Source organism: Amborella trichopoda, chromosome 5 (genome assembly GCF_054954075.1).
Source record: "Amborella trichopoda isolate Santa Cruz 75 chromosome 5, AtrichopodaSantaCruz75HAP2 v2.0, whole genome shotgun sequence".
In the NCBI taxonomy this organism is placed as follows: domain Eukaryota; kingdom Viridiplantae; phylum Streptophyta; class Magnoliopsida; order Amborellales; family Amborellaceae; genus Amborella; species Amborella trichopoda.
In genome coordinates, this window is record NC_142340.1 from 2,450,240 (window position 1) to 2,594,418 (window position 144,179).

The window sequence follows — 144,179 nt, forward strand, 5'->3', positions numbered from 1 at the left end:
CGATATCATAGAGCATAGGCCTTACATAGAATTTTTCCGTACTTCAAGGATCTGGTTAGCACAAAGCCTAGACTTTACATTCACCTTAAAACCCTGCCAAAATCTGTAGTTTTGGCCCTAGCTTATGATGGCTTCTATTCCACCTTTAACTATAAAATTTGGAGCTCACAAAATGGTGCAAAACTAGCTCACGATGCCTAAGCCACACAACTAAGAAACTCAAATCAGAAATTCAGAATTAACTAAAAAGATTAAAGTACTACAAAATGTGTCGCCATAGCTTTATTAAGCCAGCTAAAAATATGTACATATAGCCTTATTAAGAAGCCAACATAAGAGGGGCACAAAGTGCCTTTCTCCCTGACATGTCTGCTCAACACTAAGCAGACTTATGAAGCACAGTAAACAGTCAGAGACATTGATTTCCATAGATTAAATTTATTGTGCCTATAACCTTAAAATCTGTTCGATTTCATCTGCACGTGAACTTTTTGACTAGTTGATCCTCCAATTGCATCCTCTTCTTCATCATAAAGGTGTACTTAGAAACAATGTCTTTATCACCAGCGCCAGTCAAGAGCCTGAGGTTTAGAGAAGATTTCTCTAACTTATTTTCATAAAGGCATGAGAATGGCACGAAGGAGCCCTGCTTCTTGCACAGCCAACCATGAGCAGCCCTCAAGGCAGCACCAAGCGAGGCTGAGTCTGTAAACGTGCAAAGTGATAAATGGTTGATGTTAGTGAAAATGGAAGGTGGTGTGCTATTACATAGATAAAGATGCCATCCAACAGAAAACATGGAAGAGAACATAGACAAAGATGCCATCGAACAGACTTGCAGCTTCATATCTCAATCTCGCACAAATTACAGTTAGACTAAAATCAGGGATCGAAAACTTGTCATCTGAAATGGAAATGGCTTGCCCGAATCATTCTGGACTTTGATGAGAGTAGTAAGAGTTGGTTACCTAACTCTTCCTGTTATGTAAGTCAAAGCTCATTGGTTTTTTGAGTTCAATGATTCTAATCAAACAGGTGGTAAACAAAGTCGACCCTTGATTTTACCAGATAACAATACTTCAGAAATTGTGTGACTGAATAGAATTAAGCAGCCAGACTGTTATAACATGCTCCACAAGAGATTCAGGAAACAGTTTAGAAAGTGGATTCATACAAAGTTTGGAGTAAGATTTTGATGGCGGTTCAAGAAATTATTCAAAACAGGCATGACCCACAGTCAATGCTAACTTTAAAATCCTAAAATTCATTAACCCTAACTTTAAAATCCTAAATTTTAAAACAAGGGAAAGTAGAGTATGATCCATACAATCATGGTGGGTTATCATTGTCCACTAGGATCATACAGAGAGAGGGAGAGCAAGATGTGCAGCAGACTTAATTCCATGCTTCGTGGAACACATCAACCTTTCATAACAGTCTGACTATAACGGACGGTCATGACCCTTATGACCATACTGTTACCATAATCACATACGTCATGCTAATAACAAAACAGATTTGCAAGCAAAAATCTAGGTTCAAAAACAAATGGGCAAAACATACAGAAAAGGGCAAAACATAGACCCCTTAACTTTAGTAATGCATGCATGTTAACATGCAAAACCAAAACAACAGTGAAATCACTGTAAAGCACCGTGACAAAAAATTCACAGTAAGAGCATTCAACCCCATGTAGTATCGAACTCCAGAATTACGGAGTAAACATGACAAACATGCAGAAATATATTCAACAGTTTCTCTTTTAATAAATAATAGATATACATAGAATTTACGCACCAGGTCTTTCGACTGTATAAATAGCACATCCAAAAATGGAAGCTATTGAGTTGAGAATGCATTTATTTGCGGATGCTCCACCAGTTGCAATTATCCGATTTGGAGGTGTTGGCATTCCAAACCTCTCTGTGTGAGCTCGCATTGACAGAAATTGGCCTTCAATTATTGCCCGTACCTTCAGCCCAAGTATGAAATATACCTCATTAAACATTATGGTCAGAATGAACTAAATAATGCTACCCTTATGGTAAAAATAAATTTAAAACATGTTATTGGCAAAAACCGATTAACCTCTGAAGGAGCATCGAATTCCTCTACTTCACGCTCCTTGGACTCATCCGCAGATCCGGCCTCAATATTTTCAATAACATAGCGATGGATTCCAACTTCACATAATCAATAAACAAAAATTACAAAATGCAATTCTTTCAAGCTTCATGTTTCAACTAAATCTGTCGCAAATATGATTTGTCAAAGCCCCTAAAAGAGTCACAAAACCAGGCTATGAATTCAAATCTATTCACCTGGGAGTGGAGGCAGAATTTCATGCTCCTTGAAGAAGAACCCTAACTTTCCACCTGTTCATGTAACAGGAAAAATTAATCCCTGTAAACATCATACACCCAAGAAAGCAAACAAATAAATACAGTAAACAAGAGAAATAGAGGCATCATTGTATCAATCAAAATGGAGGCATCATTGTATCAATCCACACAAATATTGATGATGTGAAAATTCAGGAAAAAAAGAAAAGAAAAAAAAAGCTACTGGTGAATATATTAGGCCATAAAATATATGCTGAAACTCAGTCGACATAAGGAAACGCATACCATTTAGTGGAGCAGTCTGCTCCAAGTACTTGTTGAAAGTATCCCATGAGCTATTAGCACAACGATTGCGTACATCTGCAATTCACTAACTACTGTCTCACTAAAAATTCATTAAAAAAATGAAAAATAACATACTTTCAGAAATTAGTTGCCACACATCCCATTAAATCCTTACCTTCCCTTGTTAGAGAACCATTCTTGTAGACGAGCATCACCATGTAGCACCCTGGATCAACAGGGTTAGGTAAAACATGCCCTTCTAGGCCGGGTCGTAGCTCCTTGGTAATTCCAAAAGCCTGACAAAAGAGTTTCAGTTTTATTTAATGAAATGCCAATAAAATACAAAAGCTGATCCCATAATCATAAGAATTTGTCTATGTCAATGGAAGTCCTCGAACACGCAAATAAAATGCATTTTCCACATACAGTATCGCTGGTGCCTAAACTGATTGCAAGATCTCCAGGACTATTCAAGGTCAAACCTGTAAATGTTCCACAAAATCTTAAATCATGATCATTGAACTGTGTACATGGGTGTTTTGGAGTGGCAATAATTATATAATCATTTCGATTTTCTTTCTTTGACAAAAAGTTATCCGCTTTAACATCTAAACAAATCTCCAGGTTGCTGAAAACAACAATCGTTGATAAAAGAAACATCAGAGACAAGATTAATTTACCGATTATTCTTCCACCAACATTATCCAGGTTCAAAGTGAATCCAATCCATAAAAGAAATAATGTAAGAACAACAAGCTATTAATGGTGGAAACCTGCCCCAGGTGATATTTTATGACAAGAATGGAAAATATTTGTCGATTCACAACAGTCCTCTCTCTCTCTCTCTCTCTCTCTCTCTCTCTCACACACACACACACACACACATGAATCTATATATTCATGATGGAATATATAGATAACAAGGTAAAAGGTTTCATTAAGTGGGATTTGAGTCTAAATGTAAGTAACAAACATCAAAATACTGCAAAAGGCCTTGCAGATTTTGATGAAGGTAGCTGAGACTTATTAACTAAGTCTAAGCGGCCCATTCACCAGAGTTGCAAAGTCGTTAATGAATTACAAACAATCACGATCAATTACAGGCATGCGGTCTACATGTCATGCTCAAGACATAAAACAAGTTTAGATCTTCAAAAACTAAGAGGATAATTTTTACTTAAGGGCTTTACGGTCATTTCCATGAAAGAGAAATTTCATTAACTTCCAAAATCCATACATGCCAATATGGGTGTGTTGGACAATTTAAAGGAAACATGGAACTCAAACATGAGCTTTATTGTATAGAACAGTATTCCTACACTAAAAACCTCATACAGAAAAGTATAGAATAATGGTGTATCATTCATGAACAAAAAATGCCTTTTAAAGTAGAAGACCGATACTCTAAATGATGGCCAAGACAGGAACTTGTAAGTGTTCAAAATAATATTTCCAATTTGCCATGTAACATCACTAGCCAAATGGGGACAGCAAGGTTCCAAAAATTGCTATTTGGGACACAAATGCGAGTGTCAGAAACGTGAACCCCAAAAATGTCATCTAGAAATGAGACCTCCATAAAATACACAGGTGTATATGTACATGTGTATGTGTATGTGTATGTGTATGTGTATGTGTATGTGTATGCATATGTATGTATATGCACACATATATTGAGAATTATGTGTAGTTCACATCTGCATTTAAATACACTACAATTCATATGCCATAACAATAGGAAAGAATCTCAAAAATTAAATAAAAAAATTAAATTAATAAATATTTTTATGAATCTGAATTGTAATTTTATAAATCTGAATGTTATTCATAAAAAAATTGTATAGTTCAATCCAAGGTTGCATTAGAACAACATGGAGAAAAGCTAAAAACTGTTAGGCTTTAATTCAAAATAAAAAAAAATTTATTTCTTTTTTAAAATCATTTTTCATTTCAAACAAATATGATGGAAATTTTCAAATTTTTAATTATGTAAACATAAACAATTTTCGTATATAAAACACAATTTTTTCAAATTGATTTATGTAAATTAGGCATTTCTAAATTGCTGATGAAGCATTTCTAAATTGACTTATGTAAACATGGACAATTGTCCATATCCAAAAGAAATGAAAATGGGCTCCAATTGTATTATGTAAAAAAATAATAATACTAATAATTTATGAAGAATGGGCATTTCAAAATTGACATATGTAGCCACAGATCATCATCACCATCATCCGAGCCTTATCCCAATATATGTACACATAGATACTTTTTTAATTATTTTATTCAAAAACACTTTTTTTATTTCAAAAATAAAACATTCTTCATTTCAAATTTGTGTTCCTAAACAAAGAAACACAACATTCTGAAAATAAGATACCTCCAGAAAACAAACACATTATTGGACACTCAATAGAGCTGTGTCTTATCCTTTACTAGAAGAATCGCCCGTGTGTCAGTGTCATCCAAGTATTGACACATGGTCGGACCCTCAAACACACGTATCCATGTTGCATAGATCATGAGAACCTCAAATGCAGAAATTTTTCCCAGAAGCTACATGAGGCTCTCTCCATTGATAAAGAACCTTTCAATCGAAAATGAAGAAAAGCACCTAGTGAATGTACCACAAAGTTTGTGGTGGCATAGCACCGAACGATATAGAAACTTGATTTCCAGATACCAGATCTAAGATCATCTCTAGAATGCATGCGAAGAGACAAACATCACCACAAATTTTAGCTCAACCCATAGTATTCATTGCTTTAATCATATGACAAACAAATGTTTCATTTGAAAACAACTGCATTTGCTGTAGCCTTTGGAAGCCTATATCTTGGGCATCCACAAAACTCCGCTACTCAAAAGGTAATTACAAACCAAATAACAAGAAAACTATGCAAAAGTGCGCATAAATTGGCTTTGCCAAATTGGATCTCACCACTGGACTTCTCCCAAAAAAATATCCATGGAATTCTCCTAGCCACAAGGACACTGACACAAAGGCATCAACATATCTCCAATAGGCATTGAAATTAAAGTCATGACAGTAATGGAGATTTCTAGCACATCCCCCATTGTTTCTAATGGCACCTCCTATATGTCACATGCCTGCCTCATTTTCATCAATAACTTGGACATTTTACCATAACCATAATTTTTTTATTTTTTTTTTCGTTCTTTTAAAGAAGCCCTAAGATTTGTGGTATCAGTGTTCTTTTGATTATTTCAAACTTATCTACTCAATTGAAAGATATTATCTCTTTTTCATATTTAATATAAACTCTAATCAAATATTTTTTTTCATGTCCACTTATTCACTATCTAGAAAACTTTGAAATGATTAAAAAAGCCCCAAATATGCAAAGAACTTTAGGAAACAATGAAAAGGAGGGACAATCCATTTTCCATTTCCATTGAGGTAATCTTGGAATAAGGTTAAAAAAACAAAACAAAACAAAACTTTGCAATTTTAATAAATAACTTCAAAATGAAACAATGGAGTTAAAGACTGCTTTTTAATAAATATTGAAATAGTGACAGTGAAATTTTACACTTCATTTGTAAAAAATCATCATCATAGTCTTTTCCCACTTAATTGGGGTCGGCTACACGAATCCTAGTCTGTCATTCTACTATCTATTAAAGACCATACCCTCAGTGAGGCCATAAGTCCCTATATGTTTTCGGACTATTTCCAACCATGTCCTTTTGGGCCTACCGTTGCTCTTTTCAGTCTTTCTACTTGAACTAACTCGCACCTCCTAACAGGTGCTGTACTTGGTCAGCACCACACATGGCCAGCCCACCTAAGTCTAGTCTGTCTCATCATAAAAAGTATAAAATAAAAAAAAGACATAAGCATTTTAAAAGTAAATAGAAAAGCTTGAAATAATTAAAAAGGACAGTAGAACCTCAATCGCTAGGGTCAATGACCAAATGTCTCAGTGGCTGTCTTGCTAATGATAAAAGTGACACAAGGATGTGCAATGGGGTACACCCAGACAATACTTGGGGGAAGCACATAGAAATCCCCAAAAAAAAGCATTTGAAAATCTTTTTGCAACCCAATCCCCATACACAGATCCATGATTTTATTTCATTCTTAAAGCTAGCGTATCAGAACCACAACAACGCTAGGAGCATGTTGGCCAAGTTGGTAGCCTCTTCACAAATCTAGAAACCTCCACAATACAAATCATAGGAACTCGTACTTTCAAACTCATCACCCTTCCAGGAAATTCTTCAGAAAGGTTAAGCAGAATTTCTCTAGCAAGTCCTTTTGAGTTAAAAGAATCAAATACTAGATAATGTGATAATTGCTTCTCCAATATTTTTGCTAGATAAAAACCATTTCTTCAGAACATCACAAATAAGGATATATTTAACCCATTTGGAAAGTAGAAAGAGAAGCAAATGGTAAGCCTAGTTACCAGTGGAAGGTTCTAACCAAGGAAATCAATGTTTTGATATGTTACTTACTAACCCAATATTGGTAATGATAGTGATTGTTTGTTAAAAACAGTCATAAGCATCATGTATCCATGAATGGTACCTAACTAGTTAAGAATGAAGTCCACTTGCATTTATCCTATCAAAGTCCAGCCCTAAGAAGCTGAGACCATATCTTCACATACAAGGTAAATTCTAAGTGTAAGTTTGAGGGTTAATTTGAAATTTACAATGTTCATGCTACAATTGAAAAAAAATGTGTCCAAAAAGAAAATCTTGGTACGAGAGGCTCTGGAAGGATTAGAAATGTACCTGCTAAGCTGTTTGGATTGTCCCCAGACCATTGAATAACTAGGCAATCCTTATTGAAAGAGTACCTGAAATCATTTGATTCCAATCACAAATCATCTTCAGCATTAGAACAAAAGGGTAATCCACCAGTAAGGAGGACACAAATAAGAACCTAAATAATTTAAATCTGCAATATTTCAAAAACATGGATAAATGTAAACAATAAAACAAAAACTGATTGTCTACCATAGGCCATGGAAAGTATATAAAATGGTCGTACTTCATTTGCTTTCAACAAACGCAAATGAAGTGATTACCTTTCTATCAAATTTATATGGCCCTATTCCTCCCACCTCATACAGGGGGCACCAAATATTGCCAAAAAGGACATTTACTTCATCTATGGTAAATGATTTCTACATCATGTTATAAACTACAGATAAAACCAATTAAAAATCAATCTATACAATATCAAAATAAAGGCCCTAAGATATAAGCATTGAGCTCCAAATGAGCACCCCAATGAAATAAAAAATTGGCAAAACAAACCTGGTTGCATGATGAAATACATATCTATTAGATCGGTGACTTTATTAACTAATTTGCAACCTCATCTATTATTTTTGCTTCACTACATTCCAATTAGAAACATGGGTAGAATGTAGTATGAATGTTAATGTAGTCAAATCTTCTGATTTGTAATTTCAAAGTACGCAAAATTTGTATTCAATACGTTCTCGTGAGAATAATAGAATGCATAAAACACCAAGTAGTCAAAACCCTAACTGTGCTACCTGTTGGACAGTGTCTGAATTTGAAATCAAGGATCTAAGCAAAGAAATTAGATTCAACTCAAACTAACGGGCCATCAATTTGACTTTCAACACACACATATCTGGGAAATACTATAGATTTTATGATTTGAAAGTTGTATTATGTGATAATCATACACAGAGTTATATGATTAGCTAATATTTATAAAAATATAATTACGACAAAAAAGATAGATACATGGACAAAGCAAGAGAAGCAAAACATGCTCGTGCTTCTTATCACACCTCCCAACAAAATAAGAGCCTATAGAACCAGCCACAGCATGGGCAGGAGCCAGTGCTCCAAGCTTCTCCTCCAGTCCAGGGGCTGTGGCCTACAGAAAATAAAACAACCAACACAAAAGGTATTCTCATCATTCCACAAACCATACAATATAGAAGTAGTCCACAGATCACAAATTATATTCTGCCATATTCCCACAAAATATGAACAACTGAGCAAAAACACAACCAGACATGTAAATTATCAAAACAAAAATATGGAAATGCACATAAGTTATCGACCCAAAAAAAAAAAAACAACTATGAAACAAAAAAGTTATAGAAATGAGCATAAACTATCAACAATTGCACATAGAAAAGGACATTGTTTTTTTATTCACTCAGTAGGTTCAAAACCAATGAAGAAACAGACCTCCAAGGCAGCCTTAGCCCAAACCCTATGCTCAATATCCATCAAATTCATCCCTGACCCATCAGTTTCATCAATACTTGCATAACCACCAATGAGCAGTGAAGCCATGAATGAGCTAACAAGAGAGATTCTCTCTGTTTTCTCATACACTTCAGGTTGTGTTTGATATAACCTTCGAATCTGAGGGCCAGTAAACCTCTCATAAGCCCTTGACCCAGTGAGCTTAGACAGCTCCATTGCACCCCCAACTGCCTCCTCTATCTCTCTACACTGGACGGTGGTGGTACTATCCATCCAAATTGGTGATTCGTTTGTGGAAAAAGCATCCTTCAGTTGAGATGAGAGAGCGTCCTTTGGGTTCAAAGACTGAAGCAATTGCAGCGAATTTTTTTTCCAATAAACACTCCCATGTTGTTGCCCACTGCCCGAAATTGCAACCACTTTTCCAAAGTCTAATTTTGATGAAGAAAGCTTACTGAGAAGAAGGTCGAGAGCTTCGACCCACATTATAGTGGGAGAAACAATTCTTCCATTAATGGAAGGATCACGGTAAACACCATCTCTGGTCTTGTAATGGGCCAATTCAGAGTCAAAATGGACAGTCTCTGATGAAACTATGTGGAGGTCGGCATCTAGAACAGTTGCCTTGAGTGACCTGAGAGAGAGGGAGAGAGATAAGTAGCAAGGAAATGGGGCAAAAAGACTAACACTCACCTTAACACTTATCCTAACCCTACAAAAGCCCTGAGAGAGAACGTGGAAATGAAACTTGTAAGGAAATGAGGAAAAGCCCTAACCTCATATTTCAGAAAAAGAAAAACATAAAAAAGAATACACCGAAATAGAAATGGAATTGAAAACACATAAAAAAGGTCAACACCCTACTCAAATGCAAAGAAAAAAAGAAATAACCCAAGAAAAATCTTAAAGCCAGTAAAGAGGAACAGAGAACGAGTGATTATAAAACAAAAAAAATCATCAACACTACTAAAGCCAGAGAGAGAGATTACTGAGTTGAACTATCGAAGCCGAGAAAAAGAGCATCATGAGGAAGAGGGAACGCCATTGTTAACTGAGACTAAAGCTTTCTCCACGCTCAAATTTGCGCTGATTTCTGCAAATTTAAGGTCAAATGTTTATTAGAGAAAGATATAAATGAGAAGATTTTACAAGACAAACCAGGAAAGCAGGATATGTAGAGATAGATCGTGTTTATCAGATTGGAGAAAGCGGTCCGATAATGGTGGAAAGAGAATCAATTAAGATGATAGACTTCAAATTTGGAAAATCCAACCGTTGAGTTTCCGAAAGCAAGCTGGCTTTTGTTCTTATCCAAAGGTCATCTGTATAACATTATTTTAGGGCCTGTTTGAAAAAACAGAAACATTCCAATTTTTGGAAATTTGAATTAATCCATTTTAGAATTTTCTTAAGGGTGTGGTTCCCATAAGGTTGCCATGAGAGAAAAAAAGGCGGTAGAGAGCAGGGCAGGCGAGAAAATGGAGCGTTGAGCAGCGTTCCCAATATCAAACCGTACTGTTTAATCCGGTCATGAGCCGGAAGCGGTTCAGCGAGCGTAATCGATAAACCGGCTTATTCAACCATTTTAACCAGGTAAGTCCCATGTTGTCAAAAAATTGTTGAAAAAAATAAAAAACATAAAAAAAACCTACAAAAATATGAAAAAGCATGTAAATAATGATTAAAAAAAACCGTATTCAAATGAAGTTGAAAATTAATGAAAACAATAGATTTTAAATAATTGATTTGTGTCTAAGGTATTTAAAAAAAAATTTGAGAAAGATGGAAAAATATAAAAACGGTCATTAATGACCAAAACAATTTCAAATCTTTAGCATAATATAAAAAATATTTAAAAATATATTATAAACCAAATTTCTTATTTTTGAGATATTATATATATATTTTTTCTTTTTTTTTTTTAAATACCAATCGATCACCAAAACCGCCCGAAATCAGACTTTGACCAGTTCCGATCTATTCAGGCGGTTACTTGTTAGATTGCCCGGTTTTTCCAACATGGGTTTTGAGGGAAACGAAAGGAGATGTTGAAGAAATGGGGGACAAAGAGGGGACCTAGAAAAAGGGGTTTAGCTCACAGTTAGCGAGTTGGGAATAACAATATCAAACGGACCTGGTTTCTATGAGACCAAGCCCGTATATGTAGAAATGTGGGCCTCTTAATAAATATTTTTTTGATGGATTTTAAGGCTTAATTTTTAGAGAGATGTAATCTCTAACATGGAGATCATGAATATGAAAAAATAAATAAATTTTTAAAACTAAAAATAATATTTATAGTAAAAAAACATTTGGATCGTAAGTTTCCATTGTTTTTAGACGGAACACCTACTTGCAGCCATCTTTAAGATGGATGCTTTATACTTTCAGGACTGCATATGTAGAAATGCGTTCCAACCCGCATGAAACAATTTTCCATAACAAAATATAAGATTATAAGTTGTAGTTAATTGTATGGATACATTAAGACTAATGAACTATAATTATTGTGTTCTTACTTAATGTCATAAGAATCTGTTGTCACGACACACAACATATAATAGATTTATGAGGAGCATATAATCAACAACAACAAACAATAGTACTAAACACAAAAAATACATTAGGAAGCAAAATGTAATAGATTTATTAGGAGCATATAATCAGCAACAACAAAAACAATATTAAATACAAGAAATACATTAGGAAGCAACAAAAACGAAACCCCTGATATGCGATTGTTGTTGGAAGAACAAAAAACAAAAATAGTCCTTTTGTATAGGACTGCGATTAACTAAAACACAAAAACCCAAAAATGTTAAAGAGTCATCCTTCTAAATTGTTATCTTTGTATACACTAATGAAATTAAAAAAAAAATAAAAAAAAGTGAAAATTATCAAACTTTTATATACATAAAGAAAACAACAAGATGCTTGAGCAAATCCAAGTATTCAAAGCTCACTTTGAATTCCTAACTGCCTAAATTTTTAGTATTTACTTAATATCTCTCTTACTTTTTACATAATGACGCTTTGTGTTTAAAGGATAAAAAGATTTTTCATTGGGCTACTCTTCATCTAACTCTAACTATTATTTTAAGATGGAAAAGTCTTCCCAAAGTCTTTAGACGAAAATAAACCGGGATTTCGCCTATGTTCATCACCGTCTAAAGTTCATCACACGGTCACGATTGTCCAGCAATATTTTATTTTTCTATTTTTTTTATAAATAGAAATGATCTAAAATTTGGAGCATATGTACATCTTAGTGAGGCGCACCTAATAAAAATATGAAAAAAAATATTTCGTAAAATATAAATTGACCAAAATACCCCTATAATTTTTCAGATGTATTTTGGTCATTTATATTTTTTGAATTATTTGTTTTATATTTTTATTAGATTCTAATATTTTTTATAAACACACCTCCAAATTTCAGATCATTCCAATAAGTAGAAAAAAAAATAAAAATTGAAACACTATTAGACAATTGTGATCGTACGATGAACTTTGGACGGTGATGAGCATAGGCGAAATCACTGTTCACACTGTTCATTTTCACTTATAAGCATTGCATAGTATTTTCCTTTTAAGATATATGTTTATTTTAATGGATTATTTTTTAGACAATATATTGTATTTTTATATATATAATATAACATATTGGAGGAAGTCTCTTATGGAAATTTAGTTAAATCAAGATTCTCAACTTAGTTTGACTTTTAATGTGCTTATCTCTAAATCAAAGTTCAAAGATTGTAAATAAATGAAAAGATAAATTTATAGGGAAGAAGTTTTTTTAAAAAATATAAAATATGGATTTTTATGAATTCCGTTAAAAAACACAATTTTTTGAAGATTTTTTGAAAAAGTTAGAGTTTTTAACGAATTTTAAAAAATTAAAGATTTTTTTAAAAAATCGTGTTTGAGATGGAGACTTGCTAACTATGGTTTAGCCACATAGAGAGAAAGAGAGAGTTGCTAGTTCACAAACAAAAAAAAAAATATCTCCAAGTCAAAAAGTTTTTTTTTAGACGAATATAACATTCTTGTACACAAGAAATCATTTTGACCAGATTTGACATGGACTGTCTGACCCGAGTACCAATTGCCGGACCGCACCATCAAATTGTCGGACCCCTGCACTTATGCCGAACGGAACTTTGAATTGCTGGACCCCTTATTCTAGAAAAATAAGTGACCACACTTTTCAACCGTCAAACCCCTTGTTGTAAATGCCGGAGCACCTCTTTGATCGTCAGACCCCTTTTTGTTACATTAACTTGTACTGTCAGACCGCCATTGTTCTTTACTAAACCAACATTACACTGCCGGACCGCTTTTTCATTGGGAAAGAAGAAAGAAAGGCATGGGTAAAAGTAAGGGATGATAGTTTAAACTTCTTTTTATTTCATTTTTTGGGTTTGGAGGGTTATTTGCTAGAAAAATGTCTTTTGGAGAAAAAAATAAGAAAAAAAATTGGTTGGGGTAACTGGCATAGAAAATCTAGCCTTGAGGGTTATTTGTAATTTGTCCAATAAATTTTGATAAAGAAAAGGAAACATATAATAAAAACTTTATTTTTAATATAAGAAGGTCATAATTATTATTGACTATTAGATTTGAAAGTCAGTGATTGAAGATGTTTCATTATTTAGCACAATATTCAAAACAAAAATTCTCAAATGTTGTGACACACTTTTATCTATTTGATTTGGCTAAAAGTGTTGGTGACCTCATCATACCAAAACTAAATGGTCTCATAGTATACCATCCTGGAAAACATGTGAGAAAAAGGAAAAAAAAGACTATTGGAAATCACAAAGAGAATCTTCTCTTTGAATAAACTCAAGGCTATGCATGATACCACACTTTCATGTCTTATATATATATATATATAATTCATAACCCTTGAAATTATAAACGTTAATGTTAGAATGAGTTGTAAATGATGGATTTACTAAAGAAAAAAATTTATATAGAGCATAGGCAGTCAACAATTAAATTAGAGCCTACCTCAAAAATTTCGCTATAAGAGGTTGTTTTGATACCTAAATATCATCAAATTGATCATCTCAACATCAAGGTACATGGACATGAGAAAAAAATAGATTTTAAGCTTTGGAAACTGTACATCTTGTAATGCATTTTTTGACCGTCAATTTTCAAGATTTTCAAGTTCTTGTAGATATGCTCGATTGACACTATTTTTGAAGTTTTAAATTTTATAATTAAATACGAAAATATATTTTAAAGCTATTACAAAAATTTCCATTATTAGAACTATATTTCTCTGCAGTATTTGAAGGTAAGCTCTAATTTGATTGTTTAGATCCTCAACTCTATACAAATCGCACCTTTTACTAAATATGAGTTGTCTTTTTTAGAAAAAGTTACTTGTCTCCCTTGGCCGAAGTGAATTACTCTACTCGGACTGAGTTCTGTACACGAATAAAAGTCACAAAAAATGAAAAAAAAATAAAAAAAATGAAAAATATATTAATGGTAATAAGAGTAAAAAGAACTCAAAAGTAAACTTAAAAAGTTAAAATAAGCACAAAAAAAGTCGATTTAATATAAATTAATTTATATTGTAGAATATTTGAAAAAATCTCGAATTAAGAAAAAAAAACAATCATTGATCTTTGTCAAAACATCAAAATTATATATAAAAAATTAATATCATATTTGTACTTTTTACAAATTTTTTATTACCCCAAATTGTACCCTTAACTACCACCGGATATGAGTGGACTGAGCAAGACCCAAAACAATAATACGTACATATGCACATACATACACTGGGAAAATATTTATATAGGGTGTGAACCTTATATTATTTAAGCAAGGCGCACCATCAAAACTCACTAATAGATGATGTTTTGTTGCCAAAGAAACACTCTAATTGATCATCTCAACCTCGAAATATATGGGTTAAAAAAGAAAGGATTTTAAGTACTAGAACTTATGCATATTTCAATGTAGTATCTGAACCATTAATTTTCAAGTGTTTGTCATTATGCTAAATCTGTACTATTTTTTAAGCTTTAAATTTCATATGAAAATATATTTTCAAACCATCGTAGGGATATTCGATACTTATAGGCAATGATTTCATGCAACGGTTTTATAGTAATATGATACAACCACCTTCAAAAACTATGTTATGGCCATTTGTTTGATCTAAATTTTGAAATATATACTCTTTTCATTCTAATGGACAATCACAAAAAAGAAAAATTTGAAAACACAATATAGAAGGTATGTTTTAGCCCAAATAACATAGGCCGTTCATTTTGTGAGAAGCTTAGATCTAAGCCTTAGAATGATTTTTTCATTTTCAACTTTTTTAGATGACTTTATTATCATTAGATGAACAATATTAAAAAATAAAAAAATGATTTTAAGTTTATAAAGGTTAAGATCTTGAAATTCACCAAATAAATGGTTTAGACTCGTTTTTAGAGGGGACTCATTTTAACCATATCTAGTGTTCAAATTGAACTTTTTTCTTGAGATTGATTATTGAGATGCAGAGAGTGTGTACAAACTTTTGGGACATACAAATACTACAAACATAGTTTTCTAGAAATGTCATTGCATTATATTATGATACAACCGGTACTTAAAGATCTTTTCGCATCATGTTTTAAGTGTGCCTTGCTTTGATTGTTAGGTGTCAACCTTATACAAAACTGACATACGTGTGTGGAGACAGACTTACCGAAATTTATAATCAGTAAAGGGATTAACAAATCCCAAATTTTTGGATCCAAAATTTATCTCAAAGATGAATTTTGAAGCAAGCCCCAAATATATAGGTGAGTCAGCTAACTTACCAAACACTTTTCTAACATACAATTTAATAGAACACATTTTCTTCTGAAAATGTATACACTATAAAGCATGGCCATTTACTTTTTGTTCAAAAAGATCACAATTATTATTGACTATTAGATGTGAAATTGGATAATTAGAGATGTGTCATTGACTAAACACATTATCCAAAATTAAGTTTTTTAAATGGTCTACTACACTTCAATATGTTTAACGATACATCAAATACATAAAAATGTTTGTGACCTTCTTGTACCAAAAATAAATAATTTCATAATATACAACCCTTTTCCAAAATTGTATACCATGAGATCATTTATCTTTTATACAAAGCCACAATTACTCTTACGTATTAGAGGTCAAATTGGATGGTATGAAATGTATCAAAAAAATTTAAAAAATCTGTTTTTGAAACTTTTTAAGTTTAATCAATAACATGCTCACAACCATCCAATTTAAAATTTGAAAGACAGAAGGACAAAAGTGATTGTGTGCTAAAAGTAGACCGTCTCTTTGTATACATTTCCTTTAAATAAAAGAAATTCAAAATTCCTAAATCGCAATGCCCATTCAGCTCTCACCATTATAAGGAGAGTTGAATCAAACTTTCTCCAAGTTTAATGTCCCATGAAAATTCATGATGCACTAATTGAGATGCATAAATTCGACGAATTATTGATTGGGACCATTCCCACCATTGCATCATAGGAGAAAGCAGGATTCGTTATATGGCGCTGGCCTGGGTAGGAACCCGGTTTTTTATTTATAAATTTCAAGGTCAAATTACTGCATATAACGAGAGCATCAAGGAATTGCTTTAAGGCAGTGTTGTGAAGATTCAAAAAGAGCGAATTATACGTAGATTAGAACTATTTCACTAAAACCTACTCATGTATTTCTCTGTCTACCTGGGGTGGCAACAGGTTGGGTCGAGTCCGGCCAACCCGACTGGACCCAAAGTCATCAGACCCAGACACGACAGGACCCAACTGGACCTGGACCCGAAGTCAACTGTTTGGACCCGGACCTAAATAGTGTTCAGGTCTGAGTTTTGGACCCAAACCCAATTTGTTGGATCCATTTTTTGGACCCATACCCGGACCTCGGTCGCGTCCGGTCGTCGGGTCCGGGTCCATTGCCACCCCTACGACATGTGACCAAGTGAAAAGAAAAGGCTCTGTATATTTGTAGCAAGATGATCACTTTTCATGAACAGACTTCATAGAGCCATTCCTGAGGCTTAAACATGTCATAAGATGTTCAAAATAGCTCCTCTTGAACTTAAGAAAGAACTGTTAACTCACCTCCAATTCCACTAAAAGCTTCATTGATTAGTCAATCCTAACCGTACAATCCATACAAACAAACAAACCATGCAATGTACAAGAGTCTCTAAAAATCAGTCACATGGACAGTCCTGCTCATGATAGTCTACAGGTAACAACGATGGTTGGTGCAAGTATATCATACACATGGAGTCTGCTTGCCTTCATTTTTACATATACATTTTGTACACATTTGTACAGAATCACATGTCCATGCCATCAAATATATCCCAATCATCATTCATTTGCATCTCATCAACAAATTGATCATCATCCATCACCAACTTGCTGTATTGCAGGTAATTAAAACCAATCAATACAAAAATATTCAGTCCTCAAGTTAAAAAGCCAAAGGAAAAGGTGGAAGGAGATGAGAAAATAAAGACAGGCTATTAGATTGATAGTTAGGTAAAATGATGACAAACTTTTAGCTGCAGTTCAAACTTCAGGTAAACCACCAGAATCTTGATGGGCAACAAGATGATTACTTTAAATAAAGGCAAAGGACCTCTTTTCCTTGTCACAGATGAACCATATGCATATCTTCACAGGATTTCAGAGTTATGAATTAACCAGATTTGTAGAGGCTACTCCAAATAAGATTTGATTTGGAGCTCCAAATCAATTTCCTTTTAAGGGGAACGTTTTAGGAGTAAAATCATATGGAATCTTTTTGTCTCTGACCTACCTCAAAAATGGCTTTTGAGAAGGTTGAACACCATACTTTATATATATATATATATATATATATATATATATATATATATATATTCATATTTTTCTTTCTTGTGATTGTTCATTAGAATGAAAAGAGTACATATTTTAAAATTTGGATCAAACAAATAGTCATAACACCGTTTTTGAAGGTTGTTGCATTATATTACTATACAACCGTTGCATGAAATCACTACCCTATATATATATATATATATATATATATATATATATATATATATATAAACTTTAAACATGTGATACAAACTCACCTTAAGCAGGCACAGCGGAAGCTTACAACACGTTTTAACTTCTTGTTATAGAAGAAGAAATAGAAGGACCATCTGCAGTATCATAAAATTTCAAGTTAGGAGACCAAAGGAATGCACAAATTATTCACATGAAGGGAGTCTTCAAGAATCTCACATGGCTCCCTTCTCTAAAGAGGGATCTTCTTCAAAATCTGGATAGTAACTATAAACTTCACATTCCTCCAGATTAATTACCTGCTTAAATTCATGAGTTAAAACAGCCATGTTCATGAGTTAAAACACCCATATGATCCCAAGGCGTCAGACCATGCACCAGGTGATAAAAAGTACTGCCTTACCTCATCAATAGCTCTTAGTGTCGACTCCAGAAGAGAACTTTCACCATTAATGCTAGCCCATTCCTGGTAAGGATGGACATTGACAAATGACATACAATAGCAAGGTTAACAGACACATTAAACAACAAAAAATTATATATAGACAATGAAAAATAGGTAATGCTCACAGTACATCTGGTTAAAGTCTACATCACAAACACTGAAATCTTGTATACCATGTATATTCATGTATATTGCTTGTAAGCAGGTAAGTGACAGGTATTGCAAAAGGACTGTGCATAGAGCGAGGACGAAAGCGAGATCTTAGTTAGGTGGGGCGAGATCAGGACGCTGGGAGAGGGGTTGAACATATTGAACAAAAAGAATATAGAGAGGAATAAGTTGCATGCAGGCACAAACTAAGAATACTCCACAATCAAAGCATCATAGCCAGTAGTATGACAATCAATAATAGGGTTTCCAGGTAACTCATACCGTAATACACAAGAAGTTGGTAGTCTTCCACAAAATTTGTTAATGATTATACTGAGTGTGCACGCACAATTGCAACTTTTCCTATTTCTAGGCAATAATCAGCGGTTCAGAATGGTATGGACAATTGAACAGGATTACCTGAGAATTCATTGAGTTCATCAAAGGGCATGCAAAACTACATAAAATAGCATGACTAGGTCCAAGGTCCCACAAACAGTTGGGTGGCATGACTAACATGTGCTCCAAATTTGAATGTAAGGATTCAGTAGCCATACAAAGTACATAAACCAGTATGGTAGGACTCACAAACACTAGGTTGTTAGGTATTCAAGGGAACCTAGTGAGGTACCCTAGATAGTACCAATCGTATAACAGAGATTATATTCTAAAGCGCTGAACATTTATCAAGGACTAGAGTATAACGAATTAAACTGGCCTTGAAGACTTACCTCACTCATAAAGAAGTGACAAATATTTAAGAAACCGATGACAGAAAAGCTCTGCCTCTTGTGAATATATTTAAGAACCTTCAGATTTTGTAAGAGCTTAAAGACAAATTCTTTTTTTTGTTCCCCGAATGTAAGAGCTTGAAGGCAATTATTTGACTAGGACAAATAAGCAAAAAAGATATTCACCTCCATGATAAAGAAGAGTTGAGATAAAAAGTAAGACACATCAGGCTATGATAGATGGCTTACATTGACATAAACACCACGAGGTCTTTTGTGATCATTAAAGAAATGATTGCAATCAAATTTGATGACCACACAGCATGGAGACATAATGGATACAAACGGTTCCAAGAATACAAAGTGAGGAAGAAACGATACCCTTGCTGCCTCTAACATGTAAGAATTAAATTTCAGTTCGAAATTGTCCAATGCATCCTCTCTGACAAAATGATGAGCTTGCACCGCACTGCTTTCGTGAAAAAGGAAGAATTACTACAAAAGGAGACAAACAATCTAACCAAACAAAATTGCCAACACACTCAATGGGAGGGCTTAAGAAAAGATTTCATAGGAAATGGAGAGACTTGAACTCTCAGCTCATGTAAGAGCAACGGTCTTCTAAACCGTCTGTCAAACCTTTGACACCACTTCCACAGTTTCTAATGAGAAAGGATCAAAATGTGGGTTGCCAAGTCGCCCACTAAGCTGACATTGACAGTACCCTTAAATCCTCTCCCTCTACAGACAGTTAAATGTCAATTCTCGGTAATTTCACATGAATTTTTTGTAGTATCTGACAAGAATGCAGCACTCATTTTGTAGTATCCATGCATCATAGCCCTGTTATATAAGTGACAAGGGATGTTATACCTGAAGTCATAATCTGGATACATGTGATTGAGAGTAAGAACCAGGTAAATCAATGTCTTCCGGCTGGCATAAGAAAAGACGGTGATATTTAGATAACTATTGCAAATAGTACAGGATTAATAAACGCATTTGACTATTGTTCACTACCCGTCTTTGCTAGACAAGGAAGGAGAGGATGAGAAACTTCCTGGAGACTCTGCGAGGCAATCCAAGAACTGCAATAATACATGTAAAAGTTCATTATTCTACCTATGGGCTAACGTAGCTGCTTGTACATAAAAAATGATAGTTCGCATTTTCATGATGGCAAAAAGACTACAAAGACAATAAGAGCTTCCACAGACCACTTAGCTCATTTTTGAAGCAAAGGCAAAGCGGCCGTCAGTAAATGACTGACTATATACTATTTGACATATAGAGATCTAAACTCAGAAACTCTTTGATAATATGATATAAGAAATAATACGAAAATTGTTAGGAATTGGATCAAAGAAACAGGCTTAATGCTTCAGAATAAACAAATGGCAGTAACTAATTAGTGATGCAAGTCAATGCACAAGTTCCTATGCACATTCATGACAGCAAAAAGCAGTGTTGCAAAGAAAGAAAGGAAGGTAGGTAAAGACTAGTTCATATATGTGTATGGGCATGTATCTGCATGTGCCTGGCATGTGTGTTCATTATACAGATTTGTGCATGTGTCAAACAGGACTTACGGGTAGGTAACTCTGATTCTTCAAATCTGAGGCAGACCGATTCTGGTATATGTATCCTTGTAACATAGCCGAAGGAATAGTCCAAGCATATTGAACAAATGGTGAAAGGAGTAGCCCAAGAAATGACTGAATGAGTAGTGCAATGGTTCTCCCCACCAGTGCCCAAAGAGGGCCTTGTCTTGTGGACGTTAACTGTGCGGTTCATATAGCTCGATAGAAAAGATAGAAGTCTCAATGAAAAAAGACAAGGAACGGCCAGTTGTGAAGGAGCACATTAAGGCCGCAATCATATCATTGATGAGGCTAAGACAAAAACTTTTGGGTTACACTGTTCCATTTTTTAAATTGGTTTGCTTCCACCTAAGGATTTCTTGAAATTGAACTTAAATGGGAGTTCTAGGGAAAATCCAGGACCTACTAAGGGACCATCAAGGGAAACTCCAGGACCTTCTGAGAGACCATCAAGGGAAAATCCAGGACCTACTGAGGGGCTATCAAGGGAAGATTTTGATCACTTAATCTGTTCCTCTTCACACCTGTGGCTCAAACAAGGCACTAGTCCCTGCTTGTTGGAATAAGGTGCTTAGATATGAGATGGGATGCAGTCATGAAAGAGGGAGACTCTCTTTAATGCCATTGCCTGGGGCAGTGGGAACAACGCCTGTCTTCGGCAATTACACAATGTGTTTGAAGAAAATTGGGACCGCACCAGGAATTTATGAGTGGCATTCACTCACGCATGAAGAGAAGCGAATGAAGAAGATGCACTGGCTAGAGAAGGGATGTCCAAATCAGGCTTAACAAAGACCCTGTTTCATGTTTTTCAAGGTTTCGGAGTACATTTGTAGAGTCTTCTGTGCATAGACTCTACTCTATAAATGGAGGCATGAGTCGTTACACACACTTGTACATCAATTTTTAAAATAAGGAAATCATGATGAAAGCATGTTACCAATGAGGGAGATATAAAAGTAGTCCAACCACATATATTTCTATCCAATAAACTCTTGATCATGAAATATTCATCCAATTCATACTGAAGTGTCATGTATCATAATGACATGCATCTAGTTCTCTTTATGAAGTCATTAGCAGCCAATTTCCATCTGGACTGTACTGTCCAAGACTTCAATAATCAATGACAATTCAGGTAGCTGAGAAAAAAAGGACTTCAAAAATCAATGACAACAGCCTTGCTTGTTCTAGACTAGTGAATGTTCCCATAACCCTATCTACGCCCATTCCTCTTCTGACCAATTGATCTCTCATAATTAGTAGAAGAGATAATGTTCCTAAGCAGCCTGAAGCCCTTACATATGCATTTGTTGATTTTACTTCCTTCCACTGGGACCCATTTTCCAGCTTACAGATCATGCTGACAGTTTTTAAAACTTTAGTATGACCTTCAAAAGACATACTCAATATGTTACCTATTCCCGCGACCTTTCCTTTTACTAGGAAACCGGATATAACTATATAAGCATTTCTGCAGGCAGAATCGACTTCTGCATGAACCCTGAAATTATCTGACCTAGGCATCCCTTTTAAAACATCACAAACTAAGTATATATGAAAAATCACAAACTAATTGCATATAAAATTTCTATATGAATTTCATAATTTTATAACCTTTCTCTTTTATAAAGTCATCACAAAGTTGAAGGCCTAAAGTAGGAAACCAACTGAATGGATGCATAAAATGGCCATGGCATTTCAACTGTGAGTTTTATAATCACTATTATAAAAGATAAAATCGAGATCCGACATCTATTAAAATAAATATACGATTCTATTAAGTATGATTAGATTCCTTTTTACAACTACATTTTGTACGGAAATTATAATCTATGCTTTTCTAGTAAAGCCAGTGTAACATTTAATAATATACTTAATTTTGCCAGGAGTGGAGAGATGAGGATAATGGGGAAACTCATGAGAGGATGTATCTTTCTAACAGTACCAAAATGTTTCAACAATATTTTCAACAATTAATGGACGTATTATCACTGTAACAAGTCAAAACAACATATAATCGTATGAAAAAAAAAGATGGTTTCTAATGCCCAACCATATTATTCAAAAGATTCAAAATTTTTATATGATATGCATGGAGACATATGAAGGAATGTGAAAACACACAGTGCACAGTTAAAGGAAAAGTAAATGAGTAGTCATGTATGAGAAAAATGCAATGGAAACAGCAAGTATCTGGTGTATATGGTCTCTCAAAGTAAACATGCAATAGAGGCTTAAATGCTAGGGAAGGTTTATCAAAAGACACCTAATACACCAATTTTCTAACTCATGATCATGTCTCCTTTATGGGCTTTTCTAAAATAAATCAAAAGAAATCAGTAACGTCACATATCCCTTGGGCGCTTTTTGGTAAATTTCCCTAAAAAGATCCAGGTCCACATCTATACACTAGAAACAAAAATATTTTACCCATAAATATGGTGTGCACTTCAAAAAACCCATTTTTTGCAAACATCCTCATGCATACAACAGAACAGAGTATATTACGGAAACATCAGAAACATATGCCACATAAATAAATAAAAAAAGTTCCGCTCCGTAATACATAACTAATTAAACCATGTGAATGTTTCAATCCAAAATTCCAGTGAAAATGCTGATTCATTATGCTTCAATATGAAAGTATAAATAGATGATTCAACTCATACTGGACAAAAAATCCAATTCCACACATGCTCCTACACTTTTAATAAAATTTGATAAAAATATTGATGACATAATTTTATTGAGAAGCTTTATTTCATTGCTAATTAGTAAAAAGTATTCTAACATTCAAAACCCATGAATTTGGAGAAGAACTAATTTCACGTTTAATTTCAATTTGGAAAACAGATAACAAATGTATCAGACAGATTGATTAGTTTTCAACTGATTTCTTGTAACTTTAAAGGTTAGTTTACATTGATTTGAAACGCTAGTTCTGGGATCAAGTAGAAGATAGCATATTCCAACATGATCGAGTCAATATTTCAAATGGCACAGATAGGAAAAGAGTCACAATGAGAACAACTTCGGGAAAGGTGCCACAACGAGAACAACTGCGGAACTTACAATCTAAGTGAAACCCTGGAGCAAAGGAGAGAGAGAAATTGACAATTCAAACACAATGAATTAAAGTGAGCTCTAAAAGGGAGGGTACCCAGTAATCAATCGACCAACTTTCTATAGAGTGAGTTCTAAAAGGGAGGGTACCCAGTAATCAATCGACCAACTTTCTATTAGGTAACACCCTCATAAAATGGAAAGGTTATCTAAGAAACTGGATAATGCTCCTATAGTAGCTATCATGAGTTCAGGGAACTGCAGTGACAGATGAATCAAATTTTATGTGCAAAAACATCAGTGCAAAAATGAAACAGAACTGGTGATTGGCACATTGCAAGTATCATGTGACCAATGTTGCCTAGTACAATAAATCAATAAAAAATATAGGTGCTTGAAAAATCATAAGAATTGAATAAATCTCCAGTTTTTACTGATCTCCAGCATATCCCAGTATGATCATAAGTTCATAACCGTAAGTACATATTAGATTACAATAATTATGTATAAAATGGTTGTGCACAGAAGGCCATAAACAGCATCAAACATGGAGACATTCAAAGATATACTGAATAATCACATAAAACGAGATTGAATTGAGTATATTAAATTACCTCTTTCTCCAAGCTAAGTGATAGTTTCTTATCCATCCCAGTATGTTTGCCTGGAGAGTCATGATATTTAGAACAATAAACCATGATTTTCAAGTTAGCATTTGGATTTAAAAATATAAAAAACTCACAGTAAAATCTGCCTCTCTCAGAGGTTTGAAACCTTGCACTCACATGAATACGCTTCAAGATTTCCCTTGAGGATGCACTCTCCAAGGTTTACATGACTGAGGAAAGAACTTATACTGGATGGTGTAGAAGAGTTTCAGTATAATTTACAAACTAAAATATAGCAGGAAAGCCAGTCTCAACAAATGAAATACAAATCAAATTTTACCTGTCTAAAGGAGTGTACTCCAAATACTTCATATTGGATAAGCTTTTTGAACCATAAACAGGTTAATCTTGCAACCTACGGTTCTTAAGAACTGTAAGTTTAAGAGACGACAAGAAGCAAATAATTAAAATTGTATTTGCTGAGACATTGAAAAATTCAAGATGGACAGACCACAAGAAAATAAAGCACATGTTTTTTGGGACTATATATCTGATAAAAAGGACAACAAAACCCCATCTTCAGTAGAACCAAAAGATGATGTCCTCCCCCCCCCCAAAGATCAAATAACATGAAATCATAATGATTTGATAAACAAAGTAACACATAGATTTGTTGATTAATTGGAAGTGTTTTAAGGAAGAGAATACATACGGAAAGTATTAGTAGCTCTGGTAAAATTAAATTTCCTGCTCAGTCTCTGATCCAGAAAAGTGGAAGGATTTCTTTAAGAAAACAAAATTGATAAAGAAGAGAATACATACGGAAAGTATTAGTAGCTCTGTGGTAAAATTAAATTTCCTGCTCAGTCTCTGATGCAAAAAAGTGGAAGGATTTCTTTAAGAAAACAAAAATTGATAAAGAAAAACTAGAGAGAAAGAAAAACAGCTTTATTTGCAACAAGAGAGAGTGCCCTCTTTGAACAAATTTTGAAGTACGACCAAACACCACTATTCCTTACAAACCAATAATAATAATAATAATAATAATAGTAATAATAATAATAACGATGATAGTAGTAGTAGTAGCAAGTGTTTTAAGGAAGAGAATACATGCGGAAAGTATTAGTAGCTCTGTGGTAAAATTAAATTTCTTGCTCAGTCTCTGATGCAGAAAAGTGGAAGGATTTCATTTAGAAAACAAAAATTGATAAAGAAGAGAATACATACGGAAAGTATTAGTAGCTCTGTGGTAAAATTAAATTTCCTGCTCAGTCTCTGATGCAGAAAAGTGGAAGGATTTCTTTAAGAAAACAAAAATTGATAAAGAAAAACTAGAGAGATAAAGAAAAACAGCTTTATTTGCAACTATAGAGAGCGCCCTCTTTGAACAAATTTTAAAGTACGACCAAACACCATCTATTCCTTACAAACCAATAATAATAATAATAATAGTAATAATAATAATAACGACGATAGTAGTAGTAGTAGCAAGTGTTTTAAGGAAGAGAATACATACGGAAAGTATTAGTAGCTCTGTGGTAAAATTAAATTTCCTGCTCAGTCTCTGATACAGAAAAGTGGAAGGATTTCATTTAGAAAACAAAAATTGATAAAGAAGAGAATACATACGGAAAGTATTAGTAGCTCTGTGGTAAAATTAAATTTCCTGCTCAGTCTCTGATGCAGAAAAGTGGAAGGATTTCTTTAAGAAAACAAAAATTGATAAAGAAAAACTAGAGAGATAAAGAAAACAGCTTTATTTGCAACTAGAGAGAGCGCCCTCTTTGAACAAATTTTGAAGTACGACCAAACACCATCAATTCCTTACAAACCAATAATAATAATAATAATAATAATAATAGTCATAATAATAATAACGACGATAGTAGTAGTAGTAGCAAGTGTTTTAAGGAAGAGAATACATACGGAAAGTATTAGTAGCTCTGTGGTAAAATTAAACTTCCTGCTCAGTCTCTGATGCAGAAAAGTGGAAGGATTTCATTTAGAAAACAAAAATTGATAAAGAAGAGAATACATACGGAAAGTATTAGTAGCTCTGTGGTAAAATTAAATTTCCTCCTCAGTCTCTGATGCAGAAAAGTGGAAGGATTTCTTTAAGAAAACAAAAATTGATAAAGAAAAACTAGAGAGATAAAGAAAAACAGCTTTATTTGCAACTAGAGAGAGCGCCCCCTTTGAACAAATTTTGAAGTACGACCAAACACCATCTATTCCTTACAAACCAATAATAATAATAATAATAATAACGACGATAGTAGTAGTAGTAGTAGCAAGTGTTTTAAGGAAGAGAATACATATGGAAATAGTAGTAGTAGTAGTAGTAGTATTGCAACCTTAAACAATCAAAGTAAGGTGCACCACCAAAATTTGTCATGGGATGCAATTTTGGTGTCGAAAATTCTTAAGATAGTGCAAGAATCTATTTTTATTTCTAATCATACAATTTTAAACTCAAAAAATGGTTCAAATCAAGCAAATCTATAAATGCATGAAAATCTTGAAAATAGAAGGTTCAAATATTGTGCTGCAAGATGTACTATTTTTAGGACTTGAAATCTATTTTTTTCTCTATTTTCATACATCTTGATGTCGAGATGATCAATTAGATGTTTTTCCAACGTGAAAACAAATTTTTGGATTTTAGAGGTGCACCTTAATTCTACATCTTAAGGTGTCAACCTTATATAAACTATTTCAATGTTTATATATATATATATATATATATATATAAGAAAATAATTGCATAAAACAAAAAAATTGTACAAGACAATAAGAAATATCAGTTACTTGTGTTATTTTATTCTTAAGATTTTCAAAATAATTCTCATTTTAATTAATACATTTTTTGAGAAATAAGTACCCATTAGCTGAGAGCTTTGGCACGCATTTATTGATCCTAGATAGAGAAACAGTTCTTTTTTCACAATCAAAATTTTTGGAACCAGGAAAAAGAAATGCAACTTAAATCAAATTGGAAAACTGAAATTAGCAGACAGAGCAACCAAACCATACAACAAAAGGCCTTATGTATAATGTTGTGCTCAGAAGCTCTAAACCCGAAGGGTTGATTTTTGGCAGCAGAAGCTCTAAACACGACAGGTTGATTTTTGCCAAATAAAGTACGAGGAAAAATAGAATCGACTACAAGCAAGAAAAATAAAGTAAGAAAAAAATAAAAGAAAAAGAACACCAAAATTTACACAGAAGCTTTAAACCCGACAGGTTGATTTTTGGCAAATGAAGGACAAGGAAAAATAGAATCGACGACAAGTAAGAAAGATAAAGTAGGAAAGAAATAAAAGAAAAAGAACACCAGAATTTACGTGGTTCGTCACAGATGTAACTACATCCACAAGCGAACACAATCGATGTTTTTTCACTAAATCAAAGAAAGAAAATTACAAGGCACTTACTTGAGAGAAACCGAGAAAGAACTGTTCCTTGACCAAGGGTTAAAACTTAATAAATGTTAGGAGAGTTTCATTTGAATGTTGAAATTCAATAATAGGTGGGAGTTTTTGAGTTAGTGGTTATTAATTTGAGAGTTTCTTGACTATGGAGGTTTATAAATGTAGGATGACTATGGAGGTTTATATAAGTGAGAGTCATGTAGGGAATGGAACAAGCTTGAGAATTGAGATTGTTATCTAGGAGGATTGCCCCCTCAAAGTGGCCTGTAAGGTTTTTCCTTACTGTTTTTTAATATAATTCTGCACAGTTGTTTTTTGCTCTCTTATTTTTGGGACTTCTTACATTTTCTCTATTTTTCTGGCTCTTTCCCTCTCTACAAAACAACCAATAGATAGAGAAAAGACAACCCCCCATAAAATGGTACGTACTTGCCTCTAACCCTTTATGGACTTCTAACACCCAATATATAGACAAAGGAAACCCCCATAAGGTGGTACGTACTTGCCTCTAACCCTTTCCAACTCTATATGGAGTTCTAACTTCATCTCAAGCCCATCCTAATGTAAATAGGACTCCAAAATAAGCTTAAATACGAGTCCCAAGGAATTATTTAAAAAATAAGAAACCCATATAAGAAACAAACTAATCCCATAAAATACAGATTCAACATATAATAAATATTTACACCATAAACAAGACAATTAACACATTCTGGAACAAAATTTCGTTTTCATCACTATTCTGAACCCTATTTTAGCTATTAAAAATTGAAGTAGGATAAGAATCCGACCACCAAATCCCTTTACCACATTCATTACCAATATCCAGTTATTGCAAAATACAGATTGCAAAGTAATCGATAGTCTCTATTCAAGATTCCTTCTTTAACAAAGATGCATAGACAAATATCGCACCCATCATCAAATATTAAAGAAAAAAATAAATAGCAACAGATTCACATAGTTTCTGAGAGAAATTCAACACCATACAATTAGAAGAATCAAGAAGATAGATTGCACGGTCTCCACAAGAGACAGACAAACAACCAATCAAAGGGTTAGAGAAGAATACCAACCTGCAAACTGAATTGGGAGAAAATCCCTTCCTCTCTCTAGAATGAAAAACCCCTTTGTTTTTGGGAGAAAATCCTTTTTCTCTCTAGAGAAATCTATTCTCCACTGGAATTGAATAGGGAGAAAATCACTCTCTCTCTCTCTAAAAAAGAAAACCCGCTGTTTTCTCTCCTAAATTTAATTGTCTGAAAATCCGTTCCTCACACCTGAATGGAAAACCCCTTTAATATCTCTCCTAAAAATTGGGGATGGAGAAAGCCCCTTCCTCTTTCTCAAATGGAGAAACTTGGATCGGATCTTAAGAGGACCTGCTATCTCTTTCTAAAAACTTGGGATCATTTCTGAGGACCTGTCGGTAGCTAATAAGTCAAATAATAATTAAGAGAACGGATCATATACTCTTGTTGAAGATTCTATTCTATCCATAAAAAAGCACCTCATAATTTCCAACAAAATGCAATAAGATCCAATACGGATTATCACCATTGATTCAGTCGTTGGACGGTGAATAAAAAATTGCACCTGGCTGATGCAATTTTTTGGGGACCCGCTCATTATTGTATCGTTCCACCTACTGATGGACGGTAATAAGACCACGATCGGAAAATAACGTAAGAATATGGATCACATGTACGGTCCCAATAATCTTATTATTATTAGGTAAAATTATATATATATATATATATATATATATATATATATATATATATATATATATATATATATATATATATATATATATATATCCGTTATATTTTCTATTATTACCCTAAATACTATATATCTGTTATATTTTCTGTTATTACCCTAAATACTTAATATTTTTCGTTATTATTGGAATGTCCATTTTTTTCACTTCATAACGAAATTTTATAAAATATATATTTTCACCCTTTTTCAATTGTTCAACAATCGAAATGGCTAGAATTTCGATTATTAAACAACCGAAAATGACTCCAATAGTTTAAACGCTAACATTCTCTTCTCTGTGTCTCATGTTCTATGCTTTATGTAAGTGAATCTCAAAGTTACTCCTCTATGCGTCTCAAAACTCACAGTATCTGACCAAAAACCTAACCCTAACTTTCGATTAGATTAGAAGCTCATGTATCATCACAAGGCTTTGACAGCATTTTTCAAATTTTGAAGGTTACAGATTTCTTATTTATAGTAAAGGTGTATGTATACAATGATTTGTGGGTCGATTTTATGAATTTAATTTGTATAAGATTTTGATTTAAGGTTTATAATCAATCACACTAGTTCTTTCTCGTTAATTTCAGTTAATTTTTGCGTTGATAATGTTTGTATAAAATTTTAGAAATTAGGGGCTTTTTAGAACTAGAAATTTCGGGGGTTTTTAAATCTAAAAATTTATACATGAGGTTGAATTTAGTTATTATTTTTTTTAGTGCCTGTGAGGAAATTTTGTGTATGTGAGAAAATTTTCAGAACTGTGATTGATCATGTCTGAGAGGTAACACATTTGCATATATTGTTGATGTGTTGCTTTATTTCGAATGCTAGGCAAAAATTTCATTATATTGTATTGTGTGTTAACATTAATACCCTTGGGTAGTCTTAAGTACAAATTTGTGATAGATATAGTGATATCTTAGGAAAGGGTTGGTTTTAGGAATACATAGGAAATAAATAACTTTATGCTTTATGCTTCAATATTTTAGATACAATAATTTGTCACTAGATTTGTTTGAGAGCTCATTCAATACATAAATTTGTTATTACCTATTTGGAGGTTTAATCTATGACTGAACATTGTTTCTGATTCTATATGTAAATGCACGATGAGTTATTGGTATCTCGATATTCATTCCTTTGTATTATCATGTTCTTTTCATAAAGTAGTGCTTGTTATTGTAATTGTTAATAGTAAAGAGAGGGAAATGACAATAAGGCAACTATGGGACTTGTATTAGAACTATTAGGTTGAATTGAAGAGCTCCATAACACTAGGTTATGGTCTAAAATTGACCATCTTTTCGGTTGTTTAATAATAGCATGTCATTATTGTTTATGAGTTATTCAGTTAAGTTTTGCACATATAATCTTATGATTAACATGATGTCCATCCAGATGGGGGATACCCAGGAGGTCCTCAGGACCCAAGTTTGTTACAGCTACATTCAGAACATTCATCATATTTCATATGGTATACACATTTGCTCTTTCCATTAGTTTGTTATTTTTCAGTAAATTGTAGTCTGTTTAAATATGATATAGGAAGTAAATGTATATATATTGTGACTCATATGTTGTCTATTTGTTATATATCAGGAAAAACAAAAAATTATAATTGATGAAAGGACTTTCAATTACACGATTGGCATCAAGTTCAATTAGTGAATGCGCCTGAGTTGGGTGCTCTATCTATTATCCGGTCATATCACATTGATCATCCTTTGGTCGCAACCAATGAAAAGAGATGGAATTTTGAGACCAATTTATTTCTTTACAATATTCAAATTGATGAGATGACAACCACATTATTTGATGTTTACGAGTTATTGGGACTGGCTGTGAATGACGCCTCTGTTACATGTTGTCCTATCAGTGACCTAACAAAGTTCATAGAAAACAATTTGGGAATAGTCTCCACTGGAGGCAACTTGACAGTCATCTAGCCAACTTTCACAACTTGATGTTGTTAGAAATACCCGAGCCTACATTCTCTTCCTCGTCAGCATCACCATTTTCACAGATGCATCGATTGCAACAGTGTCAACGACGTACTTACAATTCTTCGAGGATATTGAGGAAGCCGGAAGATATGATTGGGGTGCTGCAGCCCTCGCATATCATTATCGTTCCCTTGGAAAGACTTGTCATTTCAAGTGAAGACATTTTAGTGGTTCAGTCACTCTTATGCATGTAAATTATATTTTTGTATATGACATAAGCATAATAGTTTAGACTACTTTCCAAAAAAAACTTCTCATATCTCGATATAATGCAATGTTGATCTTATGAGCATATTATACGTATGAGGCCCATACCACATAGTATCTCTTCAAATATTCCTAGGGCAAAAAGATGAGAGCCACCAAAGAATTATTATGTTAATCCACATAACCTGATGCCTTCCATTAGATAAGAATTTGATAACCTCCAACCTAATTAGGTTAGTAGATACTTTCATATTACAATATTTATTATTGATTAATTTTAATAGTATTTAAGTATTTGTAGTTGTTTATTGACTGATTGTTGTATGTTTGATTTCATATCATATAACAGGTAATATGGAATTTCTATTTCAAGCATGATGAGGTCATTTCAGATGATAGGCGGCAGACATTCGAAACCGCAATGTGTGCTTAACGACCCTGATATTTGACGATATTGCCGAGTCGTATTTGCCAGATCATGTGTCCCGGCACTTCAAGAAATCCCATATATGTTGGTAAGAGGTCTAGTAGACAAGGTGGGCAACGAGATTGGAAAAATGTAAATTCTGACAAGATCCATCATTGATTGACCCAATATGAGCGAATGATGCCAGACATTGAAATGGATACTGCCAATGGATTGCCCTCAGAGGAGTACAAAGCCTGATACAACCTAGTGTCACATCCTATAATCTATACTAGCGCTAACCCACCAAAAAACATATTGCAACTTGCTAACCAAGAAGAAAAAGAGATGGTTCCTGCATATGGACCACAATATATAATAAGACCTTGAGGTTATAAAAACCAGTTTATATGTTTATATGACCTACAATTTTTTTTTAATTTTGTACTTACTTATTAGTTCAATGATAATTACCTATCTTGTTTTTGCAGGTTAGTGCAGTTCATGCACTTACACTTAGATAGAAGTAGTATCCTGAAGTTTATAATCACGTTAACAACGTGTTTGAAATGTTGTTGAAGTTTGTGCATATGGAAATGGATGATATAGAAGCCCGGATGGAAAATTTACAACGTTAAGTTAATGACGAAGTTGCACATGATGAGCCTAGATAAGATGTAGTCAACGGAAGTAGTCAGGTTGCTGAAGGTCTGGCTTCATCCACACAACTTGTGGTTGAAGAGCCCATAAGGCATAATACGAGAGTGTAATACGGATGAATTTGTTTGCGTTCATGTAAACTTTCACGTGCTACCCATAAAAGAATCCACGGAGCAAACATATAAAAAAGGGTACCAATTGTTAAAAGGCAAACTTTCTATGCTTCCCTTGCAGCATAGAAGTTCTACCCTCCCCTTTATCCAACCGTCCATTCTGAATGAAGGGCTAAGATTGCCCCAATCACAATGTCATGTTTCTACACTATTTTATTTTTAATTTTTTTCTATAGACAATATTGACACCAAATTTTGAACGTCCATTCCTCTATTAAACTTGCACTAAAGAAAAATATAAAAAAAAATATTTTCAATAAAATAAAATGATCAAAATACCCCTGAAAGCTTCAAGGGGTATTTTGGTCATTATATTTTATCGAAAAATTATTTTTAATATTTTTTATAGGTGTGCCCCAATGAGAAGATGGCACACACTAAATTTATATTCATACAATTTTCATAAAAAAAACTAAAAATAAAATACGTTCAAATGTTGGGTCTAAGATCAAATGGTGAGTGGCTTTCTTGATCAAAATTGGACGGATGGATGGTAGGTGGAGGATATAACTTCTATGCTATAAGGGAAGCATAGAAACATTTTCCATTGTTAAATACAAGAAAGGTGTGAGGGATACTTTTTACTTTAATTATCCAAATAATTTATATTCCCTCGGGAGTAAACTGTTCAATTATTTCCTAAGGTAAAACTACACTTAGGATTAATTTAAGTAACCTAAATTTGGAGATTATTACATGTTCAACCCATAGATTAACCTCAATAAAAATACTCCCAATTGCATCCTCTACACATCTAAATCGATAGTGTCTCATAATTGAATAGAGTCTGTCCAATTTTTAGAGGGTATGATCTAAGCATTAGAAAACTCAAATTTCGAAATTTAAGTTTTGAATATAATAGTGTAGTGATAATTAGTTGGTTCCCAAAATTTTAAAGGACAAAATCCTAAAGTAATTTTTTATTGATGCAGTAAACTTGCACTATAGTCCTGTAGGAGTACGAACCCTTTTGTATTTAATCCCAACATCTTTGTTTTTTTATCCACATTTAATCCCAATATCATTAAGGAATTCGGGGAAAAAAACCGTGAGGTACTCCCCATATGATAAAAAAAACATGTATGTACTTAATTTTTTCGGAAAAGAAAAGTTCTATGATTATAACAAGGAAACGGTTTCTATGATTCCACGATGAAATGAGTCACCTCTTAAAATTTATTCTTATGATAAATTTTTTGGACTTAATTTTAAAGGAAATATAATTTCTAACATGCTGGTCATGAATATAAATAAATAAATAAAATTTATAAATTAAAAATAATAATTCTATTAAAAAAACATTTGGACCGGTAGTTTCAATTGTTTTTAAATGGACCACCTATTCGCATCCATTTTTAAAATGGATGCTTTATACCTCGGGGACTACAAATGTAGAAATGCGGTCCCTGCTGCATGAAACAAGTTTCCTTTGTATTAAGCAGGGCACCGGGTTCTTGTTTAAAAAAAAAATGCAGGGCACTTGGTTTTTGAACGTGTTGTGTATCACACACTTGTTAGTACCTAGGGATCACCATTCACATGCCTTGCACATAGAAATGAAATAACTAATTATGTAAATACTCGTGTAAATGTGCAATCGAAGAGTACGTGGATATACAATAAGCGTTCATGTAAGTAATATTGTAAATATACAAAAGAATAGTACATCGATATGTGAAAACCATACAAATAATCACGTGATTTTGCAATGGAAGAGTTCATGGACATAGAATGAGAATCGAAGACTATCAAATTATCTAAAGAGCATATGGAAAGAATGACTATCATTTTTTTTTCCTATTCTAAATTTTTTAGGAAAAATTATGAAAGTTTTTCAAAATCAACTTTCTAGACATCTTAATCCACAAAACTTTTTGTATCTCACCCTAAACCCTAAACTATTTTTCTTTATACTTACCGCTCCAAGTAAAAAAATCAATAGATTTAAGACAAAAATGCCTTACTCTCTCTCTTTTTCTTTATTTTGGAGTCACAAGGCTATCTTTCTCTGCTCACTCTCTCTCCCCCAAAGTAAAAACCCATTTTCTTTCTTATTCTCTCTCTCATCTTTCTCTCTCTAACTAAGATTTTTGCGGTCTGACATCCAATATGCCGGATCGGTTAGAATTTAGATTAAGGTTGGTAATGTGGTCCGACACACATTGTGTTGGATTGCATTGAGTTCCAATAAGCTTTTCTCAGGCATGTAATGTGGTCCAGCACACACGGTGCTGGATCGAAACTTTTTGCGATCCGACACATTTTTATGCCGAACCTAAAATTTTTTCGGCTTGACCGCATTACCAGCCTTAGCGCAAATTCTAACCAGTCTGACATACTGGGTGCTGGACCGCAAAAATCTTGGTCCATAGCTAGAGAGATAAAGAAAGAAGACGGGTAGAGAGGGAGAAAGAGAGACAAAAAATGAGAGAGACAAAGAGAGAGAGAGAGAATGAGAGAGAGAATGAGAGAGAGAATGAGTTTTTACTTTGTGAGAGAGAGAGTGTGTGGGCACCGAGAGATAGAGTCACTTGACCTAAAATAAAGAAGGGAGAGAGTAACGGCATTTTTGTTTTAAATCCATTGACTTTTTTACTTAGGAAGATAAATATAAGAAAAAAAATAATTGGAGTTTAGGATAGGATATAAAAAGTTTTGAGGTAGGATGTCTAAAAAATTGATTTTGAGAGTGTTTATAATTTTCTCAATTTTCTATTTGTTTTTTTTTTAAGGTGTTACTTTGAGTGAGAAATGTTGGGTCAATTTTTAATAAAAAAGTGTGTTTATAAACAGTTATTTTCCTGCTATTTTTCTTCTTTTTTCTATTAATTAAATTTCCATATTTTGTTATGGGTGCAGTTTGCAGACAGACGCATCCGTAGGTGTAGAGGTAAGGTGCACCTTCAAATTTTATCATGGTATATAATTCTGATGCAAAATGTTTTTAGGATTATCTCAAAATCTGTTTTTATATCTAATTATAAAATTATAAATATAAAAAATGGCTAAAATTAAGTAGATCTATAAACATATGAAAATCTTGAAAATGGACGGTGTAGATAGTATGTTGTAAAATGCATTATTTTTGAGACTTAAATTCATTTTATTTTTCATAGTCATACATCTCGATGTCGAGATGATCAATCAAAGGGTTTTTCAACATTAAAACTACCTATTCCGATAGATTTTTTAGGGGCATCCGTAGTTCTACATTATAAGGTAGCATCCTTATATAAGCTTTTTCCTTTTGTTATTTCTAATTATTAGTCGGACGCATTAATGGCAAGTGCATTGGATGGAATTCTAATTTTATATAAAAAAAAAATCCAAATTGCAAGTCTATGCATAGCAATCCAAATTTTCAACATCCAAACAGAAGTAGAATGACAAAAAGAATAATAATAATACTGAAAAGGTCGACTTTAGCATAAAAATGAAAATAGAGCGGATAATTTTATAATTTCGGTAATTAAATGGCATTAGAATGTAAACTCGGCTTTATTACCAAAGATGGACTCTAGAGAGAGAAACAAGAAGGGTCGCCATTAAAGCACGTTGACGAATGCACACATGAACCAACATCCTCCAGCTTAAATAAAAGAGAGAGAGAGAGAGAGTGGCAGCAGCGGCACATATTAGTAACCAGCAGGTTCACCTTCCTTTCTAGGGTCACTTACGCCAGTGAGTTTTGCTTTGACAACGGTCTCTCCCTGTGGCCAACGGGGGAGGTGGTGAACCACAAATTGGCATTTGGCCCCAAATGCTAAGGCTTGTAGGACATGGCCCTTCTTTGCCAGGGCTGCCCTATCCTCTAGGGGTACTTCAATGTGATAGCCGCTCACTGTGTCCCACTTCTCAAATTCCAAAATGTTGGGCACAAGCTGAAAAACAACTTAATTTTATGTTACAATATCTAGGCACTAAGAACACAATAGAGTGTTCGAGGAAGATGTCTACAAATTTAAATTTGGAGGTATCCATAATTTTTTAAAAATATAATATAAAATATACATCTAACAACTAATAATATAGAGTATTAATTTTGGATAGTAAACTCCTTATATGATTATTTTTCATCCATAAAGGCCCTAAAAAATTTAAAACATGGATGAAGATTAGCAGGTGATTAGAAATTTACTGCATGGTAGAGTCGAGGTGCCAGAATCGATTCGAATGGATCCATTCGGTGAATGAAATGGTTCAAGTAGACTTGTATATTTGCAGGAACTATTCTCAATCCTCCACTTGCACCCATCACACCCTTAAGTTGTCCATTCTGTATAACATGGATGGGAAATGTTGTAATAGTAAGAAGGTAATTCTCATATATGACAGAAAGAGAGAGGATTTTGAAAGTAATTCTCATAGAAGATTCCCTTCGGGATTTTTTTTTTTTAGGGGTGGAAAGAGAGGGAGAGAGGGAGAGGATTTTGAAGTATTTCTCATATAATAAAACCAAAATTCAAGAATCCTAGTTTTGAAAAGACAAAAGTAGAAATATTGCTCTTTTGTTTTTTAGAATATTTAACAAGCAAGAAAATGTGTATTGAATGTAACAATAGGAATACCTCATAATGAAAGAGTAATAATCCTATGAGACCCTCCCATACCTATGTGTGTAGGATCCTAAAAGATTATTATTAAATTTGATACAGATATCTAAAAAAGTCAAATCCCGCATGCATGTAATAATTCTAGATATCTGTACTAAATTTATTGGTGATCGTTTGAAGTTCTACACACATGGGTGTGAGAGGGTCTCATAGGATCATTACTCATATTTCTATTGTTACCTTTCCAAAACTATGATTCTAGAGTGATTTACATATGGATTCTAAATTTTTTGCTAAAATAAAAAAATGATCTATTTATAGGTAAAATTACAAAGAATGTCGATCTACATGTCTTTCAAAAATTGCCCATCGATCTTAGGATCACCGAATTGCCCATCGGTCTTAAAAAAATTGAAATTAAAATTCAATCCTCGGATCGAGGGGCAATTTAAAAAAAAAAAAAAAAATGGGTTAGCCGACATTCTTTGTAACTTTTCCATATAAATGGAGCATTTCGTATTTTAATAAAAATTTTAGGGTCCATATTTAGATCACTTTTGGCTTCATTATCATACATGAGAGAGAGGATTTTAAAGTCGTTCTCATATGAGAGAGAGAGAGAGAGGATTTTGAAGGTAATTCTCATATGACAGTGAAAGAGGGGGATAGACCTCGAGGATAATGGTGGGCATGGTGGAGGACATTGGCCTTTTGTTCGGCTCAATGTAGTTTGCAGGAGGGGAAGGCATGGTGCTATCATTTGAAGGGATGGAAAAGTCATGCATCTGATTGTTGAGTACTATGCCTGTTTTTACAGACCGAAACAATGCTCCAAAATTATTGTTAATAGTGGTAGTCAAGGCAACTGCATTTCTCTCCTTATCAACAATGCTTACGTGACTCGTGCCATGGTCATTGGTTTGGTTCCACCTGCATCAAAATTTTTTTGCTTTGAAGATCAAAGTTCAAAAGGAAATTTAACTAGGAACTCACAAAGGGATGGTCTACATTTTGAAATAATTTATGGGGAGTTCTAAAATTATTGAGTTTTTATGTTCCCATTTTACCTTCTGTTCAAAAGTTAGAAATTTTGTAAAGTCCAAATCATAAAAAATCGAAGTTACCCAAATAAATAAATAAATAAATATATATATATATATATATATATATATATATATATATATATATATATATATATGGTGCGGTTTCAATAAGGTTGTATTCAATAAGGTTGCAGCCTTAAACAATCCAATTAGGGTGCACCTCCAAATTTTATTATAACATTTAATTTTGGTGTAAAAAATTCTTAGTTTTATCTAAAAATATATTTTCATATCTAATTATAAAATTTTAAACACCAAAAATGGTTAAAATCATGTAGATATATAAACATGTGAAAATCTTAAAAATGAACGGTCTAGATAATGTGTTGCAAGATATACTATTTTTACGACTCAAATATGTTTTTTTATACATTCATATATCTCAATGTTGAGATGTTGAATCAGAGGGTCTTTGAACATTAAAACATCATTTTCCGATAGAATTTTTAGAGGCATATGTAATTATACATTTTAAGGTTGCAACCTTATATAAACTTTTTCCATATATATATATATATATATATATATAGGAAAAAGCTCTTGACAGCCCATGGGCTCAGGGAACAGTGTAAGCCCAATGGCCCAGATTGAATCTCGACGGATCCAATGATCACAATTGTATTTCGTAATTGAATTTTAACATTTTTTCTACAAATCCAAATGATTTCATGTTAAACACATATCGTTGTTTTATGCAATTAGATTAAAGGTGGCATAGGCAGGGCCAAGCTGAGTTGGGGCATTGGACCCAAAAAAGCCAACCCTAAGAGGCCATGGCCGACTTCGGCCCTTCTTTCGAGGTGCTCAGGCTCGGATCCCTTAATGGGTTCGGACCAGGTTGGGGCATGCCCAGGCCTGTGGACAGCAGACCTAGAATTTGAGATCTAAACATGGATGTTTTGGGCTAGGCTGCCTTGCCCATTACAACCTATGTCTTAACTTACATAAAAAATAAAGTGAAATTTCCCTATCTGAAAATATTTGACAACATGAGTGCTAGTTAAAATTCATGTTAAATAAAATTGAAAAACCCCACTGGTAAGTATCACACTGGGGTGATGCTATCTAGGGGATAAGCGCTTGAATGTAATTCTTTAACTTTTGTGGAATGTAAAAGCTTTAAGAGTTATTTGCACCTATCAAGATAGTAGCTAGGATCAAAAGTTGTGCTATCGTTTATTCTATCCTTTATTTCTCTTGCAAAGCTTTGGGAGAGCATTTTAGAGACAACATCCTCAATTTCCACAAAGTCTGGGTCACCCAGGTTCATTCTTGCTGAAAACATGTGCTTCATTGCTTCAACCATTCGGTGGAGTCCAAGGGGACCGGTAAGGGCTTGAGCACTTCTATATTGAGCAAGTACATTCAAAACCTATAACACAGATTAGACTTTTTAATCACCTTCTCATGCACTTCGCAAAAAGTAAACAGACACAGGAAAATTGAAATATATTTATTTGAAGTGGGAAGATTTGCATATGAGTCTCTCTTGGAAATCACAAGGATGCACTTTTATATGTATCCAAATCTCAGTTGTATGATTTGAATGGACAGCTATGATAATTCGTCATATGCAACACTATTTGTTTTTTTTTGTTTTTAATCTTTATACGTTATCTTAACATGAAATTGGGGCATCCCTATTCTCATAGTGGGATAGGCAAAGAATATAAAAACTGTTTTTTATAGAATAAAAAGACCAAAATCCTTTTAGGTATATTTTGGTAATTTGTATATGTATTTTGGTCATCTTATTTTGTAAAGGGAAAGCATATTATGATATCATTTACCTTTGATACAAGGTGGTCACATTAATCTTGACCATTGGATGGCTACATTTATTCTATTGACCAAACTCAAAATTCGAAAACAAATTTTTCAAACTTTGTGACACATCCAAGCTATCAAATTTCAAATCAAATGATTGTAAGAAATTGTGACCATCTTGTATTAAAGATGGTTTCATTGTGTATAATCCTTTTTGTAATAACCATTTTTTTTTGTATTTTTTAGGTGAGCCCCTCTAATAATAGGCCTAGGCCTGTCAAAATGATGTAGAAAAAATAATTATAGTTAAAATACTCTTAACTGTCCAATCGAGATTAAACAATCAGAGACCAACTAGTTATATTATGGCTGAAGGGTTTGATGGTCCATTTTGATTGGACGAATGTGAGAGGGGGACCCATATAATTCATATGAAGGATATAGTAGGGTTTCCATTTTAATGAAACCCCTAGTTAGAGATGGATAAATTGAACATATGAGTGAGAGTGTGGGTGCGAGAGAGTTTGTCATGGTGAATTGAGAAGAAATACGCACCATTATCATCCCAACACCTCCAGCGGGCACAGGCATGGTAATAATCTCGTGATTCATGACCTTTGCAGAAATTGGTTTCGTGTGTCTAATCTTATAACCTTTTAAGTCTTCCACTGTGATTATCCCTCCTTTCTCTTGGATATCATGAATCAAATCGGCCCCTAGGGGACCGTAATAAAACACTGACGCCCCGAAAAATGCAATCTTCTCCAATGTATTTGCAAGTTTAATATCACGACATATATCTCCAACCTTCAACAGTGTCCCATTCACCATGAACACCTCTCTTAAACCCTCGTCTTTGCGTATTGCCTCCTCTGTATTTTTCATTTGAAAATATAGAAAACGATCTATCTCGTATCCGTATCTTGCTATTGCAATTGCAGGTTTCACAAGTCTATACCATGGGAGCCTGCCATAAGCCTTCCAAGCCTCATATAGACCTAAAATTTCACCTGGAACTCCAACAGAGAGTCCACCCTGTTCTTTTGCAGAGGGATCATGTACAAACATATCCTATAAATGTAATTCATGCCATTAGTATGGGATTTGAGTATTTGTTTTTACAATAATTGCAAGAGAAATAGTTAATCAATACACAAGATTTAGCTTGTGTGGCACTATTTTATTTAGCTCTATGGGTCTTTCTGTCTCCTATTAAGCAGTGATCTCACGCAACGGTTGTATCATAGTACAATACAATCACATTTTTAAAAAACCGCATTTGTGGTATTTGTATGACCCAAAATTTTACGTATACACTCTCTTCATCTCAATGATCAATCCCAAAAAAAAATTTCAATTTGAATCTTACGGTCAAAATGAGCTCCCTCCAACAACGAATCTAAACCATTCATTTGGTGAATTTCAAGATCTTAACCTTTACAAACTCAAAATCACTTTATAATATTTTAACATTATACATCTATGATAATAAATCCATCGAAATAGAAAAAAATCTTTTTAAGGCTTAGATCAAACCATCTTATCAAAATGGACAGTCTATAGTTAATTGGGCTAAAAAAATACTTTCTAGATTCCATTTTCAAATTTTTCTTTTTTGTGATTTTTCATTAGAATGAAAAGAGTGTATATTTTAAATTTTGGATCAAACAAATGGTCCTAACATAGTTTTTGAAGATTGTTGCATTATATTACTATGCAACCGTTGAATGAAATCACTGCATGTCTATATATATATATATATATATATATATATATATATATATTTTTTTTTTTTTTCTATTTTTTTTATCTTTTAGTTTTATCTGTTTTGCTAAGTTTATTCCAAAGTCCATAGAATACAAGAATGGAATGCAAAGTAGAAGAGAAAACAAGTTTTTTTGGTAAATAAAAAATAAGTAAATTCTCTCATTTACTTACCCTTGAAGCCTTAGAGGGAGCGGTTTCTCGCATGTTATAGCCACGCACTTGCCCATTTGCCGATCGAACCAACATGAAAGCTCCCCCACCAATGCCACTCGATGCCGGGCTAACAACACCGAGGCAGAAGGCGGCAGCAACTGCTGCATCAACTGCATGACCTCCCTTTTGAAGGATTCTGTTACCTATTCGCGAACAGCGACCATCATCTGTCGCTACAACGGCGTGTTTTACGGTGATCGCTTCTTTATGAACCGGTCGAATCCTCAGAACCGATTGGCATGAAATGGTTTCAAACAGGAACAACCAGATAATTAAAGTTGGCCACATTGCTGCAAATACCATAAAATAACACATGGTCAGTACCACTCGAATTAAATCGTCATGCTCATGATTTCTCAGCAACTTTTATCATTTCACTCATAGTTTTTATAGAAGCGATGAATTACTGCTTTGTGAATGACAAATTAATTCAAGAACTAAATGAAGCACCCCCTTCCTCGTTAACATTATGATAAATATTTGCTTGAAGGAAGATGTTGTTATTATTATAGTCACTTTGCATTATTCAGCAATAAATAGTCACTAGAATAAGGAAAAAAGGTTTATATAAAACCTTATACTCTACGAGGGGCACCTCAAAACCCACAGGAAAATATAGTTCCGATATTGAAAAACTCTTCAATTGACCATCTTGACCTCGATATTTATGAGCAAGAAGAGAAAAATAATTTAAAGTCGTAAAACTTGTGTCTTGTAACTCTAGGTTGCCCATTTAAAGTAGGGGGGGAGGGGGTCACACAGAAATAAAGCCTTCGTAAGGGTTTTTTTTTTGCATCAAAACCCCATCTTTCAACAATGTTTGGAAGTGCGTTTTAATTTGATTTACGGTTGATGCTTTTTTTAAACTACACCCATAGATAAAGAAATGGCAGAAATTTTTATAAAATTTTCCTTAAAGATATGTATCTTTGCAAATTTACATTTTTTGTAATCTTATAAGATAAACCATTACTCAAAGTTCCGAAACATAAAGAGAAAGACTAGCCATCAAGCTTTCAGAAAGGGAATAAAAAGACGCAATTTCTATGAGGCCTAGGCCACATAAAAATAGAGAGTAAAGAGTCACCTTGATACATCATCTAGAAAATATTTTGGGCATGAAAAATCTTTATGATAGCTCTAAAATCAATTTCCACCATCAATTATGAAATTTATAGCTCGAAAAAAGAAACAGATCTCGCGGATCCTTAAACAATTGAAAATGGTTGGTCTAGATAATATATTGTAATATATACTATTTTAGGGCTTAAAATCGTAATTTTTATTCACAACCATAATGATCAAGTTAGGAGGATTTATTTGAAGTTTTTTTTTTACTCTGGAACTATATTTTTGGTGAGTTTTAAGCTAAGGTTTTATTTTTCTTCCATAAAGACTTAGCCTTATGGACTATTTTCCCAAAAAAAAAAAAAAAAAGGATAAGCATACAATGAGAGGGACGAAGTGCACTTAACGTTTACAGGATTAAGCACAAAAGTAAAACAAAACAAATGGGAACATAGAATCGAAGGTTTTGCATTTGGAATCATCAATACACATAAAATTTCAAGGAGGCAAGGGCCAACAGGAATCACCTTTCCTAGGGCTGTAAACGAGCTGGGTTCCAAACCCCGCCAAAAATCATGCAAGGTAGGCCCGGCATGGCCTGGCCCAAATCATGCCTGAGAGGCCAGCCAAGATGGGCCTTTTATAAATGTAGAAAAAAGTTTATTTTAAGAGCTTATGAAAAAATATATGCCGGACCCCTGCTGGTTCAAGTTAGCCTAGGCCAGGGCTACAATACACCTGGTCTAGCAAAGCCCAGCCCGCACTGGCCATGTCCCAACCAGGCCCGGTCTAGGGCTGGCCCCAAAGCCCACAAGCCAGCTCGGCCCGTTAACACCCCCAACTTTACTAGAGGGTAAGTCTTCCCTCTTGTCATTTTGTTTAGCTCTGTTGATTGTGTTTAGGAGCTCTTGCTCCAAATATCTCTGTTTGAAACTTGATTATTTTGTTAAGGAAAAAGTTTATATATGGATGCAACCTTACAATGAAGAACCATGGATGCACCTAAAAATTCCATTGGAAAAGGTAGTTTTAAGGTTGAAAAACCCTTAGATTGATCATCTCGACATCGAGATGTATAATCATGAAAAATAAAAAGATTTTAAGTCTAAAAAATAGTGCATTTTTCAACGTATTATCTTCACCGTCCATTTTCAAGATATTTATATGTTTATCGATATACTTGATTTTAACTATTTTTTAAATTTAAAATTTTATAATTAGATATAAAAATAGATTTTGAGATAATCCTAAGAACATTTTACATCAAAATTATATACCATGATAAAATTTGAAGGTGCACCTTACCTCTACAGCTACGGATGCATATGTATGCCAACTGCACCCTTTTGGAAATGGATTTTTGAGAAACGAACCGAAGTGTATTGAAGATGAATTATTTAAATTTTATATTAATTTTTACTATTTTTTAAAAAGTCTATGAAAAGACAAGTTGATCATGAGTTGACATATTTGATTAAATGAGAATGTTAAATTACTAAATATTTTGCGTGTATTTTGGGAGTTACAATAATTTGTTAACTGTTAGTATTTGTTAACTGTTAGTAGAAAAACAAAAGGCTTGTGATGAGGTAAGAGCATAGATAATTGAAGCGTCTATAAACCATAGCCACATAACAAAGATAGAAGTGAAACACATATATTCAAGTTCAGATAAAAATCTAAATTACAGTAATTACTTGGTAGGCACTCATGAATCACGCCAATCAAATTATATCAATGCAAAATCCTACCCCAAAAATATACTGAGACACCGAATGTGGAGTCAAATGCTAGATCCCGATGTTTAAAGATCACCCATCCATTAAGAAAATTGGTCCCAATGGATCGAAAGTGATCCAATCGAATTAATCGGCCAATAAAACATAGAATGAAAAGAGAAAGATCAAAATATTAAAAAAATAAAATAAAATAAAAGGTGGGGTCCGATTCTATACCAGAGTTCGGTACGTGGCATTTACTGGGAACCAAAGTTCCACATATAGCGAGAATCCCATTGATTTTCAATCTAAATTGGGCAACTTCAATCCATCTTTTTTTTTAAACCCGCTAAAAATAATGAAGTATAAAAAGGGTTTTGTGCCGCAAAAATTAGACAAGATTTTGACCCGGTTATAATAAAGTAAAAATATAAAGCCTTGTGAGAAAAAGTCAGAAGTCACGAAAACACTCAGGATAAAGAAAAAGGAGTTGTGATAAATGTAGTATACTACTCGGGAGTGAAATATATGAGCAGAACAAAGACCAATATAACCATAGGAAAAAATTATCCCTTGCCTAATTGAAGTGTCGGCAATAAAGCACCTTCACACACAGACAAACACAAACGCACAGAGAGATGAGGAACCAAGAGTAATGGAGCAAATGAGGAACTAAGAGTAATGGAGCAAAAGAAGTGTAACCAAGAGTAATGGAGCAAATGAGGAACTAAGAGTAATGGAGCAAAAGAAGTGTAGTCCAAGCTAAAAACGCTAGACAGATGAATGCGCAACACCGAATCAGTGAGGGAAATAACTCTCGACTAATCTAATTGTCTGCAACAAAAGTGCGCACACACGTAAACACAAACAGAGAGAGAGAGAGGGGGGTCTGTAACAGAAGTGGCACAAGTTCTTTTTGAGAATGGAATTGTGGTCGTTGTGCCACTTATGTTTTAGTTATGTTTCCATTCCCACTAACGTATTAACAAACCGTTAATTATTTTTAAAAACGGGTAGGGCCTCTATTCCCCACTGAACTACCTGAAAAACAAAAAAACAATGGCGCTTAAAGAAGGAGCAGCTACCTAAAAAACAAAAAAACAATGGCGCTTAGAGAAGGAGCAGTAGATTGCTGTTTAGAAGTGGATTGAGCAACTACCTGCAAAAGCAAATGGAAGCCAAAAACAAGAAATGCTCAAGAGGGTAAGCCAAAAAACTTGACTGATTGAATGTACACCGACACAGACTCAGAGAGAGAGAGAGTGTGTTGGTGATGATGCTTAGAACCTTTGGAGGGGTGGGGTATTTAATAGGCGCTCATTGGGTATAATTGTATTATTATGGGCACACAATGGGGCACCATTGCAATATCCGGCTTTTATTTTTCAATGGCGGTACACCATGTTTGGTTTAATGGCTTATCCTGAAAACCATAAAGGTCGCCAAAATAAAGTAATTGCAAACGGATAAAAAATAGATAGGAAAGTACGAATGGGTCAACTTTGGTTGAAAATTTCATACTGCGTCGGTCTACCCATTTTTTTTTTTTTGAAAAATAATCCTTGGTTGAGGATGCCATCCTCGTTGTTTATTTTAAAATTTTTTTTTTATTTTTTGTTAGTCGGGGTTTGGATTCAATTTTAGGACAGTTCGAGGTACCTATCTTCGAACTGCTCTTTGTTCCTTTTTTGTGGAAGAAAAAAGCGGCCTAAGGATGAAGACCTCGGACCAATCTTTGGCCTGAGCCAAGTGTGCCTTATTAATGAAAAAATTAAAAAACGGTACCGTGAGAAATTTTGAAAAAAATAAAAAAACATAGGCTCACCGACTTTCTAGGTAATTTTTGTCCAAAATTGGATCATTTTGTTTTCTTTGGTAACACGTAAATTACTCATGACCTAATAATTTTTTTTTTTTGTGTTTTGGTAGCATGTAAATTATTCATGATCTAATACGTTTGTTTAGCATGTAGTTGGGGGCCATGTGCTTCTTGTGGGGGCCTACTTATGAAAAACATTGGGGGCATGTTCCCGCTCACTCTACCCCACTAACACATTAAAAAAATTAACTCTTGAACTATTTGAGAAAACAGGGGCTTTTCTTCCTTATTGAATTATCTAAAAAAAAAAAGAAAAGAATTGGAGCCTCCATCCCATGTGGTGTGTACGCCCCAAAAGCATTCTCCACAGCCTTTGTCCCCATCCCATTTGCACTGAGGAAACCACACCTAGGAATAATTTAAGGAACTTAAATTTTGGAGATACAACCTCTTCGAACCATAGATTAATCTCAATAAAAATATTCCTAATTGCATCCTCTACATACGTGAAACAATAGTACATCAAGATTGAAAGGAGGCTGTCCACTATTTTAGAGGGTTTAACCTAAGTGTTAGAAAAAGTTAACTGTTGAATATAACAATATAGTGATATTCAGGAGATTCTCAAAATTGTAAATTGAAAAATCCCTCCAAATAGTTTCTTTTATTGAAGTAGTAAACTTACACTATACTCCTGCAGGAGTACTCTTTTGTATTTAATCACACTCTTGTCTTTAAGGAGTGTGAAAAAAAAAAACGTCACGGGTGGGTGGGTGGGTGCGTGGGTGGGTGGGTGGGTGGGGGTGGTCCTGCATAAAGGAACCCATATGATAATAAATGGGCACAGAGGATGCATGTTTTTCGAGAAGAGTTGCAATTTGATGTTAAGATATTTTCAATAAAAGCATTGGTGAACGTAGATTTTAAAGTTGATAGCTATAAATGTTATTTAATTTACATGCTTGGAATGGTACAAGATTAAATAAAGGGTGCAGGTGGCATACGGATGCATCAATGGCCGTAGTGGTAACGTTATTAGGATTATCTCAAAATCTATTTTTATTTTTAATTATAAATTTTAAATTTAAAAAATGATTAAAATCAAGTAGATCTATAAACAAATGAAAATCTTGAAAAACGATGGTATAGATGATATGTTGTAAAATGTATTATTTATTAGATTTAAAAAGTCTTTTCATTTTTCATAGCTATATATGTAAATGTCGAGATGATCAATCAAAAGGCTTTATAACATTAAAACTACCTTTTTTCGATGGATTTTTGAGGTGCATCCGTAATTCTACATTATAAGGTTGCATCCTTATATAAATTTTTTTCTTAAATAAATATGTAAATGTAAGAAGAGATATCCCATATGCTCAAAAGATTCGCTCTTGCTAGGACACTTTTTATGAACAACGGTTATTGATAAGGTTTAAAAAAACATATCATTGACTCGAATCATTCACACTTGTACTCATGTCAGATCGGGGGAATTGGTGGATCGGATTGGAAGAATCAGCGTAATCGATAATTTTTGTTTCAAATTCTTTAAAAAAATAATTCAAGAAAAAATTGTTCATCTTGTTTTTTTTTTCAAATTCTTTTAAAAAATAATTCAAGAAAAATTAAAAAATCAGTGACAAATCGGTCGGACTCAGTGAAGAAATCATTGGTTCCACGAAAAAATTGGTGATTCTACCATTTGGAGCCGCCTGGATCTTGTTTTTTGGCCTAATACGGAGTGTCCTGGGTGATTCCTGATCCAGATCACCTGATTCGGGATCGGGTCATCGATTTTTTAAACCTTGGTTCTTGGTGTCTTTTGTATAATATTGATATTCTTATGGATTAAGTCTTTTTCTTTTAAAAGTTTATATAAGGTTGCATCTTTAAAATGTAAAATTATAGATGCATCTCAAAAATCCATCGAAAAAGGTTGTTTTAATATTGAAAGACCCTGTAATTGATCATCTCGACATCGAGATGTACGAATGTATAAAAAAAGAATTTTGAGTCTAAAAAATAGTGCATCTTGCAACACATTATCTAGACCATCAATTTTCAAGATTTTCACATCTTTATAGATCTACATGATTTTAACTATTTTTGGAGCTTAAAATTTTATAATTAGATATAAAAATACATTTTTAAATAATCATAAGAATATTTTATAATTAGATATAAAAAAACGCAGGTGTACGGGGAGTTATTATTGAATGTCTGGAAAAACAAAAATTTGTTTGTTTTTGATAAAAATGAACGTGTAGATTTTCAAAAGACATACATTTTTTCTCTTTTTATTTTATTTTTATTTTTATTTATTTTTCCGGCCATTCAGATATCAAAAATCCGAACCGGTTCTAACATTTTACACCCGCTCATGGTTTTGAAAATCCTAACTTTTTACAAGAAAAAGATGAAAAGAAAGAAAAAGAATGTAGTTTGAATTTTCGACATCGAGCCAGAGGCTAAAAAGAAGAAAAAAGGAAAAAGTGAAGACTTGTGTAAAATTAAAAATCCGGCCACAACATTTTAATTCTAATAATTAATTAGGAGTAAAATATAAAGGATCCAGTTTCTATGTGGCCAAGCCTGCATATGTAGAAATACGGGCCTCTTAATAAATCTATTTTTGAGATGGATTTTAAAGCTGACTTCTTAAAGACATGTAATCTCTAACTTGGAAATCATGAATATGAAAAATTACATAAATTTTTAAAAATTATAAATAATAACTCTAGTAAAAAAATATTTGGACTATTAGTTTCCATTGCTTTTATATGAAACACCTACTTGCATCCATCTTTAAGATGGATGCTTTATATTTTTTAGACCACATATGTAGAAATGCGATTCAGCCTGCATAAAATTTTTTTTCAAATATAAATTATATTAGATGCCACAATATAAATTCTTAAGTTTCATTCTTACCACGATTAGCATACCCTTTCCCCACGGATAGCCAAAAAAAAAAAAAGGTTAAGGTCAACTCCATGCACTTCCGATAGAGAAACAACATGGGTCATTATTAAACCACGCCCATGCATACACTCATGAAGAAACACCTCGATAACCAGCAGCACACATCAATAACCAGCAGGGGCACCTTCCTTTCTTGGGTCGCTCACACCAGTGACATTTGCTTTGACAATGGTCTCTCCCTGTGCCCTAGTGGGGAGGTGGTGAACCACAAATTGGCATATGGCCCCAGATGCTAGGGGTTCAAGGATATGACCCTTATTTTCCAGAGCTGTCCTATCATTTAGGGGCACTTACAATGTGATACCCACATACCGTGTCCCAGTCCTCGTATTGCAAAATGTTGGGTATGAGCTGAAAAACAAATACATTTTTAGATTTACAATATGTACACAATATTGGAGTATAACAATACTATTTCTCAATAGCCCAGAGAGAAAGGGTTCCAAAAACTTATTGCTCCAAAAAGCCATTACAAGTTACAAACTCATTTACCTCTTGTTGCAAATTATACTTAGAGGAACTAACATTCAAAATGTAAAACCATTTATTAGATGATTTAAAGTTCTGATTTTGTTCCCTCAAAGTTCGTGGCGCACATTTTTGCTGCCAACTTGCGCACTGATGAATTATCAATGGTTTGACAACATCCGTTATAAAGGTTTTTAGGCTTTTTCTACAGCATAAAAGATATATACTTCCCCTTCATTTAGTAGTTCAATTTAAATCAAGTGAGTCACTAACTATTTAATCTAAATGCGAAACTTTAGAGTAGTTTGTTTTTTTAGTTTTTTTACCAATATGTGCCATTTCCTTAATGGGGCGCACTTAAATAAAATATTAAAAAATAATTTTGATTAAACACATGGCCAAAATACCCTTGTAATTTTTAGAGGCATTTTAGTCATTTTATTTTATTGGAAATATTTCTTTATTTTTTTATTTTTTTATTTTTTTATTTTATAGATGCGAGTTCAAGAGAGGATTGGACACAGAAATTTTGGTGTCAAACTATTTTGAATAAAAAATTAAAAATAAAATAGTATAGAGAGTAAATTTGTGATTGAGAAGTATAAAAGCTTTATGCTGTAGGGGAAGCATAGAAAGCTTGCCTCATAAAATTATGTAAAAAAAAATTATAGAGTTGAACTACAAAATATAGAGCTGAGAAAATATGAGATTAACCTACTAGCTCATATGAACATATGAGCCCAACGGCCTAGATTCAATCTGGGCCAATCTGATGATCACGGCTGTCCGGTAGTTTTTGAATTTTATTTATTTTTTACATATCTACACCACTTATAATTTTAGGTGTGCGTTCTTCTCATCAATGTGTACCTAATAAAAATATAAAAAAAATTATTCACTAAAAACAAAATGACTAGAATACCTCCCGAAGCTTTTTGGGGGTATTTAGGTCAATTTATTTCATGCAAAATAGTTTTTTGATATTTTTTGAATATTCACCTATTTTTGATGAGCACATATCTAAAATTTCAAATGATTTAGATAAAAAAAAAAAACACTAAAATTCAAACACTACTGGACACCCATGATCATCAGATCGGCCCATAATCAATCTGGGACGTTGGACTCATATGTTCATATGAGCTAGTGGGCTAATCACATCTTTTCCATATATATATATATATATATATATATATATATATATATATATAATGTTCGGGTATTCACACTATAGAGTAATTTATAATTGTACTCAATGAAGTTTGGCCTTTGTTTTGTATATGGAGCTTCTTTTAGTAAGGGCATTTTTATCATTAAAAAGGATGTAACATCATTTACATGGGATGTGATATCATTCATATAGAGCATTAAATACCACAAATGTGGTCCAAATGCTGACAAAAGAAGGGTATATAAATATCCAAAATTTATTGCGTATAATAAAAAATTCCATTATAGTGTGAGCACCTAACATACCCACGCACGCACGCATGCACGCAAGCACGCACACACGCATGCACGCACACACGCACGCACGCAAGCACGCACGCACGCACCATACACACATAGATATATATATATATATATATATATATATATATATATATATATATATATATATATATATATATATATATATATATATATATATATATATATATATATATATATATATATATATAAAGGATTCTGGTCCGATCTGACGGTTATGACCTCATTTTGTATTTGAATTTTGATATTTTTTATAAATCCAAATTAGTTGAAATTTTAGGCATTAATTCTTCTCATCAAGGCTAATAAAAATGTAAAAATAATAATTCGTAAAATAAAAATTAAACAAAATACTCCTAAAATGTTTCGAGGGTATTTTGATTAACTTATATTTTATGAATTATTTTTTATATGTTTATTCGAGTTTTATATTTTTGAAGAATATATGCTAAAATCAAGTGATTTGGATTTGTAGGAGAGAAATATGTATATATATATTAGAGAATTGACAGCATCACTCTCAGAATATACCATATCCTGATTATGTTCATTTTTTGCTGTCCATTGCCTAGTATTGGTTAATATATTTTGTTTCGTTTGTTCATTTAGATATGAATCCCACCATCCTCTCAGCCATCCAGTGAAGCCTGAGACTATAGCTTTGGCGATTTCTTGGTCATGGCTTCCAGCCATTTTACAAGCAGATGCATACATAGTCATATGTTTCATTGTATCTAGGATCCTGTGATCAGAGATACCGTCTATATTCCAATCTATGATAGTCCTTCCAGAATATGTAGAAGTATGACTTGTTAAGTCTTCTTCTAATTGTATATCAACAGGAGTTGGTCTCTTATAATATGGGCGAGCATTTATTGGTTGCCAATTTTTACTATAATTAATCCGATTGATACTTTCTGGAGTTAGTTGTATTTCTGAAAATGCTTTTTGCATATTTTGTATTGTATTGGTTAGGATGATGGATATGGTCCCCCCTGCAAAAATTCACGGGTTAAGAAGTCAGGAAGGGAATTCGAAGAACCGTGTAGATGTTCAATGGAAAAGTCGAAGGCAGAGAAAATTGCTTGCCATCGAGCAAAAATTTGTTTGGAAACAAGATTTTGGACATCTTTTTGCAGAATATCTTTTGCAGCTTTACTATCAGTGCGTATAAGAAAATGTTGATTGAGAATATCGGTTTGGAATTTGCAAACACAATGGATGATAGCAAGGAGTTCTTTTTTAACAGTGGAATAATTCCTTTGAGTTGGATTCCAGGCTTTTGAAGTGAACCTGATTAATTGTTCTTTAGAATTATTAAGAGATTGTTTTAGAATGCCTCCAAGGCCAAGATCAGAAGCATCACATTCAATGATTTTAAATGCAATAGGATCAATGAGGTTTAAACATGGAAGTTCTTTAGCTTTAAGTTTAAGACGTTGAACAGCTAAAGTATGAATATCAGTCCATGGGGGAGGATTCTTTTTTAAGCGATCATAAAGAGGTTTTGCATCTAAAGCAAGATTTTGGTAAAAATCACTTATGTAATTTAGACATCCTAGAAAGCGTTGTAATTCAGTTTTATCTAAGATTTTATCAGGGAATTTATCAGCAAAAAGTATTGAGCGATCAATTGGGATGATAGTGCCTTGATTTATATTATGGCCTAAGAATCGTATTTTTGTTTGAAATAAATTTAACTTAGTGGAGGAGACCACTAAACCAGATGTCTTTATTAAATGGATAAAAGTATGTAAGTGTTTGAAATGCTGTTCTATAGATTCAGAGAAGACTAAAATATCATCAATGTAAACAATCATAAATTTATAAAAGGGATTGAATATATCATTCATAATTTTCTGAAATTCAGATGGAGCATTTTTCAATCCAAATGGCATGACATTCCATTCGTATTGTCCAAAGGGAACATTAAAGGCTGTTTTATATTTATCTTTTTCGTTTATTTGGATTTGCCAAAAACCGGATTTTAAATCGAATTTGGAGAAGATTACAGCATGTAATAATCTATCTAATAGATCTTTTTTATTTGGAATAGGATATCGTATCCATTTTAAAACTTTATTAAGGGGTTTATAATTGATGACTAGTCGAGGAACACCTCGTTCTTGTTCAGCATTTTTGTTAACATAGAAAGCAGAACAACTCCAAGGAGAAGTACTTGGTCGTATTAATTTCTTATTGAGTAGATTATTTATTTCTTTTTGACATGTTTGTAATAATTCAGTATTCATTTGGATTGGCCTAGCCTTAGTTGGTATTTTTGATTCATCAAAACTGGTTTCATATGGTAATCCTACTATATGTTGTTTTCGATGCCAAAATGCATTGGGTAGTTCATTACATATTTCTTTTTCAATAATATTCTTAAGATGTTGTATTTTTTGTATTATTTCAGCAGATTGGAGGTTTTCGCTTATAATCTTATGTTTGATTTCCAATTGTAATGATCCTAAGAAGCTTTCTTTATTTTTGATATTTTGTTTAACAGTATTTATTTCTTTAATTCTTGGTTTATCAAGAAATTCAAATCTAATGGGTGTACCATGTATATTTGTTTCAAGGCCTGTATGGGAAACCGTAACTGGATATAATAAAGTAAGAAAAGGGACTCCTAAAATTACAGCTTGACTGAGTCCTTTAACCATAATAAATGGAGTAGGGAAGCAATGTCCTTCCGTACATATTTTTGCATTAGAAAGTTTGTATTTGATAAATAGTCTACTACCATCGGCTGTATTAAGGATTTGGGTGGTTTTATCAAAATATTTAGTAGGAACTAATCCTTCATTAAGACAATTTAAATCAGCACCCGAATCTATTAATGCTAAAGATTGAAATTCAAATTCATCATTTATTACAATAGTTATTAATACAAACCATTTTTGTGTGATTACTTTATTTATTATATTAACCGAATGTCTATTGGATGAAGATTCTCCACAATGTATTTGATCTAAATAATCATTAGGATGATTTGAATAGTCATTGGGATGGTATGATTTAAGTAAATGATTGAATTCTACAATGTCTTCCTCAGTCTGTATTCCAGAAGTATTATGAAGTTCAAGAATTTGAATTCTTGTTTTTAGTTGGGATAATTCTATTTTGACAGTATTAACTTCAGCTTTGAGTTCAGCAATAGTAGGTTCCTTTTGGGTAGCTTCATGTTGACTGATTCTTTTCATAATATCAGAAAAATTATAATTATCAGGAGGTTTGACTAATGGTGTATGTTTTGTTTTCGATTTAGTGAGATTTATAAATTGAGTAATTATTTCTCTTTTTTCATTGGGATCGGATATTTTCTCTATTAAATCTAGAATTAGATTATCTTCTTTTGTTAATGTATGAATATCAGATGATATAGGACAGTTGCATATTTCATTATCATCGTCAATATCCGAACTGTTGTTTGACCAATAAAAATCATCATTATGTATTGTACCTATAAAGGAAGTATCACTACTAGAAGAAGTAGTATCCGAACTCGAACTATCTGAATCATATAACTGAATAATATCGTAGATTTTATTTCTAATGGATTCATCTAAAGTAATCGAATCTAATTTTTGTTTAATTTTACATTGGCTTTTGTAATGGCCTACCTTTCCGCATTTATAACAAACAGGTAATTTTTTCTTATTTTGAAATGATTTAGAAGCAAAACGTTTTGTAAATTTCTTATATTTTTTCTGCTTAGTTGGAAAAGATTTATACGTTTTATCGGGTTTATCACGATGTTTTTTCCTTTTATATACTTTATGTATTTTATGCGGTTTGGTTCTATCTATATGTCCTTTATCTATATGTCCTTGGTCCATATGATAGCCAAATTGTTGGCAAAAATCTCCTAATTCTTTCTTACCACTTAGATTCTGTTTATCGAGTTGCCTTTTGAGTTTTAAGTCTGTGCATAGGGCTAAGCCTTCAGCACAAATTTCTGAAGATAACTCGCCTAAAGTATATTGGGAATAATTGATCATTCCGCTATTTTTATTTTTGAGACGTTCTTTTACTTTTTCAGCAAAGAGGTAAGGTAGTCCTGCAACAAATTTTTCTTTCCAGTGATCTAGGTGACTATCTTCTCGTATAAGTAGTCGGGAGAAAAATACGTCTTTATACCATTTATAATGTGACAATGTTGGACATCTTAAATTGGATAGAAGGTCAGCAGTTCTTGCTGCAAGTATTGATGTATTTCCTATGAAATGAAGAGCAATGGTGTATATTAGAGAATTGACAGCATCACTCTCAGAATATACCATATCCTGATTATGTTCATTTTTTGCTGTCCATTGCCTAGTATTGGTTAATATATTTTGTTTCGTTTGTTCATTTAGATATGAATCCCACCATCCTCTCAGCCATCCAGTGAAGCCTGAGACTATAGCTTTGGCGATTTCTTGGTCATGGCTTCCAGCCATTTTACAAGCAGATGCATACATAGTCATATGTTTCATTGTATCTAGGATCCTGTGATCAGAGATACCGTCTATATTCCAATCTATGATAGTCCTTCCAGAATATGTAGAAGTATGACTTGTTAAGTCTTCTTCTAATTGTATATCAACAGGAGTTGGTCTCTTATAATATGGGCGAGCATTTATTGGTTGCCAATTTTTACTATAATTAATCCGATTGATACTTTCTGGAGTTAGTTGTATTTCTGAAAATGCTTTTTGCATATTTTGTATTGTATTGGTAATTGATGGTCCTATAGATGGTTCTATGGTCTCATTTGTTTGGAAAAGTGTTTCTTCTTGTAATGTCATAGTATCATGTTCAGGGATTTTTTCTTTTCCTTTAGTACTATCTGGGAGAATAGGAGCAGATATTACTATTGTTGGTTTTGGTTCTTTTATTTCTAATTTTGATAATTTAGAAATTAATTGTCCCATAAGGGTAGTATTATCTTCGCCTATAAGAAATTTCTCTTTATTCAAATCAGGAGGTGGTTTGAAAAACAATTGTTTTTTCTCTTTGTGACTAGGTGGTTGTAATAAATTTTCTATTCTATTTGATTGTTTTCCTAGGGTATGAAGACAGAGATTTGTATAATTGTTTTGTTCAATTATATGTGGAAGTAACTCTATCCGAGGTATATTAGCATTATTCAATTTGTAAGGTGTGGCTACTGTTTCATAGACAACTATTTGGGTAGATGGCGATCCTTCAGTTTGTTCTGAAGCTTTTGGTACCGTAGTTGCCATTCCTTGTATTTTCAGACTTTGTTCTGGAGGGTGTATGGATTTAATTGATTTTCCTTCTGTTGTATTAAAAGTAGTATATTGAGTTTCTACAGTATTTAATTCAAACTCAGGAATTGGGATATTATGTTGTTTAAGAGTATCTCTTAACCAATCGAAAAAACATTTTCCTTTATTTCCTTTTTGTCTCCAACTATTGAACTGGGAATGGAATAGTTCTACTAATCTAGGTTTGAATTCTTTAACATACCATTTTCTAATATTATCATTCTCTGGAGATAGAAAATCATTTATAATATCTTCCTTTGTGAATGTTTCTTCAATTTGTAGCACTTGGATAAATTCTGATTCAGCCTGTTCATATTGAGGTATAATAATATTATCAGATGTGCGTAAAAACCCTTCTAACTGTGGTTTTGAAATTGGAGTAACTGGTATATGAGAATTCCGATCATAGGTTGTAACGGATTTTCGTGGAGGTTCTAAGTCTCTAAAAGAATGGTTGCTTATGGTTTCTGATGTGGATGTCTTATTTAAAAGATTATTATTAGTAAATTGGATTTCAACATTTCCATCCGTATATTCTGAAATTCTGTCTGGGATGTTCTGGATAGGATTTTGTGATGATGGTTGGTTGTTATTATGAATAGCCCAAGTATGGGGTAGGACTATATCTGACCATGATATTGTTTTTGGTATGATCGTATTTGATCTTTCTATATTGGTTTGAAAAAATATTGTTTGTCCTTTATTGTCTATTTGGAGTATATTAGGGCATAATGTATTCATTACCTTATAATATATCCTATAGATAATGGCTATATTTTGTGAACCCGTCATCATGTCAAATCCTTGTGTTTTAAGATTTAAAGATAAAACATTTAATATGTTTGGGTCTGTTAATGATACAGAATAATTTGGAAAGCAATTGAAATATATCGGTCCACTACATAAACTAGTTTCTACCATTCCTAGTAATGAATCTGAGAATTTGTTATGTCTAGTATCTCGTAAACAAACTAAAATAGAATTATTTAGTCCTAGTCTAGTGAGTGGTTTAACTGCTACTTGTATTAATCCTATATGTAAATATTTATAATTCTTATTTTGATGAACTTGTAATATTTTTTTAGATAGTAATTGGAAATCTTCTTGATTACTAGTAACAGAAAGAGTTTCTTCTACTGTTTTTATGGCATATCCGACTTTAAGGTCGAATGTACCCTTTTTGTAAATATCAGATATGGGAACCTTGGGTATGTTCCAGTTCTGGATTTGATTTTCAATATCATTTATCACAAGTTCTTCCTTGTTTTTAATTCTTAGAGTTCTATTAGTCTTACTAGTTGTGGTATCTGTCAGATTCTTAATAAATTTCTCCATTATTAGGTTGCGGATAATGACAACTCAGGACGACCAAAAGTCCAGCGTTTTCCCTAACGGCTCTTCCTCGGCCTTGGCGGTACTTTGCATAAGACTTTTTCGTCTCGTGTCTTAACACTCGGACCAACTTTCTCTAATGGATAAATTTCTTAAGTTTCTTAAGATAGCAAAACTGGTAATACTATGAGATCTCTAATACAGGGTTGGCTCTGATACCATTTTAGCCCAAGAATCTCCCTAAGTATTAAACTGGTAAGGAAATTATAAAGGATTGCGGAATTTATAATAAGTAAGAAAAGATTGTAGTATTATAGGTTATTAACTGCTGAAGTATAGAAACATAATAAAGAAATGCAAATATTATAACAATAATTGGTAATACTGAAATGTCAAAAACAATCCAAGAAGTATGAGTATACTCAGAGATTTTGAAAGTAAAAACTAACTTGAACTGCATTACTTATTAATTACTTGAAAGTAAAAACTCACTGATTACAAATACACAGGCTTGCGAATTTCCTCCACTCGGAAGGCAAATAGGAAGGTAAAGAGGACTGATTACAATCACACATAATCACACATAAAAGTTATGGAGGTTACCGACTTTATGAAGTACAGTTGTCGATGACCGTTCTTTGATACAGATTGAGAAGAGAAGAAGGTAAGAAAAAGAGAAGAGATCTTATGAGAGAGAAAGTATGAGAAGATCTAGATCTAAATAGACTGTGCTGCTGTGACTGTGCTGCTGTGCTGCTGCTGAGCTCGTCTGCTGGTATGCTGGAAGATATCCTTGATGCTCTGAATTCTTCTTAGCTGAAGAGGTATTTATAGAGGGTTTGGTCTTCAACGAGTGGCTGGTGTTAATTGCTTGCCGACGAAGGAAGGGATATGATTGGCTGAAGGAAGTTGTGGCTCAGGATCGTTTGCTTGCTGGAGAAGGCATCGTAAAGATAAGGAGATGATACGTGGCTATCGCTGGTTTGCTGATGGCTATTGGTTGATGTGACCTGAAAGGACCTGAAAGGGAACAAGGTTGTCTTTTATGTGACGTGGCCTTTGTCGTCTTCTGAAGAGGGAATCTTTCCTGTAGAGGGAGTGCTCTTTCCTGTAGAGGGAGTGCAACGTGGCTTTTGTCGTTTGTGCAGAAGGAATCGTTCCTGTAGAGGGATGCTTTTTCTTTATTGAAAAGAGAATATTATGTGCTGTAGTAGTCTTATCAAGTCTTATCACTGTCGGTGTTACTGTCGGTGTAGTCATATCATTGCTGAAGAAGGAACTGGACCACCGGGTCGGGTCATTCTGTGGGCCTTTGGCTGAAATCATCCAACAGGGGATTTCCTGATTGGACTGTTTCTTCTGATGATGTTGGTACGGCTTTATTGGGGGTGAAAACATGGAGCAATGTTTGCTCTATTTCTTCAAATGTAGCATTGGGATTTGACTGTTTCAACCTTTTGAGATAGGCTGAGAAAGTAGGGAGACTGACTGTATTATATGTAGCAGAGTTGAAGGTTGTGGGTTGTGGAGGTATTCTTTTCAAAGGTAAAGTAGCAGGATTAGTATTGAAGATATCCCACCATTTAACCTTCACGGTTTTGCCAAGTTGGGGAATGTAAGTATAGTCAAGAGTATTATTTTCAGAGATTGAATATTCCCATTTGAGAATCCAGGGAATTTGGTAAATGGCCATGAAATAAAGGTGATAATCATCGGTTTCAGTGCAAGTATTATATTCAACAAATTTAGTCTGTAGGGCTTGAAATGGCTCTGGCAGTATTTGGGTTAAGGATCCCCAGATTAGGAACCAATGTCGGAACCAGCTAGGGAATCTCTCAAGGATAGGGAATTTGAATTGGATATACCAGGAGTGTGTATTATTTTGATTTTGGTAAGCAAAGACTTTGTGCCATGCTTCAATATATTCACTATACTTATATGATTTATATTGGAATATTGGATTGAGAAGCTTTTTCCCTTGATTGGGATTGCAGCCCCAATCTTCATATGAAAGTAACCTTTTGATTTGCAATTTTGAATATGCAAATATTTTGGTATTTTCTTGGTAGAAATGTACTATGGAAACTGAACCAGTCTCCATAAGTATGGCTTCATACCATTCTCGGGTTTTGATTCCATAAGAAGAGTTCATATGGTTGGATAAATATAGGGGAGCTATTTTGCATGGGTCTAAGCCAATATGGTTATCTGAGATGATAGTTTCTGGTAGGAAAGCAATATCAGTATATACTGACTTGGGAGAGTTTGAAGTTTGTTTATTGGGATACGATGCTGGGGTGAATGCTGGACTTGGGGTAACAGATGGACTTTGTGGAGGAGATTGGATTATGTATTCTGGTACATTTGTAGACCTTAAAGGTGACATAGGGGTTAGGTCAAGAGGAGAATGACTGGGCATGAGAGGCCCATATCTATTGCTTTGAATTAGATCCATTGGCTGTTTGCCTTTGGAAGAAGGATTCATTTTTGTATCAGTAATATGTTTAGAGATGTGCAAACCTTTGGAAGGGAAAACTGTGGGGCGAAATGATTTCGTCCTGTTGTCGTCTTTAGGATGATGGATATGTTGATGGTCCTATAGATGGTTCTATGGTCTCATTTGTTTGGAAAAGTGTTTCTTCTTGTAATGTCATAGTATCATGTTCAGGGATTTTTTCTTTTCCTTTAGTACTATCTGGGAGAATAGGAGCAGATATTACTATTGTTGGTTTTGGTTCTTTTATTTCTAATTTTGATAATTTAGAAATTAATTGTCCCATAAGGGTAGTATTATCTTCGCCTATAAGAAATTTCTCTTTATTCAAATCAGGAGGTGGTTTGAAAAACAATTGTTTTTTCTCTTTGTGACTAGGTGGTTGTAATAAATTTTCTATTCTATTTGATTGTTTTCCTAGGGTATGAAGACAGAGATTTGTATAATTGTTTTGTTCAATTATATGTGGAAGTAACTCTATCCGAGGTATATTAGCATTATTCAATTTGTAAGGTGTGGCTACTGTTTCATAGACAACTATTTGGGTAGATGGCGATCCTTCAGTTTGTTCTGAAGCTTTTGGTACCGTAGTTGCCATTCCTGACTAATACTTGCACTGAAACCGATGATTATCACCTTTATTTCATGGCCATTTACCAAATTCCCTGGATTCTCAAATGGGAATATTCAATCTCTGAAAATAATACTCTTGACTATACTTACATTCCCCAACTTGGCAAAACCGTGAAGGTTAAATGGTGGGATATCTTCAATACTAATCCTGCTACTTTACCTTTGAAAAGAATACCTCCACAACCCACAACCTTCAACTCTGCTACATATAATACAGTCAGTCTCCCTACTTTCTCAGCCTATCTCAAAAGGTTGAAACAGTCAAATCCCAATGCTACATTTGAAGAAATAGAGCAAACATTGCTCCATGTTTTCACCCCCAATAAAGCCGTACCAACATCATCAGAAGAAACAGTCCAATCAGGAAATCCCCTGTTGGATGATTTCAGCCAAAGGCCCACAGAATGACCCGACCCGGTGGTCCAGTTCCTTCTTCAGCAATGATATGACTACACCGACAGTGACACCGACAGTGATAAGACTTGATAAGACTACTACAGCACATAATATTCTCTTTTCAATAAAGAAAAAGCATCCCTCTACAGGAACGATTCCTTCTGCACAAACGACAAAAGCCACGTTGCACTCCCTCTACAGGAAAGAGCACTCCCTCTACAGGAAAGATTCCCTCTTCAGAAGACGACAAAGGCCACGTCACATAAAAGACAACCTTGTTCCCTTTCAGGTCCTTTCAGGTCACATCAACCAATAGCCATCAGCAAACCAGCGATAGCCACGTATCATCTCCTTATCTTTACGATGCCTTCTCCAGCAAGCAAACGATCCTGAGCCACAACTTCCTTCAGCCAATCATATCCCTTCCTTCGTCGGCAAGCAATTAACACCAGCCACTCGTTGAAGACCAAACCCTCTATAAATACCTCTTCAGCTAAGAAGAATTCAGAGCATCAAGGATATCTTCCAGCATACCAGCAGACGAGCTCAGCAGCAGCACAGCAGCACAGTCACAGCAGCACAGTCTATTTAGATCTAGATCTTCTCATACTTTCTCTCTCATAAGATCTCTTCTCTTTTTCTTACCTTCTTCTCTTCTCAATCTGTATCAAAGAACGGTCATCGACGACTGTACTTCATAAAGTCGGTAACCTCCATAACTTTTATGTGTGATTATGTGTGATTGTAATCAGTCCTCTTTACCTTCCTATTTGCCTTCCGAGTGGAGGAAATTCGCAAGCCTGTGTATTTGTAATCAGTGAGTTTTTACTTTCAAGTAATCAATAAGTAATGCAGTTCAAGTTAGTTTTTACTTTCAAAATCTCTGAGTATACTCATACTTCTTGGATTGTTTTTGACATTTCAGTATTACCAATTATTGTTATAATATTTGCATTTCTTTATTATGTTTCTATACTTCAGCAGTTAATAACCTATAATACTACAATCTTTTCTTACTTATTATAAATTCCGCAATCCTTTATAATTTCCTTACCAGTTTAATACTTAGGGAGATTCTTGGGCTAAAATGGTATCAGAGCTTCAGATATGATGGATATGGTCCCCCCTGCAAAAATTCACGGGTTAAGAAGTCAGGAAGGGAATTCGAAGAACCGTGTAGATGTTCAATGGAAAAGTCGAAGGCAGATAAAATTGCTTGCCATCGAGCAAAAATTTGTTTGGAAACAAGATTTTGGACATCTTTTTGCAGAATATCTTTTGCAGCTTTACTATCAGTGCGTATAAGAAAATGTTGATTGAGAATATCGGTTTGGAATTTGCAAACACAATGGATGATAGCAAGGAGTTCTTTTTTAACAGTGGAATAATTCCTTTGAGTTGGATTCCAGGCTTTTGAAGTGAACCTGATTAATTGTTCTTTAGAATTATTAAGAGATTGTTTTAAAATGCCTCCAAGGCCAAGATCAGAAGCATCACATTCAATGATTTTAAATGCAATAGGATCAATGAGGTTTAAACATGGAAGTTCTTTAGCTTTAAGTTTAAGACGTTGAACAGCTAAAGTATGAATATCAGTCCATGGGGGAGGATTCTTTTTTAAGCGATCATAAAGAGGTTTTGCATCTAAAGCAAGATTTTGGTAAAAATCACTTATGTAATTTAGACATCCTAGAAAGCGTTGTAATTCAGTTTTATCTAAGATTTTATCAGGGAATTTATCAGCAAAAAGTATTGAGCGATCAATTGGGATGATAGTGCCTTGATTTATATTATGGCCTAAGAATCGTATTTTTGTTTGAAATAAATTTAACTTAGTGGAGGAGACCACTAAACCAGATGTCTTTATTAAATGGATAAAAGTATGTAAGTGTTTGAAATGCTGTTCTATAGATTCAGAGAAGACTAAAATATCATCAATGTAAACAATCATAAATTTATAAAAGGGATTGAATATATCATTCATAATTTTCTGAAATTCAGATGGAGCATTTTTCAATCCAAATGGCATGACATTCCATTCGTATTGTCCAAAGGGAACATTAAAGGCTGTTTTATATTTATCTTTTTCGTTTATTTGGATTTGCCAAAAACCGGATTTTAAATCGAATTTGGAGAAGATTACAGCATGTAATAATCTATCTAATAGATCTTTTTTATTTGGAATAGGATATCGTATCCATTTTAAAACTTTATTAAGGGGTTTATAATTGATGACTAGTCGAGGAACACCTCGTTCTTGTTCAGCATTTTTGTTAACATAGAAAGCAGAACAACTCCAAGGAGAAGTACTTGGTCGTATTAATTTCTTATTGAGTAGATTATTTATTTCTTTTTGACATGTTTGTAATAATTCAGTATTCATTTGGATTGGCCTAGCCTTAGTTGGTATTTTTGATTCATCAAAACTGGTTTCATATGGTAATCCTACTATATGTTGTTTTCGATGCCAAAATGCATTGGGTAGTTCATTACATATTTCTTTTTCAATAATATTCTTAAGATGTTGTATTTTTTGTATTATTTCAGCAGATTGGAGGTTTTCGCTTATAATCTTATGTTTGATTTCCAATTGTAATGATCCTAAGAAGCTTTCTTTATTTTTGATATTTTGTTTAACAGTATTTATTTCTTTAATTCTTGGTTTATCAAGAAATTCAAATCTAATGGGTGTACCATGTATATTTGTTTCAAGGCCTGTATGGGAAACCGTAACTGGATATAATAAAGTAAGAAAAGGGACTCCTAAAATTACAGCTTGACTGAGTCCTTTAACCATAATAAATGGAGTAGGGAAGCAATGTCCTTCCGTACATATTTTTGCATTAGAAAGTTTGTATTTGATAAATAGTCTACTACCATCGGCTGTATTAAGGATTTGGGTGGTTTTATCAAAATATTTAGTAGGAACTAATCCTTCATTAAGACAATTTAAATCAGCACCCGAATCTATTAATGCTAAAGATTGAAATTCAAATTCATCATTTATTACAATAGTTATTAATACAAACCATTTTTGTGTGATTACTTTATTTATTATATTAACCGAATGTCTATTGGATGAAGATTCTCCACAATGTATTTGATCTAAATAATCATTAGGATGATTTGAATAGTCATTGGGATGGTATGATTTAAGTAAATGATTGAATTCTACAATGTCTTCCTCAGTCTGTATTCCAGAAGTATTATGAAGTTCAAGAATTTGAATTCTTGTTTTTAGTTGGGATAATTCTATTTTGACAGTATTAACTTCAGCTTTGAGTTCAGCAATAGTAGGTTCCTTTTGGGTAGCTTCATGTTGACTGATTCTTTTCATAATATCAGAAAAATTATAATTATCAGGAGGTTTGACTAATGGTGTATGTTTTGTTTTCGATTTAGTGAGATTTATAAATTGAGTAATTATTTCTCTTTTTTCATTGGGATCGGATATTTTCTCTATTAAATCTAGAATTAGATTATCTTCTTTTGTTAATGTATGAATATCAGATGATATAGGACAGTTGCATATTTCATTATCATCGTCAATATCCGAACTGTTGTTTGACCAATAAAAATCATCATTATGTATTGTACCTATAAAGGAAGTATCACTACTAGAAGAAGTAGTATCCGAACTCGAACTATCTGAATCATATAACTGAATAATATCGTAGATTTTATTTCTAATGGATTCATCTAAAGTAATCGAATCTAATTTTTGTTTAATTTTACATTGGCTTTTGTAATGGCCTACCTTTCCGCATTTATAACAAACAGGTAATTTTTTCTTATTTTGAAATGATTTAGAAGCAAAACGTTTTGTAAATTTCTTATATTTTTTCTGCTTAGTTGGAAAAGATTTATACGTTTTATCGGGTTTATCACGATGTTTTTTCCTTTTATATACTTTATGTATTTTATGCGGTTTGGTTCTATCTATATGTCCTTTATCTATATGTCCTTGGTCCATATGATAGCCAAATTGTTGGCAAAAATCTCCTAATTCTTTCTTACCACTTAGATTCTGTTTATCGAGTTGCCTTTTGAGTTTTAAGTCTGTGCATAGGGCTAAGCCTTCAGCACAAATTTCTGAAGATAACTCGCCTAAAGTATATTGGGAATAATTGATCATTCCGCTATTTTTATTTTTGAGACGTTCTTTTACTTTTTCAGCAAAGAGGTAAGGTAGTCCTGCAACAAATTTTTCTTTCCAGTGATCTAGGTGACTATCTTCTCGTATAAGTAGTCGGGAGAAAAATACGTCTTTATACCATTTATAATGTGACAATGTTGGACATCTTAAATTGGATAGAAGGTCAGCAGTTCTTGCTGCAAGTATTGATGTATTTCCTATGAAATGAAGAGCAATGGTGTATATTAGAGAATTGACAGCATCACTCTCAGAATATACCATATCCTGATTATGTTCATTTTTTGCTGTCCATTGCCTAGTATTGGTTAATATATTTTGTTTCGTTTGTTCATTTAGATATGAATCCCACCATCCTCTCAGCCATCCAGTGAAGCCTGAGACTATAGCTTTGGCGATTTCTTGGTCATGGCTTCCAGCCATTTTACAAGCAGATGCATACATAGTCATATGTTTCATTGTATCTAGGATCCTGTGATCAGAGATACCGTCTATATTCCAATCTATGATAGTCCTTCCAGAATATGTAGAAGTATGACTTGTTAAGTCTTCTTCTAATTGTATATCAACAGGAGTTGGTCTCTTATAATATGGGCGAGCATTTATTGGTTGCCAATTTTTACTATAATTAATCCGATTGATACTTTCTGGAGTTAGTTGTATTTCTGAAAATGCTTTTTGCATATTTTGTATTGTATTGGTAATTGATGGTCCTATAGATGGTTCTATGGTCTCATTTGTTTGGAAAAGTGTTTCTTCTTGTAATGTCATAGTATCATGTTCAGGGATTTTTTCTTTTCCTTTAGTACTATCTGGGAGAATAGGAGCAGATATTACTATTGTTGGTTTTGGTTCTTTTATTTCTAATTTTGATAATTTAGAAATTAATTGTCCCATAAGGGTAGTATTATCTTCGCCTATAAGAAATTTCTCTTTATTCAAATCAGGAGGTGGTTTGAAAAACAATTGTTTTTTCTCTTTGTGACTAGGTGGTTGTAATAAATTTTCTATTCTATTTGATTGTTTTCCTAGGGTATGAAGACAGAGATTTGTATAATTGTTTTGTTCAATTATATGTGGAAGTAACTCTATCCGAGGTATATTAGCATTATTCAATTTGTAAGGTGTGGCTACTGTTTCATAGACAACTTTTTGGGTAGATGGCGATCCTTCAGTTTGTTCTGAAGTTTTTGGTACCGTAGTTGCCATTCCTTGTATTTTCAGACTTTGTTCTGGAGGGTGTATGGATTTAATTGATTTTCCTTCTGTTGTATTAAAAGTAGTATATTGAGTTTCTACAGTATTTAATTCAAACTCAGGAATTGGGATATTATGTTGTTTAAGAGTATCTCTTAACCAATCGAAAAAACATTTTCCTTTATTTCCTTTTTGTCTCCAACTATTGAACTGGGAATGGAATAGTTCTACTAATCTAGGTTTGAATTCTTTAACATACCATTTTCTAATATTATCATTCTCTGGAGATAGAAAATCATTTATAATATCTTCCTTTGTGAATGTTTCTTCAATTTGTAGCACTTGGATAAATTCTGATTCAGCCTGTTCATATTGAGGTATAATAATATTATCAGATGTGCGTAAAAACCCTTCTAACTGTGGTTTTGAAATTGGAGTAACTGGTATATGAGAATTCCGATCATAGGTTGTAACGGATTTTCGTGGAGGTTCTAAGTCTCTAAAAGAATGGTTGCTTATGGTTTCTGATGTGGATGTCTTATTTAAAAGATTATTATTAGTAAATTGGATTTCAACATTTCCATCCGTATATTCTGAAATTCTGTCTGGGATGTTCTGGATAGGATTTTGTGATGATGGTTGGTTGTTATTATGAATAGCCCAAGTATGGGGTAGGACTATATCTGACCATGATATTGTTTTTGGTATGATCGTATTTGATCTTTCTATATTGGTTTGAAAAAATATTGTTTGTCCTTTATTGTCTATTTGGAGTATATTAGGGCATAATGTATTCATTACCTTATAATATATCCTATAGATAATGGCTATATTTTGTGAACCCGTCATCATGTCAAATCCTTGTGTTTTAAGATTTAAAGATAAAACATTTAATATGTTTGGGTCTGTTAATGATACAGAATAATTTGGAAAGCAATTGAAATATATCGGTCCACTACATAAACTAGTTTCTACCATTCCTAGTAATGAATCTGAGAATTTGTTATGTCTAGTATCTCGTAAACAAACTAAAATAGAATTATTTAGTCCTAGTCTAGTTAGTGGTTTAACTGCTACTTGTATTAATCCTATATGTAAATATTTATAATTCTTATTTTGATGAACTTGTAATATTTTTTTAGATAGTAATTGGAAATCTTCTTGATTACTAGTAACAGAAAGAGTTTCTTCTACTGTTTTTATGGCATATCCGACTTTAAGGTCGAATGTACCCTTTTTGTAAATATCAGATATGGGAACCTTGGGTATGTTCCAGTTCTGGATTTGATTTTCAATATCATTTATCACAAGTTCTTCCTTGTTTTTAATTCTTAGAGTTCTATTAGTCTTGCTAGTTGTGGTATCTGTCAGATTCTTAATAAATTTCTCCATTATTAGGTTGCGGATAATGACAACTCAGGACGACCAAAAGTCCAGCGTTTTCCCTAACGGCTCTTCCTCGGCCTTGGCGGTACTTTGCATAAGACTTTTTCGTCTCGTGTCTTAACACTCGGACCAACTTTCTCTAATGGATAAATTTCTTAAGTTTCTTAAGATAGCAAAACTGGTAATACTATGAGATCTCTAATACAGGGTTGGCTCTGATACCATTTTAGCCCAAGAATCTCCCTAAGTATTAAACTGGTAAGGAAATTATAAAGGATTGCGGAATTTATAATAAGTAAGAAAAGATTGTAGTATTATAGGTTATTAACTGCTGAAGTATAGAAACATAATAAAGAAATGCAAATATTATAACAATAATTGGTAATACTGAAATGTCAAAAACAATCCAAGAAGTATGAGTATACTCAGAGATTTTGAAAGTAAAAACTAACTTGAACTGCATTACTTATTGATTACTTGAAAGTAAAAACTCACTGATTACAAATACACAGGCTTGCGAATTTCCTCCACTCGGAAGGCAAATAGGAAGGTAAAGAGGACTGATTACAATCACACATAATCACACATAAAAGTTATGGAGGTTACCGACTTTATGAAGTACAGTCGTCGATGACCGTTCTTTGATACAGATTGAGAAGAGAAGAAGGTAAGAAAAAGAGAAGAGATCTTATGAGAGAGAAAGTATGAGAAGATCTAGATCTAAATAGACTGTGCTGCTGTGACTGTGCTGCTGTGCTCGTCTGCTGGTATGCTGGAAGATATCCTTGATGCTCTGAATTCTTCTTAGCTGAAGAGGTATTTATAGAGGGTTTGGTCTTCAACGAGTGGCTGGTGTTAATTGCTTGCCGACGAAGGAAGGGATATGATTGGCTGAAGGAAGTTGTGGCTCAGGATCGTTTGCTTGCTGGAGAAGGCATCGTAAAGATAAGGAGATGATACGTGGCTATCGCTGGTTTGCTGATGGCTATTGGTTGATGTGACCTGAAAGGACCTGAAAGGGAACAAGGTTGTCTTTTATGTGACGTGGCCTTTGTCGTCTTCTGAAGAGGGAATCTTTCCTGTAGAGGGAGTGCTCTTTCCTGTAGAGGGAGTGCAACGTGGCTTTTGTCGTTTGTGCAGAAGGAATCGTTCCTGTAGAGGGATGCTTTTTCTTTATTGAAAAGAGAATATTATGTGCTGTAGTAGTCTTATCAAGTCTTATCACTGTCGGTGTCACTGTCGGTGTAGTCATATCATTGCTGAAGAAGGAACTGGACCACCGGGTCGGGTCATTCTGTGGGCCTTTGGCTGAAATCATCCAACAGGGGATTTCCTGATTGGACTGTTTCTTCTGATGATGTTGGTACGGCTTTATTGGGGGTGAAAACATGGAGCAATGTTTGCTCTATTTCTTCAAATGTAGCATTGGGATTTGACTGTTTCAACCTTTTGAGATAGGCTGAGAAAGTAGGGAGACTGACTGTATTATATGTAGCAGAGTTGAAGGTTGTGGGTTGTGGAGGTATTCTTTTCAAAGGTAAAGTAGCAGGATTAGTATTGAAGATATCCCACCATTTAACCTTCACGGTTTTGCCAAGTTGGGGAATGTAAGTATAGTCAAGAGTATTATTTTCAGAGATTGAATATTCCCATTTGAGAATCCAGGGAATTTGGTAAATGGCCATGAAATAAAGGTGATAATCATCGGTTTCAGTGCAAGTATTATATTCAACAAATTTAGTCTGTAGGGCTTGAAATGGCTCTGGCAGTATTTGGGTTAAGGATCCCCAGATTAGGAACCAATGTCGGAACCAGCTAGGGAATCTCTCAAGGATAGGGAATTTGAATTGGATATACCAGGAGTGTGTATTATTTTGATTTTGGTAAGCAAAGACTTTGTGCCATGCTTCAATATATTCACTATACTTATATGATTTATATTGGAATATTGGATTGAGAAGCTTTTTCCCTTGATTGGGATTGCAGCCCCAATCTTCATATGAAAGTAACCTTTTGATTTGCAATTTTGAATATGCAAATATTTTGGTATTTTCTTGGTAGAAATGTACTATGGAAACTGAACCAGTCTCCATAAGTATGGCTTCATACCATTCTCGGGTTTTGATTCCATAAGAAGAGTTCATATGGTTGGATAAATATAGGGGAGCTATTTTGCATGGGTCTAAGCCAATATGGTTATCTGAGATGATAGTTTCTGGTAGGAAAGCAATATCAGTATATACTGACTTGGGAGAGTTTGAAGTTTGTTTATTGGGATACGATGCTGGGGTGAATGCTGGACTTGGGGTGACAGATGGACTTTGTGGAGGAGATTGGATTATGTATTCTGGTACATTTGTAGACCTTAAAGGTGACATAGGGGTTAGGTCAAGAGGAGAATGACTGGGCATGAGAGGCCCATATCTATTGCTTTGAATTAGATCCATTGGCTGTTTGCCTTTGGAAGAAGGATTCATTTTTGTATCAGTAATATGTTTAGAGATGTGCAAACCTTTGGAAGGGAAAACTGTGGGGCGAAATGATTTCGTCCTGTTGTCGTCTTTAGGATGATGGATATGGTCCCCCCTGCAAAAATTCACGGGTTAAGAAGTCAGGAAGGGAATTCGAAGAACCGTGTAGATGTTCAATGGAAAAGTCGAAGGCAGATAAAATTGCTTGCCATCGAGCAAAAATTTGTTTGGAAACAAGATTTTGGACATCTTTTTGCAGAATATCTTTTGCAGCTTTACTATCAGTGCGTATAAGAAAATGTTGATTGAGAATATCGGTTTGGAATTTGCAAACACAATGGATGATAGCAAGGAGTTCTTTTTTAACAGTGGAATAATTCCTTTGAGTTGGATTCCAGGCTTTTGAAGTGAACCTGATTAATTGTTCTTTAGAATTATTAAGAGATTGTTTTAGAATGCCTCCAAGGCCAAGATCAGAAGCATCACATTCAATGATTTTAAATGCAATAGGATCAATGAGGTTTAAACATGGAAGTTCTTTAGCTTTAAGTTTAAGACGTTGAACAGCTAAAGTATGAATATCAGTCCATGGGGGAGGATTCTTTTTTAAGCGATCATAAAGAGGTTTTGCATCTAAAGCAAGATTTTGGTAAAAATCACTTATGTAATTTAGACATCCTAGAAAGCGTTGTAATTCAGTTTTATCTAAAATGGTATCAGAGCCAACCCTGTATTAGAGATCTCATAGTATTACCAGTTTTGCTATCTTAAGAAACTTAAGAAATTTATCCATTAGAGAAAGTTGGTCCGAGTGTTAAGACACGAGACGAAAAAGTCTTATGCAAAGTACCGCCAAGGCCGAGGAAGAGCCGTTAGGGAAAACGCTGGACTTTTGGTCGTCCTGAGTTGTCATTATCCGCAACCTAATAATGGAGAAATTTATTAAGAATCTGACAGATACCACAACTAGCAAGACTAATAGAACTCTAAGAATTAAAAACAAGGAAGAACTTGTGATAAATGATATTGAAAATCAAATCCAGAACTGGAACATACCCAAGGTTCCCATATCTGATATTTACAAAAAGGGTACATTCGACCTTAAAGTCGGATATGCCATAAAAACAGTAGAAGAAACTCTTTCTGTTACTAGTAATCAAGAAGATTTCCAATTACTATCTAAAAAAATATTACAAGTTCATCAAAATAAGAATTATAAATATTTACATATAGGATTAATACAAGTAGCAGTTAAACCACTAACTAGACTAGGACTAAATAATTCTATTTTAGTTTGTTTACGAGATACTAGACATAACAAATTCTCAGATTCATTACTAGGAATGGTAGAAACTAGTTTATGTAGTGGACCGATATATTTCAATTGCTTTCCAAATTATTCTGTATCATTAACAGACCCAAACATATTAAATGTTTTATCTTTAAATCTTAAAACACAAGGATTTGACATGATGACGGGTTCACAAAATATAGCCATTATCTATAGGATATATTATAAGGTAATGAATACATTATGCCCTAATATACTCCAAATAGACAATAAAGGACAAACAATATTTTTTCAAACCAATATAGAAAGATCAAATACGATCATACCAAAAACAATATCATGGTCAGATATAGTCCTACCCCATACTTGGGCTATTCATAATAACAACCAACCATCATCACAAAATCCTATCCAGAACATCCCAGACAGAATTTCAGAATATACGGATGGAAATGTTGAAATCCAATTTACTAATAATAATCTTTTAAATAAGACATCCACATCAGAAACCATAAGCAACCATTCTTTTAGAGACTTAGAACCTCCACGAAAATCCGTTACAACCTATGATCGGAATTCTCATATACCAGTTACTCCAATTTCAAAACCACAGTTAGAAGGGTTTTTACGCACATCTGATAATATTATTATACCTCAATATGAACAGGCTGAATCAGAATTTATCCAAGTGCTACAAATTGAAGAAACATTCACAAAGGAAGATATTATAAATGATTTTCTATCTCCAGAGAATGATAATATTAGAAAATGGTATGTTAAAGAATTCAAACCTAGATTAGTAGAACTATTCCATTCCCAGTTCAATAGTTGGAGACAAAAAGGAAATAAAGGAAAATGTTTTTTCGATTGGTTAAGAGATACTCTTAAACAACATAATATCCCAATTCCTGAGTTTGAATTAAATACTGTAGAAACTCAATATACTACTTTTAATACAACAGAAGGAAAATCAATTAAATCCATACACCCTCCAGAACAAAGTCTGAAAATACAAGGAATGGCAACTACGGTACCAAAAACTTCAGAACAAACTGAAGGATCGCCATCTACCCAAAAAGTTGTCTATGAAACAGTAGCCACACCTTACAAATTGAATAATGCTAATATACCTCGGATAGAGTTACTTCCACATATAATTGAACAAAACAATTATACAAATCTCTGTCTTCATACCCTAGGAAAACAATCAAATAGAATAGAAAATTTATTACAACCACCTAGTCACAAAGAGAAAAAACAATTGTTTTTCAAACCACCTCCTGATTTGAATAAAGAGAAATTTCTTATAGGCGAAGATAATACTACCCTTATGGGACAATTAATTTCTAAATTATCAAAATTAGAAATAAAAGAACCAAAACCAACAATAGTAATATCTGCTCCTATTCTCCCAGATAGTACTAAAGGAAAAGAAAAAATCCCTGAACATGATACTATGACATTACAAGAAGAAACACTTTTCCAAACAAATGAGACCATAGAACCATCTATAGGACCATCAATTACCAATACAATACAAAATATGCAAAAAGCATTTTCAGAAATACAACTAACTCCAGAAAGTATCAATCGGATTAATTATAGTAAAAATTGGCAACCAATAAATGCTCGCCCATATTATAAGAGACCAACTCCTGTTGATATACAATTAGAAGAAGACTTAACAAGTCATACTTCTACATATTCTGGAAGGACTATCATAGATTGGAATATAGACGGTATCTCTGATCACAGGATCCTAGATACAATGAAACATATGACTATGTATGCATCTGCTTGTAAAATGGCTGGAAGCCATGACCAAGAAATCGCCAAAGCTATAGTCTCAGGCTTCACTGGATGGCTGAGAGGATGGTGGGATTCATATCTAAATGAACAAACGAAACAAAATATATTAACCAATACTAGGCAATGGACAGCAAAAAATGAACATAATCAGGATATGGTATATTCTGAGAGTGATGCTGTCAATTCTCTAATATACACCATTGCTCTTCATTTCATAGGAAATACATCAATACTTGCAGCAAGAACTGCTGACCTTCTATCCAATTTAAGATGTCCAACATTGTCACATTATAAATGGTATAAAGACGTATTTTTCTCCCGACTACTTATACGAGAAGATAGTCACCTAGATCACTGGAAAGAAAAATTTGTTGCAGGACTACCTTACCTCTTTGCTGAAAAAGTAAAAGAACGTCTCAAAAATAAAAATAGCGGAATGATCAATTATTCCCAATATACTTTAGGCGAGTTATCTTCAGAAATTTGTGCTGAAGGCTTAGCCCTATGCACAGACTTAAAACTCAAAAGGCAACTCGATAAACAGAATCTAAGTGGTAAGAAAGAATTAGGAGATTTTTGCCAACAATTTGGCTATCATATGGACCAAGGACATATAGATAAAGGACATATAGATAGAACCAAACCGCATAAAATACATAAAGTATATAAAAGGAAAAAACATCGTGATAAACCCGATAAAACGTATAAATCTTTTCCAACTAAGCAGAAAAAATATAAGAAATTTACAAAACGTTTTGCTTCTAAATCATTTCAAAATAAGAAAAAATTACCTGTTTGTTATAAATGCGGAAAGGTAGGCCATTACAAAAGCCAATGTAAAATTAAACAAAAATTAGATTCGATTACTTTAGATGAATCCATTAGAAATAAAATCTACGATATTATTCAGTTATATGATTCAGATAGTTCGAGTTCGGATACTACTTCTTCTAGTAGTGATACTTCCTTTATAGGTACAATACATAATGATGATTTTTATTGGTCAAACAACAGTTCGGATATTGACGATGATAATGAAATATGCAACTGTCCTATATCATCTGATATTCATACATTAACAAAAGAAGATAATCTAATTCTAGATTTAATAGAGAAAATATCCGATCCCAATGAAAAAAGAGAAATAATTACTCAATTTATAAATCTCACTAAATCGAAAACAAAACATACACCATTAGTCAAACCTCCTGATAATTATAATTTTTCTGATATTATGAAAAGAATCAGTCAACATGAAGCTACCCAAAAGGAACCTACTATTGCTGAACTCAAAGCTGAAGTTAATACTGTCAAAATAGAATTATCCCAACTAAAAACAAGAATTCAAATTCTTGAACTTCATAATACTTCTGGAATACAGACTGAGGAAGACATTGTAGAATTCAATCATTTACTTAAATCATACCATCCCAATGACTATTCAAATCATCCTAATGATTATTTAGATCAAATACATTGTGGAGAATCTTCATCCAATAGACATTCGGTTAATATAATAAATAAAGTAATCACACAAAAATGGTTTGTATTAATAACTATTGTAATAAATGATGAATTTGAATTTCAATCTTTAGCATTAATAGATTCGGGTGCTGATTTAAATTGTCTTAATGAAGGATTAGTTCCTACTAAATATTTTGATAAAACCACCCAAATCCTTAATACAGCCGATGGTAGTAGACTATTTATCAAATACAAACTTTCTAATGCAAAAATATGTACGGAAGGACATTGCTTCCCTACTCCATTTATTATGGTTAAAGGACTCAGTCAAGCTGTAATTTTAGGAGTCCCTTTTCTTACTTTATTATATCCAGTTACGGTTTCCCATACAGGCCTTGAAACAAATATACATGGTACACCCATTAGATTTGAATTTCTTGATAAACCAAGAATTAAAGAAATAAATACTGTTAAACAAAATATCAAAAATAAAGAAAGCTTCTTAGGATCATTACAATTGGAAATCAAACATAAGATTATAAGCGAAAACCTCCAATCTGCTGAAATAATACAAAAAATACAACATCTTAAGAATATTATTGAAAAAGAAATATGTAATGAACTACCCAATGCATTTTGGCATCGAAAACAACATATAGTAGGATTACCATATGAAACCAGTTTTGATGAATCAAAAATACCAACTAAGGCTAGGCCAATCCAAATGAATACTGAATTATTACAAACATGTCAAAAAGAAATAAATAATCTACTCAATAAGAAATTAATACGACCAAGTACTTCTCCTTGGAGTTGTTCTGCTTTCTATGTTAACAAAAATGCTGAACAAGAACGAGGTGTTCCTCGACTAGTCATCAATTATAAACCCCTTAATAAAGTTTTAAAATGGATACGATATCCTATTCCAAATAAAAAAGATCTATTAGATAGATTATTACATGCTGTAATCTTCTCCAAATTCGATTTAAAATCCGGTTTTTGGCAAATCCAAATAAACGAAAAAGATAAATATAAAACAGCCTTTAATGTTCCCTTTGGACAATACGAATGGAATGTCATGCCATTTGGATTGAAAAATGCTCCATCTGAATTTCAGAAAATTATGAATGATATATTCAATCCCTTTTATAAATTTATGATTGTTTACATTGATGATATTTTAGTCTTCTCTGAATCTATAGAACAGCATTTCAAACACTTACATACTTTTATCCATTTAATAAAGACATCTGGTTTAGTGGTCTCCTCCACTAAGTTAAATTTATTTCAAACAAAAATACGATTCTTAGGCCATAATATAAATCAAGGCACTATCATCCCAATTGATCGCTCAATACTTTTTGCTGATAAATTCCCTGATAAAATCTTAGATAAAACTGAATTACAACGCTTTCTAGGATGTCTAAATTACATAAGTGATTTTTACCAAAATCTTGCTTTAGATGCAAAACCTCTTTATGATCGCTTAAAAAAGAATCCTCCCCCATGGACTGATATTCATACTTTAGCTGTTCAACGTCTTAAACTTAAAGCTAAAGAACTTCCATGTTTAAACCTCATTGATCCTATTGCATTTAAAATCATTGAATGTGATGCTTCTGATCTTGGCCTTGGAGGCATTCTAAAACAATCTCTTAATAATTCTAAAGAACAATTAATCAGGTTCACTTCAAAAGCCTGGAATCCAACTCAAAGGAATTATTCCACTGTTAAAAAAGAACTCCTTGCTATCATCCATTGTGTTTGCAAATTCCAAACCGATATTCTCAATCAACATTTTCTTATACGCACTGATAGTAAAGCTGCAAAAGATATTCTGCAAAAAGATGTCCAAAATCTTGTTTCCAAACAAATTTTTGCTCGATGGCAAGCAATTTTCTCTGCCTTCGACTTTTCCATTGAACATCTACACGGTTCTTCGAATTCCCTTCCTGACTTCTTAACCCGTGAATTTTTGCAGGGGGGACCATATCCATCATCCTAAAGACGACAACAGGACGAAATCATTTCGCCCCACAGTTTTCCCTTCCAAAGGTTTGCACATCTCTAAACATATTACTGATACAAAAATGAATCCTTCTTCCAAAGGCAAACAGCCAATGGATCTAATTCAAAGCAATAGATATGGGCCTCTCATGCCCAGTCATTCTCCTCTTGACCTAACCCCTATGTCACCTTTAAGGTCTACAAATGTACCAGAATACATAATCCAATCTCCTCCACAAAGTCCATCTGTCACCCCAAGTCCAGCATTCACCCCAGCATCGTATCCCAATAAACAAACTTCAAACTCTCCCAAGTCAGTATATACTGATATTGCTTTCCTACCAGAAACTATCATCTCAGATAACCATATTGGCTTAGACCCATGCAAAATAGCTCCCCTATATTTATCCAACCATATGAACTCTTCTTATGGAATCAAAACCCGAGAATGGTATGAAGCCATACTTATGGAGACTGGTTCAGTTTCCATAGTACATTTCTACCAAGAAAATACCAAAATATTTGCATATTCAAAATTGCAAATCAAAAGGTTACTTTCATATGAAGATTGGGGCTGCAATCCCAATCAAGGGAAAAAGCTTCTCAATCCAATATTCCAATATAAATCATATAAGTATAGTGAATATATTGAAGCATGGCACAAAGTCTTTGCTTACCAAAATCAAAATAATACACACTCCTGGTATATCCAATTCAAATTCCCTATCCTTGAGAGATTCCCTAGCTGGTTCCGACATTGGTTCCTAATCTGGGGATCCTTAACCCAAATACTGCCAGAGCCATTTCAAGCCCTACAGACTAAATTTGTTGAATATAATACTTGCACTGAAACCGATGATTATCACCTTTATTTCATGGCCATTTACCAAATTCCCTGGATTCTCAAATGGGAATATTCAATCTCTGAAAATAATACTCTTGACTATACTTACATTCCCCAACTTGGCAAAACCGTGAAGGTTAAATGGTGGGATATCTTCAATACTAATCCTGCTACTTTACCTTTGAAAAGAATACCTCCACAACCCACAACCTTCAACTCTGCTACATATAATACAGTCAGTCTCCCTACTTTCTCAGCCTATCTCAAAAGGTTGAAACAGTCAAATCCCAATGCTACATTTGAAGAAATAGAGCAAACATTGCTCCATGTTTTCACCCCCAATAAAGCCGTACCAACATCATCAGAAGAAACAGTCCAATCAGGAAATCCCCTGTTGGATGATTTCAGCCAAAGGCCCACAGAATGACCCGACCCGGTGGTCCAGTTCCTTCTTCAGCAATGATATGACTACACCGACAGTGACACCGACAGTGATAAGACTTGATAAGACTACTACAGCACATAATATTCTCTTTTCAATAAAGAAAAAGCATCCCTCTACAGGAACGATTCCTTCTGCACAAACGACAAAAGCCACGTTGCACTCCCTCTACAGGAAAGAGCACTCCCTCTACAGGAAAGATTCCCTCTTCAGAAGACGACAAAGGCCACGTCACATAAAAGACAACCTTGTTCCCTTTCAGGTCCTTTCAGGTCACATCAACCAATAGCCATCAGCAAACCAGCGATAGCCACGTATCATCTCCTTATCTTTACGATGCCTTCTCCAGCAAGCAAACGATCCTGAGCCACAACTTCCTTCAGCCAATCATATCCCTTCCTTCGTCGGCAAGCAATTAACACCAGCCACTCGTTGAAGACCAAACCCTCTATAAATACCTCTTCAGCTAAGAAGAATTCAGAGCATCAAGGATATCTTCCAGCATACCAGCAGACGAGCACAGCAGCACAGTCACAGCAGCACAGTCTATTTAGATCTAGATCTTCTCATACTTTCTCTCTCATAAGATCTCTTCTCTTTTTCTTACCTTCTTCTCTTCTCAATCTGTATCAAAGAACGGTCATCGACGACTGTACTTCATAAAGTCGGTAACCTCCATAACTTTTATGTGTGATTATGTGTGATTGTAATCAGTCCTCTTTACCTTCCTATTTGCCTTCCGAGTGGAGGAAATTCGCAAGCCTGTGTATTTGTAATCAGTGAGTTTTTACTTTCAAGTAATCAATAAGTAATGCAGTTCAAGTTAGTTTTTACTTTCAAAATCTCTGAGTATACTCATACTTCTTGGATTGTTTTTGACATTTCAGTATTACCAATTATTGTTATAATATTTGCATTTCTTTATTATGTTTCTATACTTCAGCAGTTAATAACCTATAATACTACAATCTTTTCTTACTTATTATAAATTCCGCAATCCTTTATAATTTCCTTACCAGTTTAATACTTAGGGAGATTCTTGGGCTAAAATGGATTAGAGACTTAGAACCTCCACGAAAATCCGTTACAACCTATGATCGGAATTCTCATATACCAGTTACTCCAATTTCAAAACCACAGTTAGAAGGGTTTTTACGCACATCTGATAATATTATTATACCTCAATATGAACAGGCTGAATCAGAATTTATCCAAGTGCTACAAATTGAAGAAACATTCACAAAGGAAGATATTATAAATGATTTTCTATCTCCAGAGAATGATAATATTAGAAAATGGTATGTTAAAGAATTCAAACCTAGATTAGTAGAACTATTCCATTCCCAGTTCAATAGTTGGAGACAAAAAGGAAATAAAGGAAAATGTTTTTTCGATTGGTTAAGAGATACTCTTAAACAACATAATATCCCAATTCCTGAGTTTGAATTAAATACTGTAGAAACTCAATATACTACTTTTAATACAACAGAAGGAAAATCAATTAAATCCATACACCCTCCAGAACAAAGTCTGAAAATACAAGGAATGGTATCTGGATAGGATTAAACTGGTAAGGATGATGGATATGGTCCCCCCTGCAAAAATTCACCATTAGTCAAACCTCCTTACCAGTTTAATATTTTGTTTCGTTTGTCCATTTAGATATGAATCCCACCATCCTCTCAGCCATCCAGTGAAGCCTGAGACTATAGCTTTGGCGATTTCTTGGTCATGGCTTCCAGCCATTTTACAAGCAGATGCATACATAGTCATATGTTTCATTGTATCTAGGATCCTGTGATCAGAGATACCGTCTATATTCCAATCTATGATAGTCCTTCCAGAATATGTAGAAGTATGACTTGTTAAGTCTTCTTCTAATTGTATATCAACAGGAGTTGGTCTCTTATAATATGGGCGAGCATTTATTGGTTGCCAATTTTTACTATAATTAATCCGATTGATACTTTCTGGAGTTAGTTGTATTTCTGAAAATGCTTTTTGCATATTTTGTATTGTATTGGTAATTGATGGTCCTATAGATGGTTCTATGGTCTCATTTGTTTGGAAAAGTGTTTCTTCTTGTAATGTCATAGTATCATGTTCAGGGATTTTTTCTTTTCCTTTAGTACTATCTGGGAGAATAGGAGCAGATATTACTATTGTTGGTTTTGGTTCTTTTATTTCTAATTTTGATAATTTAGAAATTAATTGTCCCATAAGGGTAGTATTATCTTCGCCTATAAGAAATTTCTCTTTATTCAAATCAGGAGGTGGTTTGAAAAACAATTGTTTTTTCTCTTTGTGACTAGGTGGTTGTAATAAATTTTCTATTCTATTTGATTGTTTTCCTAGGGTATGAAGACAGAGATTTGTATAATTGTTTTGTTCAATTATATGTGGAAGTAACTCTATCCGAGGTATATTAGCATTATTCAATTTGTAAGGTGTGGCTACTGTTTCATAGACAACTATTTGGGTAGATGGCGATCCTTCAGTTTGTTCTGAAGCTTTTGGTACCGTAGTTGCCATTCCTTGTATTTTCAGACTTTGTTCTGGAGGGTGTATGGATTTAATTGATTTTCCTTCTGTTGTATTAAAAGTAGTATATTGAGTTTCTACAGTATTTAATTCAAACTCAGGAATTGGGATATTATGTTGTTTAAGAGTATCTCTTAACCAATCGAAAAAACATTTTCCTTTATTTCCTTTTTGTCTCCAACTATTGAACTGGGAATGGAATAGTTCTACTAATCTAGGTTTGAATTCTTTAACATACCATTTTCTAATATTATCATTCTCTGGAGATAGAAAATCATTTATAATATCTTCCTTTGTGAATGTTTCTTCAATTTGTAGCACTTGGATAAATTCTGATTCAGCCTGTTCATATTGAGGTATAATAATATTATCAGATGTGCGTAAAAACCCTTCTAACTGTGGTTTTGAAATTGGAGTAACTGGTATATGAGAATTCCGATTATAGGTTGTAACGGATTTTCGTGGAGGTTCTAAGTCTCTAAAAGAATGGTTGCTTATGGTTTCTGATGTGGATGTCTTATTTAAAAGATTATTATTAGTAAATTGGATTTCAACATTTCCATCCGTATATTCTGAAATTCTGTCTAGGATGTTCTGGATAGGATTTTGTGATGATGGTTGGTTGTTATTATGAATAGCCCAAGTATGGGGTAGGACTATATCTGACCATGATATTGTTTTTGGTATGATCGTATTTGATCTTTCTATATTGGTTTGAAAAAATATTGTTTGTCCTTTATTGTCTATTTGGAGTATATTAGGGCATAATGTATTCATTACCTTATAATATATCCTATAGATAATGGCTATATTTTGTGAACCCGTCATCATGTCAAATCCTTGTGTTTTAAGATTTAAAGATAAAACATTTAATATGTTTGGGTCTGTTAATGATACAGAATAATTTGGAAAGCAATTGAAATATATCGGTCCACTACATAAACTAGTTTCTACCATTCCTAGTAATGAATCTGAGAATTTGTTATGTCTAGTATCTCGTAAACAAACTAAAATAGAATTATTTAGTCCTAGTCTAGTGAGTGGTTTAACTGCTACTTGTATTAATCCTATATGTAAATATTTATAATTCTTATTTTGATGAACTTGTAATATTTTTTTAGATAGTAATTGGAAATCTTCTTGATTACTAGTAACAGAAAGAGTTTCTTCTACTGTTTTTATGGCATATCCGACTTTAAGGTCGAATGTACCCTTTTTGTAAATATCAGATATGGGAACCTTGGGTATGTTCCAGTTCTGGATTTGATTTTCAATATCATTTATCACAAGTTCTTCCTTGTTTTTAATTCTTAGAGTTCTATTAGTCTTACTAGTTGTGGTATCTGTCAGATTCTTAATAAATTTCTCCATTATTAGGTTGCGGATAATGACAACTCAGGACGACCAAAAGTCCAGCGTTTTCCCTAACGGCTCTTCCTCGGCCTTGGCGGTACTTTGCATAAGACTTTTTCGTCTCGTGTCTTAACACTCGGACCAACTTTCTCTAATGGATAAATTTCTTAAGTTTCTTAAGATAGCAAAACTGGTAATACTATGAGATCTCTAATACAGGGTTGGCTCTGATACCATTTTAGCCCAAGAATCTCCCTAAGTATTAAACTGGTAAGGAAATTATAAAGGATTGCGGAATTTATAATAAGTAAGAAAAGATTGTAGTATTATAGGTTATTAACTGCTGAAGTATAGAAACATAATAAAGAAATGCAAATATTATAACAATAATTGGTAATACTGAAATGTCAAAAACAATCCAAGAAGTATGAGTATACTCAGAGATTTTGAAAGTAAAAACTAACTTGAACTGCATTACTTATTGATTACTTGAAAGTAAAAACTCACTGATTACAAATACACAGGCTTGCGAATTTCCTCCACTCGGAAGGCAAATAGGAAGGTAAAGAGGACTGATTACAATCACACATAATCACACATAAAAGTTATGGAGGTTACCGACTTTATGAAGTACAGTCGTCGATGACCGTTCTTTGATACAGATTGAGAAGAGAAGAAGGTAAGAAAAAGAGAAGAGATCTTATGAGAGAGAAAGTATGAGAAGATCTAGATCTAAATAGACTGTGCTGCTGTGACTGTGCTGCTGTGCTCGTCTGCTGGTATGCTGGAAGATATCCTTGATGCTCTGAATTCTTCTTAGCTGAAGAGGTATTTATAGAGGGTTTGGTCTTCAACGAGTGGCTGGTGTTAATTGCTTGCCGACGAAGGAAGGGATATGATTGGCTGAAGGAAGTTGTGGCTCAGGATCGTTTGCTTGCTGGAGAAGGCATCGTAAAGATAAGGAGATGATACGTGGCTATCGCTGGTTTGCTGATGGCTATTGGTTGATGTGACCTGAAAGGACCTGAAAGGGAACAAGGTTGTCTTTTATGTGACGTGGCCTTTGTCGTCTTCTGAAGAGGGAATCTTTCCTGTAGAGGGAGTGCTCTTTCCTGTAGAGGGAGTGCAACGTGGCTTTTGTCGTTTGTGCAGAAGGAATCGTTCCTGTAGAGGGATGCTTTTTCTTTATTGAAAAGAGAATATTATGTGCTGTAGTAGTCTTATCAAGTCTTATCACTGTCGGTGTCACTGTCGGTGTAGTCATATCATTGCTGAAGAAGGAACTGGACCACCGGGTCGGGTCATTCTGTGGGCCTTTGGCTGAAATCATCCAACAGGGGATTTCCTGATTGGACTGTTTCTTCTGATGATGTTGGTACGGCTTTATTGGGGGTGAAAACATGGAGCAATGTTTGCTCTATTTCTTCAAATGTAGCATTGGGATTTGACTGTTTCAACCTTTTGAGATAGGCTGAGAAAGTAGGGAGACTGACTGTATTATATGTAGCAGAGTTGAAGGTTGTGGGTTGTGGAGGTATTCTTTTCAAAGGTAAAGTAGCAGGATTAGTATTGAAGATATCCCACCATTTAACCTTCACGGTTTTGCCAAGTTGGGGAATGTAAGTATAGTCAAGAGTATTATTTTCAGAGATTGAATATTCCCATTTGAGAATCCAGGGAATTTGGTAAATGGCCATGAAATAAAGGTGATAATCATCGGTTTCAGTGCAAGTATTATATTCAACAAATTTAGTCTGTAGGGCTTGAAATGGCTCTGGCAGTATTTGGGTTAAGGATCCCCAGATTAGGAACCAATGTCGGAACCAGCTAGGGAATCTCTCAAGGATAGGGAATTTGAATTGGATATACCAGGAGTGTGTATTATTTTGATTTTGGTAAGCAAAGACTTTGTGCCATGCTTCAATATATTCACTATACTTATATGATTTATATTGGAATATTGGATTGAGAAGCTTTTTCCCTTGATTGGGATTGCAGCCCCAATCTTCATATGAAAGTAACCTTTTGATTTGCAATTTTGAATATGCAAATATTTTGGTATTTTCTTGGTAGAAATGTACTATGGAAACTGAACCAGTCTCCATAAGTATGGCTTCATACCATTCTCGGGTTTTGATTCCATAAGAAGAGTTCATATGGTTGGATAAATATAGGGGAGCTATTTTGCATGGGTCTAAGCCAATATGGTTATCTGAGATGATAGTTTCTGGTAGGAAAGCAATATCAGTATATACTGACTTGGGAGAGTTTGAAGTTTGTTTATTGGGATACGATGCTGGGGTGAATGCTGGACTTGGGGTGACAGATGGACTTTGTGGAGGAGATTGGATTATGTATTCTGGTACATTTGTAGACCTTAAAGGTGACATAGGGGTTAGGTCAAGAGGAGAATGACTGGGCATGAGAGGCCCATATCTATTGCTTTGAATTAGATCCATTGGCTGTTTGCCTTTGGAAGAAGGATTCATTTTTGTATCAGTAATATGTTTAGAGATGTGCAAACCTTTGGAAGGGAAAACTGTGGGGCGAAATGATTTCGTCCTGTTGTCGTCTTTAGGATGATGGATATGGTCCCCCCTGCAAAAATTCACGGGTTAAGAAGTCAGGAAGGGAATTCGAAGAACCGTGTAGATGTTCAATGGAAAAGTCGAAGGCAGATAAAATTGCTTGCCATCGAGCAAGAAGATAATCTAATTCTAGATTTAATAGAGAAAATATCCGATCCCAATGAAAAAAGAGAAATAATTACTCAATTTATAAATCTCACTAAATCGAAAACAAAACATACACCATTAGTCAAACCTCCTGATAATTATAATTTTTCTGATATTATGAAAAGAATCAGTCAACATGAAGCTACCCAAAAGGAACCTACTATTGCTGAACTCAAAGCTGAAGTTAATACTGTCAAAATAGAATTATCCCAACTAAAAACAAGAATTCAAATTCTTGAACTTCATAATACTTCTGGAATACAGACTGAGGAAGACATTGTAGAATTCAATCATTTACTTAAATCATACCATCCCAATGACTATTCAAATCATCCTAATGATTATTTAGATCAAATACATTGTGGAGAATCTTCATCCAATAGACATTCGGTTAATATAATAAATAAAGTAATCACACAAAAATGGTTTGTATTAATAACTATTGTAATAAATGATGAATTTGAATTTCAATCTTTAGCATTAATAGATTCGGGTGCTGATTTAAATTGTCTTAATGAAGGATTAGTTCCTACTAAATATTTTGATAAAACCACCCAAATCCTTAATACAGCCGATGGTAGTAGACTATTTATCAAATACAAACTTTCTAATGCAAAAATATGTACGGAAGGACATTGCTTCCCTACTCCATTTATTATGGTTAAAGGACTCAGTCAAGCTGTAATTTTAGGAGTCCCTTTTCTTACTTTATTATATCCAGTTACGGTTTCCCATACAGGCCTTGAAACAAATATACATGGTACACCCATTAGATTTGAATTTCTTGATAAACCAAGAATTAAAGAAATAAATACTGTTAAACAAAATATCAAAAATAAAAAAAGCTTCTTAGAATCATTACAATTGGAAATCAAACATAAGATTATAAGCGAAAACCTCCAATCTGCTGAAATAATACAAAAAATACAACATCTTAAGAATATTATTGAAAAAGAAATATGTAATGAACTACCCAATGCATTTTGGCATCGAAAACAACATATAGTAGGATTACCATATGAAACCAGTTTTGATGAATCAAAAATACCAACTAAGGCTAGGCCAATCCAAATGAATACTGAATTATTACAAACATGTCAAAAAGAAATAAATAATCTACTCAATAAGAAATTAATACGACCAAGTACTTCTCCTTGGAGTTGTTCTGCTTTCTATGTTAACAAAAAATGCTGAACAAGAACGAGGTGTTCCTCGACTAGTCATCAATTATAAACCCCTTAATAAAGTTTTAAAATGGATACGATATCCTATTCCAAATAAAAAAGATCTATTAGATAGATTATTACATGCTGTAATCTTCTCCAAATTCGATTTAAAATCCGGTTTTTGGCAAATCCAAATAAACGAAAAAGATAAATATAAAACAGCCTTTAATGTTCCCTTTGGACAATACGAATGGAATGTCATGCCATTTGGATTGAAAAATGCTCCATCTGAATTTCAGAAAATTATGAATGATATATTCAATCCCTTTTATAAATTTATGATTGTTTACATTGATGATATTTTAGTCTTCTCTGAATCTATAGAACAGCATTTCAAACACTTACATACTTTTATCCATTTAATAAAGACATCTGGTTTAGTGGTCTCCTCCACTAAGTTAAATTTATGTGTACCTATAAAGGAAGTATCACTACTAGAAGAAGTAGTATCCGAACTCGAACTATCTGAATCATATAACTGAATAATATCGTAGATTTTATTTCTAATGGATTCATCTAAAGTAATCGAATCTAATTTTTGTTTAATTTTACATTGGCTTTTGTAATGGCCTACCTTTCCGCATTTATAACAAACAGGTAATTTTTTCTTATTTTGAAATGATTTAGAAGCAAAACGTTTTGTAAATTTCTTATATTTTTTCTGCTTAGTTGGAAAAGATTTATACGTTTTATCGGGTTTATCACGATGTTTTTTCCTTTTATATACTTTATGTATTTTATGCGGTTTGGTTCTATCTATATGTCCTTTATCTATATGTCCTTGGTCCATATGATAGCCAAATTGTTGGCAAAAATCTCCTAATTCTTTCTTACCACTTAGATTCTGTTTATCGAGTTGCCTTTTGAGTTTTAAGTCTGTGCATAGGGCTAAGCCTTCAGCACAAATTTCTGAAGATAACTCGCCTAAAGTATATTGGGAATAATTGATCATTCCGCTATTTTTATTTTTGAGACGTTCTTTTACTTTTTCAGCAAAGAGGTAAGGTAGTCCTGCAACAAATTTTTCTTTCCAGTGATCTAGGTGACTATCTTCTCGTATAAGTAGTCGGGAGAAAAATACGTCTTTATACCATTTATAATGTGACAATGTTGGACATCTTAAATTGGATAGAAGGTCAGCAGTTCTTGCTGCAAGTATTGATGTATTTCCTATGAAATGAAGAGCAATGGTGTATATTAGAGAATTGACAGCATCACTCTCAGAAAATACCATATCCTGATTATGTTCATTTTTTGCTGTCCATTGCCTAGTATTGGTGGAGTCTTAAACTTAAAGCTAAAGAACTTCCATGTTTAAACCTCATTGATCCTATTGCATTTAAAATCATTGAATGTGATGCTTCTGATCTTGGCCTTGGAGGCATTCTAAAACAATCTCTTAATAATTCTAAAGAACAATTAATCAGGTTCACTTCAAAAGCCTGGAATCCAACTCAAAGGAATTATTCCACTGTTAAAAAAGAACTCCTTGCTATCATCCATTGTGTTTGCAAATTCCAAACCGATATTCTCAATCAACATTTTCTTATACGCACTGATAGTAAAGCTGCAAAAGATATTCTGCAAAAAGATGTCCAAAATCTTGTTTTGATGGATATGGTCCCCCCTGCAAAAATTCACGGGTTAAGAAGTCAGGAAGGGAATTCGAAGAACCGTGTAGATGTTCAATGGAAAAGTCGAAGGCAGAGAAAATTGCTTGCCATCGAGCAAAAATTTGTTTGGAAACAAGATTTTGGACATCTTTTTGCAGAATATCTTTTGCAGCTTTACTATCAGTGCGTATAAGAAAATGTTGATTGAGAATATCGGTTTGGAATTTGCAAACACAATGGATGAGATCTCATAGTATTACCAGTTTTGCTATCTTAAGAAACTTAAGAAATTTATCCATTAGAGAAAGTTGGTCCGAGTGTTAAGACACGAGACGAAAAAGTCTTATGCAAAGTACCGCCAAGGCCGAGGAAGAGCCGTTAGGGAAAACGCTGGACTTTTGGTCGTCCTGAGTTGTCATTATCCGCAACCTAATAATGGAGAAATTTATTAAGAATCTGACAGATACCACAACTAGTAAGACTAATAGAACTCTAAGAATTAAAAACAAGGAAGAACTTGTGATAAATGATATTGAAAATCAAATCCAGAACTGGAACATACCCAAGGTTCCCATATCTGATATTTACAAAAAGGGTACATTCGACCTTAAAGTCGGATATGCCATAAAAACAGTAGAAGAAACTCTTTCTGTTACTAGTAATCAAGAAGATTTCCAATTACTATCTAAAAAAATATTACAAGTTCATCAAAATAAGAATTATAAATATTTACATATAGGATTAATACAAGTAGCAGTTAAACCACTCACTAGACTAGGACTAAATAATTCTATTTTAGTTTGTTTACGAGATACTAGACATAACAAATTCTCAGATTCATTACTAGGAATGGTAGAAACTAGTTTATGTAGTGGACCGATATATTTCAATTGCTTTCCAAATTATTCTGTATCATTAACAGACCCAAACATATTAAATGTTTTATCTTTAAATCTTAAAACACAAGGATTTGACATGATGACGGGTTCACAAAATATAGCCATTATCTATAGGATATATTATAAGGTAATGAATACATTATGCCCTAATATACTCCAAATAGACAATAAAGGACAAACAATATTTTTTCAAACCAATATAGAAAGATCAAATACGATCATACCAAAAACAATATCATGGTCAGATATAGTCCTACCCCATACTTGGGCTATTCATAATAACAACCAACCATCATCACAAAATCCTATCCAGAACATCCCAGACAGAATTTCAGAATATACGGATGGAAATGTTGAAATCCAATTTACTAATAATAATCTTTTAAATAAGACATCCACATCAGAAACCATAAGCAACCATTCTTTTAGAGACTTAGAACCTCCACGAAAATCCGTTACAACCTATGATCGGAATTCTCATATACCAGTTACTCCAATTTCAAAACCACAGTTAGAAGGGTTTTTACGCACATCTGATAATATTATTATACCTCAATATGAACAGGCTGAATCAGAATTTATCCAAGTGCTACAAATTGAAGAAACATTCACAAAGGAAGATATTATAAATGATTTTCTATCTCCAGAGAATGATAATATTAGAAAATGGTATGTTAAAGAATTCAAACCTAGATTAGTAGAACTATTCCATTCCCAGTTCAATAGTTGGAGACAAAAAGGAAATAAAGGAAAATGTTTTTTCGATTGGTTAAGAGATACTCTTATACAACATAATATCCCAATTCCTGAGTTTGAATTAAATACTGTAGAAACTCAATATACTACTTTTAATACAACAGAAGGAAAATCAATTAAATCCATACACCCTCCAGAACAAAGTCTGAAAATACAAGGAATGGCAACTACGGTACCAAAAGCTTCAGAACAAACTGAAGGATCGCCATCTACCCAAATAGTTGTCTATGAAACAGTAGCCACACCTTACAAATTGAATAATGCTAATATACCTCGGATAGAGTTACTTCCACATATAATTGAACAAAACAATTATACAAATCTCTGTCTTCATACCCTAGGAAAACAATCAAATAGAATAGAAAATTTATTACAACCACCTAGTCACAAAGAGAAAAAACAATTGTTTTTCAAACCACCTCCTGATTTGAATAAAGAGAAATTTCTTATAGGCGAAGATAATACTACCCTTATGGGACAATTAATTTCTAAATTATCAAAATTAGAAATAAAAGAACCAAAACCAACAATAGTAATATCTGCTCCTATTCTCCCAGATAGTACTAAAGGAAAAGAAAAAATCCCTGAACATGATACTATGACATTACAAGAAGAAACACTTTTCCAAACAAATGAGACCATAGAACCATCTATAGGACCATCAATTACCAATACAATACAAAATATGCAAAAAGCATTTTCAGAAATACAACTAACTCCAGAAAGTATCAATCGGATTAATTATAGTAAAAATTGGCAACCAATAAATGCTCGCCCATATTATAAGAGACCAACTCCTGTTGATATACAATTAGAAGAAGACTTAACAAGTCATACTTCTACATATTCTGGAAGGACTATCATAGATTGGAATATAGACGGTATCTCTGATCACAGGATCCTAGATACAATGAAACATATGACTATGTATGCATCTGCTTGTAAAATGGCTGGAAGCCATGACCAAGAAATCGCCAAAGCTATAGTCTCAGGCTTCACTGGATGGCTGAGAGGATGGTGGGATTCATATCTAAATGAACAAACGAAACAAAATATATTAACCAATACTAGGCAATGGACAACAAAAAATGAACATAATCAGGATATGGTATATTCTGAGAGTGATGCTGTCAATTCTCTAATATACACCATTGCTCTTCATTTCATAGGAAATACATCAATACTTGCAGCAAGAACTGCTGACCTTCTATCCAATTTAAGATGTCCAACATTGTCACATTATAAATGGTATAAAGACGTATTTTTCTCCCGACTACTTATACGAGAAGATAGTCACCTAGATCACTGGAAAGAAAAATTTGTTGCAGGACTACCTTACCTCTTTGCTGAAAAAGTAAAAGAACGTCTCAAAAATAAAAATAGCGGAATGATCAATTATTCCCAATATACTTTAGGCGAGTTATCTTCAGAAATTTGTGCTGAAGGCTTAGCCCTATGCACAGACTTAAAACTCAAAAGGCAACTCGATAAACAGAATCTAAGTGGTAAGAAAGAATTAGGAGATTTTTGCCAACAATTTGGCTATCATATGGACCAAGGACATATAGATAAAGGACATATAGATAGAACCAAACCGCATAAAATACATAAAGTATATAAAAGGAAAAAACATCGTGATAAACCCGATAAAACGTATAAATCTTTTCCAACTAAGCAGAAAAAATATAAGAAATTTACAAAACGTTTTGCTTCTAAATCATTTCAAAATAAGAAAAAATTACCTGTTTGTTATAAATGCGGAAAGGTAGGCCATTACAAAAGCCAATGTAAAATTAAACAAAAATTAGATTCGATTACTTTAGATGAATCCATTAGAAATAAAATCTACGATATTATTCAGTTATATGATTCAGATAGTTCGAGTTCGGATACTACTTCTTCTAGTAGTGATACTTCCTTTATAGGTACAATACATAATGATGATTTTTATTGGTCAAACAACAGTTCGGATATTGACGATGATAATGAAATATGCAACTGTCCTATATCATCTGATATTCATACATTAACAAAAGAAGATAATCTAATTCTAGATTTAATAGAGAAAATATCCGATCCCAATGAAAAAAGAGAAATAATTACTCAATTTATAAATCTCACTAAATCGAAAACAAAACATACACCATTAGTCAAACCTCCTGATAATTATAATTTTTCTGATATTATGAAAAGAATCAGTCAACATGAAGCTACCCAAAAGGAACCTACTATTGCTGAACTCAAAGCTGAAGTTAATACTGTCAAAATAGAATTATCCCAACTAAAAACAAGAATTCAAATTCTTGAACTTCATAATACTTCTGGAATACAGACTGAGGAAGACATTGTAGAATTCAATCATTTACTTAAATCATACCATCCCAATGACTATTCAAATCATCCTAATGATTATTTAGATCAAATACATTGTGGAGAATCTTCATCCAATAGACATTCGGTTAATATAATAAATAAAGTAATCACACAAAAATGGTTTGTATTAATAACTATTGTAATAAATGATGAATTTGAATTTCAATCTTTAGCATTAATAGATTCGGGTGCTGATTTAAATTGTCTTAATGAAGGATTAGTTCCTACTAAATATTTTGATAAAACCACCCAAATCCTTAATACAGCCGATGGTAGTAGACTATTTATCAAATACAAACTTTCTAATGCAAAAATATGTACGGAAGGACATTGCTTCCCTACTCCATTTATTATGGTTAAAGGACTCAGTCAAGCTGTAATTTTAGGAGTCCCTTTTCTTACTTTATTATATCCAGTTACGGTTTCCCATACAGGCCTTGAAACAAATATACATGGTACACCCATTAGATTTGAATTTCTTGATAAACCAAGAATTAAAGAAATAAATACTGTTAAACAAAATATCAAAAATAAAGAAAGCTTCTTAGGATCATTACAATTGGAAATCAAACATAAGATTATAAGCGAAAACCTCCAATCTGCTGAAATAATACAAAAAATACAACATCTTAAGAATATTATTGAAAAAGAAATATGTAATGAACTACCCAATGCATTTTGGCATCGAAAACAACATATAGTAGGATTACCATATGAAACCAGTTTTGATGAATCAAAAATACCAACTAAGGCTAGGCCAATCCAAATGAATACTGAATTATTACAAACATGTCAAAAAGAAATAAATAATCTACTCAATAAGAAATTAATACGACCAAGTACTTCTCCTTGGAGTTGTTCTGCTTTCTATGTTAACAAAAATGCTGAACAAGAACGAGGTGTTCCTCGACTAGTCATCAATTATAAACCCCTTAATAAAGTTTTAAAATGGATACGATATCCTATTCCAAATAAAAAAGATCTATTAGATAGATTATTACATGCTGTAATCTTCTCCAAATTCGATTTAAAATCCGGTTTTTGGCAAATCCAAATAAACGAAAAAGATAAATATAAAACAGCCTTTAATGTTCCCTTTGGACAATACGAATGGAATGTCATGCCATTTGGATTGAAAAATGCTCCATCTGAATTTCAGAAAATTATGAATGATATATTCAATCCCTTTTATAAATTTATGATTGTTTACATTGATGATATTTTAGTCTTCTCTGAATCTATAGAACAGCATTTCAAACACTTACATACTTTTATCCATTTAATAAAGACATCTGGTTTAGTGGTCTCCTCCACTAAGTTAAATTTATTTCAAACAAAAATACGATTCTTAGGCCATAATATAAATCAAGGCACTATCATCCCAATTGATCGCTCAATACTTTTTGCTGATAAATTCCCTGATAAAATCTTAGATAAAACTGAATTACAACGCTTTCTAGGATGTCTAAATTACATAAGTGATTTTTACCAAAATCTTGCTTTAGATGCAAAACCTCTTTATGATCGCTTAAAAAAGAATCCTCCCCCATGGACTGATATTCATACTTTAGCTGTTCAACGTCTTAAACTTAAAGCTAAAGAACTTCCATGTTTAAACCTCATTGATCCTATTGCATTTAAAATCATTGAATGTGATGCTTCTGATCTTGGCCTTGGAGGCATTCTAAAACAATCTCTTAATAATTCTAAAGAACAATTAATCAGGTTCACTTCAAAAGCCTGGAATCCAACTCAAAGGAATTATTCCACTGTTAAAAAAGAACTCCTTGCTATCATCCATTGTGTTTGCAAATTCCAAACCGATATTCTCAATCAACATTTTCTTATACGCACTGATAGTAAAGCTGCAAAAGATATTCTGCAAAAAGATGTCCAAAATCTTGTTTCCAAACAAATTTTTGCTCGATGGCAAGCAATTTTATCTGCCTTCGACTTTTCCATTGAACATCTACACGGTTCTTCGAATTCCCTTCCTGACTTCTTAACCCGTGAATTTTTGCAGGGGGGACCATATCCATCATCCTAAAGACGACAACAGGACGAAATCATTTCGCCCCACAGTTTTCCCTTCCAAAGGTTTGCACATCTCTAAACATATTACTGATACAAAAATGAATCCTTCTTCCAAAGGCAAACAGCCAATGGATCTAATTCAAAGCAATAGATATGGGCCTCTCATGCCCAGTCATTCTCCTCTTGACCTAACCCCTATGTCACCTTTAAGGTCTACAAATGTACCAGAATACATAATCCAATCTCCTCCACAAAGTCCATCTGTCACCCCAAGTCCAGCATTCACCCCAGCATCGTATCCCAATAAACAAACTTCAAACTCTCCCAAGTCAGTATATACTGATATTGCTTTCCTACCAGAAACTATCATCTCAGATAACCATATTGGCTTAGACCCATGCAAAATAGCTCCCCTATATTTATCCAACCATATGAACTCTTCTTATGGAATCAAAACCCGAGAATGGTATGAAGCCATACTTATGGAGACTGGTTCAGTTTCCATAGTACATTTCTACCAAGAAAATACCAAAATATTTGCATATTCAAAATTGCAAATCAAAAGGTTACTTTCATATGAAGATTGGGGCTGCAATCCCAATCAAGGGAAAAAGCTTCTCAATCCAATATTCCAATATAAATCATATAAGTATAGTGAATATATTGAAGCATGGCACAAAGTCTTTGCTTACCAAAATCAAAATAATACACACTCCTGGTATATCCAATTCAAATTCCCTATCCTTGAGAGATTCCCTAGCTGGTTCCGACATTGGTTCCTAATCTGGGGATCCTTAACCCAAATACTGCCAGAGCCATTTCAAGCCCTACAGACTAAATTTGTTGAATATAATACTTGCACTGAAACCGATGATTATCACCTTTATTTCATGGCCATTTACCAAATTCCCTGGATTCTCAAATGGGAATATTCAATCTCTGAAAATAATACTCTTGACTATACTTACATTCCCCAACTTGGCAAAACCGTGAAGGTTAAATGGTGGGATATCTTCAATACTAATCCTGCTACTTTACCTTTGAAAAGAATACCTCCACAACCCACAACCTTCAACTCTGCTACATATAATACAGTCAGTCTCCCTACTTTCTCAGCCTATCTCAAAAGGTTGAAACAGTCAAATCCCAATGCTACATTTGAAGAAATAGAGCAAACATTGCTCCATGTTTTCACCCCCAATAAAGCCGTACCAACATCATCAGAAGAAACAGTCCAATCAGGAAATCCCCTGTTGGATGATTTCAGCCAAAGGCCCACAGAATGACCCGACCCGGTGGTCCAGTTCCTTCTTCAGCAATGATATGACTACACCGACAGTGACACCGACAGTGATAAGACTTGATAAGACTACTACAGCACATAATATTCTCTTTTCAATAAAGAAAAAGCATCCCTCTACAGGAACGATTCCTTCTGCACAAACGACAAAAGCCACGTTGCACTCCCTCTACAGGAAAGAGCACTCCCTCTACAGGAAAGATTCCCTCTTCAGAAGACGACAAAGGCCACGTCACATAAAAGACAACCTTGTTCCCTTTCAGGTCCTTTCAGGTCACATCAACCAATAGCCATCAGCAAACCAGCGATAGCCACGTATCATCTCCTTATCTTTACGATGCCTTCTCCAGCAAGCAAACGATCCTGAGCCACAACTTCCTTCAGCCAATCATATCCCTTCCTTCGTCGGCAAGCAATTAACACCAGCCACTCGTTGAAGACCAAACCCTCTATAAATACCTCTTCAGCTAAGAAGAATTCAGAGCATCAAGGATATCTTCCAGCATACCAGCAGACGAGCTCAGCAGCAGCACAGCAGCACAGTCACAGCAGCACAGTCTATTTAGATCTAGATCTTCTCATACTTTCTCTCTCATAAGATCTCTTCTCTTTTTCTTACCTTCTTCTCTTCTCAATCTGTATCAAAGAACGGTCATCGACGACTGTACTTCATAAAGTCGGTAACCTCCATAACTTTTATGTGTGATTATGTGTGATTGTAATCAGTCCTCTTTACCTTCCTATTTGCCTTCCGAGTGGAGGAAATTCGCAAGCCTGTGTATTTGTAATCAGTGAGTTTTTACTTTCAAGTAATCAATAAGTAATGCAGTTCAAGTTAGTTTTTACTTTCAAAATCTCTGAGTATACTCATACTTCTTGGATTGTTTTTGACATTTCAGTATTACCAATTATTGTTATAATATTTGCATTTCTTTATTATGTTTCTATACTTCAGCAGTTAATAACCTATAAACTACAAAATTAATAAATCCACCGTCACAACTCTCTCTATCTTGAACCATTGTAACTTAGAGCCTTTGTAATTTGAAGAGTGTTGAAGTATAGATTATATATATATATATATATATATATATATATATATATATATATATATATATATATATATGGGGGATTAACCCACTAGCTCATATGAACATATGAGCCCAACGGTTCAGATTGAATCTGGGCCGATCTGATGATCAAAGATGTTTGGTAATGTTTGAATTTTGTTTTTTTTCTACAAATCTAAGTTACTTGAAATTTTAGGTGTGTGTTCTTCTCATCAAGGCTCACCTAATAAAAATATAAAAAAAAGTATTTGAAAAAATAAAATGATAAAAATACCCCCCAATATTTTTGGGGGTATTTTTGTCATTTTATTTCATGTAAAGTAAATTTTTGATATTTTTCGAATATTCACCTATTTTTGATAAACACAAGCCTAAAATTTCAAGTGATTTGGATTTGTAGAAAAAAAAAAATTCAAACACTACCGGACATCCTTGATCGTCAGATCAGCCCAGATTCAATTTGGGCCTTTGGACTCATATGTTCATATGAGCTAATGGGCTAATCCCAGATTTATAAGAATTGTATACAATGAGACCATTTATAAGGAATGTATAGTGGACTCATATTTATAAGGATTGTATACAATGAGACCATTTACCATTGGTAAAGAGATGTCACAATTACTTACAACCATCAGATGGGATCGGATAGCATGGGTGTGTCATAAAGTTCCAAAAAATTTCTTTTGAACTTTGAAGTTGGTCAATGAAATAAATGCAACTACCCAATTTCACATGCAATGGTCAAAATTAATTTTGACCACCTTCTACCAAAAGTAAATGGTCTCATTATATACTTTCCAGTGTATACAATGAGACCATTTACCTTTGGTTGAAGGTGGTCAAAATTAATTTTGACCATTGCATGTGAAATTGGGTAGTTGCATTTATTTCATTGACCAACTTCAAAGTTCAAAATTTTTTTTTTTGAACTTTGTGACACACCCATGCTATCAGATCCCATCTGATGGTTGTAAGTAATTGTGACATCTCTTTACCAATGGTAAATGGTCTCATTGTATACAATCCTTATAAATATGAGTCCACTATACAATCCTTATAAATGGCCTCATTGTATACAATCCTTATAAATATGGGATTAGCCCATTAGCTCATATGAACATATGAGTCCAAAGGCCCAAATTGAATCTGGGTTGATCTGACGATCAAGGATGTCCGGTAGTGTTTGAATTTTTTTTTTTCTACAAATCCAAATCACTTGAAATTTTAGGCGTGTGTTTATAAAAAATAGGTGAATCTTCGAAAAATATCAAAATTTACTTTATTTTTTAGTTATTTGATATATTCATTTGATATATATTTGATATATACATTAATTCTACATTTTAAGGTTGCAACCTTATATAAACTTTTCCATATATATATATATATATGGAAAAGTTTATATAAGGTTGCAACCTTAAAATGTAGAATTAATGTATATATCAAATATATATCAAATGAATATATCAATAACTAAAAAAATAATGTTACGTATAATATTAATGTCAACTAAGATAGTATAATGTTTATAGCATTAATTGCCATCCAAATAGACCCCAAAAAATAAAGTAAAACATGGATGAAGAACCAGAAGGGGATTAGAAATTTACTGAATGGTAGAGTCGAGGTGCCAACACTGAATCAAATGGGTCCATTTGGTGAATGAAATGGTTCAATAAGACTTGTATTGAAGGAATTATTCTCCATCCTCCACTTGCACCAATAACACGCTTAAGTTGTCCATTCTATTTAATATAATGAAAAATGTAGTAAAAAGTTAATTCATATACGAGAGAGAGAGAGTGTGTTAAATAAAAAATGTAGTAAAAAGTTAATTCATATACGAGAGAGAGTGTGTTAAATAAAAAAGGTAGTAAAAAGTTAATTCATATACGAGAGAGAGAGGATTATGAAGGTAATACTCATCTGTGTGTGTGAGAGAGAGAATTATGAAGCTAATTCTCATATAAGAAAGGGAGAGGATTATGAAGGTAATTCTCATGAGACAGAGAGAAGAGAGAGTTATGAAGATAATTCTCATATGAGAGAGAGAGGATTATGAAGGTAATTCTCATATATCTGTGAGAGAGAGGATTATGAAGGTAATTCTCAAATATGAGAGAGAGAGAGACCTTGAGGATTACAGTGGGCGTGGTGGAGAATAAGGGCCTTTTGTGTGGCTCGATAAAGTTTGCAAGAGCGGGAGGCATGGTGTTCTGTGAAGAAACATCCGAAGGGATAGAAAAGTCATTCATCTGATTTTACCGTGAAACCCTCGTGCCACAATTGGGGCTTATCTTGAGCCATTTTGTCGACATTTCTTCGCTGCTGCAGTGAATCGAAGAAAGGGATCGACTGTAGGTGGTTTTATGGTAGGAAGTTCTTAGTTTGAGTATTCCTTGAGATTGTATGAGGTAACTCTGTATAAACCCAATGCTGTAATTTTTATTTTCTTGATAGTGAATACACCATTGTTGTCTTGCCCGTGGACGTAGCCCATCTTGGGTGACCACGTATATGTACGTGTCTCTCTCTATTTTCATTTGTGTTGTGTTTGGATGATTTCCCATATTGCTTGATTTATTGTTCTTATATTTTTTTCAATTATATTGCATTTGTTATTGCATCTTGGGTATTTTATTTGAGTGGTTAAAGTGAGATTTGAGATACCCTAATTTTCTCAAAGTAGAGATTGAGTTATCTCGATTTTTCAACAATAAGAACTCATTTACAGTCTCTCTAATATTACCACTTTTTGCATATTATATTTGGAGGAAGTTACATTAAAAACTAAATATATTTAGAGGACTTGAAGTTCTGATATCGTTCCCTCAAAGCCTGTGGCGCACATTTTACTGCCGCCTTATTCACCAATGAATTATCACATGTTTGATCGTTTCCCTCATAAAATTATCTAAGATAAAGTTATCGGCAGGACTAGAATTACATAAAAAGTTAAATAATTGGATAGAGAGAGAAAGATAACGGGTAGAGAGAAAGAGAGAGGGTGGGTAGAGAGCGTGAGTGGGGAGGAGAGCATTTTAGTTTCAATTTATTTAACGTTTTGAATGGGGTAAATAAAAGAAAAAATAGTGTCTGAATATAGGGTGTGATACTAAAAATATTGAGGGGACGATGTCAACAAAATTCAATTTGAAAATATCTATAATTTTTTCTAAAATATAATATAAAATATACATCAAACAACTAATAAGCTTAATTATCATCTAAAAAAGCCCTAAAAAATTTAAAAGATGGATAAAGATACGCAGGTGATAAGAAATTGACTGCATGGTAGAATCGAGGTGCCAGAATCGATTCGAATGGGTCCATTTGGTGAACGAAATGGTTCAAGAAGACTTGTATATTTGCTGGAACTATTATCAATCCTCCACTTGCACCCATCACACCCTTAAGTTGTCCATCCTGTATAACATGAATGGGAAATGTAATAATAGTAAGAAGGTAATTTTCATGTATATAAGAGAGCGAGAAAGAGAGAGCTTGAGGATTATACGTGATTCTCTTATATGACATAATTAATTCTCATATACGACATAATTATGAAGGTAATTCTCTCGTTTTGGGGTGTGAAGAGAGAGACACGATTTTCAGAGTAATTCTCATATATGGGAGAAAGAGAGGATTTTGAGTGTAGTTCTCATATGAGAGAGGATTTTAAACGTAATTTCCATATGAGAGAGAGAGACCTTGAGGATTATGGTGGGCATGGTGGAGGATAAGGGCCTTTTGTGTAGTTCAATGTAGTTTGCAGGAGGAGCAGGCATGGTGCTTTCATTTGAAGGGATGGAAAAGTCATGCATCTGATTGTTGAGTACTATGCCTGTTTTTACAGACCGAAACAATGCTCCAAAATTATTGTTAATGGTGGTAGTCAAGGCAACTGCATTTCTCTCCTTATCAACAATGCTTACATGACTCGTGCCATGGTCCTCGGTTTGGTTCCACCTGCATCAAAAACTTTTTGCTTTCAAGATCAAAGTTCAAAAATGAAATTTAGCTAGGGACTCACATAGGACGGATACTCTATATTTTGGAGTAATATATGTTAACCCACTAGGGCTCGGGCCAGGCTCGTGCCTGCCCTGTCCCAATCTGTTGTCACCCACCATAGTTCTAAAACTCGGCCGAGTAACTCTGCCTCAGCCTATAGGCGAGGCGAGTTTTGGGCAATTTGGTGTACACTATGTTTTTAAAGTTTAACTATAATATTACAGTAAAATTATATCAAATATGTTATGTTGGCTTACTGGTTAGCTCCAAAATTTATATCAATCATAGGTTTGAATCCCTCTTACTTTGTTGATAAAAGAGGTACTTATCATTCATATATATATATATATATATAATCATTATTTTTTTTCATTTTCTTAAAAAAAAGAAGAGCCCCACTCTTACTTTGCTGGTAAAAGAGGTACTCATAATACATATAACCATTATATTTCTTCATTTTTATTTTTATTTTTTAAAAAGCTGGACTCGGGTGAGACTTGCTCAAATAAATCACCTCGGCCGGGTCCTGAATACCTTTGTCGAGTTGATTTTTTTGACACTGGCACCAACAATCGGGTTAAATCAAAGAGTAATTGGATAATAAATTATTACCTATGGACTCACATAGGGATAATCTATATTTTGGAGTAATATATGTTAGCCCACTAGGGTCTCGAGCCTTGCTCGTGTCGCCTAGTATGTACCAATGTTGTTTTTTTTTTAGGGTGTACCAATGTTGTTTTTTTTTTAGGGTGTACCATAGTGTGTATATGGTGAACTACATATATCCTAGTAAGTACCAACATTGGAGTAGCTCCCTTTTTAAGAAGAGCAAATTTAATAAAAACAACGGTACGAGGATAGGGACTTCGGACCGCTCATGTGTTCGCAGGGCGGTCGAAGGATTCTAACCTCGGACCTCATAGGCACCACCCCTAAAGCTTGGGACATTACCCAACTAACAAAAAAACTCAAAAAAAAAAAAAAAGTTTCAAAATGTGGTCCAAGAATGGAATCCTCAGATTAAATGGAAATTTTGAAAAAAAAAAAAAAATTGTGGGTTGATTGACCTTCCTTGTAATTTCTTTCTATTATAATCGTATCATTTCGTATTTTAGGTAATTATTTCGAGTTATATATATATATATTTAAAGCTTTGTACCACATTTTAAAGATCGACAATCCACATTTGTTTGTTTGTTTTTTTTTTTTTTTTTGGTCATTTTGCTACTCATGGAAGACCAAAGTCCACATTCTCATTTTTGAGAAATGTCATCTTTTATTCGTTGTAGCGTTTCCAGTTGCTAAACTTGGTATTGCTACAATGAAAATTGACTTCTGGTCCCAAAATATTTGGTTGCCAAACACCTGCTTTAAGTATTTTCTAAAATTCAACTACAACAAAATCTTCAAGATTTCAAATTATGAACTTTTTTTAAAAAAAGTTAAACATGGTTTCTTTAAACTTGAAATAAGAAATTTAAAATTTCAACTTTCATGAACATATAGATAGAGTGGGATTAGTGAATATGCTTGAAATTCACTCAGGACCATATTAGAGGTTTAATAAAAGGTTGAAAACTGAAGGAAAAAATAGTCATATGGAAACTCAAAATTCATACTTGTGTATGTTCTTCCTCAAACATAGATATAACTTTTCTTTAATAGAAGGACATGATGGAGTAAATCAATAAATTATAATAGAGAAACTCGGAAAATGAAAGACGAGTTGGGGTGTAAGACCAAATCGCTAGGTACACAACCTTTAAATTTTTTCCATTGTATTAAAACTCAAGGGGTTTAATATCTCATTACAAAATCATAATACATAAAATCATAATACATAAAATCTCATTACAAAATCATAATACATAAATATCTCATTACAAAAATCATAATACATAAATCATAATACACATTTGAATAATAAACATTCATTACAAAAATAAATCTCATTACAAAATCATAATACATAAAATCTCATTACAAAATCATAATACATAAAATCTAGCCTACATGCTTGGTTTATACACATTTGAAAAATAAAAATTCAATCTTAATAACTCCCTTACAAATCCCTTACTCAAAAATACAATTAAACTCAATATAATGTCCAAATACTCACAATATACATCTAGACAACATATTACATAACTTGCATTTAAAATTCCTCATTATATCAAAATTACATAATAACTTCATCTTCATTATTTATCCTCATCATAACTCACAATGTCTTATACACATCATACACTTGATCGAAATAATCCAATGAGATTTCCATTTGCATAAACAATGAAGCATAGAATTCAAGCTCATACCACAAGATTAAAAACACAATTTTATTTTTCATTTAATACACACAATGTCTTTAACCATGAATCACTTAATAACTATAAATACAACAAATGAATATGCATACAAACATGTGAGAAGTAAAGTTTGGACCCCTTATGTGAGGCTTACAAATTCGAGATTTTTAGGGATTTAATTTTGTCCCAATGAATAGTGCAATAGTGGTTTATAATATCAAGGGTGTCTAATCCAATTAGGAAGCTCCTACGCTTTTAAAACCACTTCTTAGAGTCCACAAAATCGATTTAAAATAGTTTACAAAAAAAATGGAGCAAATCAGATCAATATGGGGCAAGATAGAATAAAACTACTTGTGGTGGTCTATCTGTCCATCACAACAACTTTTGATGCAAACGTTCCAACTCTAAACGAGCAAATACCCAAAATTTCCTCCACTTCAATGACCACTAGAACTTGAGAATAGGGCAAATCTTTCAGTTTCAGCTATAGACTTGCCATTATCTTGCAGCGAGTTTCTTCATGGTGAAGAAGCGAGAAAACAATATCAAGTAATAGAAAAGTCTCACCACCAAGAACATTTCCCCTAATTGATTCATATTCCACATTAGCTAGTCTCTCTCGTTGTACCTTTGCACAAGATGAACACCCTATGGGCTGATTGTGGTTTATTTCATCTAAAAACCACAGGGATGAACATAATAGTCTCCCACTGACAAGTCACCTTAGAGGCATTACAGCTCATAAAGGTTCGAGTCTAATTGGGCTGCATAGAAGAAAGTATCCAATTCATAAATCCCATATCACCAGGCTCCGAATTTGCATATTTACCATCTGTGAGCTCTGGTTTTCCTACATGGCCGTCAATATATCTCAATTTTTTCTTTCCACCAAGAAATAGTCTAACTATTTGGCCCATTCTAAATAGTTTGTGCCATCAAATTTAACTGTGGTAATTTGGAGTCTACAAGGCTCCATATTTGATGCTTGTAAAGACATTCTCTATCTTAGTTAAGATCTGGTTACACCTTCGGATTTTAATTAACTAGGATCATATTACACCCTCTAATCTCTTTAAAACAAAAATTATACAGATCTGGTTACACTTCCAAATCTGATCACACTCCCCATTTTTTGAAAAAACATAAAAAAATCAGAAGAAAACAGCATTACCAATATTTCCTTGATTTGGGGTAAACAAACCCTGATCCATCCAAAAACTAGGTTTTCTATAAACACATGATCTACATCCAGAAATCATAAAAATAACTCACCTTGATAGACTCAATCACTGCTGGAACAAACAAAAAATCTAGGAGTTTAGGGCTTGATGATGTCATCTAACCCTAGGGATGATGTCAGCCCTAAACACTATTTCCACACACCTTTTTTAAGATCAACCTTTTTTCTACTCTGATGATAAGGTCAAAGTAATCTGGAGTAACCAAAAAAGCCTGAAGAAGAGAATGGAACAATTACATAGGACCTAGAGAGAAAGAGAAGAAAGAAGATAAAGAAGAAGAAGAGAGTGAGAGAGAGAGATGTATGGGAGATATAGAGAGAAGAGGAGAAGAGAAGAGTGGCGTGATGGTTCAATGTGACCTCCGCGGCTCTTATTTAAAGAAATAGGATAAAGAAGTCATAAACAAAGATAAAATAAAGTTCTGCCCATCAAATACAATAATGCTTAATTAATTTATTTCCAGCATACTGCATGTGTTATATGGCATTCAGTAAGGTCGTTCATACCCTTCCATGCTCAGCTTTGCACTTCGCACTTCTATTTTATATTTAAGGATATGACAGTCATCTTCAGAGATGTATTTATTTAAAATGTTAGAACCGCAAGCATAAACTAGGTCGGGCACTTCTCTCCTTGTAAAGCCGATATTTAGTCTCACAGAAAGTAAAACCCTAGCTAATCGTCCTGAAGATGGAGAAACCTAAACATCAAATACCAATAAAAATAAGGATAAACCTTTCAACAACACATTTAGACATGGTAGATATCACAACCAGCAAATAGAATGACAACAAAAGAATGCACCTTATTAACCCTAAAAGTTTAGACATAGTGTATTGGAAAAAGATTTGGCACCAATCTGTAGAAAACCCATAAGAACAATTCCAAGATCTCTACTTGATATTATTCGTCGAGTAAACGTTCCATGATTTGAAGAGGGGAGCACACTGTCATCGATTTCATTGTTCCCAATACCTTTCTGCTTCTGAGATGAAAATGTCATCCACAAAGCCTCAGAATGACTGATAAAATTACTAAAGGGCGGCACCTGAAAATGTGAAAAAGATCAGTAAATTGTAAGGCTTGCTGTTTGAAGCATGACAATTCTTTCTCAAAATAGACCGACCATAGACAGGTAATATATGCAACGATCCTCAACGAGCTTAAAGGTAGAGATTTCAGATCACCAAAACAGAATTCCCAAACAGTACATAAACACTCCGTTACAAAGTTAGTCATTAGCAGTGTACTAATAAAGCCATTACCTATAACACATTATAACCTCAAGAACACCATACCAAAGTTCAGATTTGACTCATTTTTATATATATTGAAGATGAATTATTTTAGTTATGTGCCTTGTTTGGGGGCCAATAGGGTGTTCTTGTCTTATACTTATGGATATTAGTATAGTAACTGGGGGGACATAAGGGCATTACTGCAATTTGTACATAGGGTCACAAATAAGATAGAGAGGGGCACGGAAGCCAAGAAACACCAATTTGGACTGCCTCCAGCCACCTCTCTCCATCTTCTTGCCTTCTATCTTCAACTTTCTCTCTCTAACTTTTCTCTCACTTCCTCTCATATCTCTCTTCCTCTTCTTTGATATAATTCTTCAAGCATGGTATCAAAGCATGGAGTCCATATCTCTTCTTATTTTTTTTCCTTAAAAGTAAAAGACCGAAAAAAAAAATTCCTGATTTCATCAAAGGGCACCTCAATTTTCTTTCTTTTTCTATGTAGAACAAATATGGTTATTTGCACTTACTGTTAAGACTTTGTGTTCCTCATGTTTCCTCCTTTGGATATGAAGAATCAAGAGGAATAGTGATTGAAATATGTCAAAGTTTGTTGCAGATACAGTAGACAGATAGAGGAAGTTCATGCTAAGCTCAACTAGGGAGATCTATGTTTGTCTACATCTAAAAGAGAAGTAATCCACCATGTAACCTGCTGTTTGTACTGTCTTTTGGGGTTTACAATATTCAATGGATTGATTTAATGCCTTCAAGTGTATCTGGCCTGCTATAGTATTGTGTATCGATGTATTCTCCTAGTTTGTATGCATTTTACCCTCATGGCTAATGAAAGCAAGTTCGGAATTTCCAGCATCAATGAAGTGATTGCAATGCCAGTTTCCTCTGTGAAATTAAATGGGTCCAATATCCAATTATCTCTTATGAGCTCAGTCTATAAAGGTGTTTCTTGGTGCCAAGGGTAAATGAAGTTCTTGACTGCAAATGGGCCCAAAGAATCAGATAGTAGGTATGAAGAATGGCTTAAGGAGAATTATCAATTCATGACCTGATTATGAAATAGTATAGACCCCATGTGATTGCAAATGTGATGTTTCTCGATACTATTAAAGAAGTTTGAAGGCTTTGCATTAGATGTACTCTTCTGATAAGAATATTTCTTGAATTTATAAACTTTATGAGAATATCTTTCTTTTACAGCGAGGTGACTATAAGTGAATTTATCAATTGTAGTATTAGTGTAAATTACAATTCTCTTCGAGGCATGTGGGAAGAGTTAAACATGTATCAGCCATTATTTATATGGTGTAACTGAAGAAAGCAACAAGATGAATTTCGAGTTGCAAAATTCTTATCCAGCCTTAATTCTGAATACTAGACTATTCGTAGAAAGATATTAGCCGAAAATGAACTCCTGTCTCCAAATAATGCATTCTCCTATCTTCAACGAGATGCCATATCTACACCTTCATCCGCCTCTAGTGTTAGTGATGGGTGTGCATTGACCTCATCCATGGGTAGGTGATGGGGACAAAGGTCATGGTGGTGGTAAAGGAGGATGTGATCTTGATTTGGGGGGAGGTTGTAGTGGAGGCTATGGTAATAGAAAATGCACTCACTGTGGACGGATGGTTTGTTAATCAGGGGGAGTTAAACAAGGTATGCAAGTTGGAGCAAGGCATTTATAGCCTGAAGTAGTCCGCACGTGCATAGTTTGATAAGTTCAACAAAATTTTTATAGCATATGGGTTTCAAAAAAGCCATGTGGATCAATCAGTATTTATTCAAAGACAACCCAAGGGGCAATTATCTTGGTAGTTTATGTTGATATTATCATCGCAGGGACTGATCAGGAAAGAATTAATAAATTGACGAGACACCAAGTTGAGACAAAAGATCTGGGACAACTAAGATATTTTTGGGGATTGAAGTGGCTTGGTCCAAGTACGGTTTTGGCTTGTCTCAAAGAGAATATGTAATAGATTTGCTGACAGAAATAGGGATGCTAGGTGCCAAGCTAGTTGACATGCCGATGGATCCAAGTACTAAATTACCAGTGGATCAAGGAAGGGTACTTGAAGGACCAGGTAGGTACAAAAGGCTTGAAGGTAGACTTATCTACCCAACAATCACTCGGTCGGACATAGCCTTTGCAGTGAGTGTAATGAGCCACTTCATGCATCTCCCAGGACAACACTCTAGGAGGCGGTAAGGAGAATCTTGAAATATTTGAAGGGGCTCCAGGATATTGGCAGAACAGTCATTTCAACAAGTTAGAGCTATTCTATAGTTGTTGGAAATGCCTATGACTCCAAATTGTTTCAAGAATCGAAATCATGAAATTGCAGTTGGGTAGATGATTCTTCTTGTTGGAATAGTCGTCTGTACAATGCATCACATGACGCAAGAATCCTACCATTTGGGAATCGTGCTCCAAGATAATATGAATCGAGATTCCTACTTTGTAGGAATCATGGTTCCATCAACTTCTAACCAAGATTCCTAACTTACTATAACCTTGCACCAAACCACTTGGAACTAGGCATGAAATTATGAAGATACGGGTTTCAACAGGCAAAGATTTAAGGTTTGAAATAATCTAAAAGCAAAAGTTTGTTAGTATTAGACTCCATATATTGAGTACGTTAACCCAAAGCCCCATATTATTGGAATCAATGTCTTTGATAGCCCTCCCCTAAAATTGGGGTCAATGTATTGAGTGCCCTTTATCACAGTTCTCCATAAGTACTGGAAACAAGGTCAAGTACCCTTAACTAAGTACTTTCTTAGAGTTTTTAGATTAAATAATGAAAATCAAATTAATAAATTAATAATATATGTCTAAAAATAATACATTTATTACAAATTCTTGAAATCTAGTAATGATGTAAACTAGAGGTTGTCAAAACCCATACGAATATTAGATAAGCCATTTATATTAATTAGTAATAAATCTTCAAATAAATTTTTTTTCAAATTATGTTTAAAAAATTCCAAGCATTCGATAAAATTTGGCAATCACTTTGATGTCGTGGATCTCTATTCCAAGAACCTCTGATCGCTATTCTTAACATTTGGAAGCAAGGTATCATATTGGTTGAATCATGATCTTGTGCACCCGTGAATTGCAAATTTAGGTGAGGTGGAACCTATATTCCAAAGGCATCAGAATGAGATTCAAAAAATAGGGAATTGTGATCCCTAACTTGCATGGATTGGGATTTGTGGAGATTCCTTCATGAAAATGCAGAATTGTGTTTCCAAACAAGAAACGCTACCTAGGGTGGAGGACTCCAGTAACTATAAGTTGTTCTAGTGCCAGTTGAATAGGATATACATAATATAGAAGAGCAACTGCAGTTTATTGTACTTTTGTTGGAGGAAACTTGGTGACATGAAAGAGTAAGAGTCTGAACCAGATAACTAGGTCTAGCACAGAGGTTGAATAGAGAGCAATGGCCCACACTACATGTGAGTAATAGTGGCTAGAAACCTTGATACAGGGGATGAAATTCATGGTTATTGAACCGATGAAGATGTTTTGTGACAATCACGCAGCCATCCAGATAACCAGAAACCTAGTATTCCAAAAAATAAAGCATATGGAAGCGGATTATCATTTTATTCAGGAGAAAGTAGCAAGTAAGCATATATCTACTTCGTACATGAAGTTGAGGGATTAGTTGGCTGATATATTCACCAAGCCTCTTGGTAGAAACTAAGCTTAGATGATTTGTCCCAAGCTGGACATGGGTGGTATTTATGTTCCAACTTGAGAGGGAGTGTTGAAAATTTAGTTCTTTTACTTTTGTGCATTGTTTGTGGGCCAATAGGGGCAATCTTGGAAATGAGGTTGAGGTTGTGACGGTAGTATCCCTTGAGCCTCAGCTACCGGTTTAGGTTTCCATTTCCACTGGCGCATTCGAAAACCGCTAATTATTTTTAAAAACGGGTAGGGGCTTTTATTCCCCACTGATCTACTGAAAAAAATAAGGGGCAATCTTGTCCTTTTTCGTATACTTAAGGGGATTGGAATAATAACTAAGGGATATAAGGGCATCACTGCAACTTGTACACAACTGCAGTTTATAAATAAGATAGGGAGGGGTGTGGAGGCCAAGAAACCCTAAAGGGACTGCCTCTAGCCTCTAGCCACCTCTACCATCATCTAGTCTTCTCTCTTCAACTCTCTCTCTCTCTCTCCCTTCGTTCTCTTTGATATTATTCTTCTCACACTATAAATGTCAAACAGATGAAGATTATTCAAGGGCAAATACACAAGTCAAAGGAATTCTGCTTAGAAGTGCTATCTGAATATGAAAAAACAAAAGAACAGAAAAAAAGGGAACAAGCACGAAAGGAACAATGATACCAAACGGTAAGATTGTATCATAAAAACAACAAACATGAAGCTGCAACAAACAAGCAAAACTATCGGCATTAATCAAAGAACTATATTGTAGCTTAGTGAAGAGCAACATTGTATTGTATCTAATTTAAATTTTTCAATCACTGCCTACAGCAATAAATATATGACAAGTAAAGAATAACTGAAAGTATAACATAAAAATAGACAAATTTAACTGAATAAATTATAGAAAAAATATCATACGGACCCCCAATTTCAAAACTCATTTCACAATAGCCTCTCCCAACTTTTCTCTTTCACGAGGCATTAAATTTCCCCTAAAACTATCAACTTAAACTTACCCTTTCATCCCCTTCCCCCCTTCTCCCAACCCTTTTCTACCTTATGTGGTATGAGAGAAATTGTTGACGTCAAATCGAATGTAAAAAAGTGAGAAACGAGGGAAGGGAGGGGATGAGGGGGTATCTTGATAGTGTTAGGAGATATTTGATACGTGCTTGAAAGAGGAAAAATGGGAGGGACTACATCAGCAAAATAAGTTTAGAAGTTGAGGGTCTGTACGATATTTTCCCTAAGTTATATATTATGATTTTCTAGATGTATATTCTTCTCAAAGGGAAATCATGACCCACCAATTCCATGGAAGTAATTCCACACTCAGTAGTGCTGTAACAACAGTCATTTTCACAGAACTCCTTAAAAATGCCAAGCTGCCAACAAAAGTTATTGCTGACATAAAACACTTAATCCAAGAGGCGACACGCGCATGAAACTCAGAATAGTTTTTTTTTCCCAAGAATAGGGTGACAAACTCAGAATAATTTGAACGGCCAAGAACAATGTCTCTACAACCACTTATTCACTAATTTACCTTATGTCGGACTGCAGAAGAAGACAAGTGTGAAGTAGCATACCTCTGAACCAATCCTTCGTACTGCTAAAGCCATGCAAGTTTCGTTTTAAGAATCAGCTAGAAGTCGAACTTTTTTAAAAAACATCGTAGCAGCTGATTAGTAGATTTAAAATTGTAATATATGTCACTGCACACAAGCATGTATGAATGCCTACATAGAATACCATATTTATAATTATAACGATCAATATATTGTTCAAAGGGTAAACTTCGTAGTCATAAAATTATGAATGTTCTAAGACTATTTGCCTACAACTACAGTCCCGGAAAGCTCAAGTGACTATGTAGATTTTTTTTCTTTACAGGTATTCAGATTCATAAGTTTCCACTCACTACCACTCATGTTTTTGAGTTATGTAAATATTTTAGGATACTAGGTAGAAATGCACATATTAAATTATGCTCTCTATAATGGTACCCACTTACTAGGCAGTCGAAATCAAAGTTGACAAAAGAAGTGATTTGGAAATAGGAAAAGCATAGAGTAGAAGTGACCAAAAGAAGAGCGGGCAGTTTGGCGCATGATTTTTAGAATGAACTTTTTATTACGAAAGCTACATTTCGGACTGGAAAAGTTGAATAGTGTGAGCCTTGAAAACTCAAGAACCCACTAAGGCCAAATTCTATTATGCAATACTGATTGTAGATTGCGGTCCGATGTATTAAAACTCAGATTGACTCATCATTGTACCTGGTCCCCAGCTGCGCCTGATCAAGTCTATTCAGCTGACGCTCTTCAAAAATTAAGACAAGTCTTGTAAACTCATCAAGTCTTGCCTGATTGCCTAGCCAAGTCGCCTTGGGCAAGTCCTGAATTGAATCAGCAAGTTTTAAACAAACATACTAGTTTAGAATTCATTACCTTTGACATTGCAAGAAGTTCATAACTCCATATAGCTATCTGGTCACCCCTTTTTTGAGGGTAATCCTAGAACAATAGGTTGGGATCCATATTTGGAATGATATGTGAGGAGACTTACACCAAGAGAGCACAACTATTGATCCTTTGGAGGACAGATACTCTCACTAAGGCAACAAAATACAATATCCAGTTATACAATATCCCTTTGTCAAATCTCAGAATTGTGACAGAAAATCGAGAGAATCCAGAGGAAGCTTTTGCCACAAATCTCAAAATGGTGGCAAAGAAAACTCAAGTGCATCCAGAGGAAGTTATTGTGCAGGGGCAACAATGAAGAGGATTCTCAAAAGTTTCAATAGTGGAAAGTACTGAGAGGAGCATGAGAACATGAAAGCGCTAATTAGTTATATTCAGGTCGAGGTTACTTTCAATAGAGCCACCAAATGCAATATCCAACTCTATCATATCTCCCTATTTTAAATTCCTAGAAAGGTGGAAAAGAAACTGAAGGCAATCTCAAGGAAGTTTTCTAGCAAAGACAAAATAATGGAGAGAGATTCCAATTAGTGACAGGAGATCTATAAACCAAGTAGGAAGGTGGCATAAGAATGAGAAGGCCCAAGGGGGTCCTAAGGCTCCAATTGTCAAGTGAGATTGGACGTAGGGTATCTTGAAGACGGGATCTTGAAGAAGGGCAGAAATCCAGATACCCTAAAGACAAGTAACAGACCAGGGAGAAAGCTAGGCTAAGGTCCAAGGACGTTAAAGAAGCACTAGAATGACGTCTTAAGAGCATAGTAGGAATTCAGGTTTTGAAAGGGTACACTAACATTGACATTTTAAAAAAAAAAAAAAAAACCAACAACATTGGTACATACGATGAATGTATAAGTGTCTATATGTAGTTCCCTTTTTAATTGGTACACTAAGATTGGCAGTAGGGTATCTTAAGAGCCTGGCTCGTGTCGCCTAGTACGTACCAATCTTGGTACATATAAGTGCCTATAAGTGTCTATATGTAGTTCACCATACCCATATTTTCTTCTAAAGATTAAGGTAATAGAAAATTGGCTTTTTTCTAAAGATTAGGGTATTATGGGAAATAGAAAATTGGCTTTCTTAAGAAGCAAAAAAGTGATATCTTCATAAGAGAGTGAAGGAGGATATAATACCCATCCTTTAAGGTCCTGTTTGATAACTGGAAGCACGTTCTTGAATTGTAAGTTGGAAGTTCCTGAAGAACTGTAAATTAGAAGTTTTTCTGTATTTGATAACCTCCTTGGAAAGTTAATAAGTTCATAGTTTCTGTGTTTGATAACTCTTGGGATATATGGTAAATATCTTACATTTATATTTATATTGATAATAATTTAACTATAAATATATAATATTTATAACATACTATAACATGTGATATATTGTATTTTATATTTATTTTTAATATATATATATATATATATTATAAATAAAATATGATATATAATAAAATATATTATATATTATACAAAAAAGTATATTATATATTATACAATAAAAAATATATGTATATCATATATAATGTGATGTAAAATATAATATAGTATATTTTATATTTATTTTATTGATATATATTTGTATTATATAAGATATTTTATGTAGTGAATTATTTGATTAATCTTTATTTTTATTACATAATATACATATAAGCATATTATATATTATATATATGTATACCACAATATTGTACTTTTTATTTATTTTATTATATAATATATATATATATATTTATATATTTATATATTTATATAAAATAATATAATATATTATACATTGCATATATTTTTATTATATAATTTTATAAATATCTATTATATAAATAAAATATAATATATAATAAAATATATTATATATTATACAATAAATTATATTGTATATTATACAATAAAAAATATATACATTTTATATCTGGGGGGTGGGAGGGGGGGGGTTTCATAAAAAAAGAGTTCAAAGTTTAAGTTCCAATCCTTGAGTTGGAACTTTTTCTTTTAAAGCAAGATTGGAACTTGCATAGTTCCTTGAAGTTTTGTTTGAAGTTCAATTTTTTTATCAAAGACGAAACTTGAACAATATTAATAAGTTCTAAACTTCTAGGAAGACACTTCCTGTTATCAAACACTCCCTAGGGTCACCCCTTTTGGGGTTATGAGAATGGATGTCTAATATAGAGATGGGTATCCAAGAGAGAGAGAGAGCGACATGACATATGAGAGATGGACAGTATTCCCATGAGTTTTGGGTTGGTTAACTTCCACTTCTAGAAAGAGAAAAACTCTATGTTGCTCTTGAGGTTATCTTTTCAGTAGCGGTATTGTGGTGGGAAAAAAGATGTTGATCGGCAATATTGCTCGGTCGGGAGAGCGGGTTTAGAAGGAAAGATCGGTGATGGTTTTTTACCGATATTTAGAGATAGGTATTATCTCTTGTAACCTAAAACTGTAATCTTTATTGTGATACTGAATTTCTTGTTGCCGAGACCATGGATGTAGCCCTACGGGGTGAACAACGTAAATCGTGTGTTGTTGTGATGTGTTTTTTATGTTTGCTTTATTTCTCGCACTCGATTTATAGTTGTATTCGTCTACTTCGTATTTGGCCAATTGAGTACACGATCTTGGGGGGGATCCGGGTGTTTGGGATTCTCGATTCCGCAAGCTGAGGGGTTTTTGAGAACGCTACAATTGATATTAAAGTACAAGGTGTGTACGGGCTATGGTCTATATTAAGAAAAAAAGGAATGACAAAGTGTTATGGATACATGGTTTGAGGTGGAGAAATATGAAGGCAATGTGTTTGTGAAAAATCTACAATGGAGGCAAGAGAGAAGAAATCATGGTTTGACGAGGAGAAATATGAGAGTAAAATGTTTGTAAAAATTCTACAATGGAGGCAAGTATGAAGAAATCAAGAAATCTATTCAATGAAGGTTGTCAATGCAATTACGGTGATTTTGCTATCAAGGCGGAAATTGTTGGGTTTGATGATAGCTAAATCATCGTACCCATATTTTCTTCTAAAGATTAAGGTGTTATGGAAAATAGAAAATTGACGTTCTTGGGAAGCAATAAAGCATTATCTTTATAAGAGAGTGAAGGAGGATATAATACCCATCTTTTGAGGGTCACCCCTTTGGGGTTAATGGGAATGGATTTCCAATATGGAGATAGGTCTCCAAGAGAGAGAGACATGTCCTCTGAGAGAGGAGTGGTATTCCCATGAGTTTTGTGTTGGTTAACTTCCATTTCTAGAGAGAAAAAATATTTATGTTGCTCTCGAGGTTATCTTTTCAGTAGTGGTATTGCGATGGGAAAGATGATGTTGATCGATGGTGTTGTTCAGTCGGGAAAGCGGGTTTAGATGGGAAGATCGGTGATGGTCTTTTACCAATGTTTAGAGATAGGTATTATGTATTGTAACCCAAAACTGTAATCTTCATTGTGACAGTGATTTCTAGTTGCTGAGGCGGTGGATATAGCCCTACAGGGGGCAGGGTTTGTGCACCATGTAACGGCGAATAATTGTATAGAAAAGGTTTTTATTTTTAGCTATTAGGTTGCTAAGTCACATGCAAAGCATCTATTTTCTGATTTTTCTCTCTATTTCTAGCGCTAAGATTGGATAGGAACCACAGTGCCATGACCCTCTATGCCCTATTGAGGAAGCAAAGGCAAATGATTTCATGTTAAGCACATACCATACTTTTACGAATGTAGATTAAGGGTGGCAAAGGCACGGCCAGGCTGAGTCGGGCCCTTGGACCCTAAAAGGCCAACCCTAAGAGGCCATGGCCGATGCTCAGCCCTTCTTTCAGGGTGCCCAGGCCCGAATCCCTTAATGGTTTTGGGTCAGGTTGGGTCATGACCCTTGGCCCAGGCCTGTGGACACCAGACCTAGACATGGCTGTTTAGGGCTAGGCTGCCTGGCCCATTATCACCTATGTCTTCACCTACAAAGAAACAAAGTAAAATCACCCCATCCGAAAATATTTGACAACATGAGTGTAAGTTAAAATTCATGCCAAATAAAATTGAAGAACCCCACACTTAAGTATCACAATGTGGTGTTGCTATCTAGAGCGATATGAGCTTGAATGCAATTCAAATACTTTTTTGGAATGTAAAAGCTTTAAGAAGTGTTTGTACGTATCAAGATAGTAGCTAGGATCATAAGTTCTTTTATCGTTTATTCTCTCCTTTATTTCTCTTGCAAAGCTTCGAGACAGCATTTTATAGACAACAGATTCAATATCCGCAAAGTCTGGGTGACCCAGGTTCATTCTTGCGGAAAACATGTGCTTCACTGCTTCAGCCATTCGGTCGAGTCTAGCGAGCCGCAAAGGGCTTGAGCACTTCTATATTGAGCAAGTATATTCAGAACCTACAACACAAATTGGACCTTTTAATCACCTTCTCATGCACTTGGCAAAAAGTAAACAGACATACAGGAAAATTGAAATGGATTTATTTGAAATGGGAAGATTTGCGTATAAGTATTTTTTTGGAAATCACAAGGACACGCTTTTTATAAGTTTCCATCCATAGATAAATTTATGTTTCCAAATACCAATTGTCTGATCTGATTGGATGGCTAGTATAGCTTGTCATACCTAGCATTGTTTGATTCAAAATTTTATAAAAGGGCATCCCTATTCTCATAGTGGCACATGCAAAACAATTAAAAGTGTTTTTGATTTAATAAAAAGTCCAAAATACATGTATTAATTTTGGGTTTTGTTAAACTATTCCACTTGGTGGTGTATACCTTTAAAGTCCTAAGCAATTTTGGATGCTTAGATACCCTTATCATATAGTGTAGTAACTTTTTATCTAGGGTTATCTTAAATAATTAGTCAAAAGTAAAGTAGAAATTCCTAATAAAAACAAAAAACATTTATTAACAACAGTAGACAATGACATCACCAACATAGTGTGTGACGTCACCCACAAGATGCATTAACTGTTTTTTAACTATTAATAGAATGTCACTTTTTTTTTATAAAAATATCCATTCTATCTTTTTAAACGACAAAAAATGATTCTACTTGTAAAATTTTGTATTACAATTCAAGTGTATTTAAGTGTCAATAAATATTGAGGACGTTACTAAGAAAACCCATTACATTTAGAGATATTTTGCTTATTTGTACAAGTATTTTGGTCATCTTATTTTGTAATAAACATTTTCTTTTGTACTTTTTAGGTGAGCCCCTGTGAGAACAGACTTGTAAAGAAGATGTGCAAAAAATAATCTTTGGTGCTTTTTAGGTGAGCCCATGTGAGAATAGACTTGTAAAGATGATGTACACAAATTAATCTTTGGTATTTTTTATGTGGGGCCATGTGAGAGTAGATCTGTAAAGATGATGTACAAAAAAATCAATAATGGATAAATTGAACATAAGAGAGTGAGTGTGTGTAAGAGTTTGTTATGATGAATTGAGAAGAAATACGCACCATAATCATCCCAACACCTCCAGCAGGCACAGGCACAGGCATAGGCATGGTAATAATCTCATGATTCATGACCTTAGCAGAAATTGGCTTCCTATGTTTATCCCTATAACCATTTAAATACTGTGATTATCCCTCCTTTCTCTTTGATATCCTGAATCAAATCAGCCCCTATGGGATCGTCGTAAACACCGATGCCCCGTGAAATGCGATCTTCTCCAATGTATTCGCAAGTTTAATGTCACGACATATATCTCCAACCTTCAACAGTGTCCCATTCACCATGAACACCTCTCTTAAACCGTCGTCTTTACGTATTGCCTCCTCTGTATTTTTCATTTGAAACTATAGAAAACGATCTATCTCGTATCCGTATCTTGCTATTGCAATTGCAGGTTTCACAAGTATATACCATGGGAGCCTCCCATAATCCTTCCAAGCCTCATAGAGACCTAAAATTTCACCTGGAACTCCAACAGAGAGTCCACCCTGTTCTTTTGCAGACGGATCATATGCAAACATATCCGATAAATGTAATTTATGCCATTAGAATGGGATTTGAGTATTTGTTTTTGCAATAATTGCAAAATAAATAGTTAATCAATACACAAGATTTAGCCACTCTAGCACTATTCTATTTTAGCTCTAAGGGTCTTTCTCTCTCTAATTTTTCTTTTTCTTTTAATTTTTCCTGTTTTGCTAAGTTAATTCTAAAAGTACATAGAATACAATAATGGAATGAAAGTTAGAGAGAAAACAAGTTTTTTTGGTAAATAAAAAAAAAGTAAATTCCCTCATTCTCTTACCCTTGAAGCATTAGAGGGAGCAGTTTCTCGCATGTCATAGCCCTGCACATGCCCATCTGCAGATCGAACCAACATGAAAGCTCCCCCACCGATGCCACTCGATGCCGGGCTAACAACACCGAGGCAGAAGGCAGCAGCAACTGCATGACCTCCCTTTCGAAGGATTCTGCTACCAATTCGTGAACATCGACCATCATCTGTTGCTACAACGGCGTGTTCTACCATGATCGCTTCTTTCTGAACTGGTAGAATCCTCAGAACTGAGTGGCATGAAATGGATTCGATCAGGAACAACAAGAAAATTAAGGTTGGCCACATTGCTGCAAATGCCATAAAATAACAGAGGGTCAATACCACTTGAACTAAATCGTCATGCTCATGATTTCTAAGTTTTATCATCTCACTCATTGGGGTCAGATTCTGTAAGAGAACCTGCCAATTCGGTACATCATAAATGGTGGGAACCATACTACTCCCATTGATTCTCGATTCAAATTGGACGACTTCGATCCATATGGGCACTTTTTGAAGCCCGCAAAAAGTTTAAGTAGGTTTTTGTCACAAACACTCCTTCATCATGCAATAGGGAACTTACTGTTATCAAGCTGTTCGGATTGAAAAATGCCGTGGCAACCTACCAGATAGCTATGACAGCCATCTTCCATGACATGAGGCATGTAGAGATGGAAGACAAAGTAGATGATATGATGGTAAAGTCACGCACCCACGAAGTTTCATCACTCTAAGGGGATGACCGGTTGAGACGAGCTCGGCCCAAGAAGTACGCAGCAGAACCCATTCAGTGGTCCATACCACGGAACAAGCAAAGTCTTCCCTTTATTTCACTAGATAGCATCGGTCTTGTTATACCGTACGGATGCGTGCTTTTTTTTTTTTCCTGGGATGGCTTCATCAATCACATCTGTCACCGAGAAAGGTTTTTCCGAAATTGCATATAAAAATGAGGCGCATTGAGCGAGCAGTGAAGCCCCTCTCTTCATTTAGTCAATTTATGCAGTCTTTTGATGTGAGAGTCCAAATTCTCTTTTTGTTCCGTTGGTCGATCGTTCTCTTCATTCGATCACTCTCCGCTTCAAAGATAGGGCGCTTTTTTTCACTGACCTGTGGACCAAGCGAGCGATGAAGCGAGACTGAATCCTTATCTCGAAGAAGCCCATGACTCCGCTTTAGGTGCTGATTGAAAAACTCATTCATAAAGCAAACTTCTGGCTCTTGTGAGTCTGCCATCAACCAATTGCGCTTGCAGGGTAGGTTGGGCCCAGTGAAGGTCAGCTATTGGTTGTTGGATAGGAAAGGGCCACCTCGAACAAAGCGTTAGGGTAGGGTACTGAGGTGTGAGCTCCAAAAATATGATAAGATATTGACCCGCTTATAAAAAGTAACATAACATAAAGGGAATATAGTTTTACTTTTGATAGCGGTTACAATTCCTTATGATCATTTGAAGAAAAATTTGATAGCTTGGATGTGTCACAAAGTTCGAAAATTTTTTTTTTTAAAGTTTGAGTTTGGTCAACAGAATAATTACGTACTTGAAAATCAAATATACGAGCACAACAAAAAGCAAGTATAACATAGGCAAAATTTAACCCTTCTCTGGTCTAAGTGTCGGCAATAAAGCGCGTTCACACACACAAACAGAGAGAGATGAGGAAGTAAGAGTAATGGAGAAAAATAAGTGTAGGCAAAGCTAAGAGTTGCAACAAAAGCACACCAACATCGAAACAGGGAGAGAAATAACTCTTCATTAATCTAAGAGTCTGCAACAAAATTGCGCACGTACACAAACACAAACACAAACAGAGACAGAGAACAGTGGAGGAGTTGGCAAAGTAACTCTAGGCGAAGCTAAAAGCCTTCACAGATTAATGTGCAAATCCGAGAACCAACACAGTCAGAGAGAGAGGGGTAAACCTTGGTAATCTGAAGGCCTGTATCAGAAGTATGTGCACAGAGAGTAACAATGGTGCTTAGAGAAAGAGCAGTGGATGAACAACTACCTGCTAATGAAAGGAAAAAGAAAATATTTGTAGGGAAGCCAAAAAGCTGTCTTATGAATGCACACACAGCGACTCAGCCAAAAAGCTGTCTTATGGGCACACAATGGGAGGCCCATTGCAATATTTGGCTTTGAAAAAAACAAAAAAAAGAAAGAAGAAAGAAAAAGAAAAGAAGAAGAAGGAAAATACAAAGGGATTGTATACAAGAGACCATTTACCTTCAGTACTTATAACTATTAATTAATCAATAATATATAAATATACGGAAAATAACAATTCTGGACAGATACCAACAATAATTGATAATTACTAACTAATCTTGAGATACCTATTGACACTTAACCTTATCAAGAGATATATATCCATATAATTAAGATATATATATATATATATATATATATATATATATATATATACACACACACACACACATGCTAACACTCTCACTCAAACTTAAGATGCTTTTTCACAAAGCAGCTGGAATTTGAACAATAGTTGTATAATTAAATCTTCACGTGCACCAATAGAACCAATAGAAGCAGTGGACTCTTGCTTGAACAATAAGCACAAAATGACACTTCACAGAATGACACTTGAAAGAGCCAACAAAACTCGGTATGAATCCGAGACAGATTCAACAACTCGCAGTTCGAGACAGGTTCACTAACTCGTAGTCCAGAACACATGCCAGAACAACGACAATGGCTATTTTACAGAGAGTCGAAACAGACTCGACAGAGCGTCGAAACATGACTCGGAGGCATTTGACAATGCTTCCTTGGTCTATGACTTTCTTTCACTAAACTGAGAGTGTTGATTGATTCAACTATGGACGAAGATGAGATATGAAGTTTTTGTTAAATTGAGAGTATTGATTGATTCAAACAGAGACGAGTAGGAAAGTTGAAGTTTTTGGACGAAGATTAGAGCTGAAGTTTCTGTGCTTTAGAAACAAAAGTTTAGTATATAGATGGTGCAAGCTCTCTTATGCTGCTTTGGGAAGGAGGGGATTAGATTGCTAGTGTAGCGTTGGGCTAAACAAGGGCGAGAGCAAGCAATGCAATTCGATGCAAAACGGTGATGAGAGTAAGTGGCCTTTCGGAAACATAGCCTCATAAAATTTCGCGACTTCGCCGACCTAAGATCTGAGGTCGGTGAGCCCAAATCTTGGGTTGAATAGTCTAGAGCTCCGATACTATATTAAAAACTCAGAATACTGCAGAGATATCTCTTTTTATTTATTAATCAAGAATATACAAGACACGTATAAATATACGGAAAATAACAATGCTGGATAGATACCAGTAGCTATTGATAATTACTAACTAATCTTGAGATACCTATTGACATTTAACCTTATCAAGAGATATATATCCATATAATTAAGATATATATATATATATATATATATATATATATATATATATATGTGTGTGTGTGTGTGTGTGTGTGTGTGTGTGTGTGTGTGTGTGTGTGTGTGTGTGTGTGTGTGTGTGTGTGTGTGTGTGTGTGTGTGTGTGTGTGTGTGTGTGTGTGTGTGTGTGTGTGTCATAAAGTTCAAAAAAATTTCTTTGAACTTTGAGTTTGGTTAATAAAATAAATTTAGCCACCCAAATACAAATGGGTCAATTTTGGGTGAAAATTACAAGGAAGGTTTGTCAACTCACATTTTTTTATTTTTCCAAAATTGTCACTCCATATGAGGATCATATCCATGATTTTTTTTTTTAATTTTTATTTTCTTTGCTATTAGGGCTCTAGGCTTAGTTCTAAAGTAGTTCAAGGTCCCTATCTTTAGACCGCTCTTTATTTCTTTTTTGTGGAAGAAAAAAGAAGTATGTGGATGGGGGCCTCGAACCACTCTCTAGACTGATCCAGGTGAGCCTTACTAACAAAAAACTAAAAAAATAAAAAATAAAAATTGATCTAAGGAGAGAATCTTTAGACCAAGGGATAATTTAGAAAAAATTAAGAAAAACGTGGGTGGACCGACCTTTCATGTATTTTTTGCTAAAAAATACCTCAATTCATTGCTAATATTTTTTATTTTTCATTTCAAGATCCAATATGTAATAATCCTAAAATTTTTTTTAAAAAAAAAAAAGAAAAAAAAAAAAGAAGAGAGAAAAAAAACTTTTAATAAAAGATGGTCCACATGAGTATGATGGTCCTTAGGGACCATCACTATTTTCAAAAGCTTTTGGTTTAAGCTTTTCCTTACCTTTGCCACGTTCTTTAGTTGACATGGGGTTTTAACCAGCGTTTTAAAAATCGCCGAGACTCGGAATTCACGAAAATGGACCGGATCGGTTTGAAAATCGGAAATCGTCCGGTTCTAGAGAGAACCGGACGATTCCGCACAGTGACTCACCGATTCACTGTGCGGAATCGGCGAGTCCGTGAAGAACACGGGTTGCACAGTGTTCTTCACGGGATTCTTTGAAATTTGTCATTTTTTGATCATTTTTCTTGTTTTTTTTGGCATGTGATCTGATTTGCATGCTGTAAACAGCTTTATTCAGATTTTTGAAGGATTAAATGGTGGAAAAATTGGTTGTTTTTGGATCACGAAAAATTCGGGGTTTAGGGTTTCCGCCTTTTCTGAAATTTCATGCAAAATAGGGCATGAATCTTTTAAAATTTGTAGGCATTTTGATCTTAAAGCTGTGAATCAAAACCTTTTGTTACTAATTTGTGATAATCGTTGAGAAAAACAGAGTTTTTTGGAGATTGAAGGCTTCGGTTCACAAAAACAGGTAAGAACTTTGGGTTTTTTTTTTTTTCCACCATTTGATTTATTTCACGGCATATTTTGAACATAATGAGTTCAATAATTAGGGTTTTTAATCTTTATTGTGTCTAGTATGATTTAAAATTTTCAATTTTACGTAATCTGGTCAATTACAGCAAGAAATTTGATATGAACAGTGAGATGTCTGCGGAACCAAATTCCGCTGTTTTTTTTTTTTTTTTTCCGCCTTTTGATTTTGTTTTCATGATATATTAGAAATAATGTGCTAAAAATTTAGGGTTTTGATTCCTTATATTGTTGTTTATCAGAAAATATACTCAATTGGATGTAATTTATTTACTTAGAGGTGAATTTTTGAGTTAAAATCGTTTATGTAAAACGACTCTGTGAAGAAGAAACTTTTTTTTTTTTTTTTTTTTTGTAGCCCATGATAGAATTTTTTGTAATCCATGATCGAATTTTTTTTAATCCATGATCGAAATGTTTGTTTTTTTTTCTTGTAATCCATGATTGAATTTTATTTTTTATTTTTTATTTTTGTAACCCATGATAGAATTTTTTGTAATCCATGATCGAATGTTTTGTAATCCATGATCGAAATGTTTGTTTTTTTTGTAATCCATGATTGAATCTTTTGTTTTTTATTTTTTATGTAATCCATGATAGAGTTTTTTGTAATCTATGATTGAATTTTTTGTTATCCATGATGTAATTGTTTTTTTCTTTTTTTGTAATCCACGATCGAATTTTTTGTTTTTTTTTGTTTTTTTTTTTGTAATCCATGATCGAATTTTATGTAATCCATGATCGAATTTTTTGTAATCCATGATAGAATTTTCTGTAATCCATGATCGACTTTTTTGTAATCCATGATCGAAATGTTTGTTTTTTTTACTTGTAATCCATGATCGAATTTTTTGTTTTTTTTTTTTTTTTGTAACCCATGATTAAATTTTTTGTAATCCATGATCGAATTGTTTTTTATGTTCTTGTAATCCACGATCGAATTTTTTGTTTTTTTATGTTTTTTTTTTTTTTTGTAATCCATGATCGAATTTTATGTAATCCATGATCGAATTTTATGTAATCCATGATCGAATTTTTTGTAATCCATGATCGAATTTTTTGTAATCCATGATCGAATTTTCTGTAATCCATGATCGAATTTTTTGTAATCCATGATCGAATTTTTAGAAAATTTGTGATTTTTTTTTTTTAATCCATGATCGAACTTTTTGAAAATTTGTTAATTTTTTTTTTTAATCCATGATCAAATTTTTTGAAAATTTTCTGTACTTTTTTTTTTTTTATTTCTTTTTATCCATGATCGATTTTTTTGAAAAATGATGATTTTTCGAAAAGATGTGAAAAACGTGATAAAGTTTTGATTATCATGATGTATTAAACCCAATTTTTAATTTTTATTGTTTGAGTTTGCTGTAATTTTTTTTTTTTTTTTTCCATGATCGAATTTTTTGTAAAAATGATGATTTTTCGAAAAGATGTGAAAATCGTGACAAGGTTTTAATTATCATGAGGTATTAAACCATATTTTAAATTTTTATTGTTAAAGTTTTTGTTGAAAAAATTGTATGTTGATGGATTATTTATGCAAAAAAATGCATGTTATTATATTTTCAATACAAACCTGTATTTTTTTTATCTGTTGTTCATGGATTTTTTAGTTGGAATGACTGATGTTAGCCTGCTCTTTGAAGAATTGTTTTTATTATTAATTTTTTAATGCAAAAAATGTATGTTCTTGATAATTGAGTTGTAGCCATGTTTGGAGCTTGCATTTTGTATTATTCTAAATGTTTGTAATTGATATGTACGAAAATATTATTGTCAAAAAAGGTATTTTGCAATAACAAATAACAACGAATATGACTACATGAACTACCGCAACATATTATCACTACATATGGTGATTATTTTTCTTTTTGAACTGTCAGGTTAATTTAAACTTGTTACATCTTAAAACAGTTGAATCATGTCAAGATCTACAGAAGACCCTGCATGGCAACATGGGGTCAGACTTGATCCTAACAAGAAAGACAAAATTATTTGTAATTACTGTCAAAGAGTGATAAGTAGTGGGGTACATGGGTTCAAGCAACACTTGGCAGGGGTTAAGGGAGAAGTTTCTGCATGCACTAGTATCCCTAGTAATGTAAAAAAACAGATGGTGGCAATTCTTAATGCTAGCAAAGGTAAAAAAATTGCCAAACATAGGATGAACGAGGAGATGGCTAGTTTATATACACCATCAAGCAGGAATGATACAGAAGAGCAATATAATTATAACCTAGAAGAGCAATATAATAATGAGCTGGACATGGCCACAAGATTGAGTTTACATGAACAATATCAGAGGGAATGTGGGTTAGAATGCCTGGTGGGTCTAGCTCAGACATGCATGGTGGGCCTAGCTCAGACATGCATAGTAGGCCTAGCTCCGATATGCATGGTGGGCCTAGTTCAGATATGCATGGCGGGTTTAGCTCGAGTATGTATGGCGGGCCCAGCTCAAATATGTATGGAGGGGTTGGTGGCAATATGTATCAAGGAGAATCAGTTGTTGAAAAAATTGTTTCTAAGTTACCTAGGAGTGCCAGTATTGCAGGTCATGGTCGTAAAGACCCATTTCTCTCAAAGCCTAAGTCACAACAGATGACCCTAAAAGGCATGGTTAAAGGTACAAGAAACATGTTAGGGAGATATGTTAGTAAATGGTTCTACGATAAAGGGATTCCCTTTGATGCAGCCAATAGCCCATATTTTCCACCTATGGTTAGTGCAATCCAGAGAGCCGGGCTCGGGGTAAAACCCCCGACGGCATATGAGCTCAGTGGGCCAATATTAGATGAAGAGGTAGAGGAAGTTAAAAAGTGGATTGAAGAATATAAACAGAGTTGGCCAAGGACAGGAATTACTCTCATGATTGATGGTTGGTTGAATAAAGTTAGCAAAAAGGAGTTTTTAAAGTTCTTGGCCTATTCCCCAAAAGGTACAGCTTTTTTGTCTAGCAAAGACGTATCAGGGACGAAGAAGGATGCAAACTTCTACGTACGACTATATGATCAGATAGTGGAGGAGGTGGGATATAAGCATGTAGTCCAGTTTATTACAGACAATGCGTGTGCATGTGTTTCTGCGGGTAGCAAGTTGATGGATAAGAGGAAGCATCTAGTATGGACCCTGTGTGCTGCACACAGCATCGATCTTATGTTAGAGGAAATCGGTGAGATCAAAATTGTGAAGGAGACTCTAGATGAAGCAAGGTTGGTGTCGAGATTTATATACAACCACTCTAAAATATTATTTCTGTTTAGAGAACACTCTAAGAAAAAAGAGATAATCAGGCCTGCCATAACCCGCTTTGCGACCGATTACTTAGCTGTGGACTCCATTCGACAATCTGAAGGTGCATTAAAGAGATTGTTTACTTATGAAGAGTGGTTAAATGACCGCCTCTCGAAGTCCAGTACCGGTATAAAAGTGGATAACATAATCTCAAATAGGCTGTTCTGGTCTCGATGTTCCAGTGTTGTAGAGGCCACGGCCCCTTTGGTCACGGTGTTAAGAATGGTGGATGCTGATAAGAAAGCTACCATGGGTATCCTTTATGAAGGTATTGAGAGGGCGAAATCAGCTATTGGGGAGAAGTGTAATTTTGCTAGCAAAGTGATCGAGATTATAGAAAAGAGGTGGAACACCAAATTCAGACGTCCAATTCATTATGCTGGCAAATATATATTTATATCATTACAATGTTTCAGTTTAAATCATTTTTTTATGAAATTGTAAATGACATTTTTCTACTTATATATTTTTTAGGTTACTACTTCAACCCAAAATTTTTCTATTTGACACCTGAACAACCCCACAAGATTATGGAAGGGATCAGATACATTATTGCAAGGTTGGAGAGAAGCCATCAAAACCAAGTAGCAGCAATACAAGAGGTATTATTTAATGTTTGGGTAAGAACTTCATTGAGTTGTTATATTTGTGAGGAATAATGCACTAAAACGTAATATATTTGTTTTAGCTTGCTATGTATAGGGATGTTATAGGATCCTTCGGAACTAGACTTGCCAGAAATTCTCGAACTATGATGGATCCAGGTTATCCCCTCGCTAATATTTTGTTTATTCATATAATTAATCTTATGAATTGTTCTTGCCCTTACAATGCTTTTTACATTTTAATCCAGCTGAATGGTGGGAGATATATGGTACTGATGCACCTCACCTAAAGAGGATAGCAATCAAGGTGCTCTCTTAGACATGTTCTGCTACTGGCTGTGAGTGCAACTGGAGTACGTTCCAATGGTTGCACACTACTAGCAGGAATCAACTCGCTTCTGAGAAGCTTCATAAACTAGTCTACGTTCATTATAATTTAAACCTCAGAGAGCGACAAATAAGAAGGAAGCTTGAAGACTATGGGCCGATAGACTTAGACACAATATTTGTCACAGACACAGCAGACCAATAGGTAGTAGAAGAGGAGGAGCCAGTGTTGCACAAAAGAGCGTTCCTTGAGGCTATCGGTGATGAAGATATTGAAGAAAGTGATGAGCGGCATGAAAGAGGAAGCAGCCAGCCAATGTATCCACAATATGTCGGTGATATTGCACCTAATGAGGGAGAGTGGGAAGGGGGTCTAAGAGAAAATGAGAGAGATGATGATTCTGAGGCCACCCTATCCCAGCCATATTATTCACATATCGAGTCCCAACAGCAACAGTGTAGGGATGAGCACGACAGTGCAGGTGAGCATGAAGGATGGACAAGCTTTGGGGATTTTGGATTGAGAACACAACAAAACACTAACACTCAGGGATTTGGGAATAGTCAGACGCCCGCTAATATCGATGATTCGTTTTTAGATCGAATCAATGAATTGTCAAACGAATTCAATCAATGGCACCAGCGTGACCAAGAAGAATAACAACGTCGTCTATCATTTTATTTTTAGATCGTATGTTACTAATTTTATGCTTTATTATAGTCCATGTATGTTGATATACTTATTCCATGATAATTCTATGTTTATCCTTTTGTGTGATGTAAATTAAATGTTGAATGGCGATTCATGCAGGGAAAGAACATATCAATATTCGCATATTCATTCAAAAACATGAAAATTCTTAATGGAGTACCCTCATTTTTTATTGAATTCCTAAAAAACAATATTTATAATGAATTTTAATAATTTTTTCAGATTTTTTTGAAGCTTTATTCTGACCGATTCACCCAATTCCCGATCCGGATCGCCGATTCGCCTATCCGGATCGATTTTTGGAAAGCCCGATCCGGGTCACCGATCCGGTTTTTAAACCATTGGTTTTAACATTTCAGGAGTAATATAACTGTTACACCGATGAGGTGTAACTTAATAAAATAATATAATAAAGTGTTTTAAGAATTTAAATAGGAGAGGTGAGGACTTCCATCCTAGAAAATTTTGAGATCTCTCTCTCTCTCTAGTCGAAATGCAGTGAGCTCTTTCTCTCTCTAGCCGAATTTTTAATGAAAGCTCCCTCTCAAATATTTTAGGTAAGTGGCCTCATTGTCTCGAAAAATAGTCCATTCTTTTTAAAAATAAAATGAAATAATTACTTCTGTTTATTATCATGAATTTTAGGCACGATAAATTTTATGCGCAAACGACGTCATTATTTCGAAGAATAATCTTTTTAGTAAAAATGGTGACATTTTATCTATTGTAAAATAGTTTAAATGCTATATACTCTTATAAATAAATTTATTTATTTTTCTTGTCTATTGTTAGAAAATTTTAGATATTGTAAAATTATTAAAAATAAATGTGATATTTCTGCTTTTAGTAAAATTATGAGATTTCTTTCTATTGTTTTTTAATATTTGGACATTGTAAATTTCATGTGCAAATGACTGCCTTATTATTTGAAAACTGATATTTTGTATTTAATTATAGCATTGTCTGTGAAATGTTCATTTGCGAATTGATATCCCATAAATTGTGATAATTCTGTATTCATGAATTTCTATAAGAGTTTTTCTATCGATATTAGATTGGCAATTATTTTAGAATGTCTTTACAAACTGCTACCTTTCTTCATTTGAGCCCAAAATATTTGACTGGTTATTTTAGAAATGTTATTGAAAGCGATTGTTATCAATGGTTTCAATGAAATTCATATTAATAATTTCAGTGATATGTTGAGTACATGATATTGCTGCTTTCGAATGTTTAAAGAGATTTAAAAATACTTTAAGTATGCAAGTGGACTCATGCGATTCGCCGGTGAGGTATAAGTGGACCTATCTGAGATGTCGGTAGGGATTAAGTGGACTCATCCGGTATGCCGGTGAGGTATAAGTGGACCTGCAGAGATTAAGTGGACCTATTTGGGATGCGAATAGGGATTAAGTGGACTCATCAGGACGCTGATGGGGTATATAGGTGACCTACTTGGGACGCCAGTAGGGTAATCTGTGAAATCCTTTGAATTATGCATTGCCGTTAAAATGTTATACGCATTTCAATTATTCGAATTATACATAATTATGCATTTTTTTTAAAGTGAAACTGTTAATGCATTTGTGTTAATAGATCTCTTTTTTGAAAATATTGCTATCTTTCAATCATGATTATTTTTAGGATTATGATGATCACTTACTGAGTAGCCAAACTCATCAAATTATGGTAAACATTTTTTTCAGGATAACTGCAGTTTCATTTTGAGTGCTCGTCAGGATCAACTTTGGAAGATATTGTAGTTGTGCTTAAACTTTCTTTTGTTACCTTGTAAGAATTCGTCCCTGTAAATTTGTCCTATTAAGAGATTTATATATGTTTTGACTGTCACATCTCAAGAATATTAGTATTGTAAATTCTTGGGGCGTGACAATTTTGGTATATGAGCAATAGGTTTAAGATTATTAGGAAATTTAAAAAGAATATACTTAAAATCACATTTATTGTGTGTACAGACCGGGATGAAGTCAAGATCCAGAATAGCTGAAGCTAATATGGAAGGAATTCACAAAGCCTTGGAAAATATGGTTGCTCTAATGCAACATCAGATGGAAAACAACAATCCACACAGGCAGTCAGTTACGGAAAATGGTGAAAGTAATATCGAACAATTTAAGAAATTAAACCCACATTCTTTTAAGGGTGCTGTAAACCCACTAGAAGCCGAGGGATGAATTATACAATTGGAGAAAATATTCGAGGTAATGGAATGTCCTGATGATAGGAAGGTGGTTTTGGCAGTTTTTATGTTAATAGGTGAAGCACAACATTGGTGGCGAATGACAAAAGGAGTATCGGTCAAAGAAAATAAACCATTGACTTGGAAAGTATTTCTAGAGGCGTTTAATTAAATGTATTTCTCAGATTTTATTCGAGACAAAAAAGAAATGGAATTTCTGGAATTAATTCAAGGAAATCGGACAGTAGCGTAGTACGAGGCCAAGTTTACTGAATTGGTCAGGTTTGTACCGCATATGATTAACAATGAGGCAAGAAAGGTGAAAAAATTTGAAAGGGGTCTCAGACCAGCTATTAGAAGCAGAATATCAGTCTTAAAATTGAGAACTTATGCTGAAATAGTGGATTGAGCCCAAATTGTCGAAAAAGATTTTGAAGATTACCAAAAGACGAAAAATCAAAAAAGTCAAGTTAGACCCATACCATTTAATCAACATCAGTTTGAAAGGGCAAACAAGAACCCAAGGCTCTTGCCACTTTAAAGCCCAATAAAACCATGTAAAAAATGTGGGAAAAAGCATGGATCGAGCCCTTGTTATTGGAATACTGGAGCTTGTTTTTAATGTTAAAAATTGGGGCACCAGATTAGAGAATGTCCTAGCTTACAGACGCAACAGCTTTTAAAGCAGGGAGAGATAGCTCAAAAGCCTCAGATTAAGGGAAGAGTATTTGCGATCACCCAGCAAGACGTTTAGGCCTCGAAATCAGTGATCTAAGGTACTCTTATTATCTTCCAAAAAGCAGCTCATGATTGATCCTGGATCTACTCATTTATTTGTGCTATCACACTTTACACGCTACTTAAAGGTAGAACCAGAACAATTAGAATACATTCTAGAGGTAGCCACACCGATGGGAAATTCAAGTGACACCAATATAGTGTACAAATCCTATGTAATAAAGATAGAAGAAAAGGAACTGTTGGTTGATTTAATACTCCTAGAAATTCAAGATTTTGATGTAATCTTAAGCATGGATTGGCTTTCTGCATACCATGCAAGTATTGATTGTTACAAGAAAATGGTTACCTTTAGTATTACGAATCAACCAGTATTTTACTTCAATGGTATCCAAGAAGACTCCCCTTTATATTTAATCTCTTGTATTCGAGCTAATCACCTCCTTCGAAAGGGTGTCAAGGTTTTCTTGCATATATCAAAGAAGATAGGAAGGAAGAAATAAATTTGGATATCACTCCGGTTATCCGAGAATTTTCGGACGTTTTCCTTGAAGAATGGCTAGGATTACCGCCTGACAGGGAAATTGAATTCTATATTGAATTATTGCCAGGGGTAGCCTCAATTTCTAAGGCACCTTACAGAATGACACCTACAGAACTTAAGGAACTTAAACAACAATTGGAAGAATTATTAGATAAAGGTTTTATCAGGCCCAGTGTGTCACCTTGGGGTGCTCCGGTATTGTTTGTAAAAAAAAAGATGGGAACATGAGATTGTGTATCGATTATAGACAGTTGAACCAAGTGACAGTGAAAATAAGTATCCATTACCTAGAATTGATGGTTTATTTGATCAATTACACAGATCACAAGTGTTTTAAAAAATTGATCTTAGATTTGGATACCATCAGCTTAAGATTAAAAGTGAAGATGTTCCCAAGACAGCTTTCAGAACAAGGTATGACCGTTATGATTTTTTAGTCATGCATTTGGATTAACCAATGCACCGGCTGCATTTATGGATTTGGTGAATCGGGTCTTTAAGCCCTTTTTGGATAAATTTATTGTGGTATTCATCAATGATATTTTAATTTATTTCAAAAATCAAAAGGAACATGAGCAGCATGTAAGAATGGTATTGCAAATATTAAGATAAAAGAAATTATATGCCAAACTTAGTAAATGTGAATTTTGGCTTGAACAAGTGACATTTTTAGGACATGTCATATCAAAAGAAGGTCTATCAGTTGATCCTTCAAAGGTTGAAGCCGTTGTTAATTGGAAACAACCAAGTAATGTGACTGAAGTTCGGAGCTTTTTGGGATTGACAGGATACTACAGAAAATTTGTAGAAGGATTTTCTTGAATCGCAACCCCAATGACTCGATTGACACAGAAAAATGTCAAATTTAAGTACTATGATGAGAGTTTTCAAGAACTAAAAATTCGATTAACTTCAGCACTTATTTTAACTTTTCCTGAGGGGAGTGGGGGATTTGTGATTTATAGTGATGCTTCACATAAAGGCTTGGGTTGTGTATTAATGCAATATGGGAAGGTAGTGGCATATGCATCCAGACAATTGAAAGAATATGAGAAAAAAAAATATCCAATTCATAACTTGGAACTAGCTGCAATAGTATTCACTTTGAAAATGTGGAGGCATTATCTATATGGTGAGCAATTTGAAATATACACGGATCATAAGAGCTTGAAATACCTCTTCTCTCAGAAGGATTTAAATATGCTGCAGATAAGATGGATGGATTTCTTAAAAGATTATGATTGTACAATCCATTATCATTCAAGAAAAGCTAACGTTGTGGTCAGCGCTCTAAGTAGAAAATCTACGAGAGTCTCAGCTCATCAAATGATCTAAGAAATGAGATTGTTAGAGAAAATAGTGGATTGGCATCCGATTCCGTCCATTAATGGTGTGGTAAGTATGATTGCTAACATTAAGGCAGAACCCCAATTAATCCAACAGATTCGATCGGTACAAAAGAAAGATCTTCAGCTTATAACAATTGTAGAAGAGGTGAAGCTGGGAAAGGGAGACAAATTCTTTATATGTATTGAGGATTTGCTAAGATTCAAAGGTCAGATTTGTGTCCCGAATGATGAGCGTGTGAAGAGAGCGATCTTGGAAGAAGCACATCACTCTTGTTATACGATACATCCCGGAAGTATTAAAATGTATCAGGACCTGAAGAAAACCTTTTGGTGGAATAATATGAAAAAAGAGGTAGCACTATTTGTGGTTAAGTGCTTAACATGTCAGCAAGTAAAAGCTGAGCATCAAAGGCCCGATGGGTTGGTGCAGCCTTTACCCGTGCCAGAATGGAAGTGGAAGCACATCTCTATGGATTTTATCCCTGGCTTGCCTAGAACAAATTCAGGACATGATAGCATTTGGGTCATTGTGGACCGGTTGACCAAAGCTGCCCACTTTCTGCCGATTCGCACGATGTACACTTTGGATCGACTAGCCCAATTGTACGTTAAGGAAATAGTGCTGTTACATAGAGTTTCGGTCAGTATTGTATCGGACAGGGATACTCGGTTTACTTCTAAATTTTGGGCTAGGCTATAGTCAGCCATGGGGATGAGACTCACCTTTAGCACTGCCTTTCATCCCCAAACTGAGAAACAATCGGAGAGGACCATCCAAACTTTGGAAGATATGCTGGGGGCTTGTGTCATTGACTTTACATGAAGCTGGGATGACCATTTACTCCTGATTGAGTTTGTTTATAATAATAGCTTCCAAGCCAGTATTCAGATGGCACTATATGAAGCCCTATATGGAAGAAAATGTAGGTCACCCATATGTTGGGACGAGGTTGGTAAAAGAGAGCTTTTGGGATCAGAAATTGTCCAGGTAACCACATATAAGATAACATTAATTCGAGAAAGGCTCAAGACAGCTTAGAGTCGGCAAAAGAGTTATGCCGATAACCGACAGAGAGACCTTGAATTTGAGGAAGGTGATCGAGTTTTCCTAAAGATCTCACTAATAAAAGGCATTATGAAATTTGACAATAAAGGAAAGCTGAGCCCACGTTACATCGGACTATTTGAAATCCTGAAAAAAATCGGAGGTGTCGTTTATAGATGCCTTACCACCCGAATTAGCAAACGTCCATAATGTCTTCCATGTATCATCACTACAAAAATATCAGCCCGACCCATCTCATATCTTGAAATATGAACTTTTACCGATCGGGAAGGACTTATCCTTCATTGAGCAGCCAATTTTGATACTGGATAGAATGGTACAAGTATTGCGCAACAAGAAGATTCATTTGGTCCGTATATTATGGCAATACCATTCAAGAGAGGAGTCGACTTGAAGACAATATCAGAGAAAATTATCCCTATCTTTTTCAGTAATTAGGTACATAAATTTAGAAGACTAAATTTCTTCAAGGGCGGAAGGATGTAATAATCCTATTTTTTTTTTTTTTAAAAAAAAAAAAAAAAGAAGAGAGAAAAGAAACTTTTAATAAGAGATGGTCCACATGAGCATGATGGTCTTTAGGGACCATCACTATTTTCAAAAGCATTTGGTTTAAGCTTTTTCTTACCTTGACCGCGTCCTTTAGTTGACGTGGGGTTTTAACATTTCAGGAGTAATATAATTGTTACACCTCAAGTATGAGGTGTAACTTAATAAAATAATATAATAAGGTGTTTAAGAATTTAAATAGAAGAGGTGAGGACTCCCACCCTAAAAAAATTTGAGATCTCCCTCTCTCTAGTTGAAACGCAGTGAGCTCTTTCTCTCTTTTTAAAAATAATTCATTCTTTTTAAAAATAAAATGCAATAATTACTTCTGTTTATTATCATGAATTTTAGGGGCGATAAACTTTATGCCCAAGCGACCTCATTATTTCGAAGAATAATCTTTTTAGTAAATATGGTGACATTTATCTATTGTAAAATATTTTAAATGCTGTAAATTCCTAGAAATAAATTTATTTATTTTTCTTGTCCATTGTTAGAAAATTTTAGATACTGTAAAATTATTAAAATAAATGAGATATTTCTGCTTTTAGTAAAATTGTGAGATTTCTTTCTACTGTTTTTTAATATATTTAGACATTGTAAACTTTATGTGCAAATGACAGCCTTATTACTTGAAAACTGATATTTTTACATTTGATTATAGCATTGTTTATGAAATGTTCATTTGCGAATTGACATCCCATAAATTGTGATAATTATGTATTCGTGAATTTCTATAAGAGTTTTTCTATCCATATTAGATTGGCAATTTTGCTATAATGTCTTTACGAACTGCTACCTTTCTTCATTTGAGCCCAAAATATTTGACTGGTTATTTTAAAAATGTTATTGAAAGCGATTGTTATTAATGGTTTCAGTGAAATTCATATTAATAATTTCAGTGATATGTAGAGTACATGATATTGCTGCTTTCGAATGTTTAAAGAGATTTAGAAATACTTTAAGTATGCAAGTGGACTCATCCGGTTCGCCGGTGAGGTATAAGTGGACCTATCTGGGACGCTGGTAGGGATTAAGTAGACTCATTCGGTACGCCGGTGAGGTATAAGTGGATCTGCAGGGATTAAATGAACCTATCTGGGACGCCGATAGGGATTCAGTGGACTCATCAAGACGCTGATGGGGTATATAGGTAACCTACTTGGGACGCCAGTAGGGTAATTTGTGAAATCCTTTGAATTATGCATTGTCGTTAAAATGTTATACGCATTTCGATTATTCGAATTATACTTAATTATATATATTTTTTTAAAGTGAAACTGTTAATGCATTTCTGTTAATAGATATCATTTTTGAAAATATTGATATCTTTCAATCATGATTATTTTTAGGATTATGAGGATCACTTACTGAGTTGCCAAACTCATCAAATTATGGTAAACATTTTTTTCAGGATAACTGCGGTTTCATTTTGAGTGCTCGTTAGGATCAACTTTGGAAGATACTGTAGTTGTGCTTAAACTTTCTTTTGTTACTTTGTAAGAATTTGCCACTGTAAATTTGTCCTATCAAGAGATGTATATATGTTTTGACTGTCACATCTCAGGAATATCAGTATTGTAAATTCTTGGGGCGTGACACAATACTTTCTATATTGTTTATGAGGGCATTTTACTCCTTCAACCATTAAGATTTTAAGAGAAGAACTTCTCCCTAAATGTTGCTCCAAAGGTCGTGATTCCCATTCTCTCTACATCTCTTATCTCACAAGAGACATAGAGAACCGGAGCCTCCATTCCACATGGCATGTGGACCCCAAAAGCATTGACCGTGGCCTTTGCCCACATCCCATTTGCAATGGGCCTGCAATACCAGACCAGTGGTCCGAAAGCCATACCTCAGCGGCACTTATTTCTCTCTCTAGAGAACCTGTTTTTTTCTCTCTCTAAATGGCTTTTTCTCTCTACATCATGGTTTTATACCAGGCTTAGATTTAATTGACTAAAATTAGTGGATTTGTTTTTGCTCATATTACTCGTGATTCTTGAAAAAGAAATTCCTTTTATAAGGACTTTAAAGAGATTTTTTATCCCTCAAGGTTGGAAGTACACCAGTTTGGCTAATTTTTAGGCTTTGTGAGAGGCCATAGCAAGGAGGGCAATTGGAGTAAGAAGCAATTTCAAGAGAAGAGATGAAAGAGAGAGCAGTTGGAGTGAGAAACGATCTTGAGAGAGAAGGGATTCTTGAGAGAGAGAGATTATTGCAAAGAGAGAGTTCTTGAGAATGATGGAGGCTATGGTGGGTAAGCATAGAGGGATAGAGGGAGGTGGTGGGGGAGAATTTTTCCCACTTGAAAAAGAACAAAAATCACTCTTTTTTTACCATATTGGTTTTTTTCAGTCAAAAAAGTGTTGAGAACTTTAATAAAGGTTTACACCATAAGTGGTGTAGTGTAACAAAACTTTCTTACAATTAAATATATTGGTTTTTTTAGTCCAAAAGTGTTGAGGTTTTTAAGGAAAATTGTTTCATGCGGACTGGACCACATTTCTACATATGCTATCAAGAAAGTATAAAACATCCATTTTAAAGATGGATGCAAATAGGTGTTCCATCTAAAAACAATGGAAATTAACAGTCCAAATGTTTTAAGACTAGGATTTTATTTCTTGTTTTTAAAATTCATTTATTTTTTCATATTCATAATCTCCACGTCAGAAATTAGATGTCATTAAAAATTAAGTCCTAAAACCCATCTCAAAAAATAGATTTATTGAGATGTCTGTATTTCTACATATGTGGGCTTGGCCACATAGAAACTAGGTTCGGTCTTTAATAAGGGTTTACACTTCAATTATGGTACAGTGTAACAAAAGGAAAATTGTTTCATGTGGGCTAGACCGCATTCTACATATGTTTTGCATCCATCTTAAAGATGGATGCAAATAGGTGTTTCATCTAAAAATAACGGAAACTAACGGTCCAAAAGATGGATGCAAGTAGGTGTTTCATCTAAAAATAATGGAAACTAATGGTCCAAATGTTTTCTTACTAGAATTATTATTTTTAGTTTTTAAAATTTATTTATTTTTCATATTCATGATCTCCATGTTAGAGATTACATGTTCTTAAAAATTAAGTCTTAAAATCCACCTCAAAAATAAATTTATGAATAAGCCCATATTTCTACATATGAGGGCTTTGCCGCATTGACGCCGGGTCCAAACTTACTTTAAAAGATGAAGTTTTTATAAGGCCTAGGTTTTATGTAAACAAAATAAAGCCTTATTTCAAATCCTCATCTGGAAAGCACTTTCGGTAATGGAAATATACATGATGGATCTAAAATCAATTTCCAACATTGACAAAAGATTTGATAGCAAAAAAATGATAGAGATCATATAGATCGATGAACACTTAGTTTTAGGGTGATATGGACGGTTTAGATAATTTGTTTTAATATGTAATATTTTTAAAGCTTAGAGTCCTAATTATTTTTCACAATTATAATGTTCACACCTAGATGATCGTTGTAAAGGCTTTTCAATGCTTGAACTGTAATTTTCGATGGTGTGTAGGATCCCAAATGATCACCATTAAAATTGACACAGATCTCTAAAAAAGTCAAATCTCACACTTATATAATAACTTTTATAAAGATCTGTGTTAATTTTAATGATAATCTTTTGAAGTGATCATTACTCTCGCTATATAAAAAAAAGTATGAGGGGTACCTTTTACTTTAATTATCCAAATAATTTATACTCCTTCGAGCGTAAACTATTCAATTATTTTCTAGGGTAAAACTACACTTAGGATTAATTTAAGTAACCTAAAATTTGAAAATATAACATGTTCAACTCATAGATTAACCTCAATAAAAATACTCCCAATTGCATCCTCTACACACCTAAATCGATAGTCTCAAAATTGAATATAGTCCATCCAATTTTTAGAGGGTGTGATCTAAACATCAAAAAATCAAATTTCAAAACTTTACTTTTGAATATAATAATCTAGTGATAATTAGGTGGTTTCCAAAATTTTAAATGACAAAATCCCTCAAAGTAATTTTTAATGTAGTAAACTTGCACTATACTCCTGTAGGAGTACGAACCCTTTTGTATTTAATCCCAATACATTTAAGGTGTGTATGGGGCAATTTGGGGGAAAAAACCGTAGTGGATGGGCGGTGCTCCCCCATATGATAATAAAAACATGTCTGTACTTAATTTTTTTGGAAAAGAAAGGTTTTATGGTAATAACAAGGAAACGGTTTTTATGATTCCATGAAGAAATGAGTCACCTCTTAAAATTTATTCTTAGAATAAATTTTTTGACTTAATTTTAAAAGAAATATAATATCTAATATGGAGGTCATAAATACAAATGAATAAACAAATTAAAAATAATAATTTTATTAAGAAAACATTTAAACGGGTTGTTTAGCTCCCATTGTTTTTAGCTGGACCACCTATGTACATCCATCTTTAAGATGGATGCTTTACACTTCGAGCATAGCAAAGATGGATACTTTATACTTCTAGACGGCAAATGTAACTTCTAGACGGCAAATGTAGAAATGCGGTCCCTGCAGTATTAAACAAGTTTCCTTTGTATTAAGCAGACACGGAGTCCTTTAAAAAAAAGAAAAAACAAAAAGCAGGGCACCGGGTTTTTGTAAGTGTTGTTTATCACACACTTGTTAGTACCTAGGGATGACCATTCGTCCACTTATAGTTTTACAAATAGGAAAAGTTTATATAGAACCAGGCTCTAGCCTACCTTAAAATTTTTATTAGAAGAAGTTGTTTTGATGCTCAATAAAAAATTGGATAAATATTCGTATAAATGTGCAATCAAGAGTTCGTGGATATACAATAAGCGTTCACCTAAATAATATTGTAAATATACAAAAGAATAGTACATCGATATGCAACAACCATATAAATAATCATGTGATTTTGCAATCGGAGAGTTGACAACCATATAAATAATCATGTGATTTTGCAATCGGAGAGTTAATATACATAGAGAATGAAAATCGAATACTATCAAATTATTTAAAGAGCAAATGGAAGCAATGACTATCATTTTTTTTTTTCCTATCCTAAATGTTTTTAAAGAAAATTATAAAAACTCTCTAAAATTAACTTTCCAGACATCATACCCCACAAAACTTGTTGTATCCCACCGTGAACCCCAAACTATTTTTCTTTATACTTACCCTTCCAAGTCAAAAACTCGATAGATTTAAGACCAAAATGCCCTTATTATCACTTTTCTCTTCTATTTTAGGGTCACTTGACTATCTTTCTTTGCTCACTCTCTCTCCTCTAAAGTAAAAACCCATTTATTCTCGTGCATTCTCTCTCTCTCTCCTCTTTTTCTCTCTAGCTATGGACTAAGATTTTTGTGGTCCGACTCCCAGTCTGTCGAACCGGTTAGAATTTGGATTAAGGTTGGTAATGTGGTCCGATACATTGTGTTGGATTGCATTGAGTTCCAATAAGCTTTTCTCAAGCATGTAATGTGGTTCGGCACACACGGTGTTGGACCGAAACTTTTTGCGGTCCAGCACATTTTTATGCGGAACCTAAAAAATTTCGGTCTCGCACAGTGTGTGCCTGACCATATTACCAACCTTAGCGCAAATTCTAACAGGTCCAACACACTGGGAGTCGGACGGCAAAAATCTTAATCCATAGCTAGAGAGATAAAGAGAGAGGGCAGGTACAGAGAGAGAGAGACAGAGAATGAAAGCGACAAAAGAGAAAGAGAATGAAAGAGAGAAAGAGAGAGATAATGGATTTTTACTTTGTGTGAGAGAGAGAATGTGGGCAAAGAGAGAATCACTTGACCGAAGGTAGAGAGTAACAGCATTTTTGTTTTAAATCCATTTATTTTTTTACCTAGGAGGGATAAATATATAAAAAAATATAATTTGAGTTTAGAATGGGATACAAAAAGTTTTGAAGTAGGATGTCTAAAAAATTGATTTTGAAGGTATCTATAATTTTCTCAATTTTCTATTTGTTTTTTTTTTTTTTGATGGCGTTACTTTGAGTGTGAAATGTTGGGTCGATTTTTAATAAAAAGGTTTGTTTATAAACGGTCATTGTCCTTTTTTTTTCCTCTTTTTTTTTATTAATTAAATTTCCATATTTTGTTACTTCTAATTATTAGTCCGACGCACTAATGGCAAGTGCATTGGATGGAATTCTAGATTTGTGAAACTTATTGTAAAGTAATTTTAGAGAAAAAAAACAAAAAAAATCCAAATTGCAAGTCTTACGTAAAGCAATCAATATTTTCAACATCCAAGCTGAAGTAGAATGACAAAAAGAACAATAACAATACTAAAAAGGTGGACTTTAGCATAAAATTGAAAATAGGGAGGATAATTTTGTAGTTTCGTTAATTAAATGGCATTAGAATGTAAACTCGGCTTTATTACCAAAGATGGAGCAAATTCACTTTCGAGAGTGAAACAAGAAGGGTCGCCATTAAAGCACGTTAGGGAATACACACATGAACCAACATCCTCCAGCTTAAATAAAAGAGAGAGAGAGAGAGAGAGAGGCAGCAGCGGCACATATTAGTAACCAGCAGGTTCACCTTCCTTTCTTGGGTCACTTACGCCTGTGAGTTTTGCTGTGACAACGGTCTCTCCCTGTGGCCAACGGGGGAGGTGGTGAACCACAAATTGGCATTTGGCCCCAAATGCTAAGGCTTTTAGGACATGGCCCTTCTTTGCCAGGTCAACCCTATCCTCTAGGGGTACTTCAATGTGATAGCCGCTCACTGTGTCCCACTTCTCGAATTCCAAAATGTTGGGCACAAGCTGAAAAACAACTAAATTTTATGATACAATATCTAGGCACTAAGAACACAATAGAGTGTTGGAGGAAGATGTCTACAAATTTAAATTTGGAGGTATCCATAATTTTTTTTAAATATAATATAAAATATACATCTAACAACTAATAATATAGAGTTTTAATTTTGGATAGTAAACTCCTTATATGATTATTTGTCATCCATAAAGGCCCTAAAAAATTTAAAACATGGATGAAGATTAGCAAGTGATTAGAAATTTACTGCATGGTAGAGTCGAGGTGCGAGAATCGATTCGAATGGGTCCATTCGGTGAATGAAATGGTTCAAGTAGACTTGTATATTTGCAGGAACTATTCTCAATCCTCCACTTGCACCCATCACACCCTTAAGTTGTCCATTCTGTATAACATGGATGGGAAATGTAGTAATAGTAAGAAGGTAATTCTCATATATGAGAGAAAGAGAGAGGATTTTGAAAGTAATTCTCATAGAAGAGAATTATGAAGGTAATTTCCCTTCGGGTTTTTTTTTTTTAGGGGTGGTAAGAGAGGGAGAGAGGGAGAGGATTTTGAAGGTAATTCTCATATGACAGTGAAAGAGGGGGATAGACCTCGAGGATAATGGTGGGCATGGTGGAGGACATTGGCCTTTTGTTCGGCTCAATGTAGTTTGCAGGAGGGGAAGGCATGGTGCTATCATTTGAAGGGATGGAAAAGTCATGCATCTGATTGTTGAGTACTATGCCTGTTTTTACAGACCGAAACAATGCTCCAAAATTATTGTTAATAGTGGTAGTCAAGGCAACTGCATTTCTCTCCTTATCAACAATGCTTACGTGACTCGTGCCATGGTCATTGGTTTGGTTCCACCTGCATCAAAATTTTTTTGCTTTGAAGATCAAAGTTCAAAAGGAAATTTAACTAGGAACTCACAAAGGGATGGTCTACATTTTGAAATAATTTATGGGGAGTTCTAAAATTATTGAGTTTTTATGTTCCCATTTTACCTTCTGTTCAAAAGTTAGAAATTTTGTAAAGTCCAAATCATAAAAAATCGAAGTTACCCAAATAAATAAATAAATATATATATATATATATATATATATATATATATATATATATATATATATATATATATATATATATATATATATATATATATATATATATATATATATATATATATATATATATATATATATATATATATATATATATATATATATATATATATATATATATATATATATATATATATATATATATGGTGCGGTTTCAATAAGGTTGCAGCCTTAAACAATCCAATTAGGGCGCACCTCCAAATTTTATTATAACATTTAATTTTGGTGTAAAAAATTCTTAGTTTTATCTAAAAATATATTTTCATATCTAATTATAAAATTTTAAACACCAAAAATGGTTAAAATCATGTAGATATATAAACATGTGAAAATCTTGAAAATGGACGGTCTAGATAATGTGTTGCAAGATAAACTATTTTTACAACTCAAATATGTTTTTTTATACATTCATATATCACAATGTTGAGATGTTGAATCAGAGGGTCTTTGAACATTAAAACATCATTTTCCGATAGAATTTTTAGAGGCATATGTAATTATACATTTTAAGGTTGCAACCTTATATAAATTTTTTCCATATATATATATATAGGAAAAAGCTCTTGACAGCCCATGGGCTCAAGGAACAGTGTAAGCCCAATGGCCCAGATTGAATCTGGACGGATCCAATGATCACAATTGTATTTCGTAATTGAATTTTAACCTTTTCTCTACAAATCCAAATGATTTCATGTTAAACACATATTGTTGTTTTATGCAATTAGATTAAAGGTGGCATAGGCAGGGCCAGGCTGAGTTGGGGCATTGGACCCAAAAAAGCCAACCCTAAGAGGTCATGGCCGACTTCGGCCCTTCTTTCGAGGTGCCCAGGCCCGGATCCCTTAATGGGTTCGGACCAGGTTGGGGCATGCCCAGGCCTGTGGACAGCAGACCTAGAATTTGAGATCTAAACATGGATGTTTTGGGCTAGGCTGCCTTGCCCATTACAACCTATGTCTTAACTTACAGAAAAAATAAAGTGAAATCTCCCTATCTGAAAATATTTGACAACATGAGTGCTAGTTAAAATTCATGCTAAATAAAATTGAAAAACCCCACTGGTAAGTATCACACTGGGGTGATGCTTGAATGTAATTCTTTAACTTTTGTGGAATGTAAAAGCTTTAAGAGTTATTTGTACCTATCAAGATAGTAGCTAGGATCAAAAGTTGTGCTATCGTTTATTCTATCCTTTATTTCTCTTGCAAAGCTTTGGGAGAGCATTTTAGAGACAACATCCTCAATATCCACAAAGTCTGGGTCACCCAGGTTCATTCTTGCTGAAAACATGTGCTTCATTGCTTCAACCATTCGGTGGAGTCCAAGGGAACCGGTAAGGGCTTGAGCACTTCTATATTGAGCAAGTACATTCAAAACCTATAACACAGATTAGACTTTTTAATCACCTTCTCATGAACTTGGCAAAAAGTAAACAGACACAGGAAAATTGAAATATATTTATTTGAAGTGGGAAGATTTGCATATGAGTCTCTCTTGGAAATCACAAGGATGCACTTAT

The 144,179-nt window shown here is 34.0% G+C and overlaps 5 protein-coding genes and 2 long non-coding RNA genes across 23 annotated transcripts in view; 1 reads left to right on the forward strand and 6 right to left on the reverse strand.

Annotated features, from left to right (window-relative positions):
* Positions 1-211: 211 nt before the first annotated feature.
* Positions 212-10,438, reverse strand: XK-2 (xylulose kinase-2). 3 transcript variants are annotated; one of them, XM_088866771.1, is made up of 12 exons: positions 10,378-10,438; positions 9,851-9,954; positions 8,841-9,495; positions 8,432-8,520; positions 7,395-7,459; positions 3,054-3,109; positions 2,803-2,923; positions 2,628-2,702; positions 2,322-2,375; positions 2,089-2,183; positions 1,798-1,972; positions 212-705 (listed from the first exon to the last, which is right to left on the reverse strand). In XM_088866771.1, exons 2-12 carry the CDS (start codon positions 9,904-9,906, stop codon positions 473-475), a joined length of 1,674 nt encoding a protein of 557 aa, XP_088722897.1. In that variant the 5' UTR covers positions 9,907-9,954; positions 10,378-10,438; the 3' UTR covers positions 212-472. The 3 variants fall into 3 exon arrangements, with proteins under 3 accessions (XP_088722897.1, XP_006833440.1, XP_020518270.1); XM_006833377.4 differs by lacking the exon at positions 10,378-10,438 and adding an exon at positions 10,135-10,366; XM_020662611.2 differs by lacking the exon at positions 10,378-10,438 and having other exon boundaries at positions 9,851-10,138.
* A 6,555-nt stretch (positions 10,439-16,993) lies between these two features.
* LOC18426736 (transcription regulator) lies at positions 16,994-29,259 on the reverse strand. 9 transcript variants are annotated; one of them, XM_006833378.4, is made up of 11 exons: positions 29,053-29,259; positions 24,886-24,960; positions 24,723-24,793; positions 24,552-24,601; positions 20,291-20,358; positions 20,144-20,206; positions 19,652-19,739; positions 18,348-18,410; positions 18,164-18,243; positions 18,010-18,081; positions 16,994-17,311 (listed from the first exon to the last, which is right to left on the reverse strand). In XM_006833378.4, exons 2-11 carry the CDS (start codon positions 24,915-24,917, stop codon positions 17,227-17,229), a joined length of 672 nt encoding a protein of 223 aa, XP_006833441.1. In that variant the 5' UTR covers positions 24,918-24,960; positions 29,053-29,259; the 3' UTR covers positions 16,994-17,226. The 9 variants fall into 9 exon arrangements, with proteins under 9 accessions (XP_006833441.1, XP_088722899.1, XP_088722902.1 ...); XM_088866773.1 differs by having other exon boundaries at positions 19,520-19,739; XM_088866776.1 differs by having other exon boundaries at positions 24,680-24,793.
* LOC148781895 (uncharacterized) lies at positions 28,190-31,221 on the forward strand. Its single transcript, XR_016055584.1, has 2 exons — positions 28,190-28,242; positions 31,145-31,221. It is a non-coding gene; the product is annotated as an uncharacterized LOC148781895 (long non-coding RNA).
* A 5,453-nt stretch (positions 31,222-36,674) lies between these two features.
* On the reverse strand, positions 36,675-46,666 carry LOC18426737 (glutathione hydrolase 2). Of its 5 annotated transcripts, none has more exons than XM_088866779.1 (7): positions 46,544-46,666; positions 42,557-42,888; positions 41,174-41,689; positions 39,988-40,223; positions 38,420-38,678; positions 37,334-37,471; positions 36,675-37,076 (listed from the first exon to the last, which is right to left on the reverse strand). In XM_088866779.1, exons 2-7 carry the CDS (start codon positions 42,884-42,886, stop codon positions 36,831-36,833), a joined length of 1,725 nt encoding a protein of 574 aa, XP_088722905.1. In that variant the 5' UTR covers positions 42,887-42,888; positions 46,544-46,666; the 3' UTR covers positions 36,675-36,830. The 5 variants fall into 5 exon arrangements, with proteins under 5 accessions (XP_088722905.1, XP_088722906.1, XP_088722907.1 ...); XM_088866780.1 differs by having other exon boundaries at positions 46,470-46,666; XM_088866781.1 differs by having other exon boundaries at positions 45,622-46,547.
* A 3,545-nt stretch (positions 46,667-50,211) lies between these two features.
* LOC148781896 (uncharacterized) lies at positions 50,212-98,990 on the reverse strand. Its single transcript, XR_016055585.1, has 2 exons — positions 98,856-98,990; positions 50,212-50,539 (listed from the first exon to the last, which is right to left on the reverse strand). It is a non-coding gene; the product is annotated as an uncharacterized LOC148781896 (long non-coding RNA).
* A 6,372-nt stretch (positions 98,991-105,362) lies between these two features.
* Positions 105,363-119,574, reverse strand: LOC110006346 (glutathione hydrolase 2). Of its 3 annotated transcripts, XM_020672976.2 has the most exons (7): positions 119,106-119,574; positions 118,511-118,830; positions 117,708-118,193; positions 116,397-116,631; positions 111,315-111,377; positions 111,076-111,153; positions 105,363-105,863 (listed from the first exon to the last, which is right to left on the reverse strand). In XM_020672976.2, exons 1-3 carry the CDS (start codon positions 119,185-119,187, stop codon positions 118,050-118,052), a joined length of 546 nt encoding a protein of 181 aa, XP_020528635.2. In that variant the 5' UTR covers positions 119,188-119,574; the 3' UTR covers positions 105,363-105,863; positions 111,076-111,153; positions 111,315-111,377; positions 116,397-116,631; positions 117,708-118,049. The 3 variants fall into 3 exon arrangements, with proteins under 3 accessions (XP_020528635.2, XP_088722909.1, XP_088722910.1); XM_088866783.1 differs by having other exon boundaries at positions 118,511-119,574; XM_088866784.1 differs by lacking the exons at positions 105,363-105,863; positions 111,076-111,153; positions 111,315-111,377 and having other exon boundaries at positions 116,256-116,631; positions 118,511-119,574.
* Positions 119,575-141,131: 21,557 nt separating this feature from the next.
* The window catches only part of LOC18443371 (glutathione hydrolase 2), a 5,321-nt gene continuing 2,273 nt past the window's right edge, over positions 141,132-144,179 (reverse strand). The window contains exons 3-6 of the mRNA XM_088866785.1: positions 143,802-144,037; positions 142,151-142,409; positions 141,802-141,939; positions 141,132-141,544 (exon numbers count right to left, since the gene is read on the reverse strand). Coding sequence (XP_088722911.1) covers positions 141,299-141,544; positions 141,802-141,939; positions 142,151-142,409; positions 143,802-144,037 — 879 coding nt within the window. The 3' untranslated portion in view covers positions 141,132-141,298. The remainder of the gene's footprint in view (positions 141,545-141,801; positions 141,940-142,150; positions 142,410-143,801; positions 144,038-144,179) is intronic.

Excerpts from the sequence above, each read along its gene's own strand:
- LOC18426736 (XM_088866773.1), bottom strand. The coding sequence starts at position 24,917 with ATGAAGTATTTGGAGTACACTCCTTTAGACAG. Across the intron at positions 24,602-24,722 it reads AAATCTTGAAGCGTATTCAT|GCAAACATACTGGGATGGAT; the intron begins GTGAGTGCAAGG and ends ATGACTCTCCAG. Across the intron at positions 19,740-20,143 it reads TATCCAGATTATGACTTCAG|TGCGGTGCAAGCTCATCATT; the intron begins GTATAACATCCC and ends TCACGAAAGCAG.
- XK-2 (XM_088866771.1), bottom strand. The coding sequence starts at position 9,906 with ATGGCGTTCCCTCTTCCTCATGATGCTCTTTTTCTCGGCTTCGATAGT. Across the intron at positions 2,924-3,053 it reads GTTTAGGCACCAGCGATACT|GCTTTTGGAATTACCAAGGA; the intron begins GTATGTGGAAAA and ends CTCTTTTGTCAG. Across the intron at positions 2,184-2,321 it reads AATTCTGCCTCCACTCCCAG|TTGGAATCCATCGCTATGTT; the intron begins GTGAATAGATTT and ends GATTATGTGAAG.
- LOC110006346 (XM_088866783.1), bottom strand. The coding sequence starts at position 118,978 with ATGGTTCCCACCATTTATGATGTACCGAATTGGCAGGTTCTCTTACAG. Across the intron at positions 118,194-118,510 it reads CTCCCTCTAATGCTTCAAGG|GGTGGACTCTCTGTTGGAGT; the intron begins GTAAGAGAATGA and ends GCAAAAGAACAG.
- LOC18426737 (XM_088866778.1), bottom strand. The coding sequence starts at position 43,066 with ATGTTAACGAGGAAGGGGGTGCTTCATTTAGTTCTTGAATTAATTTGT. Across the intron at positions 41,690-42,556 it reads CTCCCTCTAAGGCTTCAAGG|GATATGTTTGTACATGATCC; the intron begins GTAAGTAAATGA and ends TTACATTTATAG. Across the intron at positions 38,679-39,987 it reads CCTAGCTACTATCTTGATAG|GTGGAACCAAACCAATGACC; the intron begins GTGCAAATAACT and ends ATTTTGATGCAG.